Below are 121,896 nucleotides of genomic sequence, written 5' to 3'. Positions count from 1 at the left end.
AAACTCGCAACCATCAGATATTTCAAGGCTTTGATTTCCAATTGTTAAGATAATGATTGGTTCACAACATCTTTTTTATTTTTCGGCGGATGCTGTACTAAGAATGAATTCGTGACCTGGACCGACCCATACCATATGACATAAGTTTGCAATCAGACTAATTGATAACGCATTATAGAAAATTTATCAAAATAAAAGATTTATGCAACACTCTGCCTAATTGGAAGAGAGTGTCTATTTTTTCACTCTGCTGATTGTGCAAAGCTGAGTGAAATGTCAGTTAATTAATGACATATATTTAGCAAGAGTATCGATATAGGAAGTGTCCAGGGGTTCTGAACCATACCTCTAGAATGAATTTGATTCTAGAGGTACGGATCCGTACCTCTAGACAAACCTGTTGGGGTTTTCTAGGGGTACCGACCTCCTTTTTTTTAGAGATTTAGGGTTATATACATCTTAAATTTTGTTGAAAATGAAATAAGACTTAATCAGTATTTACCTGAAGCTTGGATCTAAATGGTTTACAGATACCAGCATTCCCCGGATTGTTAACCTTTTCTTTCAAAACCTAAATAACCGAGGAACTCCAAATGAATACACTGTTCCATGCCGATTAATTTATTGTAAATTAAACTGTTGACAACAGATTAACGAGTGTATCGATCCCTTGAATGAATTATATTTTAAATTCAGTTAGACATAATAATATGCACCTATTTATTTTGTTATTTAAAGTGGTATTATGCGCATCTTACTGCACATAATGTGTTTTTGGTGAATGTTTTATAAAAGCAATTTTTGGTTGTTGTGCATGTAAATCATATAAATGTGTTAAATTAACGACAATGCTGCATAAATATTTGAAGTTGGTGCTTTAGAAATAAAGAAATCAGACTAATAAAATAATAGTTATTTTCCTCAACCTTCTATGCAGTGATCTCCCTTACCCGCTATTATTTTCTATGTAAAAATAACAATTCATAACATATTTTATCAGAATTTCTAGCTTTCATTTCCTGCGAGACTACCCTTGTCTTGAAGGTCTGTCTTTAGGCAATCCAAAAATACCCTTAAAAATATGAGGTTGACCATAATGCAGTAAAACCATGATCACGTGCCCGAGACACGTGATGAAAAAGCTAATATTGCGTAGGTAGACTTCAGGAAATACATACTTTTCACTTTCATTTTACAAAAGAGCTTCGACTCAAATTTTGAAACATATAACGTAGCTTAAAATCATCCGCAGACATTCCTCTTTGCAATCAAGCATCGTCTGACATGAAAATGGCCTTTACTAGGCGGGAAAATTGCACTATATATACTAAACAAAACACCCATAAAATTGAAACGGTTCATTGCAGGGTCACGCGATGGGTCCACATACATCAGTGTTTCCCAAATGGTAAACAAACTGGGGCGGCGTTCGCTTGAAGACAGAAGATCTGATGCCAGGCTACTTATGTTTTATAAAATTGTAAATGGACTGGTTGCAGTGTCATTGCCAACTTACGTTACTAGTATACCACCTACCCGCTTCACCAGACACATGCACCTCTTGTCTTACAAGCAGATCATTACACACTGTCATCATTACAAATTCTCTAGCTACTATAGTTCTATGGAACTCTCTTCCAACCGAGGTTGTGCAGGACCCTACCCTGGAACAATTCACCGCCTTGGAACGGTCAGTGGCAAAAACACCACTGGGGAGCTTAAACCGGTTTATGGTGCGCACCCAACCTCACTCTTACCCCCACCATGTTCCAAAGACACGGGACAGTGTAAATAAAAGTATTCCCCTCCAGGTGAATCTCTAACACACGTAATGGAAACAAAAAGGCATGGCATGTAAAACACAGAAATGCTCGTGTATAAATATATAAAAAGCAAACCTTTAGAACCAAAAACGTATGTACTCAATGCCTTTTTAGAAGACAGAGCAACAAGAGAAACACCCTTAAGGGCCCGACGAAACAGGCCAGAAGACAGATATCAAAATAGTTCAGTCCTGGTAGGATTTAAAAACTGCTTATCATAGAGTCCTCCCCCTCTTCCGTCAGACACAATCAAAGAGGGAAGCGTAGAGTCCAACTGTAAACGGTTTGAACACTAAACATGCGGTATGTCTCAAAACAGTTGGGTCGTACCCTCTTTTAATAAAACGTTTTATTATTTTACCAAATACATTTGGAAAATTACCATTACCCAAGCTCTTACGAAGTTTGTAAACCACAACCCCATAAAAAAAAACGGGTTTAGAAATACCTTCTCGCAGAAGAGTCTTTAAATTACTATTGAATTTTAAAACTAAATCAGAATTACGATAGTAAAATTAAGCCTGATATTGTGCTTGGTACCGAATCATGGCTGAAGCCACACATAAAAAAATTCTGAAGTCTTTCCACCCGATTATAAAGTATACAGAAAAGATCGTAAACGTCGTACGGGACTTCAGTCAGACTCGGAGATCATCTGGGCTCAGATCAAACAGGAAAGTAAACAAGATCTTTATGTTTGTAGTGCCTACAGACCAGACAAGGACCTTAGTTGCATAGATGAAATAAATCGTACCACCTTACTTATTGACAGTTGTAACAACACCATCATAGTTGGGGGAGATTTTAATCTTGGAAATGTTATTTGGCGATCTCTTACAGTTGATACTGGTGCTACCCATGCAGATGAAAGTAACAAACTCCTTGACTTAGCAGACTCCTTTGGCTTTCAGCAATTGATTCATGAGCCAACTAGAACTACAGACACTACTCAAAATACCTCAGACCTTTTATTTATAAATAATCCAACCTTAGTTGACAATATCAAAGTCATTCCTGGCTTTAGTGACCACTGTATCCCTTTCATTGATATAACAGCTACCCCGGAATAAATTACAAAGAAAAAAGAAAGATACTTTTATTTGATAAAGCTGATTGGGCTGGTTTTAAATCAGAGTTCATAAATTTTGGAATAGAACTAAATAAAATGTGCGATAAACTAAATGTCCAGGAGTTTTGGGATAACTTCACGTCTAAACTTGAGAGTTTGACAGATAATTACGTACCATCTAAAATGTAAATGGGAAAACCACTTGGCTTGGATAAACACTGGGAAAAAAAGTTGCTTAAAAAAGGATAGACTGTATGCCAAGTTCAAAAAGTCAAAAGGAAAGTACCTTGATAAACTTAAGAAACTGAAAGCATTTATACAAAAGAAAACAAGAAAAGCCTACTGGAATTACATTTACAACATTGTTTGTGATCCTACTGAACAAAAGCATGGAACTACCAAAAAATTTTGGAGTTTCATTAAAAGTCTTAAGAAAGACTCCTGTGGTGTTGCATCCCTTAGAAAAGATGGCATGCTAAAGTCCAGTTCTCGTGATAAGGCAAATATATTAAACCATCAGTTTTCCTCTGTTTTTACCAAACCAGATGATTCTGTACTCCCAGACCTTGGAAACAGTCCTTACCCTGACATGAAAAATATTTCCGTTTCTGAAAATGGCGTCTCTAAACTACTTAAAGGACTAAATCCCCATAAAGCAGCTGGCCCAGATGCCATAAAATCTAGAATTCTTAAAGAGTGTGCTGATGAAATAGCACCAATTTTCACTCTCATTTTCAGTAAGTCCTTACAGTCCGGACTCGTACCATCTGATTGGAATCAGGCAAATGTCACCCCTGTCTTTAAAAAGGAGGAGAAGTTCAAACCTAGCAACTATAGGCCAGTGTCACTGACATGCATTGCATGCAAAATACTTGAATACATTGTAGTTAGTAACACCCTTGATCATCTGGATGCAAATGATATTATAGTTGACAATCAGCATGGCTTTCGAGCACGTAGATCATGTAAGACCCAACTTGTGGGCTTTGTTCATGATCTTGTCAAGTCTGTAAAGGAAGGCCAGGTTGATGTCGCTATAATGGATTTTAGTAAAGCTTTTGATGTAGTAGACCATAGAAGACTCCCCCACAAGCTTAAATTTTATGGCATCAGAGGCAATGCTCATCACTGGATAAAAGCCTTTCTCAGTAATAGAACGCAGAAAGTAGTTGTTGATGGTGCTATGTCGCCTGTAGCCACAGTTGATTCTGGCGTCCCCCAGGGTTCCGTTTTAGGGCCTCTTCTATTTCTTCTCTACATAAACGACCTCCCTGCCAGTGTTCGTTCGGATGTGAGACTGTTTGCTGATGACTGTATCATCTATAGAGTAATACGCTCAGCTGTGGACTCACAGACCCTTCAAGCAGATTTGGTCAGACTGGAAGGGTGGGAGAGGAAGTAGAGGATGGCCTTCAACGTAGACAAATGCCCCACCTAGATCTAAACCAGCCATGACTGACTACTTTCTACACAACCAACCCTTGTCTGAGGTCAAACAAGCTACCTATCTCGGTGTGGAACTTTCATCTAATCTCTGTTGGTCTCCACACATTAGCAAAATAACAAACAAGGCCAGTCAAAATCTTGGGTTCTTAAAACGAAATCTACATTCTGCCAAACCTGAAACTAAAGCAGCAGCCTACAAATCAATAGTCAGACCTTCCTTGGAATACTGTGCTTCTGTTTGGGACCCTTATCAATTAAATGACAAGCAGAAAAATTAGAAAAGGTACAAAAGAGGGCCGCTTTGTTTGTTACCAACAACTATTCAAAGTCGCCGGGTACTGTAACACAATTACTACAGCAATTACAATGGGAGTCCTTAGAGCGCAGAAGACAGAACATCCGTCTTAGCCTCTTCCATAAAATACATTATGGGCTTGTTGACATAATACTTTTACAATATATGGATCTACTATTAAGAACATCCAGACATCACCATCAACTAGCATAACATATACCACACTCATCAGTTGACTACATAAAGTACTCATTTTTCCCTAGGACAATAGTTGAATGGAACTCACTGCCGGTGCACTTAGTCAGCGATGACTCAAACGCTGTGTTTAAGTCGGAACTGACTGGGTTACCACACATCCCCTAGACAGTACATGTATGCTTTTATCTTTTAACAGTACTACCTCTCTTGTTTCTTCACCATGTACATAGTAGATTATGCAATGTATAGGCTTTAAGGGCTTGAGTAGGTTTTTGCACTATTTTTTATCACATTGTCAATGTCCCCCTGGGTGGATTGAGTAGCTTGGGAGGCTTGATAATCTTTCACTTTACTAACCCCCACGCATGGCCAGTATAGTCCAAAAGGACTGCTTGCATTATCATAGATGATGATGATGATGAGTTCAGTTCTTCTATTAAATCTCTCGCACAGACGCGCACACGTAATACTCGGGATGAGGGCGTGGCAGATAGGTAGGAAGGTGTTATGTCATTTACTTTTCAGGATAAACCAAGTTAGGGTTCGAGACCCAATATGAATAACACTCTTAAGGTTAATACATTTTAATCTACATGATACAAGTGCAACTACAATACTGAATACTTGACAATGAAACATGCCTATTATATAACACAGTAACAATAACTCAATGTCCTAATAGTGTTGCTGATACAGCGTTGTTGTGTCCCTTAGTATGTATGTAATCCAGTTACACAACACCCCTTTTCCAAAGTATGAAAGTTACTGTTGATCTTTAACTCGAGGTTTGTCTGTAACATCATGGTGGTGTTATGCACTAATAAAAATAAAATATGTAAAAACATAATTGAAATGTCACATCGTACATTCCACTGTTATTGCTAACCTAAGCTAAATTAAATCAATAATTGTAAACTGCCTCAAACAATTACAAGTTTAAACGATCTGGCGGTTTGGAAATTCTCCCAGACCTTGTAACAACACTGTTTGAACTTTCAGCATTTGATGTGTTTTGATTAGGAGACAGTTGCGAGTCTGATTGTTCGTTAGACACTGGTGACTGGAATGGGATATCAATTTCTTTATCAAAGCTTACTGTTTTGTTCAGTTTAACTAAATGTCTACGATTTCTTGAAATAATACTTTTAGGAGTTTCTACAACAAATGATCTCGGTCGTGAATCTTCTTTTATTATTTTGCCCTCAATATTCATGTCTTTCACAAATACCCCATCCCCTTGCTTCAGTGGAGGAAGGTACTGAGCGCGTCTAGACCTGTCGTAATTTTCTTTTGAGTAATTACAGTAATTCTTTTCTTTCTGCTGTATCTCTCTAGAATTTACCGGTTTCGGATCAAGCTTATGTGGCGCTTGAGGGAGTGTACCGTAGTTTTAATCTGACGCCCGAATAAAAATTGACTTGGCGAAAGCCCAATTTGCAACGGAGTAGCCTGATATGTCAACAAAGCGAGATACGGATCATCACACGCGTTCAGCAGACGTTTGACAGTCTGTACGGCACGTTCAGCTTCTGAATTACCCATAGGGTACCTCGGACTTGAGGTTATGTGCTCGATACCGTAATCAACACAAAACTTGTTGAAAGTATACAAAGCATATTGCGGACCTCCGTCTGTGACTATAGTGTCGCATAGTCCATGACGTGACAATATTGATTTAAGATGCGCAACAACAGTCGCAGACGACAGTGAACTGAGTTTAGCTATTTCAATGTAGCGAGAATAATAATCTATCACCAGCAAATATGTGCAACCGCGCCATTGAAACAAATCTGAACCTAACTTAGACCAACACCTGTCTGGAAAAGGTGTAGCAATCAATGGGTCTCTTTTTTCGTTTTGCATTTTAGCGCAAGTAACACACCCTTTAACAAGATTTTCAATGGCTTTGCTTATTCCTAGCCACCAAACAGATTCTTTTGCCCTTGATCTACATTTATTGATCCCTTGGTGGGCCTCATGTAACCTAGCCAAAATATCTGTTTTCAATTCAGATGGAATAATAAGCCTGTCATTTCTCATTAACAACCCATTGTTTACAGTAATTTCACCTTGAAATTTCCAATATAATTTTGAAATTTCACATGACTCTGATTCAGGCCACCCATTTTGAGTAAATTCAATTAATATTTGACAGACATAGTCTGACATTTGCTTTGACCTTATTTCCTGCAGTCGTTTGTCTGTGGCTGGCAAACTTTTAAGTATTAAATCAACATACATTTGAGTTTCAGTGCAGTTTTGCCTATCCTCAAATGTCAAACTGTCACACGTTGGATGTCTACTAAGTAGGTCAGGTATGATTAACTCTTTACCAGGCATATGTGAAATTGTGTACGAAAATTGCATGAGTCTCAGTCTGAAACGTTGTATTCGTACTGGTAATTCACTCAAGTCCTTTTGTCCCAGAAGTGGTACTAATGGTTTATGGTCAGTAACTATAGTAAAGGATTTCCCTATTAAGAAGTCCTTATGCTTTTCACATCCATATGTGACCCCTAGAGCTTCTTTCTCTATGGTTGAATACCTTTGTTCTGTTGGAGTTAAAGCCCTTGAAGCATACGAAACTGGCTTGAATTCACCATTGTCTTGTTTCTGGAGCACTACACAACCAATTGCATAATTGGAGCTGTCCGTCATAAGAGTAGTCTCTCTGTTTGGGTCATACAGTGCAAGAACAGGTGTTTCTGTCAAAATACACTTGATCTTATCAAATGCTTCCCGTTGGTCACTACCCCAGTAAAATTGATTTTTACTACTCAGCAAATCTCTAATTGGCTTTGAATACTCAGCTAGAAGTGGGGAAAACTTTCCTAGCTGTGTGACCATGCCCATGAAAGTTCGAACACTGTGCACATCCTTAGGAGGTGCCAAGTCCCTAATAGCCTTGACTTTGTCAGGGTCTACAGCTATGCCATCTTGGCCAACTATATGTCCAACAAACTTTACCTGAGTTTTCTTGAACACACATTTGTCTTGGTTAAGAGTCAAGTTTGCTTGTTCTAGCCTAGTTAAGACAGTCTCTAGTCTTGAGTCATGCTCTTCACTTGTCCGTCCATAAACTAGAATATCGTCAGTCTGGCATAAAACACCGTCTATGCCTTCAAGGATTTGCGACATTTGCTTCTGAAAATATTCAGAACTGCTGCTAAGCCCCATAGGCAGTCGTTTAAATGCAAACCTACCAAATGGCGTTATGAATGTTGTGAGTAACTGACTTTCTGGTGCAAGATTTATTTGCCAAAACCCGCTATTGGCGTCTAGCTTGCTGAAATACTTTGCACCCGCCATCCGCCCCAAACTTTGATCTATAATGGGCAAGGGATAATTTTCACGGCGTACATTTTTATTCAACTGGGTAACGTCAACGCATATACGAACGTTAGAATCGCTTTTTGGTACACAGACTATGCCTGCACACCAGTCAGTGCTTTGATCGACCTTGAAAATGACACCTGACTTTTCCATTCTTTCAAGTTCAGCTTTTACTTTTGGAAGCAATGGAATAGGTACGCGTCGCGGTACTGCTAGAGCAAACGGTTTCGCTCCTTCATTAAGGGAAATACGGTATTCTCCATCTAACTGTCCTAGCTCCCTAAACAATCTAGGATGGGTGCGCTTAACAGAATCTACCGAAGTAACTTCATCGATGTTAAGCTTGACCAAATTTAAACCGATAATTGCCGGTCTACAGTTTCAGGTATCACCGTAACATCAGCCCCAGTGTCTATCTTAAAACAGACTAACAAATGTCTCACCTTTAGTTTGGCTCTCCATTGACCATCTCCTGTTTCTATTGTTCCCAGATAATCACTTTTTTCTGCGAGTTCATTTAGTGTTTTAGTTCTGCAGCACACAGAGAAATGATCCATCTTTCCACATTTGAGACAGTTTTTCCCTTTTGCGGGGCATTTTCCCTGAATATGCGTCCGGTTACACCTAGTACATTGATTTTGTCCTTTAGGCATCGGAGTCCTATGTTGTTTCTTTTTTGTTGGATTTTGCTTCGGCGCCCGATATTCTCCCAAAGACTGTTTTGGTCTGGCTCCGCGGCTGACCTCGTCCGCTGACCCTCGCTCTTTATCGTGCTGATCTTTGACCTGTCGTTTTTACGATTTCACTTTGTCTATCCATTTGAACTGCCTTTTCAAGTGTGAGTTCTGATTCTAATTGCATTTTCTCAGATAAATTTGTATCTAATATTCCAATCACAATTTTGTCCCTTATTTGCTCATTTTTGGTGTCTCCTGGAAATGCACAATTTTCAGACAATTCGTAAAGTGTTCGTATGAATGACTCAACGGTCTCTCCTTGATTTTGTCGTCTTGAATGAAATTTTGCACGTTCATGTATAACATTTTCTTTGGATTGAAATGTTTATCAAATTCGTCCAAGACTTTTTCAAATTTCTTGCTATCATCAGCTGATAGATTGAAGGATTTCAACAGATTGTCTGCATTTTGACCCATTGTATAAATTAATGTAGCCACCTGGATCTCTCTATTATCCTTATGCAGTTTTGATGCAGTTCGATAGAATGAAAATCTTTGTTTCCACTCATTCCATTTGCTCGGATTCGTAAAATCGAAATTTTCTGGAGGTGATAATTTCGCCATTATTCCAACAATTTAATGTTGCACTCTGTTATAAACAATTTAATGTTAATCCATATTAATTTACAATTTAATGTAAGTCCACTTTGTGTCAGTTTTTAACTTCTGACACCATGTTATGTCATTTACTTGTCAGGATAAACCAAGTTAGGGTTCGAGACCCAATATGAATAACACTCTTAAGGTTAATACATTTTAATTTACATCTACAATACTGAATACTTGACAATGAAACATGCCTATTATATAGGCCAAAGTTTACAGAAATGTTGGTCAGCATGTGTAGTTGTGCACCTGGGGTTTCGCATCCGGATTCACTCAGTATTGTAGGAGTTCTGGCCCCTGACTAATGTCATGTAGTGGGGGCATCTGTGTCCCATGGACACATTTCTAGTTTATATATTTTTTTAGAGTTTTTCTAAAAAAATACTTAAATTATTTTGATTTATTCAGAAATAAAAAATGTATGTACAAAAATTAACATATTTAATTCAATAGACCTATTAACTGCAATTTTTTTTATAAGACTGCAGAATTATTCTTAAAAACTTAATCAACATCATTTTTTATTTCCAAATAAAGTTGCTGTATATTTTGATTAAGTATGTGCTAAAGTTCTGCTGTTATGCTTCTTTGATCTGAGACTGCTCAACACCTACCATTAATCAAAGATCAGTCAAGTATAACAAAAGATCATTTAACACCTATTTAATCACTATAAATAATCAGGGGGTGAAACATCTAGGGGTGAAACAACCAGGAGGTGAAAAGTCTAGGGGAGAAACGTCTAGGAGGTGAAACGTCTTGATACCTTATAGAACACAGTAACAATAACTCAATGTCCTAATAGTGTTGCTGATACAGCGTTGTTGTGTCCCTTAGTATGTATGTAATCCAGTTACACAACAGTAGGTAGGGAGAGAGAGAGAGAGAGAGAGAGAGGGGGGGGGAGAGAGAGAGTGGGTAGGTAGGTAGGTAGGTAGGTAGGTAGGTTGGGTAGGGTAGGGTAGATAGATAGACTATATTCGAGTGGACCACTGCGCCAAATCCGGCGAATTACTACCTTCATGTCTCCAAAGAGCTATAAAAATATTTTTTTTTATACTTCTTTGATGTCTCATAGCAAGTAGTTATAATATTTAGTTTTCTTTAACCTTCGACAGCTTCCTGCACAAATTAGTGTTCTATTACATTTACAAATATAACGTCTTATAGATATCACGCCGCATTATTATTTCTAGAAATTTCGGGAAAAATACAAACAAAAATACAATTTGGGACATAATATGCCGTGCGGTAACTCTTAGAAACAATGGCAGAGAAGTTAAAGGAACAGGTTAGTCTGCTTTTTACCAGTAGATAATGTTCTTAATAAAGATTTTAAATGGGTGGAAATCAGTAGCCGGACAGGACAAGTTTTCGGACAAGTTTATGGGACACCTGCACTTCTAAAATACAGTGCTTTAGGGTATAGCGGATAACTAACTAATTTTTCCTGCATTCCAATTCAAAGAAATGACAATAATAGCTTTTTTTTCAGTATATCAGACAGAAAACATCTATTCTTCTTAAAACAGTCAGCTTTTCATAGAAATTCATGTGTTTTTTCTCTCCACGCCATTGTTTACATATGAGCTGATTTAGGGTGTACAGGATAGCTTTGGTCATTTTTTAAATTATAAGTTTAAAATCAACATCTTAACAAACTTTCCAAGACTTCTTTAATATAAATCAGAATAATAATGTTCCTTTTCACATAATCAAGCTTTTTAAATTTCATTAAATACTTTCATTACTTTACTTTTTACATATACACTAATTTGTCTTTAGGAGCTTTATTACATTTGATGACATAGAAAAATAACCACAAGCAATATTTAAATGTATGTCGAATGTCTGTTTGCTGCATAAAAGAATGATATATAAATTTATCCAATTTCAAGTCTGAATAAATTTACCATCATCCTCATACCCTAAAATCCGCTATACCCTAAAGCACTGTACAAGTGTAAATCTTTTTCACACAACCTCAGGATTATAGCTAGTAAAATTACTCCCTTAGTGGACAGTCACTCGCCTATAATGAAATTTTAAAATGTCCTTTTAAGGAACAATTTATGTTCACACCAATTTTCAAAAAAACATAGCCGTAACTAGTTTCCTTTTGATATTCATTTTGTTACTCTTAAATTTCTTTCACCCCAACATTTTTCTTTCACTTAATTTTGTCACCTCACCGTCAAGTTGCTCTCCATATAATAACTGCATCGATAGTAAAAATAATCACAGTCTAACCCCTACCGTAGTTTCCCAAAGTGTCAGTATTAAACATCAGTTATTTTCATTTTCTCAGGACTTACTTCCCGAAAAATAATTATTTTGAAAAGTGTTTTAAAAATATGGACACCATAATCATCATCCACCTACCCGTCTTGATGGCGGAAAAAAAAGTTGAAGATCATCGGTAATTATTCTGTTGATAAACTAAGTAATTGGCCTGTTTTCACCATCAATTAACATCCTCTCAAAGAGCTAAAAGAAGTGTGTCGGTATCATGACATCTGAAGTGGAGATCAAAGCGGTATTGTTGCACGAGATTGTCATGGCATTACGTCATATTACAGTTTTCGCGCCATACATGTGACCTATTTGCCCTCAAGAAATTTACATTATCGTTTGAGAAGAATATTTTATAAAAAAAAAAATACATGTACAAAGATTCATTTAAAACTTATTAAAAACCGCAACAACATCATTTTGTTTTTTTCTATTTACGTCCACGAGGTCACGTACCCTATTCCGCCGCACTAACAGAAACCTTTTTACCAAAAAAAATCGTTTTACTCAATGTATTTAAATTACTGTCGCTTTTTCATTATTTAAGATTTTTTAATTCTGTTTTTTTGTTCTTTCTGGTCAAAAGTCTGAATTTTATGCCCATTGTATATATCATTTATTTTCTCTTAGAAAGAAATCAGTAATTAAGATCGCGCTGTTTGAAATTTAACAAATGATTATATGAAAATTCGACCGTTTTCATACAAATTTGCTTACATTTCCGTCGATATTTTATTGAAATCTTCATAGAATTCAAATTGTATTACTTCTCAAGCGGTGTTGAAAAACTGAAGCGATAATGTTAAAAAATGAATGCACATGATAGGTTTGAGATTGAGATATCCACGCCTAGGTATTTAGCTGAGCTGACTGATTCAAGTTGGACTCCATGTAGGTAATACTGGGTAGGGATAGGATGTTTCCTTCTAGTGGCGTGGATCACTTGACACTTGGAGGGGTTGAACTCCATATCCCACTCCAACTCCCACTTTCCTAGAAGTTTTAGGTCATTTTGGAGAGTGACAGATTGGTCTGCAGATGACAATGTTAGATATATTGCCGTGTCATCTGCAAACAGACGGACTTTGGAACTGACGTTTTGTGGGAGGTCATTTATGTAAGCTAGGAAGAGCAGCCAGGGGACCAAGTACAGACCTCTGCGGGACACCTGATGATACTGGGATGGCATCAGAGGTAGTGCCATTTAGGACTACTGATTGGATCCTATCATCTAAGAAGCCTTTGACCCATCTTAGTGTGTTACCTCTGACTCCATATTCATGCATTTTTAGTAAGACTTTCTCATGGCTAACCTTGTCGAAAGCCTTACTAAAATCTATATAAGTATAAGATCTACTTGTTTCTTATTGTAGACTGAAGTGACCAAATCATTTATTAACATAACTAACTGAGTAACGCATTCTGATTCATGACCTTTTTTCCCTAAATCCATGCTGTAGGTCATACAGAATACCATGTTTTTCCTTTTATTTTATTGAATAGATTATTGTTTCAATTTATTTAAGTGATTGTAACTAGTCCTGGCTTCCAAAACTCTAAATGCCGCTTTTTCATATTTTGTTTTTTCATAGTTGCGGCTTTAGGGTTTTGGATCAGGCCTACTATGAAACCATACCAAAATAAAAAGTTGTCCAACTTTTCATCGCAAACGTAGTCAGCTGAAATTCTGAACGAAGACATATGGGTATCTTGATAAAGTAATTACTTCTACATCAGTTAACACCATTTATCAAATTCTGCAAGCAAATCTTACAATAAAATCGCCGATTTTTACAAGTCACTGTTAGATCAGCATCATTTCGGCGGCCATTGTTGAATAGCTACTGCGAGATTCTCGCATGACATCACCATGCGAACCGCTAAAAATATACATAAAGAGCACCTTGTAAACAAAATATAATTTATACATACCAGTTTTCTTAAGGATTTATCTATGAAAATAATAATTCAAATCAATTTCAATAAAAAATAACCATTTTCCCAAGTTTTTTGTCACCGGGATGCTGATGCAACTTCAAACACGAAGCGGCACATGTTAGTGCTCTCTTAGCGGTTCGCGCGGGTGAAAGGTCAGTATCGTATTTCAAGGGAGCAAGATGGCAGTGTAGAGTAAACGTTTCAGGCCAGTTCGAAATTGTCAGGTATTTCTGCCTTCAGTTATGGGTTTTGATGCGTAAAATATGGCACAATGGTAGATTTTACTATATATTAACTGATTAGAAAGTTCTGCTGCCGATTTCTTTATAGGTTAGAGACCACCAATTATTTTCCCATAGACTTACATTGTAACATTATGGCATGTACAGCCTTCCATACATCGAAACATGTATATCTAATTACAAGTTTTTCAAGAACTATCCTAGTTCTACCAAAATATCGTACGAAAAACATATGAATAGTGATACTTTATTTAAGTAATTTTCGTGTGAATGAGATGACCCCCTGTTTACATCATTGACATGGCGGGAGAAATTCGTTTGATAAAACTTTTTTTCAATACACATAAAATGTAGCAAATTTTGTCAAAATGTATAATAAAATACTGTAAATGCAGTGAAAAAATATCAATTTTGAAAAAATAATCACTTCCTGGGTTTGTTTACATGACTGACCAGTCAGAACGCACAGACGTTACCTTATTCCCAGGTATACACTTACCTCATTCGCAGTAAGTTCCCTGTACTTTTTTAGCTCGACTATTCATAGAATAGTAGAGCTATTGGACTCGCCCATGCGTCCGCGTCGGCGTCCGCGTCCCGATTTGGTTAAGTTTTTGTATGTAAGCTGGTATCTCAGCAACCACTTGTGGGAATGGATTGAAACTTCACACACTTATTCACTGTGATAAACTGACTTACATTGCACAGGTTCCTTAACTCTGTTTTGCTTTTTTACAAAATTATGCCCCTTTTTTGACTTAGAAATTTTTGGTTAAGGTTTTGTATGTAAGCTGGTATCTCAGTAACCACTTGTGGGAATGGATTGAAACTTCACACACTTATTCACTGTGATAAACTGACTTACATTGCACAGGTTCCATAACTCTATTTTGCTTTTTTACAAAATTATGCCCCTTTTTCGACTTAGAATTTTTTGGTTAAGGTTTTGTATGTAAGCTGGTATCTCAGTACTCACTAATTGGAATGGATTGAAACTTCACACACTTGTTCACTGTCATAATCTGACATACACAAAGCAGGTTTCATAACTCTATTTTGTTTTTTTACAAAATTATTCCCCTTTTTCGACTTAGAATTTTTTGGTTAAGGTTTTGTATGTAAGCTGGTATCTCAGTATCCACTAATGGGAAAGGATTGAAACTTCACACACTTGTTCACTGTCATGATATGACTTGCAGTGCAAAGGGTCAATAACTCAACTTTGCATTTTACAAAATTATGCCCCTTTTTAAACTTAGGAGTTTTGGGTTAAATTCTTATATGTAAGCTGGTATCTCAGTACCCACTAATGGGAATAGATTGAAACTTCACACACTTGTCCACTGTCATGAACTGATAAGCACTATGCAGGTTCCATAACCCTATTTTGCTTTTTTTAAATTATGCCCCTTTTTCGACTTTCGTATTCATTCAGTCGACAAGGCTGTTGAATAGTCGAGCGTTGCTGTCCTCCGACAGCTCTTGTTGAATTGGTGGTCTCTGACCTATAGATGAATGTTTCGTATCACATTTTCCAATTTTACAGTGATATTGTGAAACATGATCCAATACCAGATGTCTTACAAAGTTTCATCAAGAAATGTTCAGTTTTAAGAAAGATATGGACAGTTTACTGAGGTCACCCCCTGTCGATTTATATGCCCAGACTCGGTCCCTGTCGTCGTCAGATTGTAATTTTTCGTGAAAAATTTCACTTATCTGCATTTGATTTCACTTGGAAGCTGAAATACGATTCATTCCGTAAAAAATAGAAATAAGGTCTAATAATTTTGATCATTCTCTAACATTACAGAGATAAAAATTATCCTTTTTCGCCCAAAAGCTCAGATAAAAATGGGCACACCTGTTAAAAAAAGAGGCCAAAATTTAACAAAAATCAAATTTCACGTTTATTTTTGCACGAAAACGTCTTTCTACATCATTTACAACAGATTTTTGGCCATTTACATTACCTGTGATGGCTTCCGACGAAAGTCATGTTTTAGCTCTATTATAGGTTTGAGACCACCAATTGTTTTCCCATAGACTTACATTGTAACATTATGGCCTGTACGGCCTTCCATACATCGAAACATGTATATCTAATTACAATTTTTTCAAGAACTATCCTAGTTCTACCAAAATATCAGAAGAAAAACATATGAATAGTGATACTTTATTTAAGTAATTTTCATGTAAATGAGATGACCCCCTGTTTACATCATTGACATGGCGGGAGAAATTCATTTGATAAAACTTTTTTTCAATACACATAAAATGTAGCAAATTTTGTCAAAATGTATAATAAAATACTGTAAATGCAGTGAAAAAATATCAATTTTGAAAAAATAATCACTTCCTGGGTTTGTTTACATGACTGACCAATCAGAACGCACAGACGTTACCTTATTCCCAGGTAAACACTTACCTCATTCTCAGTAAGTTCCCTGTACTTTTTAGCTCGACTATTCATAGAATAGTGAGCTATTGCACTCGCCCATGCGTCGGCGTCGGCGTCGGCGTCTGCGTCCGCGTCCGCGTCCCGATTTTGGTTAAGGTTTTGTATGTAAGCTGGTATCTCAGTAACCACTTGTGGGAATGGATTGAAACTTCACACACTTATTCACTGTGACAAACTGACTTACATTGCACAGGTTCCATAACTCTATTTTGCTTTTTTACCAGATTATGCCCCTTTTTCGACTTAGAAATTTTTGGTTAAGGTTTTGTATGTAAGCTGGTAACTCAGTAACCACTTGTGGGAATGGATTGAAACTTTACACACTTATTCACTGTGATGAACTGATCTACATTGCACAGGTTCCATAACTCTATTTTGCTTTTTTACAAAATTATGTCCCTTTTTCGACATAGAAATTTTTGGTTAAGGTTTTGTATGTAAGCTGGTATCTCAGTACTTACTAATTGGAATGGATTGAAACTTCACATACTTGTTCACTATCATGATCTGACATGCACTAAGCAAGTCCCATAACTCTACTCTCTTTCTTTTCAAAATTATGCCCCTTTTTCGACTAAGCAGTTTTTGGTTAAATTTTTGTATGTAATCTGATATCTCAGTATCCACTAATTGGAATGGATTGAAACTTCACACACTTGTTCACTGTCATGATCTAACATGCACTGTGAAGGTCCCATAACTCTACTTGGCATTTTTACAAAATTATGCCCCTTTGACTTAGCAGTTTTTTGTTAAGTTTTTGTATGTAAGCTGGTATCTCAGTATCCACAAATTGGAAAGGATTGAAACTTCACACACTTGTTCACTGTCATGATATGACATGCAGTACAGAGGTTCAATACCTCTACTTTGCATTTTACAAAGTTATGCCCCTTTTTCAACTTTTGTATTCATTCAATTGACAAGGCTGTTGAATAGTCGAGCGTTGCTGTCCTCCGACAGCTCTTCTTTGAATTGGTGGTCTCTGACGTATATATGTATGAACGCGTGTCAGATTTCTGGCACGATTATTGCTATGATTTCCCTACGGAGTGTCACTTCAGCGCTCCCGTCCAAATCCAGCATATAAACCGGGAGAGCTGAAGTATCTTAAGCTAGATTGTAACAAGCAAACCTAGTCAATATAATTGTATAGTTGAATATCGTTATATTTTTAGCTTGACTATTCAAAGAATAGTAGAGCTATTGGACTCACTCATGCGTCTGCGTCGGCGTCCGCGTTGGCGTCGGCGTCCTGATTTGGTTAAGGTTTTGTATGTAAGCTGGTGTCTCAGTAACCACTTGTGGGAATGGATTGAAACTCCACACACTTATTCACTGTGATAAACTGACCTACATTGCACAGGTTCCATAACTCTATTTTGCTTTTTTAGCTCACCTGTCACAAAGTGACAAGGTGAGCTTTTGTGATCGCGCGGTGTCCGTCGTGCGTCCGTGCGTCCGTAAACTTTTGCTTGTGACCAATCTAGAGGTCACATTTTTCATGGGATCTTTATGAAAGTTGGTCAGAATATTCATCTTGATGATATCTAGGTCAAGTTCGAAACTGGGTCACGTGCCATCAAAAACTAGGTCAGTAGGTCTAAAAATAGAAAAACCTTGTGACCTCTCTAGAGGCCATATATTTCACAAGATCTTCATGAAAATTGGTCAGAATGTTCACCTTGATGATATCTAGGTCAAGTTTGAAACTGGGTCACGTGGGGTCAAAAACTAGGTCAGTAGGTCTAAAAATAGAAAAACCTTGTGACCTCTCTAGAGGCTATATTTTTCATGAGATCTTCATGAATATTGGTCAGAATGTTTATCTTGTTGATATCTAGGTCAAGTTCGAAACTGGGTCACGTAGGGTCAAAAACTAGGTCATTAGGTCTAAAAATAGAAAAACCTTGTGACCTCTCTAGAGGCCATATTTCTCAATGCATCTTCATGAAAATTAGTCAGAATGTTCATCTTGATGATATCTAGGCCAAGTTCGAAACTGGGTCACGTGGGGTCAAAAACTAGGTCAGTAGTTCTAAAAATAGAAAAACCTTGTGACCTCTCTAGAGGCCATATTTCTCAATGGATCTTCATGAAAATTGGTCAGAATGTTCACCTTGATGATATCTAGGTCGAGTTCGAAACTGGGTCATGTGCGGTCAAAAACTAGGTCAGTAGGTCTAAAAATAGGAAAACCTTGTGACCTCTCTAGAGGCGATATTTTTCAATGGATCTTCATGAAAATTGATCAGAATGTTTACCTTGAAGATATCTAGGTCAAGTTCGAAACTGGGTCACGTGGGGATAAAAGTAGGTCAGTAGATCTAAAAATAGAAAAACCTTGTGACCTCTCTAGAGGCCATATTTTTCATGAGATCTTCATGAATATTGGTCTGAATGTTCATCTTGATGATATCTAAGTCAGATTCAAAACTGGGTCACGTGGGGTCAAAAACTAGGTCAGTAGGTCTAAAAATAGAAAAAACCTTGTGACCTCTCTAGAGGCCATATTTCTCAATGGATCTTCATGAAAATTGGTGAGAATGTTCAGCTTGATGATATCTAGGTCAGGTTCGTAACTGGGTCATGTGCGGTCAAAAACTAGGTCAGTAGGTCGAAAAATAGAAAAACCTTGTGACCTCTCTAGAGGCCATATTTTTCATGAGATCTTCATGAAAATAGGTGAGAATGTTCACCTTGATGATATCTAGGTCAAGTTTAAAAGTGGGTCAGTGCCTTCAAAAACTAGGTCATTAGGTCAAATAATAGAAAAACCTTGTGACCTCTCTAGAGGCCATGTTTTTCAATGGATCTTCATGAAAATTGGTCAGAATTTTTTATCTTGATGATATCTAGGTCACATTTGCTCAAAAACTAGGTCACTATGTCAAATAATAGAAATGACGATGTCATACTCAGTTGAACACTGGGTCATGTGGAGATAGGTGAGCGATTCAGGACCATCATGGTCCTCTTGTTTAGTAAATTATGCCCCTTTTTCAACTTAGAAATTCTTGGTTAAGGTTTTGTATGTAAGCTGGTATCTCAGTAACCACTTGTGGGAATGGATTGAAACTTCACACACTTATTCACTGTGATAAACTGACCTACATTGCACAGGTTCCATAACTCTATTTTGCATTTTTACAAAATTATGTCCCCTTTTCGACTTAGAAATTCTTGGTTAAGGTTTTGTATGTAAGCTGGTATCTCAGTAACCACTTGTGGGAATGGATTGAAACTTCACACACTTATTCACTGTGATAAACTGACCTACATTGGACAGGTTCCATAACTCCATTTTGCTTTTTTACAAAATTATGTCCCCTTTTCGACATAGAAATTCTTGGTTAAGGTTTTGTATGTAAGCTGGTATCTCAGTACCCACTAATGGGAATGGATTGAAACTTCACACACCTGTTCACTGTCATGATCTGACGTGTCCTGTGTAGGTCCCATAACTCTACTTTGCATTTTTGTCAAAATTATGCCCCTTTTTCGACTTAGAAATTCTTGGTTAAGGTTTTGTATGTAAGCTGGTATCTCAGTACCCACTAATGGGAATGGATTGAAACTTCACACACTTGTTCACTGTCAAGATCTGACATGCACTGTGTAGGTCCCTTAACTCTACTTTGCCTTTTTGTCAAAATTATGCCCCTTTTTCGACTTAGCAGTTTTTGGTTAAGTTTTTGTATGTAAGCTGGTATTTCAGTATCCACTTACGGGAAAGGATTGAAACTTCACGCACTTGTTCACTTTATGAGCTGATAAGCTCTGTGAAGGTTCCATAACCCTTTTTCCCATTTTTACAAAATTATGCCCCTTTTCTTGACTTTTGTATTCATTCAATTGACAAGGCTGTTGAATAGTCGAGCGTTGCTGTCCTCCGACAGCTCTTGTTTTGACTTTTCGATATCCGCCTAGGTAGACAACGTAAAATATCAGAATGTTAAATCGGTCTACCTGAGGTCTCATTATTTAGACTACAAGCAAACTCTACCTTTTAAAAGCCTAGCAAGTAGTCCGTCCGTTAGCAATTTCTCGTTATCGCATCTTCTCAGAAACTACTTGAGGGATTTTGACCACACTTTGTCAGGATGATGTATTGGTACCCTAGTTGTGTCCCCCTGAAAATCAAGACTGGTTATGGCCCTTTGTTTATTTCGATTTCTAATATAATTTTATATCCAGTGGCCCTCCAGGTAGTTAATTGGTTTTTTATGGCCTTACCTGTAGAAGGGTCATAAAGTCTGCAGACACTAATGAGATAATGATTCAAGTTGTTCATTATTTTCCTATTACACCTCAGCAGTAAATGGACTACCCTAGCAGATTGATGATTAATTTGTTTAGTTCTCAGATTTCTTGGTTTAATTATTAGTTATAAGTAATTATATGTGCATTCTTTGTTTCAATAATAATAAAAAAATAATTGCATATAACTCATTAATGGTGTCATCTCTCTTGTTTAGTTTAGGGTATGGGTTTAATTATTAGTTATAATATAAGTAATTTTATGTGCATTCTGTTTCCGTAATAAAAAAAAAAATTGCATATAACTCATTAATGGTGTCATCTCTCTTGTTTAGTTTAGGGTATGGGTTTAATTATTAGTTATAATATAAGTAATTTTATGTGCATTCTCTGTTTCCGTAATAAAAAAAAAAATTGCATATAACTCATTAATGGTGTCATCTCTCTCGTTTAGGGTATGGGTTTAATTATCAGCTATAAGTAATTTTATGTGCATTCTCTGTTTCCATAATAAGAAAAAAAAATTGCATATAACTCATAAATGGTGTCATCTCTCTTGTTTAGGGTCAAGGTCACTTATTTTGATCAAATGACCTACTTTTTTGTTTTTAACCTACAACATTCAAATTTGGACCACGTATAGTTTTGAGTGGCTAGATGAACCTTGACATGAGTTGACCTTGATCTTGACCTAGTGACCTACTTCCACATTTCTGTAGCTACAGCCTTCAAATTTTGACCCATGCATAGGTTTGTGTACCGAAATAAACTTTGACCTTGACATTGACCTAGTGACCTACTTCCACATTTTTGAAGGTACAGGCTTCAAATTTGGACCACATGCACAGTTTTGTGTTTCGAAATAAAATTTGACCTTGATTTTTACCTTAAGTGGCCTTCTTTCACGTTTCTCAAGCTACAGCCTTCAAATTTGGACCACATGCTTAGTTTTGTGTACTGAAATGAACTTTGATCTTGAGATTGACCTAGTGACCTACTTTCACATTTCTTAAGCTACAGGCTTCAAATTTGGACCACTTGCATAGTTTTGAGTTCTGAATTGAAATTTGACCTTGATTTTTAGCACACCATCATTAGATGGTGGGCTATTCAAATCACTCTGCGTCCATGGTCCGTCCGTCATTCCGTCCGTCCATCCGTCCGTTAACAATTTCTCATTATCGCATCTCCTCAGAAACTACTTGGGGGATTTTGACCAAACTTTCAAAGTTTGTCAGAATGATGTATTGGTACCCTAGTTGTGTCCCTCTGAAAATCAGACTGGTTCAACAATTTATGAGTGAGTTATGGCCCTTTGTTTATTTCTATAATTTACATAGATTTATATAGGGAAAAACTTTGAAAATCTTCTTGTCCAGGGTTCGCACAGGCCTTGAAAAGTCCTTGAATTCGATGGTAGTCCTTGAAAACTCCTTGAAAATGACAAAAACCCAAAAAAACCTGGAAAAGTACTTGAATTTTGAAAAAAACTCCTTGACTTTGACCTTTTACTCCTTGAAAATATTCTTTCCGTAACTTTGTTTTGCAAAAAGAATTTAAGGCTTAAAATAAATCGGAGAAAATGAAAATAAATTCGTGAAATTGCAGGATCGGGTCACTCGTATGCTATTATAGTGGTCTACGGCCAAACTTTATCGATATTTACAGAGTGCTATTTCTACTATATCACCGTTTGCATGTTTCCGTTTCCGTTTAAAAAGTACGGGGGAATAATAACTCGCAATTTTTAGCTATTTGCGAGTGTTTCCAGAGAATTAAAATGAGTAAGAAAAATAAACATGTTTACTCAAATAAGCGGGAGACAAAAGACGAATATAAACAGTGGATGAAGCCCTATAGAGCAGACAGAACGAAGTGTATTTGTACGTCGTGTGACAAAATTTTGATGTATCATCAGCAGGAGTGCGCTAAAAAATCACAAGAAAAGCGATAAACCTCAGCAAAATAGTGAATCACATCAATCTAATAATCGAATTACGTCATTTTCAAAGGTGTGACAAGTGATGGTTGTTTTATTTTTGCTTTACATAATAAAAGTTATTCAGATTAGGTCGTGGTTTTGAAAAAAATAGTCCTTGAAAAATTGTAAAAAGTCCTTGAAAAGTCCTTGAAAAGTACTTGAATTTTGTCTCTGATATTCTGTATGAACCATGTTGTCCAAAACCACAGAGCCTAGGGCTTTGATATTTGGTACGAAGCATTATCTAGTGGTCCTCTACCAAGATGATTCAAATTATTTCCCTGGGGTCAAATATGGCCCGGCCCCGGGGGTCACATGGTTTATATAGACTTATATAGGGAAAAACTTTGAAAAACCTCTTTTCCAAAACCACAGGGCCTAGGGCTTTGATATTTTGTATGTGACCTCATCTAGTGGTCTTCAACTAAGATTGTTCAAATTATCCCCATAGGGTCAAATATGGCCCCGCCCTGGGGGTCATATAGTTTACATAGACTTATATAGGGAAAAACTTTGAAAATCTTCTTGTCCAAACCACAAAGCCTAGGACTTTGATATTTGTAATGTAGCATCATCTAGTGGTTCTCTACCAAGTTTGTTCTAATTATCCCCCTAGGGTCAAATATGGCCCTGCTCCGGGGGTCACATGTTTCATATAGACTTATATAGGGAAAAGCTTTTAAAATCTTCTTGTCAATAACTACAACATTCAAATGTGGACCACATGTATATTTTTGAGTGGCAAGATGAACCTTGACATGAGTTGACCTTGACATTGACCTAGTGACCTACTTTCACATTTTTGAAGGTACAGGCGTCAAATTTGGACCATATGCGTAGTTCCGTGTTCCGAAATGAAATTTGACATTGATTTTGACCTAGTGACCTACTTTTACATTTCTCAAGCTACAGCCTTCAAATTTGGACCACATGCATAGTTTTGTGTACCGAAAAAACTTTGACCTTGACATTGACCTAGTGACCTACTTTCACATTTTTGAAGGTACAGGCTTCAAATTTGGACCACATGCATAATTTTGTGTTTCGAAATGAAATTTGACCTTGATTTTGACCTAGTGATCTACTTTCACATTTCTCAAGCTACAGCCTTCAAATTTGGACCACATGCATAGTTTTGTGCACCAGAAAAAACTTTGACCTTGACATTGACCTAGTTACCTACTTTCACATTTTTTGAAGGTACAGGCTTCAAATTTGGACCACATGCATAGTTTCTTGTTCCGAAATGAAATTTGACCTTGATTTTGACCTAGTGACCTACTTCCACATTTCTCAAGCTACATGTACAGCCTTCAAATTTTGACCACATGCATAGCTTTTTGTACCAAAAAACTTTGACCTTGACATTGACCTAGTGACCTACTTTTACATTTTTGAAGGTACAGGCTTCAAATTTGGACCACACGCATAGTTTTGTGTTTCGAAATGAAATTTTACCTTGATTTTGACCTAGTGACCTACTTTCACATTTTTCAAGCTACAGCCTTCAAATTTGGACCACATGCGTAGTTTTGTGTACTGAAATGAACTTTGATCTTGAGAATGGCCTAGTGACCTACTTTCACATTTCTGAAGCTACAGGCTTCAAATTTGGACCACATGCATATTTTTGTGTTCTGAATTGAAATTTGACATTGATTTTCACCTAGTACCTACTTTCACATTTCTCAAGCTGCAGCCTCCAGATTTGAAGCACATGCATAGTTTTGTATACTGAAATGAACTTTGACCTTGAAATTGATCTTGTGACCTACTTCCACATTTCTCAAGCTACAGCTTTCAAATTTGGACCACATGCATGGACCACATGCACAGTGTTGTGTATCGAAATGAAATTTGACCCTGATTTTGACCTTGGGCTAGTCTTGAAATTGGAACAGTCAAAAATGGCTCAATGGTGGGCGCCAAGATCACTCTGTGATCTCTTGTTACTTAGTACATACTTTCACATTTCTCAAGCTACAGCCTTCAAATTTGAAGCACATGCATAGTTTTGTGTACCGAAATGAAAGTTGACCTTGAAATTGATCTAGTGACCTACTTTCACATTTCTCAAGCTACAGTTTTCAAATTTGGACCACATGCATGGACCACATGCACAGTTTTGTGTACCGAAATGAACTTTGACCTTGATTTTGACCTAGTGATATATTTGTGCTTTGCTCATAGCATATATTGACCAATCTCTTTTGATATTTGGAGCCAAAATTACCAATTGGTATAAGAGGTCACTGGATCCAAGGACTGTGATGACCTGGATTCTGACATAGTTATATCTCTCCTATCTGGTTCTCAACTTCCATACACCCTCATCCTACGCTCCTACTACTTCTTCCCTCAATAATCCAGAGTCCATTACAAAAACTTCCCATCCCCACTCCAGTGCTCAGGTGAGTTATTGTGATCGCTCGATGTCCGGCTTCCGTCATCTGTCTGTCTGTCTGTCTGTCTTCTGTCAACATTTAGCTTGTGTATGCGATAGAGGCTGTATTTTTCAACTGAACTTCATGAAATTTGGTTAGAATGATGACCTCAATGAAATCTAGGCCAAGTTTGAAAATGGGTCATCTGGGGTCAAAAACTATGTCACTAGGTCAAATCAAAGATTTGGCACTCGAACGCCCAGCATATTTTTAGGATTTATCATATACACTTTTTCCTGTTATCAACCCAGTTAAATATGTTATTGAACAAGTGCAAATTATTGTTTTTACTTATACTTCTGTGTACATGTAAGTAAAATGTCTGTATGGTCTCAAACCTTTAACCTTTAGTCTGCTGACAGCAAGAGATTCTGCCTTTGCGACCAGTGCAGACCAAGATCAGCCTGCACATCCATGCAGCCTGATCATGATCTACACTGTTCGCTATTCAGCCAGTATATTTTTGGTAAGCACCCCTTGTAACAGTTAATGGCACTGTCCAAATTGGAAGATGGACAAGTTCATTATAGAAATTTAGCATGGTAAGGGTTAAAAAAGGTTTTCTCAAAATGGTAAAAAATGCACATTCATATCACCTTGATTGGGGTTACATTGTAGGAATATTGTGGTTTCTTTCAGGCTGACAATCAGCTGGTACCAGTCAGTTACGGACCTAGTAAAGCAGTGGTCCCTTTGAAAGAGGTTCGGTCTGATGCAGAAGTTAGGCATGGAATTGTTCATTTCTCCACGCACATTGCTCCACTACGTTTGCACACGAACCTGAACATTCCACCGTCAAACTGGTTGAGAAGCTCTTCAAAATTAGAGCAGCATGTACATGATCTTACTTGGCGTAGTTCTCGGAAACCATCTGAGTTTTCCAGGTATGTTTAGTTGGCAGTAAATCGGTTAAAATGTGGACAACAGTTTTTTATAACATTGAAATTAAAGTGTTACTGAATATCTTACATGTACCGTGTAAGAAATTGAAAATCCTGCATCAAACAGAGAAGTTTATGTAACAACTCTCCAGGACAGCCCAAAGGTAAAAAGTTGCTTTTAATAGAAGTATAAGCGCTATCCTGAAAGACTTGCTTTTAAGAACTTTTATGGTTTATGTTAAAGCCATTCCAGCTAGTGTCAGAAAATCTTTATTTCTTACACTGACTTCTGTCACAATGCCCTCAGTTAATATATTGCTGCTGTAAATAATGCATGTTTTTGCGGGTTATAAAACATGCAGAATCCCGAGGGATTGTTTGGTGCCCGAGTTCATTCTGGCAGCCAGGGTACCAACCATTCTGTAGATGTTATAACATGAAATGAACATGCGCTAATGTTATTGTAGCATGAACCACGTAAAAACTAATAAATGAATACATTGTCCCGCAACGTCATTAAATTTCCATGAAATTCAAGTGAATGTCTGAGTTTGTTTTTTGTCACGTTGACATTATTTCTTTTTGAATTATCCGTTTTTGGGCTGTAATATGTTTACACTTTGCCATGGAACATGCATATGTAAAAAGGTGTTTTTACAGCACATGAGCGCAAGAATCTCTCTGTTAACACAAGTTTTCTCTTCTATTAAAACATTCCCAAAAAGTGACAAGAACAGCAGTTTTATGCAAGATTTAGAATATTGATTATTTAATTTAATATGGGACTTGGATTAAATTGTCATTCAAATTTTATTTAATAATTAGAGTACCCTCTTTGTTATTATTTCAGTATTGATATGGCACATAAGTCACCTGACCTTACTGGAGAAGTAGATGTTATAACTCATGCTGATGTAGGTATTTCACAACCTTTATATAATTTGGTAGTCGTAAGAAGAAAATCAGTTGGAAAATAAAAACAGCCACATAACATTTATATTGCCTGTAGAGGTTTTCTCTCTTTTTTTCCCCCCACCCCACCCCAAAAAAAAATATATATGGTAAAGTTTTGCAAGGGGAAACTAGGCTACAATAAATTTACAATACAAAAGGTATTTCTAAACAAGTATAAAGCCTATCCTAAACATGTAAGTTCTTGAATATTTAATTTGAATTCTTGAATATTTAATTTGAAATAACCAAGAAATTAACACAGCTAAAGGATAATCTTGCAAATCAAACAAAATATTAATGAAGATGAGTTAAAAAACCCAGTTTTTGTTAGTATATGCATAAATGAGGCAATCATTCCCGGACAAAGCCTTAATACGTCCACTTCTACTATGTTACAAGTTCCTTTACATAGCTGAATGTAAAAATTGTTAATCCTTAGCCTGCTAAGTTTCTAAAATGGACTGGTCCTTCATTCAGTTTGGGCAGTACCATTTATTATTCGAAGGGGTGTTCACTGAAAATTTGCTGACTGAATAGTGAACAGAGCAGACCATGATCAGCCTGCACGGAAGTGCAGGCTGATCTTGGTCTGCACTGGTCACAAAGGCATAATCACTTGCCACCAGCAGGCTTTCAGTGAACACCCATTTGAATAATGAATGGTACTGCCCAAATTGAATGACGGACCAGTCCATTTTAGAAATTTAGCAGGGTAAAAAGAGTTTTTTGCAATTTTCCTGGTATTTTGCAAAAGGACAGGTAGGAATATTTTATATTTCATTTAAACACGTTATATATTTTTAACAGAATATCAAGAAGCTGTTAAAAATTCCCTTTGAGAACTCACACATAAGCATGATGGTTCACAGAGTGGGGAAGTCCTTGCTACTGGACGAGTTTGACATACATAAACATTTACTCCGGAAGGAACAGGTATACTAACTCACTCACTCAACAGTTTACAGAAGTTTTATGCAGCTATATAAAGAAGAAGAAAAACTTACCTTACAGTGTTTTCTCACCAATTTTTAAACAAATCTCACTAAGGATTCAACATGGAACTGAACTTTTCTTTATGCATTTTGAAGAGTAGATTTATTTATTTATACTCAGTTAGGCCTTGATAGCCTACTGGTAAAGCATATGCATCAAGTTTGGGAGGTGGCAGGTTCGGTCTCTGGTTGTGCAACCAAAGATGTGACAAATGGTGCCAGTAGCTCCCTTGTTCACCCTCAGCATCAAAGGTTCTCGCTTACCCTCATGGCAGTAGATTTGATAGGAATGAGGTGCCCAGAGTGATAAATATAAGTTGCAGAACTTCCTTCATAGTCTACCTAAAATAAATTAGTATAAACAAACATCTTGACATGGAGTGTTATTCTCCACTCTCCACAAAGTTCCGAGTATACATGTTATACAAGGGAAGTAACGACAGATTAGTTCATGAATATTTTGTGTTTTTAAAAATTTATTTTTCAGACTGAATGGGCATGGTTAAGACGATTTTATTATGAATCTGTACTTGACAGTGTAAGTATGCAAGTTTTAAGGAATACCGGTACTGTGAAATCAGTATTTGTGGGCGACTTATTTTTGTGGATTTTATGGTTGCTGTAATCCACAAAAATCCCAACAAAGAAATTAGATTCCCATTTATTAGCTCACCTGAGCAATGCTGTCAGTCATCTGTCTGTCAACATTTAGCTTGTGTATGTGATAGAGGCTGTATTTTTCAATTGAACTTCATGAAATTTGGTCAGAATGATTGCCATAATGAAATCTAGGTCAAGTTCGAATATGGGTCATCTGGGTTAAAAAAAACTAGGTCACTAGGTCAAATCAAAGAAAAACCTTGTGTATACAATAGGGACTGCATTTTACACTGGATCTTCATGAAATTTGATCTTAACGATTGTCTTGATGAAATCTAGGTCGAGTTCAAATAGGGGTCATCTCAGCTCAAAAACTAGGTAACCCAGTAAAATCAAAGAAAAACTTTGTGAATGCAATAGGGGCTACATTTTAGGCAGGATATTCATGAAATTTGATCTGAATGTTTGTCTTGATGAAAGCTAGGTGGAGTTCAAATAGGGGTCATGTTGGGTAAAAAACTAGGTCACCTGGTCAGATCAAAGAAATACCTTGCCTATGCAAAAAGGGTTGCATTTTAAGCAGGATATTCATTAAATTTGATCAAAATGTTTGCAATGTAGGGCAGGTTCTAATATGGGTCATCTTGGATCACAAACAGGTCACCCAATCAAATCAAAGAAATACTTTGTATATGCATTAGGGGCTGCATTTTAGATTGGATATTCATTAAATTTTATCAGGCTGTTTGTCTGGGCGAAATCTATGTCAGGTTCAAGTATGGGTCATCTTGGGTCAAAAACTAGGTCACCCGGTCAAATCGAGGAAATACCTTGTGTAAGCGTTAGTGGGGGCTGCACTTTAGACTGAATATTATGAAATTTGATCCTGCCGATTGTTTTGATGAAATCTAGGTCATGTTCAAATATGGGTCATCTTGGGTCTAAAAATAGGTCAACTGGTCAAATCAAAGAAGTACCTTGTTCAAGCTGTTCTCAGGTGAGCAGCCTTGGACCATTTGGTCCTCTTGTTTTATCTTCCTGAATTCAGATCCCCACCAAAAAACAGAGGAATGCCGTGCCAGGGAAAGTAAATGATTTTCAGTATTGCAAAGGTATTTGTCAATTCCTTTGAGAAAATGAACATATACAAATGCTTTTAATGATAAAAAAAGCTGCAAATGAGGCTGATTGGTGTACAGTATAACCTAAGAACAACTCCATAAAAATGTATCTACAAAGGCTTATATTTTTCTTCTCCATTAGACAAAATGGTTATTTCTACAGTCATGTTCCATCTAGAGAGGCAGCACAGTTTGTTCAGAATATATACATATTAAACTACAACATCACTAGTGAAGCTTTCGCCAGTCTTGAGTCTGATTTATTTTTATGGCTAATGTTTTGTTATTAGCTCGACTATTCGAAGAATAGTCTAGCTATTCTACTCACCCTGGCGTCGGTGTCGGCGTCGGCGTCACACCTTGGTTAAGTTTTTGCATGCAAGTACATACAGCCATCAGTGAAAGGCATATAGCTTTGAAACTTATTTCTTCTTTTTCTAGGTCAATTACCAACCTCTCTGGGTCAAGTCCCATAACTCTGACATGTATTTTGAGCAAATTATGCCCCCTTTTGGACTTAGAAAATTTTGGTTAAAGTTTTACATGCAAGTTACTATCTCCAAAACTAATGCAGATATTGATTTGAAACTTCACATGTGTCTTCGGGGTTATAAAACTAGTTGATAGCAGCAAGTCCCATAACTCTGACTTTCATTTTGGCCAAATTATGCCCCCTTTTGGACTTAGAAAATTCTGGTTAAAGTTTTGCGTGCAAGTACATACAACTATTTCTAAAAGGCATATAGATTTAAAACTTATTTTTTCTTTTTCTAGATCAATTACCAACCTCACTGGGTCAAGTCCCATAACTCTGACATGTTATTTGAGCAAATTATGCCCCCTTTTAGACTTAGAAAATTTTGGTTAAAGTTTTACATGCAAGTTACTATCTCCAAAACTAATGCAGATATTGATTTGAAACTTCACATGTGTCTTCGGGTTATAAAACTAGTTGATAGCAGCAAGTCCCATAACTCTGACTTTCATTTTGGCCAAATTATGCCCCCTTTTGGACTTAGAAAATTCTGGTTAAAGTTTTGCGTGCAAGTACATACAACTATTTCTAAAAGGCATATAGATTTAAAACTTATTTTTTCTTTTTCTAGATCAATTACCAACCTCACTGGGTCAAGTCCCATAACTCTGACATGTTTTTTGAGCAAATTATGCCCCCTTTTAGACTTAGAAAATTTTGGTTAAAGTTTTACATGCAAGTTATTATCTCCAAAAATAATGCAGATATTGATTTGAAACTTCACATGTGTCTTCGGGGTTATAAAACTAGTTGATAGGATCAAGTCCCATAACTCTGACTTTCATTTTGGCCAAATTATGCCCCCTTTTGGACTTAGAAAATTCTGGTTGAAGTTTTGCGTGCAAGTACATACAGCTATTACTAAAAGGCATATAGATTTGAAACTTATTTTTTTTTTTCTAGATCAATTACTAACCTCACTGGATCAAGTCCCAAAACTCTGGCATGTATTTTGGGCAAATTATGCCCCCTTTTGGACTTTGAAAATTCTGGTTAAAGTTTTACATGCAAGTTACTATCTCCAAAACTAATGCAGATATTGAATTGAAACTTCTCATGTGCCTTCGGGGTTATAAAACTAGTTGATAGCAGCAAGTCCCATAACTGATACGCATTTTGGTCAAATTATTCCCCCTTTTGAACTTAAAACTCTTTTGATATTTAACTTTTTTGGGTAATATTTTCCTGCTTCTGGGTCAGTATTTCGAATAGTCGAGCTTGGCTGTCTTACGGACAGCTCTTGTTAGATAGATACGTTGTGGCAGACGCTACAATATATCTGTAAGAACCATACAACCAGTAATGTTGGAAGTACAATGAAATTTTGTTCACTTAAATGTTTCAGATGAAGTGTGTGCCAAGACAGAGCAAGAGTAGGGATAATCTGCAGAATAGAAATATGTACTCCAAGTTCCTCTATCACAGGTATGAAATGTGTACTTCAAGTTCCTTTATCACAGGAATGTAACATGTACTCCAAGTTCCTCTATCACAGGCATGTAATATGTACTCCAAGTTCCTCAGTCACATGCATGGAATATGTACTCCAAGTTCCTCTATCAAAGGCATGTAATATGTACTCCAAGTTCCTCTATCACAGACATGTAATATCTACTCCAAAGTTCCTCTATCACAGGCATGTAATATGTACTCCCAAGTTCCTATATCACAGGTATGAAATACCTCTATCACAGGTATGTAATATGTACTCCAATTTCCTTTATCATGGGTATGAAATATGTTCTCCCGATTTGTCTGTTACAGATATGAAATATGTTCTCCACTTTCCTCTAACACAGGTATGAATTAGGGACTCAGAATTCTATCTTAAGAATGAATATGCACACTAAATTTTTCTGTAATAGGTATGAATTATTTACTCAAAATAATATCACAGTTAAGAATTATGTACTTCAAATTCCTTTATCGCTAGTATGAACTATGTTCCCCAAATTCCTCTATCACTGGTATGAATTGTATACACTAAATACATCTAAATACATCTATAAGGTATGGATTATATACTCCAAATTCCTTTGTCACAGGTATGAATTATATACTCAAAGTCCTCTATCACAGATGCAAATTTCTATATCACAGGTTTGAATAATGTACATCAAGTCCTTTATCACAGGTTAAATTTTGTACTGCTATTCCAGATTCTTTAGCATAGGTATGCACTGTACGTTGGTACTCCAAATTCTATCACAGGTTCGAATTATGTACTCCATGATTGAAGACAAACCATCTAGGATTGTCATTCATGTTTGATCATTATTCACCACCCAGTCATATGTGAAAGTTGTCAGTGATTTGTGTAGATGAGATGTTCTTTCTATATTAGGTTCCGTTAACAGACATCTTTCTCCCAGAAAATTTCTTTTAAATCATGCAGTTTTCTTCTAAAATTGACTGTATAATTTTTACTCCCCTTTGCCCAAATTCCAGGCTTTATCAGGATTAATTCCCCTTTGACCAAATTTCTAGCTAATTTTTCCCCAAATGACATGTGCAATTCCTTTTCTGTGTTTCTAAAAACAGGTAAAACATGTATTAAAAATGGTCGAACTTGCCTCTATGGCAGACAGTAAATAATAATGATACAATTGGCTCTTTAGTCATTTATTATCGAGATATATTCAGTATTTTACTGTGTAGTGTTTTATATTCAGTCTGTGTGAATCAGCTGAAAGTGGCGTCTGTATGATAAATCATGGTCTACTTCCCAAAGAAGACAAGACAGTTATACCAGATCCTTTACCAAAGGTAAGCTGATCATTTAGATAATGTTGGGACTGTACACTTACAATTTATGTACACAATGTGATAGGCATGGGACCCATAACATACTGTCACAAGAGTTTATATAAAGACTTGAGCATGTGTGCACATAGTCCAATTTTAGACATATATAATTACTGATTAATAACAGTTAGTTTGATTAAGACATTGTCATTCATCAGATTATAGAATGTAGCGAGTTGAAAGAATGTCAAGGCTTAATACAAATATTTTTAATGACCTGGGTCATGTGAGTTGCACATTATCTCGTAAAATTTGGTGCTAGTTATGTGACATTTTATCCAGAAGGTTGGTCGTCTTTCAGCCAGTCGGAAGTCAAACCCATCGTGATGTACTGTGGACATTTGAAGATATTAAGATGCTGATTGGGACAGATTTACCTGTGTTTTGTGATGACAGCTACTGTGTTAGTCTAAGGCTAAGGTAAGATCATGACCGAGGTCAGTTAGGCATATGAACATGAAAAGCAAGCAGGCTTCAAAATTAAGTCTACATACATGCAAAATGCAAGTTGTTTATGTAGAATACAAACTAGAATCTGCGAAAAACATTTTGGAAGAGCCTGCATTCAGATTGTTTAGATATCACAGTCATTATTCTTATAAAAAAGAAAAACAAGCATGTTTGTAAATTGATGATGTTTCTTGCCAAATGTTTAGAGCCACTGTTAGGAAATTATGCGTTTGAGCCGTGCCATGGGAAAACCAACATAGTGGGTTTGCGACCAGCATGGATCCAGACCAGCCTGCGCATCCGCGCAGTCTGGTCAGGCTCCATGCTGTTCGCTAACAGTTTCTCCAATTCCAAAAGGCTTTAAAAGCGAACAGCATGGAGCCTGACCAGACTGCGCGGATGCGCAGGCTGGTCTGGATCCATGCTGGTCGCATACACACTGTTGGTTTTCTCATGGCACGGCTCGTTTCTTTTTGTGAATCTAGGGTTATTGTCCAATTTACACAAAGGGATAGTTAACAGTAAAGGGCTCAATTTGACTTTTGGCATTTTGATAAAGGCAGTAAGGCTGATAATGTAAATAAAAAAAGAGAAAATAGTGTCTACTCACAATTATTGTAATTGTAGAAAATGCCACTTATGTTTTGTAGTTTGTTATGAAAGATGCTGAAATCATTTATGCTGGCAGTAATGGAAAACCTGTATATTTCTTCTACACAGTGATATGAGGACTCCTGTGAATGTGTTAACGGGCTTGGACTACTGGTTAGATAACTTGATGTGTAATGTTCCTGAAGTTGCTATGTGTTTCCATGTGAATGGAATTGTTCAGAAATACGAAATCGTGAAAACTGAAGACATTCCCCACTTGGAAAATTCGAGATTCGACCCTTGCGTTGTGACTGATATCGCCACAAATATATTGTCATTCTTGAAAAATAATGCTACAAAAGAGGGCCATACATACTGGTTGTACAAAGGTAGGTGCAAAAAGATGTACTGCAGAAGTGGTTAACTTTGTGACCTGGAAATGTTTGGGGATTTGTTTCGCTAAAGGGAAATTGTCGCAAAATTAAATATACCGTAAGTTCAAACTAAATTCTAGTAAGAAATATGATAGTTGTAGCACTTCAATAAAAAGACAAAAACATTGTATATCAATTACTAAAAATAATGTAACCTCTAGAGACATATGACTGTTTTCAGAATTACCTAAACCCTTACCCTGCTAAATTTCTCTAATGAACTTGTCCATCTTTCAATTTGGACAGTACTATTAACTATTAAAGGGGTGATTACCAAAAAGATACAGACTGAATGTCGAACAGTGCAGATCTTGATCAGACTGCATGAGTGTGCAGGCTGATCATGATCTACACAGGTGCAAAGGCAGAATCATTTCAATGATTTGTGTCCAGCACGATAAGGGTTAAATGTTGAAAAATGACACAAATAAAACCAACCTTTCTGAAGTGTATGGCGAATTTCTGTTTTGGTTGATGCAGGTACAAATGATGATGTTGTAAAGCTGTATGACCTGACTACAGTCTGTAGTGATATGGAAAACACATCTGAACAGAACCCATTCATAGTACCTCTAGGCATGCTCTTGTACAGAGTGGCTAGGAATATGTGGACAAACGATAAACTTGTTAAAGCCTCACTTATCAGAACTCTACTTGAGAATTGCCTTTGTCTTCTTGATGAAAAGAAGCATTCTCAGGTAATTCAGTTTATATTACTTTGAGCTGCACCATGAGAAAACCAACATACTGCAATTGCGACTACCATGGATCGAGACCAGGCTGCGCATCCGCGCAGTCTGGTCGGGATCCATGCTGTTAGCTAACGTTTTCTCTAATTGCAATAGGCTTTGAAAGACTACGCGGATGCGCAGGCTGGTCTGGATCCATGCTGGTAGCATATGCACTATGTTGGTTTTCTCATGCCACGGCTCACTTTATTTTCAGTTTGAATATGATGACAGGTTTATGTTTATTTGAATGAGTATCAAGTCTGCACTTGGAAGAATAAGAACCTTTACCACACAAAAGGATATGAGTAAAATATTTTTTAATTTGATTGTTAGTGTTTACTTGTTGTGTTTGTGCTTATACCTTGACAGGACTGATGATACCCATTTTGAAACCCTTTATTTGGTTTGGCCTGTCCTATGATGTCTTAATGCTTACCTTGCTAAATTTCTATAATGAACTTGTCCATCTTTCAATTTTGGCAGCACCATTAACTGTTAAAAGGGGTGCTTACCAAAAAAGATACTGACTGAATGGCAAACTGTGCAGATTTTGATCAGACTGCATGGATGTGCAGGCTGATCATGATCTACAATGGTTGCAAAGGCGGAATCAATTTTATCCAGCATGATAAGGGTTAAAGTTCAATCTGTTTGTTAAATATGGCAGAAACCTTTGACTTTTGAAGTGAAAATTAAGTTGATTAATTTTTTGGAATGATTTCATGATTCTTGTCCAATAATACCCCAGTCAGTTTTAAGTCTGTTCAGTTAAGTTTTTGGAAAGGACCTAAGAATCATTCTTGTCTGTTAGTAGACTTTAGACTATACCCCACTTTTCCAGCCAGGGCACCAATATAGAAATTAACTAGGTTTTAGAGAGACTGAAGAAGTTACTGTGATTGTGACAGAAAATGTGTTTTCCCAAGTATATATGACTTAATTAGAAATGTTGTTACATTTGACAGGTTTGTACATCAGCCAGTTACCTCCTGTCAGACATTTACGTTCCTGATAAGTCGCTAGAAGATGATTGGTCGTTACCCGGCGAGTCTCCTGAAGAGAGCACTGATGAGGAATCAGGGCAGGTAACAAACTGTTACTGGTACAAACTAAACAGGTTTTGCTGTCATTAATATTTCTCACTACACTATATAGAACCAGTTAAATTAGCTCAGTTTGCAAAGCGCAAGACGTGTATGATGATGTCTTTGGTTTGAATTATGGTCGAGATATATGCTCTGTTTTTGCATGCTGGACTTGTTTTTCCTGTATTTTCGCAGGTTCTGGAAACACCTATCTTACATTGTAGATGTAAGATGTCCCTCATGTTGTAGTTTATAAATGAATGCATAAATTTATACCCTTCTATAATAAAATACTATGAAATCATTAATATTCGTGGGGGACTAATTTTCGTGGGTTTTGTGGTTGAGTCAGTCCACGAAATTTAATCCCAACTAAATTTAATCCCTGCTAAATTTCTAAAATGGACTGTCCATCATTCAGTTTGGGCAGTACCATTTATTATTTCGAAGGGGTGTTCATTGAAAATTTACTGACTGAATAGCGAGCAGTGCGGTCTATGATCAGCCTGCACAGATGTGCAGGATGATCTTGGTCTGTGCTGGTCGCAAAGATAGAATCACTTGCCGCCAGCAGGCTTAAGGTTAAATTTAGTATTAAACCCAACAGAAATAAAGGAAAAAAAATTAAAATGAAAAAGTCACAAGTCAGACATTCAGACTTTGGTAAGTGTTCAGTTTAGCAGGCACAAAGGTACATGTATATGTTGTCTTATGTTAATGTGACAGCCCTCACTGAGTAGAACTTGCCTCAGATGTCCTCTCAATAAATTAATGTAATTTAAATTCTCATATTTTATGTAATACTACTGATATTGCAATATATAATTTTATATTTTTATCCTTCAGGAAACAGAGGAGAATAAGATGTCCAATTCTGTTGATGTGAAAGCTTTGTCAAAGACTGGCAGCATGTCAAGGTCAAATGAACTTGTTAGGCTGAAACCTTTCAATGAAACTGTTGATGAGAGGTGTGTTGAAGCTGTGAAGTGCATTTACAGGGTAGGTAGACAACTAATACATTGTGTCTGGTGCAAGATGTAAACATATTTGCTAGGGATGTCAACGAATACCAAAACTGGTATCCGGATATTCGGTCAACCATCCGAACGAGTATCCAGATATTCGTTCCCGCACATAACCTCTTTTTTCTGATGACCTAACGTATTTATATAAGGGCTTATGATGTTTTTCTAGTGCCAGTCGTACTTGCAATATATTAGTGGTCGCCATTTTGAAATGGAAGAAAGGTAACTCTGACAAGATTTTTATGTCTCCCCCAGGAGACATATTGTTTTTGCCCTGTCCGTCCGTCCGTCCGTACGTCACACTTCATTTCCGAGCAATAACTGGGGAACCATTTGACCTAGAACCTTCAAACTTCATAGGGTTGTAAGGCTGCTGGAGTAGACGACCCCTATTGTTTTTGGGGTCACTCCGTCAAAGGTCAAGGTCACAGGGGCCCGAACATTGAAAACCATTTCCAGTCAGTAACTCGAGAACCACTTGACCCAGAATGTTGAAACTTCATAGGATGATTGTACATGCAGAGTAGATGACCCCTATTGATTTTGGGGTCACTCCATTAAAGGTCAAGGTCACAGGGGCCCGAACATTGAAAACCATTTCCAGTCAGTAACTTGAGAACCACTTGACCCAGAATGTTGAAACTTCATAGGATGATTGGTCATGAAGAGTAGATGACTCCAATTGATTTTGGGGTCACTCTGTCAAAGGTCAAGGTCACAGGGGCCTGAACATGGAAAACCATTTCCGATCAATAACTAGAGAACCACTTGACCCAGAATGTTGAAACTTCATAGGATGATTGTACATGCACAGTAAATGACCCCTATCGATTTTGGGGTCAGTCCATTAAAGGTCAAGGTCACAGGGGCCTGAACATTGAAAACCATTTCCGGTCAGTAACTTGAGAACCACTTGACCCAGAATGATGAAATTTCATAGGATGATTGGTCATACAGAGTAGATGACCCATAATGATTTTAGGGTCACTCTGTTAAAGGTCAAGGCCACAGGGGCCTGAACATGGAAAACCATTTCCAATCAATAACTTGAGAACCTCTCGACTCAGAATGTTGAAACTTCATATGATGATTGTTCATGCAGAGTAAATGACCCCTGTTGTTTTTGGGGTCACTCCGTTAAAGGTCAAGGTCACAGGGGCCATTGACAGGTAACATTGATAACCAGTTCCGATCAATAACTTGAGAACCACTTGACCCAGAATGTTGAAACTTCATAGGATGATTGAACATGCAGAGAAGATGACCCCTATTGATTTTGGGGTCAGTGTATTAAAGGTCAAGGCCACAGTGGCCTGTTCATGTAAAATCATTTTTTGGAAATAACTTGAGAACCACTTGACCTACAATGTTGAAACTTAATAGGATGATTGGACTTGCAGAGTAGATGACCCCAATTTATTTTGAGGTCACTTGATCAAAGGTCAAGGTCACAGAAGCCTGAACAGTGACTTGAGAACCACTAGGCCAAGAGTGTTGAAATTTAGCGGGATGATTGGACATGCCAAGTAGATGATCTCTATTGCAGCCAACCATCAGTGTCTCTTTGACTTTTGCTCCTGACCCCTGTTGACTTCTTGCCTATAGGACTTTGCATTAGGGGAGACATGCGCTTTTTTACAAAAGCATTTTCTAGTTCTACTTTCGGTTTAGTAAATTGGAAAGATACGAATCGTGTTTTTCAGTTATATGTAATTATTTATATAATGCTGGGTCCAGAATATTTTCTTTCAAAAATTGGCTAAATATAATTGCAAACTCATTATGAAAAGACGGATTTGTTTCTTTAATTACACAAACACAGTAATGAAACGACGTACAAAGTTTGTTTCGTTTATTACACAAAGAGCATAATAGATATGGTGAATAAAACAGTTTTCACGCTGTAAACTAGCAACTAAAGTTATAACAACAATGCAAACTTCAAATATCTAAAGATTGTCTTTAGCAACGACTTTTTCAAATTGATTGGATATATAATGTCTTTTGAAATTTTCCCAATTACAAAATTACTTAATCAAATTCAGTCGTAACTGAAAGAGTCTATAATGTTCATACAAGGTCGAGTGTTTGCACTTACACAGAAGTAATGTCCTTAGACACTTTGTTTTTGTTCAGAAAAATAATGTTATCCACGAGGTCACTGGACAGTCTGTTTCTAATCTTATTTATCAAAAGTCCGGCGGAAGAGAATATTCGTTCCGACAGAACTGATGTTGCGGGCACATCTAAAACCTTTTTTGCAATGAGAGCAATCTTAGGAAATCTGTGTTCATTATTTTTCCACCACTCTAGAGTATCAATGTCCTTATATATTTTTTCCGACAGATAGCACATAATTTCGTCACTACTATCGTCTTCCTCCGGTGATTCAATACACAGAAAATCAAGTTTGTGCCGTTTTGGTGTTGGTTCACTATCACTTTCACGCGAGATTCGTAACGGCATTTCGTCAATTTTTTTTCCAACATTTCATGAGTTGCCTTGCGTTGTTCACGTGTCAGAAATCCTAGCCGTTTATACTTGGGATCAAAAAGTGATGCAAACATAGGCACCGTTGAAGCAGTGTTCACAGAGTCAGGCTTAAAACGCCTGATGAACTCTCCCCTTATAGTGTCTTTCACCTTCGTGATTAGTCCACTATCATCACTTGTGCGTTTGAGACAGCCGTTTATTAATCCAAACACGATCGGATATATCTCTGAGCAAGACACATACTGATCAGAGCACATGTACATTGTAACGTCCGTGAGAATGCGTAACACATCACAGAGATCACTGATAATGTCCCATTCGTGATCCTTCAACAGAAGCGCACTATCATTCTTGCTTGTGATGCTAGTGTCCAGCATAATGTCTGTTAACACGCGTCTTTGCTCAGATACACGTTGTAACATGTAGTAGGTGGAATTCCATTGGGTAACAACGTCCTGTTGAAGCTCGTGCTCGGGAGCACCCAGTGTAACTTGGCGTTTCCTAAATTCGGCTGTTAGTGTTGTTGAATGTTTAAAGTGGCCGACAAGTTTCCTACATTTAGCTACCGTTTTTGAAACACTCCGGTTTTATACACAGTTGCAAAGTATGTCCAAAGCAACTGAGATCGCTCCACTCATCACATATGCGTCCGGCACAATCCATGTTTCTCGCATTATCGTGTACACATGTTTCAACTTTCCCCACGAGGCCGAATTCAGAAATGCTGTCTTGAAGTTTTCGTGCTAAGTTTTCCCCCGTATGTCTCTCTGGCATGGCACGAGTAAGCAGCACATTGCTCCTCATGTGCCACTCATTATCGATATGGTGCTCTGTGACCATAATATAGCTTTCTGTTGCATTGGATGTCCACGTGTCAGTTGTTATAGCAACAGAAGATACACTCGCGAGAGATGATTTTAGCAAGTCCTTCTCACTATCATATCGTTTAACAATCCAAGAACGAATAGTATTCCTGGATGGCACATTATACACTGGCACTACAGTATTCATCAGACTTAAAAATCCCTCTCCTTCAACGACACTTAGTGGCATATAATCCATAACAACCATATTCGCTATCGACAGACTTATTTTCTCACTTTCAGACGATTACACTTTTTTCGGTGTTGAAACAAACGCTGACAAAGATGTTTGCTTTTTTGTATCGTCCGTATTTCCACTGTTAATTGATGGATGTTTTCCATTGAGATGATTTCGGAGGTTAGAAGTTCCTCCAGAATAAGCAAGGGTAGTCTCACACAGGTTGCACTTAGCTGATTTTCGATCATTTGCACATGTAAAGTACTTCCAAACATCGGAAGTAGTCGGAGGCATATTGCCAGCAAATTGTATCAGTTGTTACGTCTATAATTTTAAGAACTGATTTAGGACATTGAAAAGTTTGTTCAAGCTTTTATTTTCAACAATATCCAATAAATTAATTGGATACAATTTGAGTAATTTATGAGTAAAAAGGGCGTAACCTTCTATTGACCAGTTATATACAGCGAAACATGTTTCTAGTTGATAGTCTGTTTCATAAAGCGTGAGATTCAAACATGTATGATTAAAAGAGCAGTGCCGATATTTATCGACAAATGTTTGTTGCAGCCGGCGTCAATAAAAGAGCATGTAATGCACGTGCACTAATTATTACCTTCGCACTCTTGTACGTCTTTTCTTTAAAGCTGCAGTATTTGCTGACGATTTGTAAACACATTTTTATACCCCCACCAAACATGTTTGAGGGGGGTATATAGGAGTCAGTTTTGTTGCGTCTGTCGCGTCCCGTCGCGTCCCGTCCCGTCGCGTCCCGAAATCTATTATCTCAGTTATTACCAAATGGATTTGATTCAAAATTAAAATACATGTTCCACCTTATCACCCACATCATGTGACACAAGGTGCATAACTCTTGACACCAAGTTTTCATGAATTATGTCCCCTTTTACTTAGAATTTAAGGTTAATTTTGTTGTACTTTCACTATATCTCAGTTATTACTAAATGGATTTGATTCAAACTTAAAATAGATGTTCCCCCTCATCACCCACATCATGTGACATAAGGTGCATAACTCTGACACCATTTTTTTTATGAATTATGCCCCTTTTTACTTAGAATTTAAGGTTGATTTTGATGTATTTTCACTATATCTCAATTACTACTGAATGGATTTGATTCAAACTTAAAATAGATGTTCCACCTCATCACCCACATCATGTGCCCACATCATGTGACACAAGGTGCATAACTCTTACACCAAGTTTTCATGAATTATGTCCCCTTTTACTTAGAATTTAAGGTTAATTTTGTTGTATTTTCACTATATCTCAGTTATTACAAAATGGATTTGATTCAAACTTAAAATAGTTGTTCCACCTCATCACCCAGATGATGTGACATAAGGTGCTTAACTCTGACATAAATTTTTCATGAATTATGCCCCTTTTTACTTAGAATTTAAGGTTAATTTTGATGTATTTTCACTATATCTCAATTACTACTGAATGGATTTGATTCAAACTTAAAATAGATGTTCCACCTCATCACCCACATCATGTGACACAAGGTGCATAACTCTGACACTATTTTTCTTGAATTGTGTCCCCTTTTACCTAGAATTTAAGGTTAATTTTGATGTATTTTCACTATATCTCATTCTGATTGGCTTAGAGCCAAAGGGAAGTAACCTTTTTTTAACCTTTGTACTGAGTTTCTTCCCCTTAAATTCCAGGAATTAGTCTATTTTTAGAAATCCTATTTTTAGATTTTCAATATTTTAGGTATTTTTCTAACTTTTTTATTATAAGTCCTATGTAAAAAGTAAATACATTTTTCTGTGGTAACATGGGTCGGTAAGACACTTTTTTGTATTCACTTTTAGTGTATCTCTAATATTAGAGATTTAATATATTTACTAGTATTACTATACTAGTATTATACTAGTATTACTTATATGTGGAAGCCCAGGATGAAGTACTCCAAAGTATTTTTAAAATTCCTTATGGTTGCCATTCTTCTGTGACAAGACCGTATGGTGGGGGTATGAGTCACTCCTGTGACAGTTCTAGTTTTAGCTCACCTGTCACAAAGTGACAAGGTGAGCTTTTGTGATCGCGCGGCGTCCGTGCGTGCGTGCTTGCGTCCGTAAACTTTTGCTTGTGACCACTCTAGAGGTCACATTTTTCATGGGATCTTTATGAAAGTTGGTCAGAATGTTCACCTTGATGATATCTAGGTCAAGTTCGAAACTGGGTCACGTGCCATCAAAAACTAGGTCAGTAGGTCTAAAAATAGGAAAACCTTGTGACCTTTCTAGAGGCCATATATTTCACAAGATCTTCATGAAAATTGGTCAGAATGTTCACCTTGATGATATCTAGGTCAAGTTCGAAACTGGGTCACGTGCCATCAAAAACTAGGTCAGTAGGTCTAAAAATAGAAAAACCTTGTGACCTCTCTAGAGGCCACTTATTTCATAAGATCTTCATGAAAATTAGTCAATACATTCACCTTAATGATATCTAGGTCAAGTTCGAAAGTGGGTCACGTGCCATCAAAAACTAGGTCAGTAGGTCTAAAAATAGAAAAACATTGTGACCTCTATAGAGGCCGTACTTTTCAATGGATCTTCATGAAAATTGGTCAGAATGTTCACCTTGATGATATCTAGGTCAAGTTTGAAACTGGGTCACGTGCTATTAAAAACTAGGTCAGTAGGTCAAATAATAGAAAAACCTTGTGACCTCTCTAGAGGCCATATTTTTCATGGGATCTGTATGAAAGTTGGTTTGAATGTTCATTTTGATGATATCTAGGTCAAGTTTGAAACTGGGTCAACTGCGGTCAAAAACTAGGTCAGTAGGTTTAAAAATAGAAAAACCTTGTGACCTCTTTAGAGGCCGTACTTTTCAATGGATCTTCATGAAAATTTGTCAAAACGTTCACCTTGATGATATCTAGGTCAGATTCGAAACTAGGTCACGTGCCATCAAAAACTAGGTCAGTAGGTCAAGTAAAAGAAAAAAAAACTTGTGACCTCTCTAGAGGCCATATTTTTCATGGGATCTGTATGAAAGTTGGTCTGAATGTTCATCTTGATGATATCTAGGTCAAGTTCGAAACTGGGTCAACTGCATTCAAAAACTAGGTCAGTAGGTCTAAAAATAGAAAAACCTTGTGACCCCTCTAGAGGCCATATTTTTCAATGGATCTTCATGAAAATTGGTCAGAATGTTCACCTTGATGATATCTAGGTCAAGTTCGAAACTGGGTCACGTATAATCAAAAACTAGGTCAGTAGGTCAAATAATAAAAAAACCTTGTGACCTCTCTAGAGGCCATATTTTTCATGGGATCTGTATGAAAGTTGGTCTGAATATTCATCAAACTGGGTCAACTGCATTCAAAAACTAGGTCAGTAGGTCTAAAAATAGAAAAACCTTGTGACCCCTCTAGAAGCCATATTTTTCAATGGATCTTCATGAAAATTGGGTCATGTGGAGAAGGTGAGCGATTCAGGACCATCATGGTCCTCTTGTTTAAATTACGCATAATTATTAATTGACAATAATTGCATTGTTTAATCGAACAGGACTAGTTAAGATGACAATTATGTTTTGCATACCTGTCGGGTATGTGTCATTACCATGGTGATTGTGTATTACGTTTTGACACGCTATTTACGTGACGAAAAATTACAATGCTAAGAACATAAAAATAAATATTTCAGTAATATGTATGTTACCACCGAATATTCGAATACTTAAATAAAATCCGAATATTCGGACCTGTGACCGAATATCCGTTGACATCCCTAATATTTGCTCATTTACAAAATGTCTGAGAGGAAATTTGTAAGAGTAATTTCCCAGGGTTTTAATTTTGAAAAAAAACAACAATGAATTACATAAAAATGCTGTGAAGGGTTAACTCTTACCATGCTGAACGCGATTATTTTGAGTTTGCGACCAGTATAGATCATGATGTGCAATCTGATCAAAATCTGAACTGTTCACCATTCAGTCAGAATCTTTTTGGTAAGCACCTCTCTTAACAGTTAATGGTACAGTCCAAATTGTGAAATGGACAAGTTCATCATATAAATTTAACATTGTAAGGGTTAAAGAATAAAATGAGAACAGAAAATGGCTTTAGATATGAGGACAAACCATTTTCACTAATAAAGGATTTCGTATGATGTTGATAAATGGATTTAATTCAAAAATAGAATAATTGTTCCACATTATTTGTCACATGATATGACACATGGTGCATTACTTTTGCCGAAATTATTCATGAATTATGTCCCTTAATGCTTAGTTAATAAGTTGATACACTTTCACTCTATCTCAGTTATGATCAAAGATATTATTGTCTAGTATTATCACTCGCATTAGAATTCCAGTGATAGCTCTAGCTTCCTCAGATGTGCCCTATCCAGCACCAAAATAGTCAAGCACCCCGTCTCCTGTGACAGCTCTTGTTCTATATTTGGTACAATTATATCGATAATGTTGTAAAAATGTGTGGTAACTTTATATTTTCAGGCTCTGGTATGTTTAGAATATGACTTAAAAGTAGGACAACATAAAAAATCCCGTATTGTAGAGGAACAAGCAAAATGCGACTCAGATACAGCCATTCCACTGCATTATGAGCCATTAAAAAGAAAGACAGCAACTTTACCTCCTGACCCCTCAGATGCAGAAAAGTCAAGGTCAGATGACTTACAAATGACCTCCTTTAACAAGGAGGCAGAAGGTCAACAGAAAGGTCAAACATGGCATCAGCTGTCGAAGGGATTATTGTTTAGAAAGGCTGCAGTGACATTTTCTGCAATGACGAGAGGCTGTATGAATAAAGGAGAGTGTGTAAAATCTGTCAAATACTTGAAGCTGGCAATGGTGTGCTTAAGTAAGATTTTTTCTACATTTTGTATTATTTCTTTTAAAACGGAATATATTATGTGGTGGCATTTGTGTCTGTCTGTCTGTCCGTCATAATTTGTGTCCAGAGCATAACTTTATAACCTTTAAAGTTATTGACTTTAAATTTAGCATATAGGTAGATGGCGCTGAGGTGATATGCAGAGCACTTGAACTGGCTCTGTATGTCAAAGGTCAAGGTCACAATTGAGCTCAAAGGTCAAATATGTCAGTCATATTTCATGTCCAGAGCATAACTTCAAGGTATTGACTTCAAACTTGAGATATAGGTAGGTGGCAGTGTGACGATGTGCAGAGTGCATGAACCAGGGTGGTAGGTCAGAGGTCAAGGTTACAGCAAGCTCAAACCTGCCCATCATAATTAAAGATATTGACTTAAAACTTGGAATATAAGCAGGAGACGATGTGAAGACTGCAACAATCTACATTACACCCCACCCTCCTTCCATCCATTTACCCCACCTCCCCCCCCCCCTCCTTCCACCACCACTAACCAAAAAAAACAAGAAGTTTCTTTATAAATCTTTAGTATCCTGTCACCACCACTGCTCACACACATACTCTGCATCCCACTTCACACAGGACATCCTTCTCATCAAACATACCCAAAATAGAGACCACTTGGTTGAAATTAAATCAAAGTGTAACCATTATTTGACTTAAAAAAAAAATTTGGTTTAAGTTTTTCATGCAAGTTGTTACCATTGCCATAAAATGTTAATTTGTCATAAATTATAATAAAATAACTCAATTAGAAAAGTGTGTTATGTTGCTTGGTTGTGTTCTCTGCTTCTAAAGCATCTTTTCATAGATTTTATTAGCTACCACAACAGCAGGGCTTTAAATGTGTGTGCAGACAACTGTAAAAAGTCTCCCTGAACTTGGACTCAGTGTTGTTCAATATTTTCTGGTCCTTTGGGATCATGGAGTACATTTATTTTTACTATAACAGAATTCTGCTTAAGCCAGTACTAGGGGGTGTGTTGGAAGTTGCACATTTCATTACCTCTCTTGAACAGACTCAGTCAAAGTAAGTCTGCTATTATGTTGTATGGTTCCGTTCTGAGTTTCCAAAGGAATTTCTTATAGATTTTATTACAAAGTTATGGCCCTTTTTTGACTTAGTAGCTGTTGAATAAGGATAATGACTTATGGAAAACTCGTTTGTATGGCCCCATTGTTGCTGACCAAAGGTGTGTGGGCAGATAATGAACTCTCTGTCAGTCCACCCATTACACTTTGTTGTGTACTCAACTGCTCCTACAGTTTATATCCAATTGAAATGAAACTTGGTATGTTTTGTCAGTATGAAGTGGACATATACATGTTGTCATGACATTCATATTGGAATATTCTTTCTGGAATTATAGCCCAGTTGTGGACTTTATCTATTATTCTGTCAAGCATTTTCATGGGGCATGTTTACATGTTGACATGGTTCTTGCTTGAAATTGGATGAATACAAAGCCTTTTCTTATTTAATGCATTTTTTTTTTTCATTTTCAGATGCAATGAAAGCTGTTATACCTCATAAAGCTGGAGAGAACGATGCCCTTCTTTCAAACTTGTTGGGTTTGTGTGGTGACATTCAACTGGTTCTCACAAAATCTCAGCTGTCTGAAATAGACTGGGATACATTATGGAAAACATCCCCTGTAGAAGAAAATGGTATTCTGGAAATGGCTGAAAAGGAATTCGAATCTTTTGGTACGGTAAATTTGAGTGTTTTTAATGACCCTTTATTATTATGCCCTCCTACAAAGAAGGAGGGGTATATTGTTTTGCAGATGTCGGTATGTCTGTCGGTCGGTCGGTATGTAGACCAATCCGTTTCCGGATGATAACTCAAGAACGCTTGGGCCTAGGATCATGAAAGTTGATAGGGAGATTGGTCATAACCAGCAGATGAACCCTATTGATTTTGAGATCAGTAGGTCAAAGGTCAAGGCCACAGTGACCTAGAACAGTTAAATGGTCTTCGGATGATAACTCAAGAACACTTAAGCCTAGGATCATGAAAATTGACAAGAAGGTTGGTCATGACCAGCAGATGACCCCTATTGATTTTGAGGTGAATAGGTCAAAGGTCAAGATCATTGTGACACCGAACAGTTAAATGGTTTCCGGACGATTACTCAAGAATGCTTTGGCCTAGGATCATGAAAGTTGACAGGGAGATTGATCATGTCCAGCAGATGACCCCTATTGATTTTAAGGTCAGTAGGTCAGAGGTCAAGGTCACAGTGACCTTGAACAGTTAAACAGTTTCTGAATGATAACTCAAGAACGCTTGGGCTTAGGATCATGAAAATTGATGGGGAGGTTGATCATGACCAGCAGATGACCCTTATTGATTTTGAGGTCAGTAGGTCAAAGCTCAAGGTCACATTGACCCAGAACACTTTTATGGTTTCCGGATGATAACTTGAGAATGCTTTGGCCTACGATAATGAAACTTAATGGGGAGGTTGATCATGATCAGCAGAAGACCCCTATTGATGTTTAGGTCAGTAGGTCTAAGGTCAAGGTCACAGTGACCCAGAACAGTTAAACGGTTTCTGGATGGTAACTCAAGACCGCTTGGGCCTGGGATCATGAAACTTAATAGGGAGGTTGATCAAATGATAACTCAAGAATGCTTGGGCCTAGGATCATGAAAATTGATGGGGAGGTTGATCATGACCAACAGATGACCCCTATTGATGTTGAGGTCAGTAGGTCAAAGGTCAAGGTCACAGTGACCCAGAACAGTTTTATGGTTTCCGGATGATAACTTGAGAATGCTTGGGCCTAGGATAATGAAACTTGATAGGGAGGTTGATCATGATCAGCCGATGACACCTATTGATGTTTAGGTCAGTAGGTCTAATGTCAAGGTCACAGTAACCCAGGACAGTTAAACGGTTTCTGGATGATAACTCAAGAACGCTTGGGCCTAGGATCATGAAACTTAACAGGGAGGTTGATCATGACCAGCAGATGACCTCTATTTATTTTAAGGTCAATAGGTCAAAGGTCAAGGTCACATTGACCCAGAACAGTAGAACTTTTGTATACAATGACCAAATAATTTCTGTTCCTTGTGCAATTTCTGAATACATCAAGGGGGGCATTTCGTGTTCTACCAGCTCTTGTTTTAAGCTAGATTTCATATATTGAAACTGTCAGTGTCAGACTCCTTATTTATATATTGGAATTAGTTGTATTGTGTGAAAGTTTGGAGATTAGCAACAATGACAGGTAGTTTAGGAATTTACGGCAGTTCCAAATATTAAAGACTGTTCAGTAGATTCCATTGTTAAAAATCTTGTTGAATGCCTTATTTACTGTTGGTAGAATTATTCAGACTTACAGATAAAATGAGATTGTGTGACCATATTGATTTAGGGGTCACTAAGTCAAAGGAAATTGCCCTTTAGACTGAAAATGATTTCCGATCAACAACTACAGAATGCTGTGGCATATAGCCTCCAAACTTTTGTTCCAGTTTAAAAGTTAAAAAGTATATAGTTACTTTTAATACACCTATTTCAGAAAAATGGGACATATGTTTTCACCCTTTGTCAGTGGATAAGCAGATGAAATCGGTGTTCACTTAAGAACTAGAGTATTTTCTCTCTTAACCAAACTTATATGAAGTTTTTTTTTTTTTACTATACAACCTAAGTCAAGTTCAATAGCCATCCAGCCTTAAGGAGGTAGGTTACCTTGATATTTGTAAGTGCGCATGTCCAACCGGAAGCTAACGTGACGATTTACGACGACATTTACGACAAACTAAATGTGTTTGTATATCCATTCTTCTGAAAATAAATCTTGAACCTGCCTCTGATCTTATGTTTAATGGTTTATTAATGCAGAAATAATGAATGAATTGCCGCAGAAACGCCTCAAAACATTGTTGCCTTAAAATGACGTCATTGACGTCATGACGTTACGTGTCAGTTACCGCGCAAAATTAATAGCTTTTATTTTGAAAGTACGTTATTCTGTGCTTTTTCTTTATTTGAACTATTTTTAAACAGCCATTATTTGCTGAATTATTAGTCTTTTGCTCTGAAAAATGAACAATATTTTGCTTCTTTTATGTAATTATATTGAAATGTTATGCGGAATGTAAGAAATCGAATGATGGTAACTGATGTAATTGGGAATATACATGTAGTTGGCTGAAAGGTAACTTATTACGGTCATTTACAAATAAAAATTTGGCAGTTTGATTTGTTATACCTATTTCCCAGTTTCCGTTGATAATTTGTTACTGTACTTAGATACTAAAACTAAGCTCTAAAATTGTTCAAATTTCAGTATAGAATTGTGGTGTCTTGAATTAAATTGATGTTACCATGGAAACGAAGCCCGTGACCTATATGTCTAATTGTTAAATTCAAAAGCGTTAACACTGGGGTATTTAAGGAACACAGCTTCGGCTTTTTATTTTCATTTCAACAATATCCATGAGAATAATAGCAGCATGCAGAACGATTTTTCAATAAAAATGTCAGACGACGGACACTGCTGTAAGTATTTTAAGCTGTGAAATTTGTTAAATTAACTGCAATTCATACGAAAATATTACTAACGTTAGAAATAAGATGTTTTAATGCTACATTAACAAGAAAGATAATTTTATATAATATTTTTTTTTAAGAAATTACGATAAAAAGCAACATATAAGCTATTTTAAACATCTCTGTTGCCATGGTTACTCTAAACTTTAAGAAAAACATAGTACCATGTTCTTGGTATTTTACTAATCATATTACACAAATATTCCATGTTGGTCAATAACAGAATGGCACTGAAGCCGTCGAAAAACCCATTTTCATACATAATTGTTGAAAAATGAGAGAAAATGCGTTACCATGGAAACACGAGCCCCGCGACATATACATTTTAAGCTTTTATTAGAAAGCTAATGCGCATACTTGTAAAACTATTAATTATGCAGACTTCTACGGATAACAATGAAACCAAAATACCCTGAAAAGTGTTAAATATCCGTATTTTCCTTCTTTCTATATAAAATACCTTAAGAGGGTCATGTACTTCAAACCTGGATAAAAATTGTACTTGAAGGGACAGAGATAAACAGAACTGAGATTGTAGCAGTTAAAACATTAAATTACACGAAATACAAAAAATCACTGCGGTTCAACTAATTTGAATTTACCCTGGTAACAAGGTAACCTACCTCCTTAAGTTGGTCAAAAATGCCAAAGTTGACAGTGTCTGCTTGCTGAATAGAGTACTTTTTTGTCAGAACTAAACCAAACTAGCATGAAGTGTGCATGTCTGTAAAATGTAGGCCACATTCTATTACCAACCAGTGTGAACCAGCATCCGGAGATGGCCCATAAATTGGTCAAAAATTGCACAAATTGTAATTGTCCACTCTGCAAAGGAGTAATTTTTCTTTAATATATGTCAACTGTACCTGTGCAGAAGATGTATTACTATAAAATCTGGTTAAAGTTTGATAGTGGACCAGGAAATTACAAAAATTATCGGTGTTCGTTCAATAACTGCAGTATTATTTCTCAGAACTTAAGTTTGTACCAAACGTATACAAGATGTATACCTGTATAAAATCTGGGTCAGTTTTGAGAACCAACAAGAAAAGATTAATGAGTCTTTTGAGTCCTTGAATTAATTAAAATTGAGAAAATGGACATTGTCCATTCCAGAAGTAGAGTATTTCAAATTTAAAATAGATTTACTTTTATGGGCCTATATTATGACAGGTTGGCACTCTTGTGATTAGATCTACTTGGGATTTAATCTTTTTACAACCATGAATTTCATAAAAATTTGTCACCTGTGTATAATTTAAAATATTTCTAAATGTAAATATCTTTTTTCAGAGTATGAGGAAATGTTTAAGCTGGAGAGTTTGTTGGATAGCTTGACTTTGTGCATTGATTGCTATAAAAGGGCCATAGATCTTATCTCAAAGAAGAGGGGACATGTATATATACCCCTGTGCAAGAGGAAGGGAAATGCTCTCAATGAATTAGGGGTTTATTACATGCAGAGTGCCCAGAAATTGTTGGAAACTGAAGGTAAGAAGCTACTCCTATTTTATGCCACTGTAATGAAACCTGTCTAAGAGCTAAAGTCACTGGGAAAACATATGACTGAGCTGCACCATGAGAAAACCAACAAAGTGCATTTGCGACCAGCATGGATTCAGACCAGCCTGCACATCTATGCAGTCTGGTCTGGATTCATGCTGTTCACTTTCAAAGCCTATTGCAATTAGAGAAACTGTTAGCAAACAGCATGGATCCTGACCAGACTGCAAAGGCTAGTCTGGATCCATGCTGGTCGCAGATGCACTAATGTTGGTTTTCTCATGGTGCAGCTCTTATATGTTTGTTATTTTGATAAGAAGATGCTTTGATGAAAAATTAAATCTTTTGTTTGACAGTATTGCAGTTCAGAGGTGTCAGTATTATTGAACAATCAAAGATAGCTAAAGATAAAATAGATATGAGGTATATTTTTGGGAAAAAAAGTCTTAAGGACGTATGCTAGAATTTGGTGCGAAAATTTTCCCAATAACAGAATTTCTTCAAACTTTGGATATTGAAGGACGATCATCTAAGAAACAAAAAAATGCAATAAAAATCATAGGTCACCGGTATCGAAAAAGAGTTATCTGCCCTTGAAAACGGCATTTCCCCCAAAAATGACGTTTTCAAGGGCAGATAACTCTTTTTCGAATCCGGTGACCTATGATTTTTATTGCATTTTTTTGTTTCTTAGATGATTGTCCTTCAATATCCAAAGTTTAAAGAAATTCTGTTATTGGGAAAATTTTCGCCCATCTCATATACAGGGAATTCTAGCGTACGCCTTTAAATCATGTCAAGCACAATTTTGAACTTGCAGGAGAGTATGAAAAGTTCAAAATAGATGCATCCTGAATTGAATCAAATTTACAATTGCTCACAGTGTAGGGTAAGGGTTAACCATACAAAATGTACAAAATAAAGTCACAGTTGATCTGAAATTTAATATTCTTCGTGATTTTCAGTGGCTGGAGACAAACCATCACAGGAAATGATGACTCATTGGATGAAAGGTCGTCAAGCATTCTCTCAGGGAATAGAAGTGTTTGAGGAGATAGAAGATATAGCAAACCAGGCATTACTTCATTGTAACTATGGACGTCTGATGAGACTCTGTGCAACAACGTATACTCAGATAGCGTTAAAAAGTGAGAAACAGGAATTTACTCCGAAAGAAAGACATTACTTCCAGATGGTAATTATCATTTACTTTATGGCTGAAAGATACAAATATCCAGAGTACGATAATTTTTTTGCTAGGTTAGTTATCTTAAGGTTTCCGATCCACAAATAGGTAACATTTCGATGCTTGGTGACCGCATGTTTTTTTGGTATCATTTGAAAGCGTTGTGTCTGCTGAACAAGAATTAGTAAATAAGATTACCATAAATGATATGCGCGAATCAGTACAGTAATTTTTAATCCCCCGCCATAAGTGGTGGGGGGTTATAGGAATGGTCTCCATCTATCCTTCCATCTTCCGTCCTAACATTTTGTGTCTGCTCTGTATCTCCTAAACCCCTTGAAGGATTTTCATGAAACTCGGGTCAAATGATCACCTCATCAAGACGATGTGCAGAACCCATGAGTCAGCCATGTCAGTTCAAGGTCAAGGTCACAAATTAAGGTCAAAGGTTTGATACCAAAATTATATGAGCTTCCCAGGCATCAATATTTGATATATTTTAATAGCACTGTTATATAGAATTTGATTATTTGTGGATCGGATACCTTAACCTTTAGCCTGCTTGAGGCAAGTTATTCTGCCCTTTGCAACCAGTGCAGATCAAGATCAGCCTGCACATCTTTGCAGTCTGATCATGGTCTGCACTATTCGCTATTCAGTCAGTAATTTTTCAGTAAACTCCTCTTCGAATAATAAATGGTACTGCCCAAATTGAATGATGGACCAGTCCATTTTAAACATTTAGTGGGCAGTATTATGAAAGTAGCATAATGCTGACATATAATTTGATACATGTAAATCAGTTGAATTGAATCTGTTCATAACTGTAAATAATGTACAATTGACAATTTTCTACCATTCACTTGTTGTAACAATTCTAGTGAAATTCTGCGTATTTTGTTTTATAAAAAATGTTCATATTTCTTCCATTTACTGATGGTCGTTTAAAGAAAAATGTTAATATACATGTCTGCAAGTAGCTGAAATAACTGCTACAATAACTGCAAGTTTTGTATTTAAATTCCTATATTATTCTGAGGGGGAGGTAATGATGTGTGATAATAGGTATAATGAATTTGAGATAGTTACTTCCCTTACTATGAAGTTGATAGTTAATCCCAGCTAGAAAAGTTTTCATCAGAAGTTGTGCTGAAAAGAACTATCGCGTTACTTGACTGCTTAGCGTTGATGTGTCTTTTCATGTTAGATGATGATCCCTGGATCAGTTTGTTACATTTTACACATTGAAGCATCAGGGGATTGAAAGTTTTGTATTCCTCAGTGTAAATTGCATTTTTACAGGTGATGTTCATTTTTGAATTAAATTCAGCCCTTCTGGTGTTTTTGTCTTCAGAAAGTTTCTATATGAGCCACGCCATGAGAAAACCAACATAGTTGCTTTGCCACCATAATGGATCCAGACCAGCCTGCGCATCTGTGCAGTCTGGTCAGGATCCATGCTGTTCGCTTTCAAAGCCTATTAAAATTAGAGAAACTGTTAGCGAACAGCATGGATCCTGACCAGACTGGGCGGATGCGCAGGCTGGTCTGGATCCATGCTGGTTGCAAAGCCACTATGTTGGTTTTCTCAAGGCGTGGCTCATATGTTTCTTCCATTCAAAGTTGAGTGTTTATTTTCTGGTGGTTTCCTTGATTAACATGATGCCATTGATGTCCTTGTTATGGTTTGGACTGCCTTTTTGAAAGCTTTGAAGTATAACAGAAAAGTTAGCTTTAACCCTTACCCTGCTAAAATTTCTATAATGAACTTGTCCGTCTTCCAATTTGGACAGTAACATTAACTGTTAAAAGGGGTGCTTAGCAAAAAGATACTGGTTGAATAGCCAACAGTGCAGATCATGATCTACACTGGTTGCAGAGGCAACATCAATCGTGTCCAGCATGGTAAGCCTTAAGCAGGCTTCATTGTAAAATATTTATTGATGTAATACTGTGAAATCATTAATATTCATGGTTGAGTCAATCCACAAAATCTAATCCAAACGAACGAGTAAAATGCCGATTCATTTTATGTTCAAAAGTTGAAATCCTCAAATTCATATCCCCATGAAATTGCTGTTTTGACCAAAACCATGAAATTTCATGCTCACAAAATTAAATGACATTACAGTACACTACCGGCTTTGAAAAGTAGATGAATGATGGAAAATGTTGAAAAGTATTCATTAAATAAAGAAAACATGCGAAAGACACTGGGGTAATAACAAAATCTCGTGGAATCCCCAAACTGGGCACAGGATCCATATGAATCATGCTGAAGCAACAGTCCAAGGTCTGATGCATGTTGAAATAGAACTTTGAAAGTTCATTTAAATGAAAAGATATGCCAACTAAAGTTGGAAATAAACCTCATGTTATAACTTACTGTTTAATGGCCACAAAATAACAACCATTTGCATAACTATGAAGTTAATAAACTGTACTAAATTTAAAATGAATAAATAAATGCTACCAAAAATTAAAAAATCAACGAAGTATAAATAAAGTAAAAGAAAGGCATTTGAATTCAAATGTATATCTATTCAGTAAGTACACATAGTAGTGTAATACGGGGGCCTCCGTGGCCGAGTGGTTAAGGTCACTGTCTTCAAATCACTTGCCCCTCGCCGATTTGGGTTCAAGCCTCCCTCTGGGCGTTGAATTCTTCATGGTGGTTGGTGGTTTCGACCCAGGTGCCCGCTTGTGATAAAATAATGCATGGAGGGGCACCTGGGGTCTTCCTCTGCCATCAAAGCTGGAAAGTCTCCATATGACCTATAATTTTGTTGGTGCGACGTTAAACCCAATAAAAAATCATTTGCAATACTGTGGTAAAGATGTTTTTCATAAAACACAAATTATCTCCCCTTGCTGCCATTTTAAGGGTCGTTCTAACATAAAATCTACAACAGACAAGTTCTTCATTTCTGTTTACTGATAATAATCTTTTCTTTTATTGTTGCTACAAATGTTATCTTTACAAATATGAAGGATTATGACTTGTGTCCTTATCATTTTACAATTTTTGCTGATTTTGATAACTATATTAGCTAACCCTTTGCACTAAATTTCTATAATGAACTTGTCCATCTTTCAGTTTGCACAGTACCATTAACTGTTAAAAGGGGTGCTCACCAAAAAGATACTGACTGAATGGCAAACATTGCAGATCTAGATCAGACTACACATCCGTATAGGTTGCTTTATGGAAATATAATTTTCGTGCTATAACCTAAATATGCCTTTCTTTGGACTTTACTGTTTGTAGTAGATAGTAGAAACATACGAGAGTGAAGAAAACTAAATCTCCAAACTGGACACAGAACCTTTGCAAACATCCTGATTTTTGAAGCACCAAATTAAGTTGAATGACCTCAGCCCCTCTTAAATCTTTAATCATAATAGAATTGTTTCTGCCTGAAAAGCATTTAACATAATTATGCCCCCCACCCCCACCCCCCACCCCGTCTTGCCCTGTCTGTCTGTACGTACGTATGTCACACTTCATTTCCGATCAATAACTGGAGAACCATTTGTTCTAGAACCTTTAAACTTCATGGGTGGCAGGGCTTATGGAGTAGACAACCCCTATTGTTTTTGGGGTCACTCCATCAAAGGTCAAGGTCACGGGCCTTAACATGGAAAACCATTTCCGATCAATAACTTGAGAACCACTTGACCCAGAATGTTTAATCTTCCTAGGATGATTGGTCATGCACAGTAGATGACCCCTATTGATTTGGGGTCACTTTAATAAAGGTCAAGGTCACAGGAGCCTGAACATGGAAAACCATTTCTGATCTATAACATGAAAACCACTTGACCCAGAATGTTGAAACTTCATATGATGATTGGTTATGCAGAGCCGATCAATAATTTGAGAACCACTTGACCCAGAATGTTGAAACTTCATAGGATGATTGGACATGCAGAGCAGATGACCCCTATTTATTTTGGGGCCACTGTATTTAAGGTCAAGGTCACAGGGGCCTGAACATGGAAAACCATTTCCAGTCAGTAACTTGAGAACCACTTGACCCAGAATATTGAAACTTCATAGGATGATTGGACATGTAGAGTAGATAACCCCTATTGATTTTGGGGCCACTCTATTAAAGATCAAGGTCGCAGTGAACAGAACATGAAAATCTATTATTAACTTGAGAGCCGCTTGACCCAGAATGTTGAAACTTCATAGGGTGATAGGACTTACAGAGTAGATGACCCCTATTATTTTTGGGGTCACTCTATTAAAGGTCAAGGTTGCAGCAAACAGCAAACATTTCCAGTCAATAACTTGAGAACCGTTTGACCTAGTACCTTCAGATTTCACAGGGTGATAGGACTTACAGAGGAGATGACCCCTATTGTTTTTGGGGTCACTCCATCAAAGGTCATGGTCACAGGGGGCTGAACATAGAAAACTCTTTTCAGTCAATAACTTGAGAACCACTAGGCCCAGAATGTTGAAACTTTGTGTGATGATTGGACATGCCTTGGTAGATGATCCCTATTGCAGCCAGCCATCAGTGTCTCTTTGACTTCTGCTTCTGTCCCCTATTGATTTCTTGCCTATACAACTATGCAGTGGGGGAGACATGCGCTTTTCTACAAAAGCATCTTCTAGTTTTAATACGTTTTATTGGCAATTTTGTTTTGTATTGAAAAAAATTCAAGTCAAAATCATCAGGGAAATTCTTCAGTGTTATCTTGTTTGTTATTTTAAAGTTAGTTTGTTGAAAGATTAGCATTTCAACATGATCATAAAAATGGAATGATTGGACATGTGACAACTGGTCAGTTGTCAAAATACTTGGAAGAAAAACAAATCTTTTAAATAATAGTTACACCTTTATGTATTTTCTTCACTGTACTTTTTTTTGAAGATTGATAAAAACCCTAATGATGAAAAAAATTTATTCAGTGAATTAAATGAAAGATGCCATTTAATGCCATGTTTTGATTTCATTTATTCAAAAACATAATTCCTATCACTTTAAAATCCTAATGCTAAAAGATAATGCAGATGGATGCGTCAGTAAGCTCTTGCTAACCATGTGATATTGTCACACACACTGCTATTTACCTCAAGAATAATTAAGAAAATGATACCTAAACAACTTTTTATTAATTAGAAATAGACACATGCTAAGGTGCTAATCATTTCTCCCACCAGGTATGTAAAGTTCACCTTTAAACTTTTAATAAATGGACATAAATAACACGCTGTGTCTGTGAAATATTTAATTTTGTGCACATCAGCAATTCTGTCTAGTTACTATGTCATTAGAGTGATAATGTGAATTGGTATAGTGTAAATAAGACAGTACTCCAGTTCTGCTTATTACGGGATCCGGACAAACTCCCCTGCGGACAAAACCCCCCTTTGCTCAGTTTTGCACAGGTGGACAAAACCCACTTCATCTTCTTTACAAGTAGGACAAATCCACCTTCACTGAATTTTACAAGGACAAAACCCCCTCATGTTTTTTACAAGGAGGACAAAAAACCCTTCATTCAATTTACTTTAATGAACAGTTCAATGAGAAAAACAAATAACTAACAAATTAAATTTTTTTCAACGAACTGTAGTAATTGTATATGCAGTAATATTGGCAATGTTCATTTTTCAGTCTGATTAATTTTAGTTATTTAGGTACAAACTGTAATAATTGTATATAAAATAATAAATGCATAAATTATCCATATTATACTCTGAAATTTTAATTATTTTCAAGACATCTTTCTATTCACATTCAATTGATGTATGTAATTACAGATACATAATTTATCAAAGATATTGTCAAACATTCATTATACCCCCACCAAACATGTTTGAGGGGGGTATATAGGAGTCAGTTTTGTCGCGTCCCGTCGCGTCGCGTCCCGTCCCGTCCCGTCGCTTCCCGAAATCTATTATCTCAGTTATTACCAAATGGATTTGATTCAAACTTAAAATACATGTTCCACCTTATCACCCACATCATGTGACACAAGGTGCATAACTCTTGACACCAAGTTTTCATGAATTATGTCCCCTTTTACTTAGAATTTAAGGTTAATTTTGTTGTATTTTCACTATATCTCAGTTATTACTAAATGGATTTGATTCAAACTTAAAACAGATGTTCCACCTCATCACCCACATCATGTGACACAAGGTGCATAACTCTGACACCATTTTTTTATGAATTATGCCCCTTTTTACTTAGAATTTAAGGTTGATTTTGATGTATTTTCACTATATCTCAGTTACTACTGAATAGATTTGATTCAAACTTAAAATAGATGTTCCACCTCATCACCCACATCATGTGTCCACATCATGTGACACAAGGTGCATAACTCTGACACCAAGTTTTCATGAATTATGTCCCCTTTTACTTAGAATTTAAGGTTAATTTTGTTGTATTTTCACTATATTTCAGTTATTACTAAATGGATTTGATTAAAACTTAAAATAGTTGTTCCACCTTATCACCTGATGATGTAACATAAGGTGCTTAACTCTAACATAAATTTTTTATGAATTATGTCCCCTTTTACTTTAAATTTAAGGTTGATTTTGATGTATTTTCACTGTATCTCAATTATTACAAAATGGATTTGATTCAAACTTAAAATAGATGTTCCACCTCATCACCCACATCATGTGACACAAGGTGCATAACTCTGACACCAATTTTTCATGAATTATGCCCCTTTTTACTTAGAATTTAAGGTTGATTTTGATGTATTTTCACTATATCTCAGTCACTACTGAATGGATTTGATTCAGACTTAAAACAGATGTTCCACCTCATCACCCACATCATGTGACACAAGGTGCATAACTCTGACACTAATTTTTCTTGAATTGTGTCCCCTTTTACCTAGAATTTAAGGTTAATTTTGATGTATTTTCACTATATCTCATTCTGATTGGCTTAGAGTCAAAGGGAAGTAACCTTTTTTTAACTTTTGTACTGAGTTTCTTCCCCTTAAATTCCAGGAATAAGTCTATTTTTAGAAATCCTATTTTTAGATTTTCAATATTTTAGGTATTTTTCTTTTTTATTATAAGTTCTGTGTAAAAAGTAAAAACATTTTTCTGTGGTAACATGGGTCGGTAAGACACTTTTTTGTATTCACTTTTAGTGTATATTTTAGTGTATCTCTTATATTAGAGATTTAATATATTTACTAGTATTACTATACTAGTATTATACTAGTATTACTTATATGTGGAAGCCCAGGATGAAGTACTCCAAAGTATTTTTAAGATTTCTTATGGTTGCCATTCTTCTGTGACAAGACCGTATGGTGGGGGTATGAGTCACTCCTGTGACAGTTCTAGTTTATTTTGCTGTGAAAGAAACATAGAAATACGAGTATTTATTTCCTTAGATCATTTCATGGCCAATGATCAAGATTGTTGGGCAATATTAGCTGAAAAATTGCTCTAAAATTTTTTATGGCCCCGAGCATATAGCGTTTGACTGTTCTTCAGATTGTCTGTTCATATGAAACAGATTTTACTGTTTCGCTTACAGTCCATATCAATGACTTGCTAAAAACTCACATTAATTGTCAACAATCCTTGTGGTAAGACCTACAAACTGACCTTGAACCTCATCTGTTCTTCACATTTTATGGTCCAACAGCCCGCATAATTGACCCAATTTAGTTGATACTCACACTCATTCAGCCTTGTGGCAAGACCTACAAAACTGACCTTATATAGATGACCTTGACCTTCATATGCCCATCACCTTTAAATTTAAATCTTAAAAAACAGTATTTTTGTAAACCGGATTTTACAGTTTCGCCTGCAGCACACATTATTGGCCTGATTTATTTCATACACTCGACAATTCTTGTGGCAAGACCTTCAGGCTTACCTATATATAAATGACCTTGACCCTCATTTCACCTTCAAACTTAAAACCTTAATAAACAACAATTTTGGTCTTGAAGACCACATATATGACCAAATTTAGTTCATTTAATATTCACACTCAACGAACCTTACTATAGTAGGAGGAATGAAAAACTGCTTCTGTCTCATCTCTCAAATCTTGTAAGTTTGTCTCCAAAACTGCTTCCCTCCAGTTTATTTCATACGGACCAGTCATTATTTATTACAGGGACTGGTCATTATTAACAAGAACTGATCTTTTCATGATTATTTACCCCCAGTGGATTCTACGATAATTTCAGACTTGTACAACAATCCCAGTTTTTATGAATGAAATTTTCTGTTGTTTGTAGCAATTTGCTTCTCAGCATGGTTAAGATTAAGAAAAGACATTTTCTTTGGGGGGAAAAGGTGTGCACATTATATATTCAGGTCTATATTGAGTTTTGGAAGATTGATGTGGGAGTATAGGAGATAATTTTCTATATAAATAGGACCTTGACATTTACAGAAATAGGAAAAGGGTCTGGGATTTAAATTGCTCACTGATTGTTTAAGTAGTAACATAATGGATGTTGAGAAATTTGTGGGAAATTTTTCATAACAAAACATAAGGTTGCTAAGTCCAGATGCTGTCTATTGGTACATCCTGAAAATCTTGTGTGCAAGATTTTTCATATATTGTCAGGCTGCATAATTGTTCAAACTTTTGCCGATGATCGCCCATGATGTGTAGACAAAATGGGAAATGTGTTTTCTGATTTACAATACTTTGTTGGTTTTAGGATAAACCATATTGTGAGAAAATATCTTGCGTGGAAAAAAATCTCTTTCCAAGGCATTTCTACTTTTCAACACATTTATAAGGGAACATCTGTAAAATTGTGTCACATGTTTTAGACTAATTTCAATGTAGTTTTTATGTGCAGGAGATTTAATCAGTGTTTGTACATGTCATGTATCACAATTTACAGAGTCTATTTACATGTGTAAAAGTTTTTAACTCACCTGAGCATGCAGTGCTTGGGGTGAGCTATTGTGATCGCTTGATGTCCATCTGTCGTCATTCCACACCTCTTCAAATCACATCTCTGTAACTAATGGTTAGGATAGCACTAAACTTGATCAGTAGCATCCTGGCATGGTCCTCTATCAAGTTTGTTCACATGTTCTAGCTTGGCCCCTTTTAATAAAACCTTGAATTGCTTGATAGATCTTCATTAAACTTCGTCTGTAGCATCATTATTAACTTCGGCTGCAATTTTTTCTCACCTTGGAGCTTATTATGGTTCTCTTCCAAAGTTGCTCACTCTAGCCTGTTTAAGCAGTGAAGTTCAGGTGTACTGTCAAGGGTCATCATGGCCCTCTTGTTATAATTACAAATTTCCCACCTTTATGAATTACACTTCTCAAACAGCATGAACGCAGTTATATTCAATCAAGTCTTTTCAGTTTGTTTTTGTTTTGTTGCCCCAGTATTTCAGGTCACTATAATGTTATTGCAGTAAGTTAATTAAGTTAGTTTACTAGCTCTAGTTGCTGATCTTCTGTCTTCTTGATGACGTTGACCAAACAAGCCCTCCATGTTTATGATAAAGTCGAAAGGAGTGTATGTGTTATACTGATGGTCATTTATCATATGAGGTCAAACCTGCCTGTATTCAATAACACTTTAAGTCCAAAACTTACACCTAAAAGCAGCAAGTGTTCATTTTGCAATATTACTTTGTTCAAAGCAAATTAGTAGTGATGAAATTCTGCTGAGCAGTCTGTAACTGCTGATTGATAAAGTGTGCTGATTTCATTACAATCTGTGCTAATTTACAAAGACAGAGCAAAAATTAAATTTTAGAGTTAAAATTGTGATGAATTCTGGCCCTGAATTAGTGTATTTACTAAGTATGTTAGAGGTATCTGAAGCAGAGTAGGCCCAGTACAGAAATTCCAAACCAAAAATTGCAGTTGGAGAATGATTTGTCTTTGATGTGCCATTAACTCTTATCATGCTGGACACGATTGATTCTGCGTTTGCGACCAGAGTTGATCACGATCAGCCTGCACATCTGTGCAGTCTTATCAAGATCTGCACTGTTCGCTATTCAGTCGGTATCTTTTTTGGTATGGACCCCTTTTAACAGTTACTGGTACTGTCCAAATTGAAAGATGGACATGTTCGTTATAGAAAGTTGGCAGGGTAAGGGTTAGAAGGATTTAATGACTTGGATTGTACTGGTATAAACCGTGTGAAATATGAACATAATCATTTACTTAGATATAAAACATTTCAGGCTATAGATGAGTACAAGAAAGCTCTTTCCCTTGGAAGTCACGGTTTCAGGAATATAGTGGAGTCAGTGAGATGGGAACTGTCTACTACATACTTCAATATGGCGTCCTTGCTGCAGGACTACGCTCCATTGTCGTCAGCAAACAAAGAAGAGGTATAGTTATAGTTTTTTCTCGGGAGAAAAGCTTTCTTGCATTTCCTGTTTGCCGTTTAATTTCTACATTGAATATGTTGCCTGCATTCTTCATTTTTCAGCATAGGAACCAGTTTAGTTAGCCTGGGAATCCAGTCTGACAATTTATTTTTTTTCTACCTGCAAATTGACAGCCTAGGGAAACCTGTTTTCCGACCTCAGTGCCACCTATATTACACCCAAAATATGCCGGTGTTTGATAATGAGGACTTCTGAAAGCAGTAATCCATGGCTAAAAATAGAAACAGAATTCTCACGGAAAAGACAGATCGGAATCGTGTACTTTACGAAGGGTTCCGAACATTTCCAGGCTGTAGACAAATACCAGTTTGTACCTCCCATAGCTTTTCAAGCAAGTTTTAATATGTCAGAATAAACTTAACTGTGCGTCATAACTATCAAAATGTTGCATTATTGCAAACCTAGTTATCTACGAAAATTGCCGAATTTTCGGCAGCATTGCCTCATTTTCGTTTCAAACAAGCGCAAATATGATCACATGTTAATTAAGACATTTATAGAAAATCGATAATCAGTAGTGACATGGAAACTCCTTAGATTTCCCCAGGCGTTGATAATATCAGAAACTCTATGAATGCCAATTAACACTAATTAGCGCAAATACAAAAAGTAGGGATAAAGTTGGTTGTTGAATATTTTCTACAGAAATTTTACTCATAATTTTGTTTTTCATTTTCTTTTAAAGATTGAGAATGAAGTAACCAACCTAATGGACTGCTCCCTGAAATACTGCCGGGAAGATTCTTCCTTCGCCAGTCAGCCGATGTATCAGTTTCGAATAGCATGTATCAATCACAGACTGGCATCTCTTTTCCATAATACCATCAGGGGAAACGTAAGTGCAATCTCTATTGGTTTGTTGTTGTTGTTATCTAGGAAACGTCCGTGGCTGAGTGGTTATGGTCAGTGACTTTGAATCACTTGCTCCTCACCGTTGTGGATTTGAAACCTTGCTTGGGGTGTGGAATTCTTTCATGTGAGGAAGCCACCCAGCTTGCTTGTAGAAGGTCGTCAGTTCTACCAAGGTGCCTGGCTGTGCCTGAATTAATGCCCAGAGGGGCATATGAACTATAATTGTGTCAGTGTATGAAACTGCAGGCCCGATTTTAAAATAATTTCACACAAATTGCACTTCTTTGACTTTCTACCAAGATTGTTCTAATTATTCAGATTCTTCAGAGGGCATGGTCACTTTTCCCTATATGTATAATAGTGGAAACTTAAAAAAAATTCTTGTATGAAGCTGCTGGTCAGATTTAAAAATTATTTTTTTTACTCAAATGGTCATTGTGTGAACTTCTACCAAGATAGTTCAAATTATTTTAATTTGTCATAAAACATGGCTGCCAGAGGGATTTGTCAGTTTTTAGCTCAAGTGCTCAGGGAGAGCTATTGTGATCATCTGGCGTCCATCCGGCGTCCATCCACACTTTCCTTTTAACAACAACATCTCCTAAACCACCAGGCCAATTTTGATGAAGCTCACAGGGATGTTCCTTGGATGGTCTTCTTTAAAAATTGTTCAAAGAATTGAATTCCATAGCATTGCAACTAAAAGGAAAACTTTAAAAATCTTCTTGTCCAAAACCACAGGTCAAAGGGCTTTTATATTTGGTATGTAGCATCATCTAGTGGTCCTCTACCAAGATTGGTCAAATTATCTCCCTAGGTTCAAATATGGCCCCGCCCTGGGTGTCACATGGTTTACATAGGGAAAACTTTGAAAATCTTCTTGTTCAAAACCACAGGTCCTAGGGCTTTTATATTTGGTATGTAGCATCATCTAGTGGTCCTCTGCCAAGATTGGTCAAATTATCCCCCTAGGTTCAAATATGGCCCCGCCCTGGGTGTCACATGGTTTACATAGGGAAAATCTTCTTGTTCAAAACCACAGGTCCTATGGCTTTGATAAACAGTATGTAGCATCATCTAGTGGTCCTCTGCCAAGATTGTTCAAATTATCCTCCTTGGGTCAAATATGGCCCTGCCCCAGGGGTCACATGGTTTATATAGGGAAAAACTTTGAAAAACCACAGGGCATAGGTGCATTGATATTTGATGTGTAGTATCATCTAGTAGTCCTTTACCAAGTTTGTTCAAATTTTTCCCTTGGGGTCAAATATGGATCTGCCCCGGGGGGTCACATGGATTTATTTATTTATTTTGTTGGGTTTAACGTCGCACCGACACAATTATAGGTCATATGGCGACGTTCCAGCTTTGATGGTGGAGGAAGATCCCAGGTGCCCCTCCGTGCATTATTTCGTCACGAGCGGGCACCTGGGTAGAACCACCGACCTTCCGTAAGCCAGCTGGATGGCTTCCTCACATGAAGAATTCAACGCCCCGAGTGAGGCTCGAACCCACATCGATGAGGGGCAAGTGATTTGAAGTCAGCGTGTTTTAAATAGATTTGTACAGGGTACAGGGAAAAACCTTAGATAAATTCTTGTCTTAAACCATAAGGAATGAAGTTCAGATATTTGGTATGTGTTATGCTCTAGTGGTTTTCTACTATGATCGTTCCAATCATGACCCTGGGGTCAGTATAGGCCACGCACAGGCGGTCCCTAGTTTACATAGACTTATTTGTTTTTGAAGCAGTGGCAGAGAATTTGGACCACAAGCATAATGTTTGATACAGATTTCAATATTCATCTTGAATTGTCCTGATCATGACCTACTGACCTACTTTCTTGTTTTTGAAGGTATAGCATAGAAATTAGAACCACGTTTATAACTTCTGATACTGATTTCAATACTCATCCTTAATATTCTTTACCCTGAACTACTGACCTACTTTCTTGTTTTTGAAGCTACAGCAAAGAAATTTGGACGACCAGTTTAATTTCTAAGCAGATTTCAGTAGTTATCTTGAATAATCTTTACCATTACATACTCACCTAGCTTTTGTTAGTGAAGCTTAAGCAAAGAAATTTGTTTAAGCAAGCAACTAAACTCAGGTGAGCGATATAGGGCCATCATGGCCCTCTTGTTTAAGATACAGCCTTGAAATTTGGATGACATATACAGTTTCGCACACCGATCTTAAAACTGACTTTATGTGACCATAAATTTGACTTACATCAGTTTGACATTTGAAACATGTAGCTCATATTACTCAGGTGAGCGATCCAGGGTCATAATGACTGTTATGTTTCTTTTTACTGGAGTTTGTATATATTTGCTGTTTTGTCGAGCCCGCTTGCGGAAGCGAAGACATAACTGTCCAAATGGCTGTTCGGTGTATGTGCGTGCGTGCCTCTGTCCGTCAGTGCGTGCATGCAGCCATCTGGATTTGTTTGTCCGGACCATAACTTTGACATCCATGGAGCAATCTTGTTTATATTTGGCGTGAATGTTTACCTCAGTGAGACCGAGTATCATGCGCAAATCCCAGGTTCCTATCTCAAAGGTCAAGGTCACACTTAGAGGTCAAAGGTCAAATTCAATAATGACTTTGTCCGGAGCATTTCTTCTTCATGCATGGAGGGATTTTGATGTAACATGGCACAATTGTTCACCATCATGAGACGGAGTGTCCTGCACAAGAATCAGGTCCCTAGGTCTAAGGTCAAGGTCACACTTAGAGGTCAAAGGATACAAGAATGACAACTTTTTCTTGCATAACAGACGGAGATTTCTGGTTATTTCACCGGTGCTGGAAAACTCCATCTTACACCCCAGGGTGTAAGATGACTCTCGTGCTGTAAATGACGTATAACCAACTACATAATTATGTACAGAAGATGTGTGTAGTTATAATAATGTTTTTCATAAAACGGGATAAAAATTCAATACCTTGATAGTTCCTCTTTGTTCCTTATAACATATTTTTCGATTCAAAAAACGTTATTTTGAGGAAATTACATAACGTTTCATTACAGATGATAAAACAAAACCGGAACTCTTGTGTTGTTTTCGTCTCTGTAACGTCATGACGTACTTCCTGTTTACGGACGTTAAGTTCCCGCGCTTTGTTAATAAGCTACTACAAGAATTAAGTACTATGAGAAAATCATTTGTTTGAATTCATTTTTTACTCTTCTTTGTTTAATATGATATGCAAGAAAAAGATTCTATCACTGGCTGTAGGTGCAGATGGGAATATCTGGCTCTTGGGTAACTGTTTAAGTGGTTGCTCGGCTGGAGCCTCGTAACCGCCTAAACAGTTACTCTTGAGACCGGAAATTCCCATCTGCACCTACAACCAGTGAAAGAATCTTATAGTCCGGAGGATTTCTTCTTCATGCATGGAGGGACTTTTATGTAACTTGGCACAAATGTTCACCACCATGAGACGGAGTGTCATGCGCAAGAAGCAGGTCCTTAGGTCTAAGATCAAGGTCACACTTAGAGGTCAAAGGTCAGATACAAGAATGACTTTGTCTGGAGCATTTCTTCTTCATGCATAGAGGGATTTTGATGTAACTTGGCACAGTTATTCACCATCATGAGATGGAGTGTCATGCGCAAGAACCTAGAATTACTTCTCTCTGTTGTTACTATAAATAGCTTATATTGTAACTTTTTTTATTACTGGTTGTAGGGAAAAATCAAAACCACTTTTCTGTAGTACAACATGCATGTTACATCCAATTTTGAGGCGTATTTTGACCTATCTCTACTGGTAAGGATTTTTGTGTGGACTTAGAACTTTTTTTTTTTTACTTCCCTTTGTTGTTACTACAAATAACTTATATTGTAACCTTTTGCAATCTTTTTTAGCCCACCATCATCAGATGGTGGGCTATTAAAATCACTCTGCGTCCGTCCGTCCGTCCGTCCGTCCGTCCGTCCGTTAACAATTTCTCGTTATCGCAACTCCTCAGAAACTACTGGGGGAATTTTGACCAAACTTTGTCAGAATGATGTATTGGTACCCTAGTTGTGTCCCCCTGAAAATCAGACTGGTTCAACAATTTATGAGTGAGTTATGGCCCTTTGTTTATTTGTATAATTTACATAGATTTATATAGGGAAAAACTTTGAAAACCTTCTTGTCCAAAACCACAGAGCCTAGGGCTTTGATATTTGGTATGAAGCATTATCTAGTGGTCCTCTACCAAGATGATTCAAATTATTTCTCTGGGGTCAAATATGGCCCAGCCCTGGGGGTCACATGGTTTATATAGACTTATATAGGGAAAAACTTTGAAAAACCTCTTGTCCAAAACCACAGGGCCTAGGGCTTTGATATTTTGTATGTGACATCATCTAGTGGTCTTCAACTAAGATCGTTCAAATTATACCCCTAGGGTCAAATATGGCCCCACCCTGGGGGTCATATGGTTTACATAGACTTATATAGGGAAAAACTTTAAAAATCTTTTTGTCCAAACCACAAAGCCTAGGGCTTTGATACTTGTAATGTAGCATCATCTGGTGGTTCTCTACCAAGTTTGTTCAAATTATCCCCCTAGGGTCAAATATGGCCCCGCCCCGTGGGTCACATGGTTCATATAGACTTATATAGGGAAAAGCTTTTAAAATCTTCTTGTCAATAACTACAACATTCAAATTTGGACCACATGTATATTTTTGAGTGGCAAGATGAACCTTGACATGAGTTGACCTTGATTTTGACCTAGTGACCTACTTTCACATTTCTGTAGCTACAGCCTTCAAATTTGGACCACATGCATAGTTTTGTGCACTTGAAAAAACTTTGACCTTGATTTTGACCTAGTGACCTACTTTCACATTTTTGAAGGTACAGGTATCAAATTTGTACCATATGCATAGTTACGTGTTTCAAAATGAAATTTGACATTGATTTTGACCTAGTGACCTACTTTCACATTTTTGAAGGTACAGTCTTCAAATTTGGACCACATGCGTAGTTTTGTGTTCCGAAATTAAATTTGACCTTGATTTTGACCCAGTGACCTACTTTCTCATTTCTCAAGCTACAGCCTTCAAATTTGGACCACATGCCTGGTTTTATGTACCGAAACAAACTTTGACCTTTACATTGACCTAGTGACCTACTTTCACATTTTTGAAGGTACAAGCTTTAAATTTGGACCACATGCATAGTTCTGTATTCTGAAATAAAACTTGACATTGATTTTGACCTAGTGACCTACTTTCACATTTCTCAAGCTACAGCCTTCAAATTTGGACCACATGCATAGTTTTGTGTACCGAAATGAACTTTGACCTTAAGATTGACCTAGTGACCTACTTTCACATTTCTGTAGCTACAGGCCTCAAATTTAGACCACTTGCATAGGATAATTGTGTACCGAAACAAACTTTGACCTTGACATTGACCTAGTGACCTACTTTCACATTTTTGAAGGTACAGGCTTCAGATTTGGACCACATGCATAGATTTGTGTTCTGAAGTGAAATTTGACCCTTGATTTTGACCTAGTGACCTACTTACACGTTTCTCAAGCTAAGCCTTCAAATTCGGACCACTTGCATAGTTTTGTGTACCGAATTAAACTTTGACCTTAAGATTGATCTAGTGACCTACTTTCACATTTCTCGAGCTACAGCTTTCGAATTTGGACCACATGCACAGTGTTGTGTACCGAAATGAAATTTGACCTTGCACTAGTCAGTAAGTCTTGAAATTTGGAACACTCAAAAATGGCCCTTGGTGGGCGCCAAGATCACTCTGTGATCTCTTGTTTTATTTGGCATATATGTTTGCCTCAATGAGACAGAGTGTCGTGTGCAACTCCCAGTCCTTTTGACAGCTGGCGGGCTTGACATGTTGCCCGTGGGCATCTAGTATTAAATACAGTAAACATATTTATTGCATATTCATCTATATTACCTGTAAAATAACTGTTTTACAGAATGTATGTTAATGATACAGTGTCAAAAAAGGTCTTGTGAAGTATGATTGTTTTTTAGCAACAAACAGGGAGAGGTGTGTCTATGGGCATACAAGTTTGTGTATTACATGTATATTCCTTTATTTCAGTGTTCTGAGCAGAAAAAGAGACATTTACGACAGTTGTCTGAAAAGCATTACATACAAGCTCTTAAGTTATATCAGCAGATGGAATGCCATATGGAATTCCTTAGGGCACAGTTGGAATATATAGCTTTACTTGAACGGGGCCTCACAGGTAAGGCTTGGTGGTTTCTAACAAGGTTCCTCTTCTAAGGTTACCTAAGCACAAATTGCCAAAGGTGAACTGTCTTGATTGCCCAGTGTCTTACTTTGTTTGTTACCCACAATTTTACTTTCAAAATTTCAACATTAACGTATCCCTCAACAATACGTATGCCCTTTTTAGCTCACCTGAGCAATGCTCAGGTGAGTTTTTTAGATCGCTCTATGTCCGGCGTATGTCTTAGTCTGTCAACATTTAGCTTGTGTATGCGATAGAGGCTGTATTTTTCAACTGATCTTCATGAAATTTTGTCAGAATGATTACCTTGATGAAATCTAGGCCAAATTCGAAAAAGGGTCATCTGGGGTCAAAAACTAGGTCACTAGGTCAAATCAAAGAAAAACCTTGTGTATGCGATGGAGGCTGTATTTTTCAATTAATCTTCATGAATTTTGGTCAGAATGATTACCGTGATGAAATCTAGGCCGAGTTTGAAAACGGGTCATCTGGGGTCAAAAACTAGGTCACTAGGTCTAATCAAAGAAAAACCTTGTGTATGCGATAGAGGCTGTATTTTTCAAATAATCTTCATGAATTTTGGTCAGAATGATGGCCTTGATGAAATCTAGGTCCAGTTCGAATATGGGTCATCTGGGGTCAAAAAGTAGGTCACTAGGTCAAATCAAAGGAAAACCTTGTATATGCGATAGAGGCTGTATTTTTCAATTGATCTTCCTGAAATTAAGTCAGAATGATTGCCTTGATGAAATCTAGATCAGATTTGAATATGGGTCATCTAGGGTCAAAAAGTAGGTCACTAGGTCAAATAAAAAAAAAACTTTGTGTATATGCAATAGAGGCTGTATTTTTCAATTGATCTTCATGAAATTAAGTCAGAATGATTGCCTTGATGAAATCTAGATCAGATTTGAATATGGGTCATCTGGGGTCAAAAAGTAGGTCACTAGGTCAAATCAAAGAAAAACTTTGTGTAAGCGATAGAGGCTGTATTTTTCAATTGATCTTCATGAAATTTGGTCAGAATGATTGCCTTGATAAAATCTGCGTTAAGTTTGATTATGGGTCATCTTAGATCAAACAATAGGTCACTAGGTCAAATCAAAGAAAACCCTCCTGTATGCAATGAGGCTGTATTTTTCAATTGATCTTCATGAAATTCGGTCAGAATGATTGCCTTGATGAAATCTAGGTCAAGTTCGAATATGGGTCATCTGGGTCAAAAAGTAGGTCAAATCAAAGAAAAACCTTGTGTATGCGATAGAGGCTAAATTTTTTCTTTTCAACTGATCTTCATGAAATTTTGTCATAATGGTTGCCTTGATGAAATCTAGGTCAAGTTTGAATATGGGTAGTCTGGGGTCAAAAACTAGGTCACTAGGTCAAATCAAAGAAAAACTTTGTGTATGTGATAGAGGCTGTATTTTTCAATTGATCTTCATGAAATTTGGTAAGAATGATAGCCTTGATGAAATCTAGGTCAGGTTTGAATATGGGTCATCTGGGGCCAAAAACTAGGTCATTAGGTCAAATCAAAGAAATACTTATTTATACTCAAGATTTTTGCTCCAATTTTAATGATAATTGGTCAGAATATTTTTTTCCATGAAATCACTAGGTCAAACATGTTTACACTGTTATGGTGTGTTTCTCAGTTGAGCGACCTAGGGCCTTCTTGGCCCTCTTGTCTTGTTAAGCTCACCTGAGCCAAAGGCTCTTGGTGAGCTTTTATGACCACTCAATGTCTGTCATCCGTCGTGTGTTGTGTGTCCGTCAACATTTTCTAAAAACATCTTCTTGAAAACCACTGGGCAGAATTGCACCAAACTTCACAGGAATGATCCTTGGGTGACCCCCTGTCAAAATTATTCAAAGAATTGAATTCCATGCAGAACTCTGGTTGCCATGGCAACTGAAAGGAAAAACTTTAAAAATCTTCTTGTCCAAAACCACAGGGCCTAGGGCTTTGATATCTGGTATGTCGCATCATCTAGTGGTCCTCTACCAAAATTGTTTAAATTATCCTCCTAGGGTCAAATATGGCTCCGCCCCGGGGGTCACATGGTTTATTTATATAGACTTATATAAGGAAAACTTTGAAAATCTTCTTGTACAAAACCGCATGGCCTAGGGCTTTGATATTTAATATGTAGCATCATCTAATGGTCCTATACCAAGATTTTCAAATTATCCCCTTAGGGTCCAATATGGCCCCGCCCTGGGGGTCACATGGTTTATATAGACTTACATAGGGAAAACTTTGAAAATCTTCTTGTACAAAACAACATGGCCTAGGGCCTTGATATTTGGTATGTAGCATCATCTAGTGGTCCTCTACCAAGATTGTTCAAATTATCCCCCTAGGGTCAAATATGGCCCTGCCCCTGGGGTCCCAAGTTTTACATAGACTTATATATGAAAAAAAGTTTAAAAATCTTCTTGTCTGAAACCACAACACTTAGACTTTTGATATTTGGTTTATAGCATTGTCTTATGGTCCTCAACCAAAGTTGTTCAAATTGTACACCTTGGGTGAAAAGAGGGCCTGCCCAGGGAGTCCCAAGTTTTATATAGACTTACATAGGAAAAAGCTTTAAAAATCTTCATGTAAAAGTAGGACATGTTACAAGAGCACATTGCAAGCTCTTTTATGTATAAGAAGGAAATGTTACAAGAACACCTTGCAAGGTCTTTTATGTAAAAGTAGGACATGTTACAAGAACACGTTGCAAGGTATTTTATGTATAAGTAGGACATGTTACAAGAACACGTTGCAAGGTATTTTGTGTATAAGTAGGACATGTTACAAGAACACCTTGCAAGGTATATTATGTATAAGTAGGACATGTTACAAGAACACCTTGCAAGGTATTTTATGTATAAGTAGGACATGTTACAAGAACACTTTGCAAGGTATTTTACGTAAAAGTAGGACATGTTACAAGAACACGTTGCAAGGTCTTTTACATAAATGTTGGACATGTTACAAGAACACTTTGCAAGGTCTTATACGTATAAGTAGAACATGTTACAAGAACACTTTGCAAGGTCTTATACGTATAAGTAGGACATGTTACAAGAACACCTTGCAAGGTATTTTGTGTAAAAGTAGGAAATGTTACAAGAACACCTTGCAAGGTATTTTATGTATAAGTAGGACATGTTACAAGAACACCTTGCAAGGTATTTTATGTAAAAGTAGGACATGTTACAAGAACACCTTGCAAGGTATTTTACGTAAAAGTAGAACATGTTACAAGAACACGTTGCAAGATATTTTACGTAAAAGTAGGACATGTTACAAGAACACTTTGCAAGGTCTTTTACGTAAAAGTAGGACATGTTACAAGAACACTTTGCAAGGTCTTTTATGTATAAGTAGGACATGTTACAAGAACAATTTGCAAGGTCTTTATGTATAAGTAGGACATGTTACAAGCATATTTTGCAAGGTCTTTCGTGTAAAAGTAGGACATGTTATAAGAATGCTTTGCAAGGTCGTTTATGTATAAGTAGGACATGTTACAAGAACACTTTGCAAGGTCTTTATGTATAAGTAGGACATGTTACAAGAATACTTTGAAAGGTCTTTTATGTAAAAGTCGGACATGTTACAAGCATACTTTGCAAAGTCTTTTGTGTAAAGTAGGACGTGTTACAAGAACACTTTGTAAGGTCTGTTATGTAAAAGTAGGACATGTTACAAGAAAGTCTTTATGTATAAGAAGGACATGTTATAAGAGCACTTTGCAATGTGTTTATGTATAAGAAGGACATGTTACAAGAACACTTTGCAAGGTCTTTTATGTATATGTAGGACATGTTACAAAACACTTTGCAAGGTATTTATGTATAAGAAGGACATGTTGCAAGAGCCCTTTGCAATGTCTTTATGTATAAGAAGGACATGTTACAAGAACACTTTGCAAGGTCTTTTATGTATAAGTAGGACATGTTACAAAACACTTTGCAAGGTATTTATGTATCAGTAGGACATGTTACAAGAACACTTTGCAATGGCTTTATGTATAAGAAGTTCATGTTACAAGAACACTTTGCAAGGTCTTTATGTATAAGAAGGACATGTTACTAGAACACTTTGTAAGGTCTGTTATGTATAAGTAGGACATGTTACAAGAACACTTTGTAAGGTCTGTTATGTATAAGTAGGACATGTTACAAGAGCACCTTGCAATGTCTTTATGTATAAGAAGGACATGTTACAAGTACACTTTGCAAGGTCTTTTATGTATAAGTAGGACATGTTACAAGAACACTTTGCAAGGTCTGTTATGTATAAGTAGGACATGTTACAAGAACACTTTTCAAGGTCTGTTATGTATAAGTAGGACATGTTACAAGAACACTTTGCAAGGTCTGTTATGTATAAGAAGGACATGTTACAAGAACACTTTGCATGGTCTGTTATGTATTAGCAGGACATGTTACAAGAACACTTTGCATGGTCTGTTATGTATAAGTAGGACATGTTACAAGAACACTTCGCAAGGTCTGTTATGTATAAGTAGGACATGTTACAAGAACACTTCGCAAGGTCTGTTATGTATAAGTAAGACATGTTACAAGAACACTTCGCACGGTCTCTTATGTATAAGAAGGACATGTTACAAGAACACTTTGCACGGTCTGTTATGTATAAGTAGGACATGTTACAAGAACACTTCGCAAGGTCTGTTATGTATAAGTAGGACATGTTACAAGAACACTTTGCAAGGTCTGTTATGTATAAGTAGGACATGTTACAAGAACACTTTGCAAGGTCTGTTATGTATAAGTAGGACATGTTACAAGAACACTTTGCAAGGTCTGTTATGTATAAGTAGGACATGTTACAAGAACACTTTGCAGTGTCTTAATGTATAAGTAGGACATGTTACAAGAACACTTTGCAAGGTCTTTATGTATAAGAAGGACTTGTTACAAGAACACTTTGCAAGGTCTTTATGTATAAGAAGGACATGTTACAAGAACACTTTGTACACTTTGCAAGGTCTGCTATGTATAAGTAGGACATGTTACAAGAACACTTTGCAATGTCTTTATGTATAAGTAGGACATGTTACAAGAACACTTTGCAAGGTCTTTATGTATAAGAAGGACATGTTACAAGAACACTTTGCAAGGTCTTTATGTATAAGAAGGACTTGTTACAAGAACACTTTGCAAGGTCTGCTATGTATAAGTAGGACATGTTACAAGAACACTTTGCAAGGTCTGTCATGTATAAGTAGGACATGTTACAAGAACACTTTGCAAGGTCTGTTATGTATAAGTAGGACATGTTACAAGAACACTTTGCAAGGTCTTTATGTATAAGTAGGACATTTTACAAGAACACTTTGCAAGGTCTGTTATGTATAAGTAGGACATGTTACAAGAACACTTTGCAAGGTCTGTTATGTATAAGTAGGACATGTTACTAGAACACTTTGCAAGGTCTGTTATGTATAAGAAGGACATGTTACAAGAACACTTTGCAAGGTCTGTTATGTATAAGTAGGACATGTTACAAGAACACTTTGCAAGGTCTGTTATGTATAAGTAGGACATGTTACAAGAACACTTTGCAAGGTCTGTTATGTATAAGTAGGACATGTTACAAGAACACTTTGCAAGGTCTGTTATGTATAAGTAGGACATGTTACAAGAACACTTTGCATGGTCTTTTATGTATAAGAAGGACATGTTACAAGAACACTTTGCAAGGTCTTTATGTATAAGAAGGACATGTTACAAGAACACTTTGCATGGTCTGTAATGTATAAGTAGGACATGTTACAAGAACACTTTGCATGGTCTGTTATGTATAAGTAGGACCTGCTACAAGAACACTTTGCAAGGTCTGTTATGTATAAGTAGGACATGTTACAAGAACACTTTGCAAGGTCTTTATGTATAAGTAGGACATGTTACAAGAACACTGTGAAAGGTCTTTATGTATAAGAAGGACATATTACAAGAACACTTTGTACACTTTGCAAGGTCTGCTATGTATAAGTAGGACATGTTACAAGAACACTTTGCAATGTCTTTATGTATAAGTAGGACATGTTACAAGAACACTTTGCAAGGTCTTTATGTATAAGAAGGACATGTTAGAAGAACGCTTTGCAAGGTCTTTATGTATAAGAAGGACATGTTACAAGAACACTTTGCAAGGTCTTTATGTATAAGAAGGACATGTTACAAGAACACTTTGCAAGGTCTGCTATGTATAAGTAGGACATGTTACAAGAACACTTTGCAAGGTCTTTATGTATAAGAAGGACATGTTACAAGAACACTTTGCAAGGTCTTTATGTATAAGAAGGACATGTTACAAGAACACTTTGCAAGGTCTTTATGTATAAGAAGGACATGTTACAAGAACACTTTGCAAGGTCTGTTATGTATAAGTAGGACATGTTACAAGAACAATTTGGAAGGTCTGTTATGTATAAGTAGGACATGTTACAAGAACACTTTGCAAGGTCTGTTATGTATAAGTAGGACATGTTACAAGAACACTTTGCAATGTCTTTATGTTATGTATAAGAAGTACATGTTACTAGAACACTTTGTAAGGTCTGTTATGTATAAGTAGGACATGTTACAAGTACACGTTGCAAGGTCTTTTATGTATAAGTAGGACATGTTACAAGAACACTTTGCAAGGTCTTTTATGTATAAGTAGGACATGTTACAAGAACACTTTGCAAGGTCTTTTATGTATAAGTAGGACATGTTACAAGAACACTTTGTAAGGTCTGTAATGTATAAGTAGGATAAGTAGGACATGTCACAAGAACACTTTGCAATGTTTTTATGTATAAGAAGGACATGTTACAAGAACACTTTGCAAGGTCTTTATGTATAAGAAGGACTTGTTACTAGAACACTTTGTAAGATCTGTTATGTATAAGTAGGACATGTTACAAGAACACTTTGCAAGGTCTTTTATGTATAAGTAGGACATGTTACAAGAGCACCTTGCAATGTCTTTATGTATAAGTAGGACATGTTACAAGAACACTTTGCAAGGTCTTTTATGTATAAGTAGGACATGTTGCAAGAACACTTTGAAAGGTCTTTTATGTATAAGTAGGACATGTTACAAGAACACTTTGCAAGATCATTATGTATAATTAGGACATGTTACAAGAACACTTTGCAAGGTCATTATGTATAAGTAGGACATGTTACAAGAACACTTTACAAGGTCTTTTATGTATAAGTAGGACATGTTACAAGAACACTTTGCATGGTCTTTTATGTATAAGTAGGACATGTTACAAGAACACTTTGCAAGGTCTTTTATAAATAATTAGGACATGTTACAAGAACACTTTGCAAGGTCATTATGTGTAAGTAGGACATGTTACAAGAACACTTTGCAAGGTCATTATGTATCAGTAGGACATGTTACAAGAACACTTTGCAAGGTCTCTATGTATAAGTAGGACATGTTAAAAGAACACTTTGCAAGGTCTTTATGTATAAGAAGGACATGTTAAAAGAACACTTTGTAAGGTCTTTTATGTATAAGTAGGACATGTTAAAAGAGCACTGTGAAAGGTCTTTATGTATAAGTAGGACATGTTAAAAGAACACTGTGCAAGGTCATTATGTATAAGAAGGATATGTTACAAGTACACTTTGCAAGGTCTTTTATGTATAAGTAAGGACATGTTACAAGAACACTTTGCAAGGTCTTTATGTATAAGAAGGATATGTTACAAGTACACTTTGCAAGGTCTTTTATGTATAAGTAAGGACATGTTACAAGAACACTTTGCAAGGTCTTTATGTATAAGAAGGATATGTTACAAGTACACTTTGCAAGGTCTTTTATGTATAAGTAAGGACATGTTACAAGAACACTTTGCATGGTCTGTTATGTATAAGTAGGACATGTTACAAGAACGCTTTGCAAGGTCTTTTATGTATAATTAGGACATGTTACAAGAACACTTTGCAAGGTCATTATGTAGAAGAAGGACATGTTACTAGAACACTTTGTAAGGTCTATTATGTATAAGTAGGACATGTTACAAGAACACTTTGTAAGGTCTGTTATGTATAAGTAGCACATGGTAAAAGAGCACTGTGAAAGGTCTGTTTAACATAAGTAAAACATTTTACAAGGATACTTTCAAGGTCTTTTATGTAGAGGTAGGACATATTACAGTGATACTTTAAAAGGTCTGTTATGTGCAGATATGACCTAGTACAAGTATACATTGCAAGGTCTGTTACGTGTAGATATGACCAAGTACAAGAGTACCCTGCAAGGTCTGTTAAGTAGAAGAAGGATGTGTTACAAGTGTACTTTGAAAAGTCTGTCACGAGTTGAAATGACATTGATATTGTTCGTCTGCACAACAGGATGTATAAAATTCTGTCATCCTACATTAATCTGGTATGTAATCAGTGAGTTAAATGCATATTGACTGGAGATAACCGGTATACAGTAAAATTCCATTAAAATTGTGTGAGGATTATGACTTAGGAAACGGATAATAATTCTTGTGAATGAAATAAAGGAATTCACACTAATTAAAAAAACACCAAGTATTTGATTGGGGTTAAACAATTTTCTAGATGCGAATTAATTGGTCACAATTTATACTCTTGCCATTGATTTATTTGAATAATATCTCTCCATATATGAGGTGATATATTGACTTGTCTGGTCTAGCTGTCAGCTACAAAAATTATTCTGGGCAACTTCATAGAAGCTACAGTTTGGATTTTATTTTGAAGGGATGTTTAGTACCATGGTTATTCTACTGTTTCGACCATTTTAATGAAATCATGCCAATTTTTGTACAAAACTTTTTTTTTAGTTCACCTAAATCCAAATATAGTTTTATTGCCACAGTCCATCATCCATGATTTATATAATCATTTTTTTTTCTCTGCAACTACTAGTCAGAACTATCAAAAAACTTGACATGTAGCATCCTTGCAAGGTCCTTTCTCAAATTTGTTCAAAAGCAATACTTAAGCCCCTTTTAGGGACTGTGAAAGCTGATAATAGAAAAAATCGGTAAATAACTTCTTCTCATTGACAGTTTGATGGATCTTAAACAAACTTGGTGAGCAGCATCACTGTAAGGTCCTCCCCCGTGTTAATTTTAACCCAGTTGCTTAGCCCCTTCTAGGGGCCACTTGAGCTAAAGTAGAAAAGAACCTTAAACAACTTAATCTCATGAACCCCTTGATGAAACTTCATCAGACTTATTATTTGGCATCATTAAAGTCATCTCCCAATTTGTTAAGCTCATCTATTTGAAATTTTTTGTTGCCCTTTTGTCGGTGTCTGTGTCCATCTGACAAAAGTTCAGCTTGAAGTTTTGCATGTAAACAGATTTCTCAGAAACTACAAGGCCAAATGCTTTCAGACTTTAAACATGTCTTTAGCATCATGCGATGACCTTCAAGGACTAGTTACACAACTCTAGCTTTTATTTTGTCAGTATTATGCCCCTTTTTAACTTAGAATTTTAGGTAAAAGTTTTGTATGTAAGCAGGATTATCAGAAACTACGTGGCCAAATGCTTTCAAACTTCGCACATGTCTCCTGCATCCTGACCTCCCAGACAAGTTATTTGTCTCCAGCTTTTATTTTGTCAAATGTATGCCCCTTTTAAACTTAGAATTCAGATTAACGTTTTGCCTGTAAACGGGTTTCTCATAAACTATTAGGCCATAAGCTTCCATACTTCACACATGTCTTTTGCATCATGAGATGACCTCTCAGGACTAGTTCTATGTCAAACTTATGCCCTTTTTAAGTTTGAATTTCAGGTCAAAGTTTGGCTTGTAAGCTGGTTTCCCCTTTTTAAGTTAGAATTTCAGGTTAAAGTTTTAAAGGTAAGCTGGCTTCTCAAAAACTTAATTTCAAGTTAAAATTTTGCAATTAAGCTGGTTTCTCAAAAACTTAATTTCAGGTTAAAGTTTCGCATGTAAGCTGGTTTCTCAAAAACTACAAGGTCAAATGCTCTCATACTTCACACAGTCATGTCTTCTGCATCATGGGATGATCTTCCAGGACAAGTAACATAGTTCTAGCTTTTAATTTGTCAAAGTTATGCCCCTTTTAAACTAAGAATTTCAGGTTAAAGTTTTGAATGTTTTTCAAAAACTATATGGTCAAATGCTTTTTAACTTCACACATGTCTTCTGCATTCTGGTCCTAAGGTACAGATCGACCTTAAGGGGACACTTAAGCTAAAAATAGAAATATCTTTAAATGACTTTTTCAGGTAGATCTTCATTAAATTTGGTGCATAGCAACCTTGTAAGGACCTCCCAGATTTTTATGCCCCCACTTTGGGGGGGTGCATATAGATTTGCCCTTGTCCGTCCGTCCTTCCGAGAATGTTGTGTCGCGCCTAGCTCCAGAAGTATTTGATGTAGAGTCACAAAACTTTACAGGAATGTTGGTCAGCATGTGTAGTTTTGCACCTGGGGTTTCTTGTCCGGGTTCATTCAGTCGCGTATGAGTTATGGGCCCTGACTTTGTAAAAATTGGTTGTTTTAATGTTGTGTCACATGTAGCTCCAAAAGTATTTGATCTAGAGTCACCAAAGTTTACAGGAATGTTGGTCAGCATGTGCAGTTGTGCACCTGGGAATTCGCGTCTGGATTCATTCAGTCATGTAGGAGTTATGGCCCCTGACTTAGTTAAAAATTGGTCAGTTTAATGTTGTGTCGCACGTAGCGCCAAAATCATTTGATCTAGAGTCACCAAAGTTTACAGGAATGTTGGTCAGCATGTGCGGTTGTGCACCTGGGTTTTCGCGTCCGGATTCATTTAGTATTGTAGGAGTTTATGGCCCCTGACCTAGGAAAAAATTTGTGTCGGGGGCATCTGTGTCCCATGATTTATTATGTTTGTTTTATACTTGACACAGTTGTACCAGTCATGATTCAGTGTCATGCATATAATATGATGTAAAATAGTAAATTTCAGGTTAGCAACCTCGGACCATATAGCTGTCTTTTTAGTTTGACTTTTCGAAGAAAAAGTAGAGCTATTGTACTCGCCCCGGCGTCGGCGTCACCATCGCCATTGGTTAAGGTTTTTGATAAAGTCTAATATCTCTGTTACTATCAAAGCTATTGTCTTGAAACTTAAAATAGTTATTTACTATCAAAGTCTACACCAGGAGAAACAATCCCCATAACTCTGATTTTAATTTTGACAGAATTATGCCCCTTTTTAACTTAGAATTTTTATATGCCCATTTGAAAAACACGTATTATGGGAACGCCCTGGCGGGCGGGCAGGTGGGTGGGCGGGCATCGTCCACAGACTTTGTCCGAAGCATATCTTCTACATGCATGGAGGGATTTTGATGAAACTTGGCAGAGTTGTTCACCATCATGAGGCAGAGTGTCATGTGCAAGAACCAGGTCCTTAGGTCTAAGGTCAAGGTCACACTTAGAGGTCAAAGGTCAAATTCAAGAATAACTTTGTCCGGAGCATATCTTCTTCATGCATGGAGGGATTTTGATGAAAGTTGGCACAATTGTTTCTCATCATGAGACTGAGTGTCTTGCGTAAGAACCAGGTCCCTAGGTCTAAGGTCAAGGTCACACTTAGAGGTCAAAGGATACAAGAATGTAAACTTTGTCCAGAGCATTTCTTTTTCATGCATGGAGGGATTTTGATATAACTTGGCACAAATGTTCACCACCACGAGGCGGAGTGTCATGCCCAAGAACAAGGTCCCTAGGTCTAAGGTCAAGGTCACACTTGGAGGTCAAAGGATACAAGAATAAAAACTTTGTCTGGAGCATTTCTTCTTCATGCATAGAGGGATTTTGATATAACTTGGCACAAATGTTCACCACCACAAGACGGAGTGTCATGTGCAAGAACCAGGTCCCTAGGTCTAAGGTCAAGGTCACACTTAAGCCCTCTACAGACGGTAGGTTTTTGTTGTACAACACTAATTATCTCAAAGATGTACAATTTTGAAATTGTACATTTTTCACATACAGACAGTATTCCATTCCCATATAAATCACAGAGATTTACCTAGTAAACATAGTGCACCAGGTACTGAAAAGAATGTAACCATTAATAATAAAAAATAATATTCATCTTTTTATGTCCCATGAATTTGATTACCTATGACACAAATAAGCCATGCCATGAGAAAACCAACATAGTGGCTTTGTGACCAGCAGCATGGATGCAGACCAGCCTGTGCATCCGTGCAGTCTGGCCAGGATCAATGATGTTTGCTTTCAAAGTCTATTGCAATTAGAGAAACCGTTAGCGAACATCATGGACCAGACTGCGTGGATGCTGGTCGGAAACGCACTATGTTGGTTTTCTCATGGCGCGGCTCAAATCATTTAACTTTTCAGTGTCATCCTTTTTCCATTATGCATAAGAAGCCATTTTATATTCAGATTTGTGTTTATTTTTTGGGCAGTTGTTTCTGGAATTTCATTCACTTGCCTCTTATCAACTAATTATTTACCAATTTGTTGCTTGTCAACGTGGGTGGTACGTAAGGCAAAACTTACGAAATAGAACATGTCCTAATCTGTAAGTCAAGACTTAAGATTTACGAAATCAAGGAATAGCATCATACACACGATAATATTTGGCTGTACATCTTGAATTTAATTGGTGTTGTACAACAAAAACCTACCGTCTGTAGAGGGCTTTAGAGGCCAAAGGTCAGATACAAGAATGACAAGTAAACACCATCATGAGACTAAGTGTCATGCGCAGTTCCTACTTTAGAATTACTTCCCTTTGTTGTTACTATAAATAGCTTATATTGTAACTTTTTAGCTCACCTGTCACAAAGTGACAAGGTGAGCTTTTGTGATTGCGCCGTGTCTGTCGTCCGTCCGTGCGTGCGTCCGTCCGTAAACTTTTGCTTGTGACCACTCTAGAGGTCACATTTTTCATGGGATCTTTATGAAAGTTGGTCAGAATGTTCATCTTGATGATATCTAGGTCAAGTTCGAAACTGGGTCACGTGCCTTCAAAAACTAGGTCAGTAGGTCTAAAAATAGAAAAACCTTGTGACCTCTCTAGAGGCCATATATTTCACAAGATCTTCATAAAACTTGGTCAGAATGTTCACCTTGATGATATCTAGGTCAAGTTTGAAACTTGGTCACGGTCCATCAAAAACTAGGTCAGTAGGTCTAAAAATAGAAAAACCTTGTGACCTCTCTAGAGGCCATATATTTCACAAGATCTTCATGAAAATTAGTGAGAATGTTCACCTTGATAATATCTAGGTCAAGTTCGAAACTGGGTCACGTGCCATCAAAAACTAGGTCAGTAGGCCAAATAATAGAAAAACCTTGTGACCTCTCTAGAGGCCTTATTTTTCATGGGATATGTATGAAAGTTGGTCTGAATATTCATCTTGATGATATCTAGGTCAAGTTTGAAACTGGGTCATGTGCGATCAAAAACTAGGTCAGTAGGTCTAAAAATAGAAAAACCTTGTGACCTCTCTAGAGGCCATATATTTCATGAGATCTTCATGAAAATTGGTCAGAATGTTCACCTTGATGATATCTAGGCCAAGTTCGAAAGTGGGTCATGTGCGGTCAAAAACTAGGTCAGTAGGTCAAATAATAGAAAAACCTTGTGACCTCTCTAGAGGCCATATTTTTCATGGGATCTGTATGAAAATTGGTCTGAATGTTTATCTTGATTATATCTAGGTCAAGTTTGAAAGTGGGTCACGTGCCATCAAAAACTAGGTCAGTAGGTCAAATAATAGAAAAACCTTGTGACCTCTCTAAAGGCCATATTTTTCATGGGATCTGTATGAAAATTGGTCTGAATGTTCATCTTGATGATATCTAGGTCCAGTTCGAAACAGGGTCATGTGCGGTCAAAAACTAGGTCATTAGGTCTAAAAATAGAAAAACCTTGTGACCTCTCTATAGACCATACTTGTGAATGGATCTCCATAAAAATTGGTCAGAATGTTCATCTTGATAATATCTAGGTCAAGTTTGAAACTGGGTCACATGCCATAAAAAACTAGGTCAGTAGGTCAAATAATAGAAAAACCTTGTGACCTCTCTAGAGGCCATACTTTTCATGGGATCTGTATGAAAGTTGATCTGAATGTTCATCTTGATGATATCTAAGTCAAATTTGAAACTGGGTCAACTGCGGTCAAAAACTAGGTCAGTAGGTCTAAAATTATTAAAATCTTTTGACCTCTCTAGAGACCATATTTTTCAATGGATCTTCATGAAAATTGGTCAGAATTTTTATCTTGATAATATCTAGGTCAAGTTCAAAACTGGGTCACATGAGCTCAAAAACTAGGTCACTATGTCAGATAATAGAAAAAGTGACGTCATACTCAAAACTGGGTCATATGGGAAGAGGTGAGCGATTCAGGACCATCATGGTCCTCTTGTTCATTACTAGTCGTAGGGAAAAATCGAGACCACTTTTCTGTAGTTCAACATGCATGTTACATCCAATTTTGAGGTGTATTTTGACCAATCTCTACCTGGTAAGGATTTTTGTGTGGATTTACAATTTTTTTTTGGATTTTTTTAAAGATTAACTTCCCTTAGTTGTTACTATAAATAACTTATATTGTAACTTTTTTATTATTGACCGTAGGGAAAAACCAAGACCACTTTTCTGTGGTACAACATAGATGTTACTTTCCAATTTTAGGTGTATTTTAAGGTATCTCTACCTGGTAAGGAGTTTTTTTTGTGGACTTAGAAAAACAAAAGAATTACAATGATTACTAAACAACCACAAGATTAAAATTCCATCTGCAAATACAGGTGCTAGAGTAAAGAAATTTGCTGTGACGGGCATATATTGTGACATTCTGGCACTCTTGTTGGTTAAGTTTTTGATAAAGTCAAATATCTCTGCTACTATCAAAGCTATTGACTTGAAACTTAAAATACTTGTTTACCATCAAAGTCTACACCAGGAGAAACAATCCCCATAACTCTGATTTTAATTTTGACAGAATTATGCCCCTTTTTAACTTAGAATTTTTTGTTAAAAGTTTTGATAAAGTCAGATATCTCTGTTACTATCAAAGCTTTTGACTTGAAACTCAAAATAGTTATGTCCCTTTTTAACTTGGATTTTTTTTACTGGCAAAGCTCTAATTCAGAGTCAAGCACTGAGAAAGTTGAGCGCGCTGTCTTACGGACAGTTCTTGTTTTGTTTCATGGTTTATCTTTACTGCTTTCAATAATTGTCCTTTCCCACATGTTTCTTACTCAAGCATACATGCCATATCTCCCGCCGGGAGCCTTTTTCTCCCGTATTTTCAGTATATTCAGTCAAGCCACCTTCAGTCATCAAACATTACACACTAAAGGTATCCTGCCCCTTTCAGAATGTGTTCTTCATCTTTTGTGTCAGTTGTTGTAAGCGTGTCTTTACTAAGAAATTTTTGTTTTCTTTTGTTAAATTTCAGGTCAGGCTAATTCAAGAAATTTGAAAATTCTTCAACAGATGTTACAGTGTTTGGCAAACTGTCAGGAACCTTTGAGAGGTTTGGTTATTCAGCTTTCTGATACAGACGGACAAACTAAACATCAGCAGGAAGGGGAGACTATCTCAGATATTATTGAGGAACGTTTACAGTTTGTTCTTCAGCAGCTTGTTAAAGTACAAACACATTTACACACAAAGAAAAGGTTTGTGAAAAAAGTCATAAATTGAGCCGTGCCATGAGAAAACCAACATAGTGGCTTTGCGACCAGCATGGATCCAGACCAGCCTGTGCATCCGCGCAGTCTGGTCAGGATCCATGATGTTTGCTAACAGTTTCTTTAATTGCAATAGGCTTTGAAAGCGAACAGCATGAATCCTGACCAGACTGCGCGGATCGCAGGCTGGTCTGGATCCATGCTGGTCGCGAAGCCACTATGTTGGTTTTCTCATGGCGCGGGTCAATTTATAACTCTCGTAAAGCTTAAGTTCACAACAAATCTCAGTAACTGCTGAAAGTTGCAACTTGAAAAAGATTGTTTTGCAAGTCTGTAGACACTATCTTTTTAACAAACAATTATCCATTCTATAATCATTTTATTGTTTAATCCACTATATAGAGCTGCAATAATTTTAATATATTCCCATTAACTCCTTTTCGTGCAGTGACATCTTCATAAAAATAGTAAATACTACAAATGAATTATTTATACACTAGTGTTAACAGAAGTTACTATCACCTAAACATAATAATGTATTGAATTTGATACAGTATTGGGATAAGTCTAGTCAAAAATGTTTGCTTGGTGACCTTAAAATGAAAATTCAGGAGAATGCAGCCAGTGTAGTTGAACATGTATTAATTTATCCAGCTTGTATTTTCATTGTTTTCTTTCCAGTGCTAGCAAGCAGAAATCCTCTACATTAACAGAAGTGAAAGCACTGTATGCTAAAAGTTTAAATAGTGATTCCTCAGAAGCAGTGGCTTGTAAACTGCAGAGTAAATGCTCTTTCTTGGAGACATTATTGGAACAAATTTCTAATTTCTGTCACAAAAAAGGGGCTCATCAAGAAGCTGAAGTTACTTGATAAATTGATTGCTGTTTTTTTAGACAATTACCTGTTGTTTATATGCATTTTAGTATAAAAGTTCTATGGTATAATGCTAGACCTGTTTTGAAAAGCTGTGAGAGTGAGATGTCCTGGACAAATTCCATGCTGTTAAAGGGAAGCTTTTATCAAATTCCCAAGGTTTGGGCGCACAAAGCAAACTGAAGTACTCTGTTCAGTTAATTCTGTGTTTGATATTGTTAGTCTTGATATTACCAGAAAACATAAGCTATTTGATGCAGCCGTATTATTGTAAATAATTAAGGATGTGAAATCTGGGGTTTCTATAATGGTTGAGATACATGTATGTGTCTATTCAAAATCTGGTTGTGCGGAGAATATTTCCTCTACAGATAAGAATGAATAAATACTGGATAAGAGTTTTGAAAACTCCTAGTGGATGTTTAAATTATAAAAAACAGATAATTGTTGATATTCCATCAAACCTTAATATTTGAGTTTTAAGAGATTATCATTTGCATAGTAATTTTGTTAGTAATTGCCAAATTTATATTCAATGTATGTCAAATTCAGAATCAAAATGTACAGCAAGTGTTTGACGATTTAAGTATTTGTTGTAAGCATTAACGCTTTCATGTATACATAAAATATGTCTTGAACACATTTAAGAATATCATGTATACAGTAAGAATTTCTTGAAAACACCAAGTATTTCTTGTAAATACAAGTCTTATGAAGAATTTACAAAAGACTTAAGTTTAAAAATGTTACAAATGTGAAACCTAGAAATGTTTATAGAAATGCTTCATCAGACATACAGCTAATAGATTAGCCATAGAAGAAAATGCAGCTGTATAAGACAGAAAACTTCACACATTTTACAACAGGTAGTATTGTACAATTTGTTGAATCTGAGAACCACTCTTTATTGGTTTGTCTCTTTTTCTCTGGTTAGATGGTCTACTGGAAACAAGCTCAAGTCATGGTACAGTCACTAGAAATTTCTGAGATGCATTTGATTGTCTTCCATCAACTTTCGAGGCCAGTACTAGTTTTTTCTCAGGAAAGAAGGCTTCTTTTCTATCACTGCGTTACCGACAGCATATCTGTCTATTCACAAAGAACTATAAAAGAAAATATTATAGGATAAGTTAGCTGGACGTATCTCTATGAAAATGTCTGTTTCTGTTCAGAGGGCTTGTCTGGTCAGATCGCACTGTATCTTCACTTGTTTACCATGTAATGGGTGCTACACAAAACATTATACATGGTGAGACACGAATATATCTAGAAATATTAGTCCTCGCAAATAGTTTTATAATAAAGATAGACAAATTACTTGAAACATTGAAGAGAGAATCAATAAAATGTGATTTACAAAAGTTCTATTACAACGTGATGTCAAATTTTGTATTGCATTTTTTTTTTTGCTCAAATCATACTTCCCAATGTGTATTTATATTTTTAAGCTATGTGTTTAAGCCAATAATATTTTTGTTAACATTTACTGAATTGTAGGTGTTGCTGTCAAAAATGTTTAGACTTTGCATAATATATTTTATATTTTCCACTGTGATAGAAGTAGAATTAATAACATAATATGAAACAGGTATTTCAGTATTGATTATTTCTTTGGTTTACTTTCATTTATAATATATATATATGTACTGTTTGATAAAACAGATCTTGTTGCATTTTAAAAATAAAAATACAATATAGTGAAGCGTTACTTATATTTAAGTCGTTGGGGGGGGGGGGGGGGGGGGGGTTAAGGTCGCTGACTTCAAATCATTTGCCCCTCACCGATGTGGGTTCGAACCTCACTCGGGGCGTTAATTCTTGAGAAAGCCATCCAGCTGGTTTACGAAAGGTCGGTGGTTCTATCCAGGTGCCCGCTCGTGATGAAATAATGCACGAAGGGGCATCTTAGGCTTTCCTCCACCATCAAAGCTGGAAAGTCACCATATGACCTATAATTATGTCGGTGCGACGTTAAACCCAACAAAATAAATAAAATGAATGTATTTAAGCTCAATATTTGTTGAAAAGCGTTTTAAATAATGTTAAGTTTGTTAGTCCAAAGAAACAATAATCTGTATTGAAACTGGCCATTTTGTGTAAAGGTGACCTGGGAGGCGTGTAGTGTTTGAACTGCAGTCAGTACATCCATCACATTTGCGTGTACTCTACTCCAACAGTTTCCATCCAACTGAAATGAAACTAGGTATACATCATCAACCAGGAGTATACATCTGTATATGATTAGGATTTTCTTGTCCGATTATTTTCTGTAATTACGACCCAGTTGTGGCTTATTAGTCTATCTAGCATTTCAGAGGCATGTGTCATATGCTGGCGCAGCATTGATGAAAAGCTCACAGACACTTTGGGGGGTCACCCTCCCAATTCGCCTCTGCCAACCTTCAGTCAATATATTTTCGCCTTTTAAAACAAACTGAGCACATGTCTCGATCATTCAACAATTTCTTACAGTTTTAACATGTTTAAAAAAACTCCCATATACTATCAATGCTCAGATTTATTGCATTGACAGTAAATGGTAATTTTTAAAACATGCTGAATTTGTAACAAAACATTCAATGCTTGAGATAAGTGCTCAGTGTGTTTTAAAAGACAAAAAATATTGGCTGATATCTAGGAGAAGGGAGGGGAGCTTGACCTCTAAGTGTCTGTGGAAAAGCTAAGGTGCAATTTTAGCAAAACGTATCTGATGAACCATATTACAGGGTGTTTCATATCTGTTCCTATTTTAAAAAACTAGTTTCTGCCAACATCAGTATACAAATAATTTGAAGACATATTCACATAGGAGACAAACCAAATTCGCTCACTTTACATCTTGTTTTCAAAAACCTTTAAGGTGAGTGTATTGCTAACATATATTATAGACGCCTTTTACGAAGTCCAATATAAAATTTACAACAAACCCCTATTAAACTGTTAGAATTTGATATACATAAACAGATCAAATATATCGTACCTCCATAACAAAACGACACATCCAGTAACGGAGCTCCGATGCCTCAATGTCGACAGCAAGGGGCGATACTGACACGTAAGGTGCACTTTATTTCAGTCCAGTGGCAATAGTCATGTCATTTCGCCATTTTTCCCACTCATCCGAAGAACTAACGCCCTAACGAGTTTTTCTCCGTGTATTTAATGGAGTAGTCTAGAAGACGCTTTAAGCTTTTTGACGTCAGAAGATTTGGCTTCAAATATAAATCTCTTACTGCAATAATTACCCTTTTCCGTTTTATTGGCTTCCACCGTTACGTCACCAATCGTTTGAGAATATGGAACATTATCAGACTTTACGTCCATGTCCAAAACGTTATCCAAATTAAACTATTTAGTACGAAGTCTCTTTCAATGTCGAACCAGTTTGCATCGACAGGCTCTATATCTACTTGACTCAAAAGTACGATCGTTCCCTCGTCAAAAAAGGGTCTGCCATTTTTAACAACTTGTATATTATGTATTGATGTATATCAATGTAATTCCATCCGTAAATTTCGGGTATTACTAACAGCCGATACATTATATTTTGAAAGGCACACGATAATAATTTAATGTTTATCTTTCATTAATATATTCAGTACACTTATCGTCGTATAAGTCAGATACAGTTACTCGTTTTTCTTCAAAAGTGTCCTCTTACAGACGTAAGAAGTCGTTTCGCCAGGACGAACACCAATTTTATCCTCGGCTTCTAGAGGTCCGTAGCGGTCCGGTTACCTCTACACTGCCAATTATAGTGCAAATATTGTCATGCGGAAATCATGCATAATTTCTACATTCTAAACAGGGCTGTTTTCATTTTGTATATCATTTGCGTAATTATACGGGGCAACGATCGTATTTCTGGACTAACGTAGACCGAATGCCACTGACTGCATTTACACAAATCTAATTTCTTGGTTTCGGAGTGCTGCAATTGAAGTTTCTCTGCATTTCAGACACTTCTGTCGGAGTATTGTTGGTGCAAGAATCAGGATGGCTGTCTGCTGAACTGTTTCTAACTGAATCAGAGGTAGAGGATAAAACACGTTTGCTGTAACATATACGCGCGACCTGTGACAGGTCGCGCGTATATGTTACAGCGAACGTATTTTATCCTCTACCTCTGATTCATGCATGTGGAGAAGTTGACACTTACGGAAAACATGTTACTACGGGTACCGAATTTCTGGTTATGTAAATCGTCCACCCGAACAAAACAGAAATACAGTTGAAAACGGCACTAAACACGTCGAAGTCAAAATCCTTTGAACAGGCAAACGTTAAATGTGTTTGTTAACCTGAATATGAACAGCAAACTAGTGTCTTCGTTGATTGTATCTTGTTGCATAGGTACGTTTGTCTTTTGTGATTCCAGTGGATGATCTTTATGTATACTTTCAGCCTAGTACTGACCGTAAACTACCAAGGACACTGGTTACAAAGAAACCCTTTTGACAAAATAAATAAATGAATAAAAATAAAGAAAAGGAAATAACATTGTGAAAACTATTTGGATTGAAATAGGACTATTTTACTTTGTAAAATATACGAACAACGCCTTTTGCTTATTTTTACCCCAAAAGCAATGATTTATTCAAGTAAATGCAATATTCATGACTGTATTACACGTGTTTAAATCATTAGAAGCGTTTTCTTGATTCCGTACTTTTTTGACTGTGACAGCAGAGTTTTCGTGGTGACAGTGCCGATTTTTAAATTACATTTAAGCATTTCACACACATGATCTTTATTTATTTTCTTGTGGAATAGCATTTTGGCTTTTTTCGAAAACACTCCTAAATGTGTCATTATCAACGAAAACAAAAACCCACCTACCTCGATATTGTGTATCCTGATGTGCAACACCGCACCAGATGTCGTGCAATCCATTTTAAGCGTATTCCAAGTTGAAATTGGATTGCGCGTTTATCACCCATGTAATGGTTATGCTCGAGTGATTTCGGACTATGACGCAAAGGGTACATAGCACAGTTCCTTGTATATGAGGTTAATTGAATAATATTTTAAATATAATGTTTGGGAGATAGTCAACCAGTGTACCCCAAGGCTATAAAACTGACTTTAGAACAAGCAACTAACTGGTTGCTTTTGAGCGACCAATGGCAATGTTGCATGAAGTAAAACTTGGAGAAACTTTGGGAAGGGCCGTTTACTGACGTATCAAGAGCTTCTATCCCAACTCATTTGCTTATTGTTTGTGTACGAGTACAGTTGAAGTTATATAATATCATGACTGTTAATAATGAGTAATATAATATAATAAAATTTAAACGAAGCTTAAGGCTGGTTGCAGTCATTTTATTCTTGCTTGGGTTGTCTCATTTTTTAACTTTGAAAACTGACCATACAATATTACATGCTTAATTTCTGATCATACTAAAACCTACCTGACAGAGAGACATTAAGCTGGTTTTTGGTGTCATGGTCAGAGCAGTTGCGAGTCTGTCGGGACAAAAGTATCTGATGGAGTTAGTGGATGTTTAATGCTTTTTTCTATTTTTCTAGAAATAACAACAAACAATTACTGTATTAATTTTTTGTTGAATGGGCAGATATGTAAGTAATAGATTAGAAAAAAAATAGCTCATTTCCCATCTGCTTTTTTGAGGAATTGTGACCTCTAGATTTCAAGTTTTTCATTGTTAAGATCCATATGTTTGTATCAGGTTTTGGTTAATATTTTCTTCTCAATTTTTGTCAACGGCCTTATCACGACTGTGATAATTTGTTAACCCTTATCATGCTAAACACGACTGACCAGTGTAGATCATGATCAGCCTGCACATCCGTGCAGTCTGATCATAATCTGCATTGTTCGCCATTCAGTCAGTATTTGCTTGGTAAGCACACCTTTTAACAGTTAATGGTACTGTCCAAATTAAAAGAAGGAAGAGTTACAGAAATTTAGCAGAGTAATGGTTAAATTAAAATAAAGTTGTTTTTAATCTGTCTATTGTGTGGCTTGTGATTACCTAATGCTGTATTTCATATCGACTGATTGATCAAATGCAATCATTTTCTGATAATCATGCTGTTCGAATAGTTTTAGTTTCAGCAAGAAAGTGTGTTTGCGATCATTCTGTGTGCATCATACTTGGAAAATTCTCATTTAACGAGGAAATCTAGCTCGAGAGAGAAAAAAACCAGATTGCTGAGTTACAAAATTTGAGGTAACATTCCCTATTCGTTGAGACTGGACAGTTGCTAATATTTTCTGTCCCTGTTTTTCTCAGTTTTTGGGTGTCAGAAGATTTTGCCTCTACGGATGTGTTTGGATGCTCTGTGCTTCCGGGAAATCTATTCTTACCTTTTATTACCTGCGGCCTAGCCTGGGAAGCCGTTGATAATATTTGTGTTTTGATAGAAGAAATTATACATAATATCTATGTAATAAAGATCCCAGTTAATTTGCGCTAATTAGTGTTAATTGGCATTCATCGAGTTTCTGATATTATCAACTTGTCAATTTGCAGGTAGAAAAAAAAGTTAGAAATTGTCAGACTGGATTCCCAGGCTACCTGCGGCCGAAAGCAAAAAGTAGTGTAGCCGACATGGGTGTTTTCACGTGATTTTTTTTTACCGATATGCGATTGTCTTTTCGCATTTATGGAACGCCGTTTTTACAATATAGCTGGCATAGGTAATTTTCTGGCACCAATTTATCAATAATAGTAAAAAAGCAGGTTTGGATACTGTTTAAGATATTGTTAATGAACAGCGATAAACTATTGTTTTTATTTTGAAAATTAATTTCATTTTCGTCAATGTCCGTAATTTTCCGGAAAACAATTCGGATAACAATCGCGAATATTTTACTACGCGTTACTTTTTTTAGGCTGAGTGGCCACGTTTACATCCATAACAATTTCTGGTCTGTATAACTTCTGGCCCCAAGAAATCTTTCGACTTGTCTGTATAACTGAACAACTGGTTTCAGGTAGATACGTACGTGGTACGTGGAACATTACAGAGCTATAAACACAGAAATATAAGGTCTAAAAATCTAAATAAAAAGTCAATATTGAAAGTTATTTAAGATTTTTAAAACAAGATTTCTGCCATAACAAAATTAGAGCATAGGAATGAATAACCTGCCAGTTATTGTTAAATACTTTGCATGAGGTTCCTTTATGTATTACTTAGGTTATATGTTAACTCTCTTGTGATTTAATGCATATATTGGTTTATACAGAACATTCCATTTTACATCATGTAGATGTGGGACATTTTTTGCACCAAGTTAGGTTTATTGTCTCATATAATAGTCATATCATGTAGATGTTTTGCATTTCCTGCATCAAGTTATGTTTATTTTCTCATAATAGTCATAGTATTTAGGTGTTTTGCTTTTCTTGCATCATGTTTACGGATCATTTTATGTTGATTGTTTCAAATAGATACATCAAAATATATAATTATTGTCGTGGATCATGTATACATGCATCATGTTACGGTATTACCTTGACAATATAGATTTCAGTACTCAGTATTACTTTGTGACATGTAAATGTTCACCATCATAGTCCAGAAGGCACCATATAAACATTCTGTCCTCATCACTATCATATTCTAGGATGCTGTAAGTATCGATGACAATTAAAGCATACAAACTCTGAATATAATTAAAGAACAACATTGATTGGCGCTCAGCATTTAAACATGTAAAGGGAATCCGTCTTCTCTTCTCTCATACCTCCACGACGATGGATTCCATCTAGGATTCCATCTAGGATGAGGTGTCGGGAGTGATTGGTATAAGTTACAGAACCTTCTTCCTAATCGACATAAAAAAGTATAAACTATTCTACTTTCATGAAAATAATACATCATGTTTACCGCTTTATATCAAAGATAATAAATCAGTATAATTCACCTGCAGTTCGAGGTGCGCAAAGGGTGAAGAAGTTTATAATCGATTTCTCTTGCGATGGTAAATTACTAGAGACTTAAAATTAGAATAAATCATTTTAGTTTTGGATAACAAAACTACTAAATATCCTCTGTTTAATGTGTGCCGTCTGATCTTCAATGTCATCTAAGACTTAATAAATGGTTCATCTTTTCAGCGCGCACCTGTTCCCGATTACTATGAAATATATGTTATGCAGCTCACGCAAAAATGAAAATCATGTAGGAGTCAAATTATGTTAATAAAATTGAACACTGAACTGTGATCCCTTGATCTATGTCAAGGAGTTCTTTAATTTTCAAAACGTAACTAGACGCTTCGTATTCTCGCATCTGATTCTCTCTAACTGCAGTGTTATTTTCTTTAGGGCACTGTTCCTTCAGCCTTACTCTGCATAGTTACTATTTTTTCCCCAGATTTTCGATTCAAAACACAAAATGTTATCACTGAAAATATCTTTGAATGTTTTTTTTTTTTTCTAATAAACTACATTAAGAGTTAGGTCCAGGTTTTGAAAAAAAGATTGAACATCACCTAATATAATCAGAGAAAGAAAGAGTTGTTTTACATGAAAATTAAACAGCATATAAACATCTATATAAATCTACAAAAGCATCATCAATTTACTCACATATGTATTGAATTCTGGAAAGACATGGAGGGGCCATACGTCTGGACAGTTCAACGCCTTTAAACACTCACCATTTTTAAAGAACTGTCACATGTCTTTGTTTTGATGCAATTGCAATAATGTCCCTGTGCTTTAACTTCACATACCTAGGTTAAACATCGATTTGAACATTGGCATTCTGGTATAAAGGGGGACAACATTTGAGAATTTTAAGCATCCAATAGTACAGGACAGTAAAGTAAAACATGTATAAGACAGGTAGATTGTTGGTAAAAATGTTGTTCCTTTACCAAACATTTCTGTGATTTGGTGATATACTGCTAAACCTTAACTTGCCAAGAAGTATCGTTGTATGTAACATTTTCAAATTTGTGCACACAATGTTTCGGCTTGACTGCACGAAGGGCATGAAAAGCTATAAATAAAAGAAACCTTAAAGACACGCCACAGAATTGCTATTGTATTTTCCATCATGGAAATCATGATTTGCATGAAAAAAAGAGAAATTCAAGTATCTATTAAGAAATCGACACTGCAACATATTAGACCAAGACAATGTGTTTAATGTCTGAACATTTTATTGAATGAATGTAGCATTATGTTTGATGTATTTAAGTGAATCTAGACCGTAGTTTAATTTGTTCTGCAGGGCAAGATAGTTAAAACCTATATCGGAAAGAGATTGACTGAATAAGCTTGCAAATGAAGTCGTGAAAACACACTATTTCAGGGAGGGCCTAAATTGTCCGACTGTCATCATGCAATGTAGCTGTATTATACCAGTATTATAAGAATGACTTCACGAAGTTCATGGGGGAGTAAAAAGTAGGTCATTAGGTTTTGGCTGGTCTTTAGAATCATTTCTCATAAACCGCATGGCCGATGTTTACTCAAGCTAGTGCATTGACCTCTTTCAAATTTGTTCAAATGGTTCCGCTCCGTAAGAAGAAAATATTAAAGCTTTTCAATTATTTCTCCAAAAACTTGCATGGAACATTTTTATTTTGTGCAAACAGTTAAAATCAGAAGAAAAATTACACCTTTCAAAGACTGCTAATGATGGATATTCGAACACATTTTGTCATAGTTACTCTTACTCTTGCATTGCCTTCTTTATAGTTTGCTCAAGTTGTTTTGCTTGACTGCACAGCACCAAACAACATTTAAATGGCTTCTTGTGAAGAACAATAGACTTTTGAGTTCGCATCAAATAAAAAAAGTAGGAGAAAGAATTCAAAATGTCAAGTGGATAACATCAACAGTCAAAGTTTCCGTATTCAGTTTTTAAATTAAATGAAATTTAAAAACGTACATTGTTTTAGTATACATGTTTTTATGTGATTAAGGGTACACCAGTTAAGAGAAAATTTTGTGGTAGAAAGATGCATTATATGATTCTGATACAAACATAAAAAAGAAATCTAAAATTCCCCGTAGGGAAAAGGAGAAAATCATTTTTTATAGTTTTCAGGGGAGATAACTCATGAAAAACCAAAATTATCAGGGGAGGTAATCTAAAGGAAATTTTTGAGAACTTCTGCCACTATATAACTTGTCAATATGCACCTTTTTTCTATCGTTTGACATTTTTAAAGCTTACATTATCAAGTTGTATGTACGCTTTTGGTGACATTGAGGCCTATTACACCATGTTATCCTTAAAATAGAAACATTTCTTTTTATATAAAAACTAAGACTATCTAAATTATTCCCAGCATGAAGAAATCCTCTTTGTGTTTGTATGTGTATTTTTGTTTCACTTGGTTTTTGTATTTTCATGCATTTAGATGAACCTGTCTTAGCTGCCAACTGTGTTAAGCAATCACTTGCCTCAAGCAGCCAGTCAGCTAACTTCCCAGATAGATGTTTTGTTCTCGGAAGCAGTGCAGCCACTTACATTTAGAAACCACGTTGTGTCGCTCCCTTGACTGGATGCTCAATACAGGTTTGACTGTATATATATCCTTGTTTTCTTTTAACCTTTAGCCTGCTAAATTTCTAAAGTGGACTGATCCGTCATTCAATTTGGGCAATATCAATATTATTCGTCATTCAATTTGGGCAATATCAATATTATTCGAAGGGGTGTTTAATGATAATTTACTGACTGAGTAGCGACCAGTGCAGACCATGATCAGCTCATGGTCGCAAAGGCAAAATCACTTGCCGGAAGCAGGCTAAAGGTTTACCAACTCAATCCAAACTACCCAACACTTCCACAGATTAGCCTATACAATTGTAATTTATGAATCGGAAATGGAAAAAGAAGATCTTCAGATCTGTAATAGCATATTGCGGACATCGCCACCTTCGTCTTCTATTTGGAAATTGCATGAGTGGTGATCATGAGAATGGAAAGGGAAAAGAAAAGGCTGTCCTAAAATAACTCTAAAAAGGGACATATATGTAGTTTAATTAGCACATGTTGTACATGTTTTAAGCTTTAAAGGGTTAAGGTAGAGCTAAATTAAAGGTCGTAGAGATTTCATGAATAATGTCAAACTGTAAAATGTTCAAAGGCATTTGGACAATTCCTGGCAAGGTTTAGAGTACTATATGATCCTCAAAAGAATCAACGGCTTCTGTTATTGCTTATAGGCCACGTTATTGTGAACTTCATACTGATCGCATGATCCTACATGACTGCATTTGAATACCTAGGTATTTGCTTATGGAGTAGACGAAAACAAATTTGGACCGTGAATCAATGCTATAAATAATATTTGTTCTCTATTACGACTGCCTGTCAGTAAATTACTGAAAAAGGAGAAAACTACTACAAATCAACAGGACAAAGAAAAACGAAAACACAAAGTAATTAGCACACCTGTACTCTAGCACCTGCTTAAAAGAAATTACCGTACAGCTGACATTTTCCTCACAAGTTGCTTGTTTGTCTGCGGGGCAGGATGTATTTATCTTTCAAACGGTATTAATCCGATATTTAATCTATGAATGATCCATAATGACAAGAGCTAACAATGCAAGGTCGTTGTATGACGATTATGAAAAGAAAAAAAAGATGTACGCATGTTCTTGATAAAATGCAGGAAAATGCTGCTAACAGAAGCACGAACATTTGATCGTGTTTCCAGACATTATATAAATGGTAAGCCTTATTATCAAGATTAAAGGCTAGATCCAACTGATGTCTAGGGAAGGGAATGATTATATCTCAGCAAAGATAATTAAAGTTTTTTATATAAGAGAAGTAAGTAAAAAACCCAACCCCCGGAAATAGGTTCTTCCGTCTTTCCTTTAAACTTGAAACAGCCTCTAGTCTCTCTGTGTTTATCTGATTGACAAACAAACTTTCTGTATGGATTGTACAGCGAGAACAAGGGAGAAATGTAAAGGTAAACGCCATTTAAAGTCGTATATAATCAACAAACAAGATGAGTTATATGTACAAAGCTCTTGTGTGCCGGACTAGGTATCACTTACAAATACTTGCCGGGGCTTATTCTACCTTCTGGCACAAACCATTAAGTACTGACTGTCATGAATAGGAGCTGCCAATTTTATTCTCACCTTTCCCACTCTTAAGTGAACACTGTCACAAACGAGCTAAAGTAGGTTTAATATCACGAAATTTATTGAACTAAGCATTGTTCCAAGGCAATTGCCATTTAGACATGTTTCACACATATATTAAAATCAGTATATGGTAATTTCAAATAAGATTGTAGTAATGAAAGGGATTTCATTGCTGCAGCATCACCATCCTCGTTCCCGTTAATACCCACACGACTAACTTTAGAAATCGAACAAAATATGATAAACTTTTTGGACGATAGTTCACGAACCCTGAGAAGAATATTTTGAATGAAAGTATTTTCCACATTTGATTATGAATCGAAGGCAAAACAGAGAGTGAGTCAGCATAGATGAGAAATTCTAGCGTTTGAAATATCTTCTTTTGTAGATACAATGAACTGATCTGATTAAGTTAAATCACGGATGTTTGTGTATTTTCCCCATGACCATGCACTAATTTTACGAATCATATCCCAAACCTTTTTCACCGATGGTTTTGAATTTGGTTTAGAAACTTATGAATGCCAAAAGTTTTCTTTGCATGTTTAAAAGTTCTGTGTGTTTTTGCTCTCAAAATTTTGACTGATTGTAGATTTACTTAGTTGGCACCAAAAAAAGGGGTGAACATAAGAAAACAAATGTGCATCACATCCCCACCCCACGCTGGCAAGGGGCCATGAATAGCCTATAGTCGGAATTTTAAAAAATCTTGTCAGAAGTACTTGTCTCTATATAAACCATATCACATTTACGCTGCCTGGGTAGCTGTGTACACGCACTCGAACTACATGTATTTGATTTTTAAACACATGACAGCCATTTACACAAGGGAAACAATCTGAGTAAAATAGTTCAGTGAGCACCGTTTGTCTGTCATAATCCTGTCGATATCGTATCTATGAAATCGAATAGTATACCTGATACAGGATACCTAGTCACCTAAGCCAACGATAAAATTATAGCGGATTGGTTTCCAGTTTTTCAAGATATTTTATTCAGGATCACTTTTCACAGCTAATATAACTCTTTTTCAGGAAATTATACTTTCATTTTTTCAGACTAAGCACGTTCATGCAGATTACTACACGTATATCTTACATATTTCTTAAGTAGTGTCGATACCTTATTCGTCAAATATGGCATTCCTTCTGATTTTATGAAACCTGGTCCAACTATAGCATTATGATTCCCATATATTTATCCGTCGTCTTGGCAACAGTACGTTATCAGTGATGACGTCACGAACGTTGCAACTGAGGGCGCCAAAACGCCTAAAAACCGCCGTTATGAGTCTTCTTAAATGTCTAAATACGATTTAGAATCAGCGAAACTTCACAATTTGAAACTTTACTAGTATCAAATTTATATAAGGACTAGTGCGTTTATCAGTGGTATCGCACTACATTACAACGGACATTTAACACTTAATTGAGCAGCCCGTTTTCCTTCCGGTATAAAATTTTGACAAAAATATAGCAAATATAGGCAAAAATGACATCTTTAAAAAACTACAGGCCCATTAAAAGTCTAACGTCAATAACGTTGCGTTTTACGTAAAAAAATTCGGAAGGGCAGTTTGTCTTCAACGCAATATTGTGAAAAACTGAAGAAGTTAAGTTCCCTTTTTTAATTGACATTTCCTTCGCAAATTGAACACTTGTCCTGAAAATCAGACTTTTTATGGGCCTGTAGTGTTTTAAAGATGTCATTTTTGCCTATATTTGTCGATTTTTGTCAAAATTTTATATCAGAAGGAACACTGGTTGCTCAATGAAATGACAAATATACGTTGTAATGTAGTGCGATTCCACTGATAAACACGCCAATCCTTATATAAATTAAACAAAGTTTCAAATTGTGAAGTTATGCTGATTTTTAATCTTAAATAGATATTTTAGAAGACTCATAACGGCGGTTTTTAGGAATTTTGGCGCCATAAGCTGCAACGTTCGTGACGTCATCACTGATAACGTACTATTGCCAAGACGACGGAAAAATAAATAGGAACCATAGTGTTATAGTTGGACCATGTTTCATCAAAAACGAAAGGAATGCCATATTTGACGAATGAGGTATCGACAAAATTATGACCTTCTGAAGCTATGACTCTCAGCTCAGCGATCTAGGACTATTATGTCCCTCTTGTAGCCAAAAGATAGCCAAGTCATAAATAGGAGTAATTATCAAGTAACTCAAGTTTTACATATACTATGTTTCTCCACTGTCATTATTATGTTATTTATAGCCATGAGATTTCTCATTACTGTTTCTAGATATAGTTGTAGACATTAGAATAAATCTTCCATTATACAAATATAGAAATATTTGAAACAGCGACATTGCTAAATAGATTTATTCCTACGAAGTGGATCAAAAATGACTGTGTAATACATACATTTAAAGAGATAACGATATCTTTTCTGATAAAAGTAGTCTACGAATTTTATGTCTTTTGTTACACTATATGTACTAGTATTTGTTACACCATATGTACTAGTAATTAAAAGAGAAACCGATATCTTTTCCAGTAAAGAAAATATTTCTACAATATTGGTACAATTAAGATAAATATTCTTGCTATTTTCATACATATTGAGCTTACAGCAAAAGGTCAGCTGTGATCTTCCTGGTTTCAAACAAATAGGTAATATCAGAAATGTGTGTGCGTGTATGGTGTAAGTGTGTAGAGAGAGAATTCGTTCTTTCAAATTCCCAGCGCATTACACAAGGCAATTATGGCAGTACAGACGAGCGTGCATATTATAATCAAAGCCTTGAGACGTCTGGTGGGGGCGGGGTCTAAGATTCTACAATTTTCAGAAGTACACTTATAACATTGTTAGCGGGTAAACCCTCCTCCCCCCCCACCCAAAAAAAAAAAAAAAAAAAAAAAAAAACCAACAAAAAAAAAAACAAATACAATTCGATTCGATGCTGCTTTACACACATGTCCAAACTGCATTACATACTGATATCGATCAACATTTGCATATGTATATATATTCAAATCTCTGTTATTATGTCTTACAAATTATAAGTGGCATTTTAATCTTTTTAGCGGATTGGGACCAGTGAACCTCATTCCCTCTCTGAACGGCTGCTGGATGAGAAGGATGAGGTGATTTTACAAATGCAGCTAGCATAAAGGAAAATGACTAAATTTAGAACAGTTAGCTTTCCCACACGTGTGATCAGCGAGGATACAATTTCTTACATTTTATTCGAACTAATCACCATCACAATACACAAACATATACCTCAAAGTAGCGTGTATTAAACCAATGTTGGTTTTATGAACTTATCACGATGGTAAGTATGTATTCTGTAATTTTACCTTTCACAGAACTTGTTTGATAATTTACGTAATATGGGCCTCAAACATGTTGAGAATAACCGTATAACCGTATTAGGTCATGCATACATGGAAAGTGAAATAAAGTCTTTTGATTTTGTCTAACTAGTCCAGTTCCTGAGGGCCCCCTCACCCCCCCCCCCCCCCCCCCCCCCCCCCGCCCCCGCCACGTATGGAAAAAGTCGACTGGCTAATGTGCAGTGCAGAGGTAAAGATTTATTGATACATAGACAATTATTTGAACCGAATGCATGCCTACCAGATTCTGGGTCTCAGACGAATAGATTCTACATGCTTGTGATTCTTTGATTCAAATATTGCATTCATACAGTTGAAGCATAAACGTCTCGAATTTACATTTTGCAAAGCTGATAAATTTGTGCTTCACCTGCTTTCTAAGCTAGTGAAAGTGCAAAGATTCAATGACTGCATTTTAATCCCGGTCTGGTTCCTGCGTCATTGGTGTATTTTCCACTTCTGCCTGGTCAGCTGTCTCATTACCAATACTAACCCATTGCCTGGTGCCTTGTTCTAGTTGTTTCAACGTTTCCGTTGATAGGTATCTATGTGATTAATGTGATTTGTTGTCCTACCTGTATTTTTTAGTCAGTTCTAAAAGCCAAGAGGCACTGAGCACTTTTTTGTGTCTTGTCTGTTTCAGTGGCACCTAAAAGTGTTTCTTTTGTTGTTCTGATTTCTGAAAATGAATTTGTACATGCGTATATTATCCTATATGTTTTTTTTTTTATAAATTTTTACACTAGCATTTTTGTGTTTACATATCGTGATTTTTGTTACCATTACGTGTGTGAGAGATTCATCAGGCGGAGATAACTTTTTTGGTACTGTCCTGTAACATTGAAACCGGACAAGTGTTGCTTTGCTCCAATATATTAGAGTATATGGTTTGCCTTACTTTCTGATAAGTATTTCTCTTTCACACATTTTTTCACTGTGATAAATTGACTTACATTGCACAGGTTAACTCTATTTTGCATTTTCACAAAATTATGCCTTTTTTCGACTTAGCAGTTTTTGGTTAAGTTTTTGTATGTAAGATGGCATCTCACTACCCACGAATGGGAAGGAATACATTGAAACTTCGCACACATGTTTACTGTGATGATCTGACATGCAATGCACAGGTTTATAACTCTTCTTTGCACTTTAACAAAGTTATGCCGCTTTTTCGACTTAGCATTTTTTGGTTGTTTGTAAGCTGATAGCTCGGGAATGAATTGAAACGTAACACACCTGCCTACTAAGATGAGCTGACATGCATTGTACAGGTTCAATAACTCTGTTTTGCATTTTTACAATAGTGTGCCAATGTTTCGACTTTTATATTCATTCAATTGATAAAGCTATTGAATAGTCGAGCGTTGCTGAGAAATATTCAGTGGTAAGACTCCCGTCGTTTATACCAAATATGTTTATTGACTCTACCTTATGCCCAATACACGTACGTACAAATGCTAGCTCTTTATTGATAACGACTGTTTGATACTTCTTCTCCAATTATCTACAAATTAAATATAAAACAGGAAAGTGGACAGTATCGAGCTTTGGACTAATTTTTATTAGTAAACCTGAACTTTCAAAGACTAAGAATAACACATTTGTTCATGAGAATTGATAAGATTTGCAACATCCCAACGTCCCCTAGCATCGGCATAAGCGAATTTTCTAGTTATTGCTATATTTTAGTATTTTTACAATGTATCATGTAGGTAACCTTCTAATATATAACTGAAATAGATAAAGCATCATCCTTTTCGTTTAAAAATGGTATTCAGTTCAGACAAAAAGAAATATTTAAAAGCTTCTGCAATGCTTCTGTATGATACTCCTGATCTTCTACATAGAAAGCATGGCATACAAGGGAAAACAACTTTGTTACGAATTCATCTACATTCAACGAATATAAAGATATAAAGCAGATACCTTTTCACTATGATAAATTATCTATCTTTATCACCTTAAGAAATCTGTATTTTTCAGTTTTGAAATGTCTTATACAATATTCATAGCTCTTGTCAGTATCTGTTGTAATTCAAATCAAACACTGATCTGTTATGAAAGGCCGGTGCGCCATGCTAAATGCCAAATGCTAAATGAAAAACAGTTAGCGCAAGAAGGTTTTTGCTAAATGCTTATAAATTATCAAATATTGACTGTTCAAACGGTACATGCTAACTGTTAATTGCAAAGAGCTAACCAATACATGTCAAATGCTTATTGCTAAGTGCTCTGTTCAAATAAAGGGATGATGAATTCAATCATTAATTAGTCATTGGCCTTTGATACATAATTTTATTCCTATTAAAAACGTTTTCTAAACATTTTAGAGTAAACAATTTCAGTCCCATATTCCTATGACAGGTAGAACATGATATTGCTTCGAATCAGATTGATAGAACATTACACGGTTTCACATAATCTAAGGGAAAACTTATTAGTTTTAAGGAACTGACTATTAACTCATTAAGTGAAAAAAATGGTCGATTAGCAATTTAACATTAAACATTTAGCATTTGGCATTAAGAATTCAATATATGGTTTACAGCATTTGGTATGTAGCATTTAACATTAATTATTTGGCATTTAGCATTAAGTAATTAGATTTTGGCATTAAATATTTTTCATTTATCTTTTGGCAATTAGCATGACGCACCGACCTTTTATAATTATATTTTTATGTAAAATGAATGTGAATTTCATGTGTATCTGCAAGTGAAGTAATACATTTGTAGTTATTATTGTTTAAATTGAAATATAATTGATAAAATCTATATCTTTTCAATATCATATGTCGGTTTGCATACTGTTGAAACTACTGACGGTTTGTGTTGCAAGGAGACTTGTCCACCTTGAATTAGGACTAATCATATCAGTCATACAATTTCTTAAAAAAATAAAATCTATCAGAAAAGTCTTTGGAAACATAGAACGCAACCAAGCGAAACGATAGCAGACTCGGTTTGACTTAATCTGTTCATGAGAGGTAATGAACAGAACAGAAGAACAGAACATACCTTTATTAACTCGAAACTTGTACATAACAGTATTTTGAGTACATTCAATTCAACATGACATGGTGATATAAGCATGTACGAAATGCATGTAATAACATATATAGTATTATCATGGTTGTTTGTTTTGCATACCAGTCAAAAAGGTGACTGAATTACAGAATGCATATAAAAAGCAAAAGTAAGTGGACCAAGAAAGGGATGGGGAAATGTTACTACAATTATCCCATGATCAATGATAATCTTTGAAACAACCTATACTGTGACCGAATTTTAATTTCTAAAAAAAAGACTACTAGTATACTGCTTGAAGTTATGTAGAAAAAGACTATAAGTTTTGACCATGACTTACTGTGTCAACATGTGTGTTTCAATGACATAACTGTATTAATGAAATATGCAACACCTCTCACGCCCCATAGCAACGACTTAACGCAGGTATTGAATTGAGTACATGGTCTGAAAGGACCAGAAAATATAAAAATAAACATTTAAATTTCTACATTCGGAACTTTTCTAGACAATTTGAATAAATCTTAAGAGCAAAAATATTAAATTTTTGTGCATTACTATTTTTGATTTTGTTTTTTTACAAAAAGTGCAAACAGATTACAAACACTTCTCAAAAAAGTATTTTTTTGGTCCATGCAACGCAGACAATAATAGGCACACTGCAGGTAATAGTGTACCTGGGATAAGGTAATGTTTAGTCGGTTCTGATTGTTCAGTGATGTTAACAAAATCAAGAGGTGATTTTACTTACAAGATTGAACCCTTTTACCGCACTTAATATATTTTATTACAGCAGAACATGTTGACAATATTGCTACATTTGACAAGAAATAAAAACAATCATGAAGCGGTTTTCTCCCGCCCCGCTATGCGAACAACATAAACAGGAGGTCATATCATTCACGCGATAAAACCTCAGATAATGTATCAATGCTCGTATGATTTTTTTCTGCAATCAAGGTTGCTGATTACATGTTCACGAAAGGCCGTACTCGCAATAATGTTACAACTGAAGTTCACGGGAGATCAACAGATGGGCTCTCTATAGTGTTAATGGTCATGAATATGTTTCAAATTATGTAAGAAGACAATTCTGTGCAAACATAAACAAGAGAATTGATTGTTCTTTAATTTATGGCCTATATTTTATGACACCTTTGTCAAGTTTTGTCCAAAAGTCTCATTTTTAGCTCGACTTTTCGAAGAAGTAGAGCTATTGCACTCGCCCCGGCGTCGCCGTTGGTTAAAGTTTTTGATAGAATCAAATATCTCTGTTATTGACTTGAAACTTAAAATTGTTATTTACTATCAAAGTCTACACCAGGAGAAACAATCCCCATAACTCTGCTTTGAATTTTGACGGAAATATGCCCCTTTTTAACTTAGAAATTTTGGTTAAAGTTTTTAATAAAGTCAAATATCTCTGTTAATTTAAAGCTTTTTACTTGAAACTCAAAATAGTTGTTTAGAATCAAAGTCTCCACCAGGAGACACAATTCCCATAACTCTGGTTTGAATTTTGACAGAATTATGCCCCTTTTAAACTTAGAATTTTTTGTTAAAAGTCAAATATCTCTGTTACTATTAAAGCTTTTGACCTGAAACTCTAAATATTTATTAACTATCAAAGTCTACACCAGGAGACCCAATTCCCATTACTCTGATTAGAATGTTGACAGAGTTATGTGACAAAGCTCTAATTCAGAGTCAAGCACTGAGAAAAGTCGAGCGCGCTGTCTTACGGACAGCTCTTGTTATCTAAATGTTCAAAATTAATACCCTTTGTCTTTGTTTCGTACGGAATTAATCATATTCTTCGTTCAAGTAAAAAGCAATGTTTTGCGAGAAATTGCAATAATATTACGATAGGGTCTAACTCCTTGCATGTAAATTCACAGAGGACTACCTTCGTAAAGTGGTCATACCTTTGTAAAAACGTTTACATTTACTAATGACACTTCTTTATGTGTTTTGCACTGGATCATGCTTGAAGACATAACTGTAGACATTTGGAAATATGATTAGAAACATTTTAATGGTGTAAAATGTAGGCTAAATTTGATTCCTAAACCATACAGGAAGACTTTGGGTTTATTTTGAGCCCGAAATTGTACCTGTGTTTATGCTTGACATACAGCTTCAATGAAACCGTCATATTTATGTGACGAGTGAAAGATAAGTGGATTGACACGGAAATTATATTTACAGAAAAAAGGTCAGCAAAGCTCATTTGAAAAGGAAAAAAATGTTTATTGATTAATCTTGATGTCTGTCGCTTTTTGGTATTTTCGTATCAGCTGGGTTATTTTAAAATTAGTGAGTAATATATGAAAATATTATACGTTTTCATAAAGTCTAACAACATAGCAGAAATGCATAATGAATATTCTTACTGTCGTAACTGATATTCACGCAAAGCATAAACGGTGTGTGGTTTCAGAAAGAAACAAGGATAAAAGCGATGTTAACGATTCAAGAGACACTTTCTTGGTAATAAGAGTGCTTACATTTCTAAATGATAATCATCACAGGACGAATAATATATGCTCAAAATAAGACATCGTGCAGGGCTAATTGTTATTCTGTGACAGAAAATGAAATTTATGATGAGTATTTTTTATATCACATATTAGCTAAATCAAACATTGTGATATTAACTGTTTCACCTTGTCACGAACACTTCGTAACTGTATATCAAGTTTATGATTCTGTTAGATATTCATTGCAAGTAATAGTCTAAAGGGTGGCTATAACATCTGCATTATTATGTTCAGAACTATTTAAACACTTTTGTATACATACAGCAGATTTGAGTTAATGTAAATTTTAATATAACATTTTTTTTCTCATACCGCTTCAAAAGCTCATTTGTAGAATGTCCGCTTAGAGTGTGGGAGGTCGTGTCCCTGACCTCATCTTCCAAAGATACTGGTGTGGTGTTCCTTTGCCGTCATTCAGTATTGTAAGGATTGTATAAAGAAAGTATCTTTTACTGTAGACATTGCTCAGCTGAGCTCATTTTGGCTTTTGATTTTATGAAATAATTAGACCACCAATTTCCGGCCATCAGCGTACAGCTTCGTTCCAAAAATAATACCGAACGGAAATATTGCGCAAAATTTGTAAGTTTCAATTTAATGGAACTGACATATCTTCTTGATAATTTACATGCAATATTTGAACATATATACACTTCCATTGCTTTATGCATTGCTTAACGTTAGACTGGGTAAGGTGTAAAGGTCAGTTTTGTTTTACTTTTTGACTGGTTTCAAAATATTTGTCGGTCGTGTTATTTAAGCATTTAAAAGTTCGTATAGTCTTCATGTTTGTATTGCAATGATAGAATATTATGAGAAAGTTTCTCGATTTTCATATATTAGGTCTTATAGTTTGAATGATATAATTTCAAACATGGCCATAATATGCCCAATAACACGATCCAAATTGTATTCAGTGAAGTATGTATGTAAATGACATAAGACTGAACTCTTCCAGAAAAGGTGGGCACGTTGGAATAAGCCATTTCGAAAGCACTAAAGTAGTGACAGGGTACAAGACAGTTCCTACCTGAATTTATGTTAGGGTTTGATGTGAACAGCTCGTTTGTGTGTACGACGTTTTTGATGACGTTGCATTCTTCATTGTTATTACACCTGAAGACATCTTTTACTGAAAATAAGTTTAAAAAAAACTTATATATATATTTAAAAAAGCCGAATTTATGTACATGACAATAATTTTGAATAGCATGGTTCTTTGACATATCACTTGTCATGTATGATTTTGAAATTGTAGAGAGAAATTCGTCCATTTCTTTATTTCAAATAATGTAAAGACAAGGTATTGTGTCAGCAATAACAGATAACACTAATAAGTACATGTATACCTAATAAAAGATTTATGATAATTTTATTTTACTTTGTCTTTGCTTATCAGACAATCAGTCCCTCTTAACCTTACAGATTCAGAACTTTTACTTTCCTATATGGGAGGATTGCTGCTATGTCAATGGAAAGTCTTGATACTGTTGAGTTTGATTTGCCGGGCGATGCTTTGGTCACGTCACTGCTTTTGCGGCGGTGGCGTGGGTCCCGTCAGGTAAATGATAGTCAACAATATGAATAATTTCAAGCAAAACATTTTAATGTATAAATTCATGTTTTATTCTGTTTTAGTGTCTCATAATTCAATAATGTCTGGATGTAAAACTGTTTTAATAGGATCGTATTATACATTGTATAAAATGCTATGATTTTTTTACATGTGACACTTTAATAAAATATAAAGTTGTAAAGTTGTATATTGCGTCTATTTCGTGATACCGCATCAACAGACAAACAAAATCATTTTCTATTCAATATCTACCATTTTCATCAAATAATGTATGTCGTAGGCGATAATAATTTGTAAATTAATTGGCAACCTGCTATATTTGTAACACGATTATTACGGATTCAATTTAGAAAAACTGAATCATGTCTGGATATTTCAAATGTCTACTTAAGTAAGCAGAAAATAACACCTGATAATGCCATTCTGAAACTCCTACTTGACGTTTTATAGTAAAAATGTTTTTTCTTGATTAAAGGTCAATTCATAAATCTAATAATCTAATATAACATAAAGCAACAGTAGAATAATTTTTATTGAAAATATTACGCTTGTGCTAAGCCATAACACAGGTTTTTTTCTGTTATTTTTACTTAGTAAATTTTCGATATTTTTGACGATCATGTAATATGCATCTAAGGCCACACCAGTTCAAAAAGGTGTTCTTCAGATATACCGCTCTTATTTTTCAGAAACACAAAACATAAAATCAGAAAAAATGATTCTTTGGAAGCATAAAACGCATCCAGTGAACAAAGTAGCAGAAGTAATGAAATGTGCAGCAACACCTTAGCTCAGGCTTAAGTGGAATTCTACCATAGAAAAATGAATAGTTTTCCATGATCCTAAAAGACTAGAAATATAATAACACTATGTCCAAGTACGGGGACTTTTTACAGCCACTAAACGACACTTAAAGACTGATGTGATAGTTAATAAAATCTGTAGAAAGATTCTTTGGAAGCAAAAAACACAACCAAGGAACATTATAACAGACTCGTTTTGATTCAGTATGTTCATGAGAGGTAATGAATTGGCATCATCCTTCACGCCGCTAGCACCGACTGAAGCAGAATTCTATTACAGTATAACTGAATATTTTTCATGATCCTAAAGGACTAGAAAGTATAACAACACTGAGTCCAGCAAGTAAAACTTAAAATCATTCGTTTGTAACTCTTGAAATAGTGAAGATAAATTCTTTACTTTTGAAGAGTATAAGAATGATTTTAACAATTATGTTGTTATCTTGATATTGTTTTTTTCTCACTAAAACATGTTTTGTTACATACACATATATATCTTGTTAAATTTCTGAATTTGCTTCTATTTACGCACGTTACACAAATTGCCTTAAATTTGACTTTAATCATAATACGTATTTGAACTTGCATATAGTTTCTTCTCCCTGATTTCTTATTCAGTGGCCATCTACCTTACATGTAGCTTTGAATTTTAATCGTTGGTTACCGAAAGATAACGGAATTAAACAATTATATTGCTCTGCCTATTTGCTCGTTTTTGAGATTACTACAAAAGCCTAATAGGGACATTTTGTCTTAGTTTTATGCATTACCTCTTATGTTTGATGTATCATGCGTTACGTTTTATTTATTACCTCTTAGATTATACTCCTAAGGTAGAGGTGAAGCGGGAAACATGAACTGAATCCTTTACTGATATGTGGAATGTATAAAGTTTTCTTTCACAAAGATCGACCGAATAGCTCTTGAATCTACATTCCGCATGGTCTAATGTACGTTGTTACCAAAGTATTTGATCTGTATGATTTTGGCAAGGAAGTACGCTAAGATGATGTCAATATATGCTGTGAAATGTTTGGTTCTCATAGGAAGATATATAGCCAAGACTCAGAATGTCTAGTAAGACTGCTCAAACCAATAGTGTTCAAATTTCCAAACATGTACAAGATGCTATATAGAGAGCTATTAACATTTGTAGAAGAAAAGCTTGATTTAATCACTTATTAACATAATGAAAATATCTTTCATTTAATCATATTAGCTTTCATTGCATCTGTGAAAATAAAGATACTATTGGATATGATATACAGATTTGGTTAGGGGACACTTCTATGACGTTTGAACCAATTCCTTTGCCTCAGGGAAGTTTTATGTAAATTCAACTTGGGTTTACGCAGAACATTGATTTGTAGCAAAAATCGCACGTACGCTTTAAGAATATTTTCATCGAAATTCTTAGCTGAAAAAGGGACACTAAACTGCCGAAGTTTAAACGTTGGTGTAAGGTGTTAAATAGCTCTTAATACTGGTGAAGTTATAAATACGCTGGAAGGAAACTTCAGTCTTTAGTACGGCGCGAACTGCGAATTCCTACTAAAGTCTTATATATCAGCTGTTGCATACTATATATAAAATGTACATAATTATGCATTAGGTATTTTATTTTACATCTTATGTCTAAGGTATTAGGCATTAGGTATTTCATCTTATGTCAAAGGTATTAGGAATTAGGTATTCATCTAATGTCTAAGAACTTATATACTCGTTTGTAGAAATATAGTGTTCAGTTACATTAGTTATTTCAGAGATTGCTAACTGCGCAGTTAACAAAAGACGACGCACAAGATCTGTAATGAAATATATAAGGTAGCAAGATAACGAGGAGAAAAAAAAACAGAAGATAAGAAATTGGTTTATTTAGCCTGTTTATGGGCAGTAATGAAATATATAATCCTGCACGACAACAAACTGAAATGAATCACTAGGAAATAAAAAATGGGCTTTATCGAGTCCGTTTATGGGCAGTAATGAAATATATAATACTGCATATGCCCATTTGCGCCAGTTTAAGCCATTCTCTATTTTTAGGAACACCCAAACCCCGACTTCCTTTTACAGTAAGTATATTTTATTTAAGTCATGGCCATGGTCTGGCTTTGAAAACTCAAACCACAAAAACCAGAAGTACAACGTAACATGTTTAATAACAATCCTAGGTCTGGTGACTCTAGTTTATGGAATTGTATGCGAAACGTAACTAATTTCTATGCCAAAAGAAAACGCCATAACTGAGCTAAAGACCTTGTCCTAGTTATTTAGTCTTGCATACATATGTATACTATGATAGTAAACAAGTAGTCATCAGAAAAAGTTGTTTAAAGGTACTTCTATTTCTGTCTCTAATGGCTTCAGAAAGGGATCAAATGCCCCGTGTTTAAACTACAGACAAAGGTTAATGATAACTCAGCAAAAGACTTCATGAAAAAAATGTTTAAACGTATTTCTGTGTTTAGCTCTAGAGGCCCCTAAAATATAATTATTAAAAGAATGTTCAGAGAGGCTGTTTGGTAATCAGCTTTGCATGTCACTCAAAAGCTGCATCAATGACATAATGATGTACCAGAGGTTAGCAGATACTCCCACACGGAGATATCATTCAAATAAAACTGTATCCTATAATTACTGGAATTATTAGTCTGAACATAGCATTTGTACAGATTTACTTTTAATATGTTTCTAAAAAGCACTTTGGGAAATAAGCTGTTGCAATAAATCTGAAAGCTGGATTCTTTTGACATTTACATTTATTCAGTTATAGATACAAGGCAATTCCAGTTTCTCACGATTTAATCATATCTCCCTGAAAAAAATAACCAATGAGACAATGACATTTTCCTGTTAACTGCCTTATTGTTTTTACCAAAAACAGTACGAAGAAACGGCTAATAACTCGTTAGAAAATGTTGTTTGATGCTGTTTACAATAAGGAATAATAAGATCTTGTGCGTATTTCGACATAGACTATAAAGGTAAATTTAGAATTTGGACGGTTAATTTCCAAGAGCACTTAAGTTATCTATATCTATATTGACTGTTAGCATCTATTTATTCGGTTGATAGAAAATGTACGAAAGCCTAATAGGGCCGTTTTGAGTTAGAACTTAGATGAAAACCATTAGAAGATAGAAGTTATGACTTAGAACTTAGAACTTAGAACTTAGAGCTTAGATGTTAGAAATCTAAAAAAGCGCGAATTTACAGGAAAACACAGTGAGGGACAAGGTAAAAGTTCAAATTCTATTTTTTGATATTTTTATTTTATTTTTATTTTTTTAGTTTAACGACCGTTTTCAACAAATTTTCAGTCATATACAAGTGGATAGTTTCTTAACTATCGTTCCTGGGAAGTACCAGTAGATCTACTGCACTTAAAATATGTGTACGCCTATACAGTTAAACTCGGCTAACACAGGGATTTCTTTCACATAAAACTCCTGCACTCAGAAATTTTCGAGTTTTCGCACGTTTACTGTGGTTTAGTTTAGGTGTGCATAGATGTAGTTCCATAGTTTTTCGACAGTTTTGAACCAATGTTTGGTCCCCTTCTTGGACATTATGTATGACAGACCATGCAGGTCAACAGCTCTTGAAAAGGCACTGTAGGTTTATTTACTCGTGTTTGGCACAAAGAGGAATATCATAGATATAAAACAGGGATGTTCAATCATCAAGAACTTACTGTATTGCAATTTCAATACTACGAGATATTAACACTTAGTAATACCCTTTGGAGCAAACTTTTTAAAGATATCTGGTACCGTAGTGCATTGTGCATCTCGGCACGTTTAACAGGCGTGCTTCTTCAATTTCTTATCATAAAATAGTAGTAGTTGCAGTAGTAGTAAACAATAATTACAAAAATATCATCTTTATGTTTTTTCAGTATTTACTAAAATGTCATTTTTTATTTTTTGTTTCAGACAATAGCCATGACGTCTTACTACACAATGATTTTTGGAGTGCTGTTCGTTTGTATAACAACAATAAATAGTGTTGTGACTTCGGGTATCGCCAATGCCATTAATGGAGCACATCTTGCAAGACTCGAATGTATTAGAATATACTTCATGTATGGCTTCAGCTGAAGCGTATTTTAAAAGCTAATAATCTGTCTACACGTAAAACTTGTACACCAGAAGATATTGTGAGGGATCATATTCACGCAACAATCCAGCAAAGTGGTTAGTGTATGGGCTATCGATCTTTGTGGCAAAAGTTAATGAAAGATTATCGCCTAGTGGTATCATGAGATAAAATAGAAAAAGTGGAAACTCCACAGGTCGCTCAACTCAACAAAAATGAAAATGTGGCAGGCTCGGTTTGATTGAGCCTGTTCATGGACAGTAGTGGTAATGCATGCTACCGTTCACGCCCTCTAGCCCCGGGATGAGCAGAACTCAACATTAACACATGGTAAAAGTACAAAAAACAATTTCGAGACATCCGCAGATGTGTTCATACGGCGGTGCACATGGAACCTTCAATAATACTCTAGCGTGTAATTCCATGAAAAGCGGCGTATGGTCTCTAGATAAAATAATGGGTTAAGTCTAAACGCTTTTGAGAGAGAGAGAGATCCAGACGGGATTAGAATACGAAAAGCACACTGGCTGAAAAGGCGAAAATACGCATCAAAAGGTCCGAACTTCGTATGGCATGTAGACGGTTTAGGTTATGATAAACTTAAGCCATATGGGTTTTGTATACAAGGAGCAATCAATGAATTTTATGGCTTGAGGTAGCGGACAGTAATAATTCACCATCTGTTATAGCTTCATACCTTTTAGAAACAGTAAAGGAATTAGGTATTGTGCCAAGGCTACTTCGTTGCGACAGAGGAACTGAAAATGCAAAATTGGCATTGCTGCAACCATTTGTTTCGGGTACGAATGTACAGACAGTGTTGCTGGTTTGAAAAGCTTTATGTATGGGAAAAGTGTATCTAACCAGCGCATAGAATCTTGGTGGGGAATATTGCGTAGACAAGGTGTTCACTGGTGGATTTCGTATTTTAAGGACATGGCGGATGCGATTGTTCTTGATATAACAAACAGGGTGCACATTGAATGTTTGAGATACTGCTTTATGGATTTAATCCAAGCAGAACTCGATATGATTGCACAACAATGGAATGTCCATGAAATTCGAGCTCAGAAGCATTCTGATAATCCGTGTGGAATGCCAGATGTTATGTTTTTGTATCTGAAATATATGGCGGACACGACTTTGGTCATAATTTTGACCAGGAAGATATTGAGATATGCATCGAGTTGTATGGAGAACAAAAGCAGCTATATTCAGACGATATAAAAGAACTGTTTCAGCTGTTGTCTCTGGATCATGTAAGACCTACGGATGCAGAAGAAGCACAAGCTGATAGATGAATATTCACAAACATGTAACAGTTTGTATTTCGTATGAATTTAGCTGATATCATAGATGAACGGTAAAGTAAGCCAGTCGTTGAATTGTTTGATCGTTAGTTAAACTGGCGGCAAGTTCATATTTTGTGGACCGTTTTAAAGTGTTTACAAACTTGTGTCTTGACTGAAATCAAATTATTCTGAAACTGTTAAGTGTTTTAAGCGTTACGTATAAGGCGTACATAATCTGTACTCTTAAAACACGAGAAAATGTTTTTAGACAAATTAAACTATACTTTTCTTATGTCTTGAATATTTTATTCGCATCTGGCGTATTATTTTAGTTCATATTATTTACCCTCGATCAATCTGCTCATGTAACGCTGAAATAATTATGTACATGTATTTGTTTCCTGACATTTAATGACTTTTTGCATACTTGTACTTACATATATTAATGGATGATACACTTGTGTTTAAGATCAGTACCTAAACAAGAGCCATGTTAGACATGGCCAATCCCCCGCCGGGAAACGTGAATTTCAGGCTAAACTTGCTCCTAATATATTCTGTCAGTGTATGAAGTTTAAAGGAAATCCGTTAAGCACTTTTGGAGTTATGCTCCGGACAAAAATGTTAAAGTAAATATAATAAAGGGGGATAATTTAAAAAATCGATCTAGTAGAGTTATTGTTCCGGCATATTTCACTTCCCCCAATGTACTCTGACAGTATATGAAGTTTGAAGGAAATCCGTCCCGTACTTTTGAAGTAATGCTCCGGACAAAATGGGAATTTAAAAAAATCGGCAAGTTAGAGTTATTATTCTTGCACACAGCACGTCCTCCCAATATAATCTGTCAGTGTATGAAGTTTGAAGGAAATCCGTCAAGTACTTTTGGAGTTATGCTCGGAACAAAAACGTTTCGGACGCGCGGACGGGGACCATTTCTAATATCCCCCTTCGCCTTTTTGCGGGGGGGGGGGGGATAAATAAACTTTTAGTTTTGTTCTGTTCATAATCTAGAGTATCTGTGCAAGTAGTCCCAGAGCCCAGACCGATTTAATTACACTTTTGAGCACGTGAAATAATTTCATATGTATAAAATGTACATTGTATGTAGTTTCAGGAACTAGACATTGTAATGGCCATACAAGGGCCGATTGCTTAAAATCCAAGATGGCCTCTAAAGTTGTGAGAAACCACTTAAATCTTCATCTTAGAACTTACAACTTACAACTTGGAACTTAGAAGTTAGAACTTACAATTTAGAAGTTAGAACTTACAAGTTAGAACTTACAACTTACAAGTTAGAACTAACAACTCGGAACTTAGAAGTTACAACTTAGAACATCATTTTAGAGCTTGGAAATTTTATATAGATGTAAAATTTTTTAATACAATTATAAATCTTATCAATTCTTACGTCTCCCATCCTCTTTCCACTTATAAAACCGTTACTTAAGTATCACAAATAATAATCCATAAAATATATGAAATTGCGAGTTTAATATTTTAAACTTTAGTGTTAACTAGTTCTCAAACTGCTCTGTAAGTGTAAATGCGGAAGTAGCCCTTGCAAATCGTCACAAATATGTTACAACTTATAGACAAAATGGACAACAATGAAAATTGTCTAAAATACATTACCTTAGAAGTGCCATTAGCCGTTCTATAAATAGTATTTGGGAAACAAGTCAATGCCCTAAGCTTAGTTTTCCTATCTCGTTGAGTCCTAAAATAACGTATCAGTTAGTAACCATAATCAATGTGCAAGCGCATGTACACTTCTGAACATAATGGTTTGTGTTGGTCTAACATGCTGCCTTGAATTCCATTAAAAGTGTGCCAAAATTATCAAACTTGGACATGCAGTATAATTCTGTTACTACGTGAGTACATGTATGTTTGGTTGATTTACACAGTGAACGGTATACTCAGAAAAGTATGAAGCAGGTTGTTCTCTTAGACGCAGTTTTGCAATTAAATGGTCTGTGAGGAGTGGAACGATATTCGGCAAAGAGTTAAGGATGTTAGTATAATAAAGCAACAAATATTCTGTGAATTATTAAAGTGGCATTATGCGTATCTTACTGCACATTGTGCAGTTTGGGTTTTAAAAAGGAATGTTCTGTTGATGTTCACTTCAATGTGTTAAGTGAACGATAATGCCGTAGGAATATTTGAATATTTGAGGCTGGTGCTTCAGAAATAAAGAAATCAGACTAATAAAGTAATAGTTCCTTTCTTGACAGTAATCTCCCTTATTGTTGATGATGTTGGTAGAGATTCTGGCAGTGGAAGGCAAATAACTTCTGCATGCAATTTGTTTTCCTTAAAAAGACTGCCCCAGTCAAAATAAGAAAAGTAATTTTTGGAAAATTATTATTTTGTACTAGTACCAGGGAAAGTTTGGTGTTATGGGTTAAAATCTATTATTTCCTCCACCCTTTTGTATAAACACATCTATTTCAGCTGGACTTTCACATGACCAAGAGATCCCAGAGGGATCTTGGCGCCCACCATTTAATGATTATTTATATGGAAAATTATCCGAATACAGGTTCTATGGTTCTCTAGTAATTGAGCGGAAACAACTTTAAATGTTCAGGTCCCTGTGACCTTGAGCTTGACCCAGTGACCCCTAGGTCCTCTGTGAAATAGTTGTCCTGTTAAAAAGATTTTCAATGTTAAGATCCCTGTGACCTTGATCTTTGACCAAGTGACCCTAAAATCATGAAGTTTCGAAGTCCTAGGTGAAATGGTTCTCCACTTTTTGAGTGGAAACCATTTTAAATGTCAAGGTTAATGTGAACTTGATCTTTGATCTAGTGACGCCGTTTTAACTTAGGACCAACTAGGATTCTGGCCAAGTTTAAACGAGATCCGCCCAGTAGTTTCTGACAAGAAATAGTAGTGATCATTTACCTAAATTATCATTAACCTGGATTATCTTTAGCATAAATCATCATTAACCTAGATTATCAGTAACAAAAAACTAGTTGAGATATTACAACACAGGAAAAGGAATCAGAATATATCAATAACAACTTTTAACTTTATTAAACAAGAAATTGAATCATTTCTAAACAAATTATAAAGTCAAAAATTAAGTTCAGAAATGTGGCCAACTATTTTTGTAAACATTTTGTACGAGACAAACTTTAGAACTCTTCAAATGACTGTGAAAGTGTACACACGTACTTGCCAGAGAAAACATCATTAAATCTAACAATAAACTAAGCTCAGGTGAGCTTAAACAACCATATAGACACATTTTACAGGTTGAGAAATTGTGAACAGTGCTAACAATTCTGGACAACAAAGAAGCCAATGTTAATGTTGCTGAAATGAGCTAATAAAACCAGATAAACTAATAAAACTTCAATAAAACTCTATAAACTTTAAAAAGTAAGAACGAACCATGCTTACAATTTTTAAACAACAGAGGAACATTGTCAAAATTGCACTGAGAAATTAAGACAAGAGGACCAAATGGTCCTAGGTCGCTCACCTGAGAACACCTGGAATAATCTTGCTAAACATGTGACTGAAGAAGCCTGGAGAGGACTAATTCCATACAAAAGGTTTTTCTTTTATTTGACTGGATGACCTAGTATGTGACCCATATTCGATCTTGACATAAATTTCATCAAGACAAACATTCTGACAACATTTCATGAAGATCTAGTGTAAAATGCAGTCCCTATAGCATACACAAGGTTTTACTTTGGCTTGATCAGGTGACCTACTTTTTGACCCGTGCTGACTTGTATTCGAACTTGACATAGATTTTATCAAGCCAAACATTCTGATTGAATTTCATGAAGATCCAGTGTAAAATGCAGCCCCTATTGCACACACAAGGTTTTCTCTGATTTCACCGACTGTCCTTGTTTCTGACCTCAGATAACCCATATTTCAACTTGTCCTAGATTTCATCAAGACACTCTGACCAAATTTCATGAAGATCCAGAGAAAATTGCAGGGCCATCTAAGGATCATTTCTGTGAATTTTGGTGTAAATCTGCCGAATTGTTTTGAAGAAGATTTTTGAAGTTTACAATACAGCCATATAGGCAAAATAAGCCCCGCGCCCTGACGGCCATGTTTTTTTTTTATCGAAATAGAATTGCTTAGGCAATTTTTGTAAAAGTCACCCAAAGATCATTTTACAAAATAATCCTGAGACCTCGCCGATAGTTTCTGAGAAGAAGAATTTTAAAGATTTTCCTTTCGGTTGCCTAGGTAACCAACGTTCAGCATGGATTTCAATTCTTTGGGCAATTTTGAAAGGAGGTCACCGAAGGAACATTACTATGAAGTTTGGTGTAAATCTGCCAAGTGGTTTTGAAGAAGATTTTTGAAGTTTACTATAGAGACATATAGGGAAAATAAGCCCAGCCCCCTTGCGGCAATGTTTTTATCGAAATAGAACGGCTTGGTTAATTTTTGTAGAGAGTCATCTAAAGATCATTTCTACAAAACATTTTTTTCAAGTCAAGCTTATAGTTTCGGAGAAGAAGATATTTAAAGATTTTCCTTTCGGTTGCCATGGCAACCAGACTTCTGCATGGATTTCTTTGAAAGGGGGCCACCCAAGGATCATTCCTGTTATGTTTGGAGTAAATTTGCCCAGTGGTTTTGAAGAAGAATATTTTTGACGGACGACAGACATGGAGTGGTCACAAAAGCTCACCTTTAGCTTGCCTCAGGTGAGCTAAAAATCACATACAATTTCAATCAACAATGAGACATCGTTAAATCTAACATGAGACTATGCTTATGTGAGCTTATACAACTTATATCTAGGTTTCAACTCTGCAATAAATTCAATAGCTGTCTGGCGCTCTCCACTGTTGTAATTCAGGCCACGACTGATCACGTTTACCACTCTTGGAATAGCCTGATCTTCTAACATTTTTCTGAGACTGTATGGTGTTTCCTTCTTTTCCATTAGTTCAGTGATTTCCTTAAGAGAATCTCCCTCCAGAGGCCATATTGGGCTCTTTTGAAAATACCTCAGATATGGTGCATGACAAGCTCCAAACATCAGTGCTTTTACAAGGTGAGTGGTTCAAAATAATTTCAGGTGCTTGGTAGGCAGGTGTTCCGAGCTGATGTTCGTTTCGAATTGCGTTTGTTGTCAGTGTACTGTTTAATGTATTTAATTTTGAAAGACCCATATCGCACAGTTTCACAACATCAGCATTCTCTGAAAAAATAATGTTTTCTGGCTTGATGTCACGATGAATTATAGCAGGTTTATGGTTATGCAGATATGCCACAGCTTGCGCAATTTGCAATGAAATTGAACACTTTTTGCCCACATTTAGTTTCTGATTTTCCTCACAAAAGATAACATCATCAAGATTCAGACTTTTAACATATTCTGCAATCAGATACAGATGGTCTTTGGCCACTGTAAAACCCATTATGAGCACAATGTTGGGATGTCTTATTCTGCTGTGTACATCAATTTCACGCAAAAGAAGCTTCTTACAATACTTCATTCTTTTAACTTTGAATTTTAATAGTGATATCAGTGCCACTCCAACTGCCTTTAAATACCTCTCCAAATGATCCCTCTCCAATTTTATTTCCAAAGACAAAATTTCCATCAATGTCATGAAATGCTTCAATCTTGTCACCCTTAAATGTACTAAAATAAGCATCCACTTCGGACAACAAACCAAAATAGCTTTTGCCATTAGGGAAAAACATTTTTTTTTGTCATTTCGAAAATTGTTTCAACAGACTGTAGAACGTCCTTCTCATAAAAATCTTCCCGAGTGCCTCAGCCATATTTAGATGTTACTTGTCGAAACTTTCCTTTCTGGTAGTTCACCCAGCCAATGTGCAACTTGTACTTTGTAACCTTCGTTTTCGATTGTTCAGCAGTAAGTTCTGTTTCCTTTTCGTCCTCCTACAATGCCAAAAACATGTTTCACTTAGTACATGTGATGTCATAGACAATGATAACAAGAGATGTCGAAACAACA

The 121,896-nt window shown here is 36.1% G+C and overlaps 1 protein-coding gene across 2 annotated transcripts; it reads left to right on the top strand.

Moving 5' to 3' along the window:
• Positions 1–10,670: 10,670 nt before the first annotated feature.
• Positions 10,671–87,866, top strand: LOC123546804 (erythroid differentiation-related factor 1-like). 2 transcript variants are annotated; one of them, XM_053551111.1, is made up of 21 exons: positions 10,671–10,798; positions 25,765–26,009; positions 26,857–26,920; positions 27,768–27,893; positions 28,440–28,490; positions 31,554–31,633; positions 32,881–32,974; positions 33,315–33,433; positions 34,184–34,443; positions 34,969–35,186; positions 36,185–36,304; positions 37,151–37,303; positions 45,374–45,740; positions 47,279–47,479; positions 51,637–51,834; positions 52,812–53,041; positions 63,218–63,370; positions 64,116–64,265; positions 70,371–70,518; positions 85,989–86,211; positions 86,905–87,866. In XM_053551111.1, exons 1-21 carry the CDS (start codon positions 10,775–10,777, stop codon positions 87,092–87,094), a joined length of 3,414 nt encoding a protein of 1,137 aa, XP_053407086.1. In that variant the 5' UTR covers positions 10,671–10,774; the 3' UTR covers positions 87,095–87,866. The 2 variants fall into 2 exon arrangements, with proteins under 2 accessions (XP_053407086.1, XP_053407087.1); XM_053551112.1 differs by lacking the exons at positions 10,671–10,798; positions 25,765–26,009; positions 26,857–26,920; ... (1 more) ...; positions 28,440–28,490; positions 31,554–31,633 and adding an exon at positions 31,768–31,808.
• Positions 87,867–121,896: the final 34,030 nt, after the last annotated feature.

The sequence above is a fragment of the Mercenaria mercenaria genome, chromosome 9 (genome assembly GCF_021730395.1).
Source record: "Mercenaria mercenaria strain notata chromosome 9, MADL_Memer_1, whole genome shotgun sequence".
NCBI classification, from domain to species: domain Eukaryota; kingdom Metazoa; phylum Mollusca; class Bivalvia; order Venerida; family Veneridae; genus Mercenaria; species Mercenaria mercenaria.
This window is presented reverse-complemented; position numbering and strand designations above follow the sequence as displayed.

Bases quoted from the DNA above. Each gene is read 5' to 3' on its own strand.
- LOC123546804 (XM_053551111.1), top strand. From the start codon at position 10,775: ATGGCAGAGAAGTTAAAGGAACAG. The intron at 28,491-31,553 runs GTAAGTATGCAA...TAAATGTTTCAG, and splicing joins ATGAATCTGTACTTGACAGT to ATGAAGTGTGTGCCAAGACA. The intron at 86,212-86,904 runs GTTTGTGAAAAA...TTTTCTTTCCAG, and splicing joins CATTTACACACAAAGAAAAG to TGCTAGCAAGCAGAAATCCT.